At 44.7% G+C, this 144,179-nt stretch overlaps 1 protein-coding gene and 1 long non-coding RNA gene across 3 annotated transcripts; one reads left to right on the top strand and one right to left on the bottom strand.

The window, feature by feature from the left end:
• Nucleotides 1-50,659: 50,659 nt before the first annotated feature.
• On the bottom strand, nucleotides 50,660-52,689 carry LOC140611869 (uncharacterized). The gene is made up of 2 exons (XR_012013115.1): nucleotides 52,480-52,689; nucleotides 50,660-51,410 (listed from the first exon to the last, which is right to left on the bottom strand). It is a non-coding gene; the product is annotated as an uncharacterized lncRNA (long non-coding RNA).
• Nucleotides 52,690-53,551: 862 nt separating this feature from the next.
• MARCO (macrophage receptor with collagenous structure) lies at nucleotides 53,552-98,437 on the top strand. 2 transcript variants are annotated; one of them, XM_072788935.1, is made up of 15 exons: nucleotides 53,552-53,689; nucleotides 73,341-73,442; nucleotides 74,303-74,524; nucleotides 75,610-75,645; nucleotides 80,486-80,530; nucleotides 80,803-80,847; nucleotides 81,151-81,258; nucleotides 84,536-84,634; nucleotides 84,732-84,767; nucleotides 85,457-85,555; nucleotides 85,648-85,710; nucleotides 93,800-93,844; nucleotides 94,814-94,912; nucleotides 96,250-96,426; nucleotides 98,161-98,437. In XM_072788935.1, the coding sequence occupies exons 2-15, from the start codon at nucleotides 73,379-73,381 to the stop codon at nucleotides 98,289-98,291; spliced, it is 1,269 nt and encodes a 422-aa protein (XP_072645036.1). In that variant the 5' UTR covers nucleotides 53,552-53,689; nucleotides 73,341-73,378; the 3' UTR covers nucleotides 98,292-98,437. The 2 variants fall into 2 exon arrangements, with proteins under 2 accessions (XP_072645036.1, XP_072645035.1); XM_072788934.1 differs by lacking the exon at nucleotides 53,552-53,689 and adding an exon at nucleotides 60,107-60,343.
• The last annotated feature ends 45,742 nt before the right edge of the window (nucleotides 98,438-144,179 follow it).

The raw sequence follows: 144,179 nt of genomic DNA, 5'->3' as shown, positions 1-144,179 counted from the left end.
GTGAGAATACCTAGGCCAATGTTTTTCAAACAGTAAATCTGAACCCATTAGTGGAGTATAAAAACAATTTATATTATTAAAAACAAAGAAATAAGAGAGGAAAAACTTCAAAGTGCATTAATAAATAAGGGTAAGAATTGGTATGTGAAACTTTTGTTTTAGATTATGTATGAATAAAATTCCACCGTAGGTGCTAAATGGATTGAACAAAATTTTTAAGATTGTACTTATTTATTTGAGAGCATGGGCACAAGTGAAGGGAGGGGCAGAGGGAGAAGGAGAAGTGGACTCCCCACTGAGCAGAGAGCTGATGTGAGGCTCCATCCCAGGACCTGAGCTGAAGGCAGACGCTTAACTGACTGAGCCACCCAGGAGCCCCCAGATCAAAAGATTTTTTTAAATCAGGCAGCCTGGGGGGTTCAGTGGTTTAGCACCACCTTCAGCCCAGGGCGTGATCCTGGAAACCCGGGATCGAGTCCCATGTTGGGCTCTCTGCATGGAGCCTGCTTGTCCCTCCACCTGTGTCTCTGTCTCTCTCTCTCTCTGTTTCTCATGAATAAATAAATTTTTTAAATAGATTTTTTTAAATCAATGGCATAATGTGAGATCACACTGGTGGGAGGTTTATAAAGCAAAGGAGATGAGCCAACAGAGTAGGCTGGACAGGAGTTCTGGGCCTCCAGCAGCGGGATGGAAGTGTACCCTATACCCAGCTTCAGCTTGCCTCCACTGGATGAGTGCAAACATGCACAGAAGCTACGCCATTGCACGTATTTGAATCAATATTTGTGCCCCATAGTAGGTTAGAGTAGGGATCTTCAATTGAAAAAATAAAAGATAACAATGAGATCCCAAATGAACTCATCAACTAGTAAACAGGTATAACCTATGGGAAGGCACCTGCCTTCTGATTTCATGTGAGCTCATTTTTCCCTATTAGGATTTTCTTTTAAAGATAATGCAAGTGGGGCAGCCTGGGCGGCTCAGCGGTTTAGAGCTGCCTTCAGCCCAGGGCATGATCCTGGAGACCGGGGATCGAGTCCCATGTCAGGCTCCCTGCATGGAGCCTGCTTCTGTCTCTGCCTGTGTCTCTGCCTCTCTCTCTCTCTCTCTCTCTCTCTCTCTCTGCCTCTCATGAATAAATAAATAAAATCTTTAAAAAAAAAAAATAAAGACAGTGGAAGTGAAGTTGGTTTGTTGGAGGCAGAATTCCCCAGTGGGTATTTATTTGTCCCTGGAGTCAGGAAACATTACACTTAGGCTAGGTGATCCTTTGATGTCAACTTTCTGAAATTAACTCTTAGAGTGCAATTATTTATGACATTATAAATCAATCATGGCAATATAAATCTTTAAGTTCCTGGAACCCAAAGCAGTAAACCTGCATGTACTGGGTAGAGGCTAACCATGTCAGGAAGCCTGGGAAGGATGTTTGAAGTAGAATGAGAGGAGCTGATGGGCGCCACACATATCATAAAGGAACCTAGTATTCTAGTTCCTTGCCATCTGCCTGCTAGCTGGGGAGGGTGCACATTTCTCAGTGAGCCTCATCAGATAGAAACATGCGACATGGACAAGGACTTTGTGAACTGTAACTTATGTACAAATGCTTGGCAGTGTTACTTGCATTAACAGCCCTTGCATTGGCTGTTTTAAAAACAGGAGGTAAAGTAGGTTCCCAGGATTCTTTGGTTATATCATAAACTCCCTTTTCACTCCGGTATAGGGAGAGAAGTGCAGTAGAGACTCCACATTGCTCCTGTGGTTACTATAATCCAGACAGCAACAGGACACTGACCCCAAGCCTTCAAATTCAGCAGACAGGAGTTCAAATCCCAACTCCACCACTGGTTCACTCCTTTCCAGATGCAAATATGAAATGAACCACAGCACCCTGTTCAGAGGATTGTTTGATGATACAATACAATAATTGTGGGAGCATAGTGTCTGTTCATGAAATGATCATTCTCCCTAAGGATGCCCTTCCAAGATTGGCAATGGTGAAGAACTCCGTGGTAGGCTGACCTGCCATTCTCAGCTCCCTGCATCTCAGAGGTACCTCTTCTCTTTTGTCATAAGTTCCTAAACTTTAGCAAGAAAATGTTCTCTGGTGGGACACTTGGGTGTCTCAGTGGTTAAGTGTCTGTCTTAGGCTCAGGGCATGATCCTGGAGACCCAGGATCAAGTCCCACATCAGGCTCCCTACATGGAGCCTGCTTCTCCCTCTGCCTGTATCTCTGCCTCTTTCTCTCTGCATCTCTCATGAATAAATAAATAAAATCTTTTTTTAAAAAAGAACATGTCCTCTAGTAATGAGGTTAAACATTAAGTTTCTGGATCAGCCCCCAGGCGATTGAGATGCATCTATAACACTCCCCCGCCCACGCAGTGCCTCCCTGTGAGGTGGGGGGGCAGTGCTGGGGCCTATAGAGCACTGACTGCCCTTTGAGGCTCTTGTAGGAGCATGGAGTCTGTCTCTGCTCTGAGTGCCCTTGCTCAAGGTCAAGGATAAGGTCAGGGATAATGGAAAGGACTTATGCAGACAGGAATATGCAGTTCGCCCATGCAGCTGGATGCTCTGTGAGGTGTTGTCCCAGGACCAAGAGGCCTGTTGCAGGCTCTCCATCCAACCCTGTGCCCATGTCTGCTCCAGGACACCATGTCCACACCTCCTGCACTCACTTACACCTGGGATCACCTTAAGCTGGGGAGAAACAGCCCTTGCATATCTTCTTTCTCTGTTTCTGGCAGAAGCAGCAGGCTGGCCCTTAGAGTATCACTGAGACTGCCAATGGTCCCCATTTGCCTCTGGGAGCAGGTGCTTGATACCCAAAGTACTTCTAGGCATCTCCTCATACAGGCCTTCCCTTGGGCATTTCTGCAGGGGCAGGTCCAGAATTTCCATACTGGAGGTACTGGAGGTACTGGAGGTATGGCAGTGGCCGTTGGGGGCGGGGGGGCGGGGGTGCGCAGCAGCACATTGACCTAGCAAAATGCTGTTTATATTTAAAGCGCTTGTTTTAGATCAGTACAAATGTCATTTTCTAGAGGTGTTTTCCCTCCCACTTGGATAGGATCAAGAAAACAATTGCAGAGACAATATTATTGTCGTTAATAACTGTTCCTGTAATTATGCTTTTCCACAATCCCTTCTTTGTGATCATGAATCCAAAAAGGGCTCAAAAAACCATGTTTTTGCATAATTTGTTTGGCAGTGAATCCTTCAAAATGAATGTGAAATCACTTATAGTCTTTATTATTCTGCCTTGTTTGGAATACTCATCCATTTAGTGTATTTGATTATGGGGTGCTGCCCCAGACCCCTTGGGGACATCAGATAAGACATAGTATTTACACCATATATCTTCCTAAACCACTCCCCAAATGCTGAATTTCCAAATGCATATGGCTCCCAGAATTTTGGATAAAGGATCATGGGCCTCATGACAAGAATGATTGTTAATGCTGTTATTATCTAGGAGTGTTGGGGTGTGCCCCCGCAGACCCCTACTGGCTCCCTCCCCCGCTAACTGCTGACCTGAGAATCTCTGGTTCTCAGACACCACTATTCCACAGCTGCTGGATGGACTGTGCTGGCTGCACTGGCTGCATCTCAGGACAGACCATTGCCAGCGCCCAAAGCCATAACCAGGACCAACTCCATAGGCAAGAGCCCCTAGAACTGTGCCAGCTTTCCCAGCCTGCGTGCTTGTGGTGGCTTTTTCCATTGGGTTGTAGAGCGTACTGTGGTTCCAGGCCCCAGGCAGAGCCGGGCAGACACCAAGGTGGCTGTCAACACCCAGCAGTGATGAATCACAAGGAATCAGATAACAAAGAGATTGCCTCTGGCACTTCATCAGAGGTGCCACCAGCCACAACTCACAGGAACCTGCTGATGCTTGTAAGCAGTCCCCCACCCTATGGGCACCAGTGTGTCAGGCCAGCTGAGGAAGCAGAGCGTCAGAGTCTCTCCTGAGGAGTCCCTGGATGGAAGCAGAAGCTACTGTGACCCTGGCAGACTGCACTGGCTCCAGAGATGGGCCCCAGTGGCTTCTGGCTTCTGGCTCTTGTGGGCCCCTGAAGGATAGGGCCATGCCCACTGATTCTCCACCATGTTCCAGGGTCCTAGTACCGTACCTGGCAGACAGTAGGGGCTCATGGCTTAAGAGTTGAATGAATAAATAAATCCAAATGGCATGCACCAAACTCATCAGATGGAAGGAAGTCGGACGCTCCCAGTGGGTCAGTAGTAGCTGTGGAAGCTTTAATGTGCCACCTACTGTGTACAGAGTCCTGCTAAGCACCAGGCCCTGTCCAGTTCAGACTTTATGACACCATATGAAGGAGAGTTTTTTTTTTTTTTATCATAGATAATGAGTTGAGGCACACAGAAGTGAAGAGTGTTTCTTTTTTTTTTTTAAGGATTTTATTTATTTATTTATTCATGAGAGACACAGAGAGAGAGAGAGAGAGGCAGAGACACAGGTAGAGGGAGAAGCAGGCTCCATGGAGGGAGCCTGATATGGGACTCCATCCCGGGTCTCCAGGATCAGGCCCTGGGCTGAAGAGGGCGCTAAACCGCTGAGCCACCTGGGCTGCCCCGTGAAGAGTGTTTCTAAGGTCACCCAGTGAATGTACAGTGGAGGCGCCCTCAAATCTCAGTCCTCCCACCTTCAGAGTCTGTCATTTATGTCTTGCACAGTTGTTCAAGAACAATCATTTGTCCTTCCCCTCACAGTAGGGCTGCACCAAGCTCCACTTGCTGTCATTCTTCATTTCTGGAGTAGAAGCAACTGCTAGGGCCTTGAAGAGAGACTCCAACAGTTTTCTCTTGGAGCAAGAAGCCTGGAGGCAAGGCTGGAGGAGATGCTGGAGGAGAATGGGAAGGTGGGGGAGGGAGGAGGAGCTGCCGGTTCTTGGGCTTGACTTTCCAACTCATAGTTCACCCAGCTTTTCAGGAGCCTTTCACTCCTTCCAGAAAGTATGAATCACAGCTTCCCACAGCTTCCCTACACGCTGGAGGCTCTCTCTCACCTGCATTTCCCATGGCCCAGCACTGCCCCATGTGCCCTCTGTCCCTGGTAGTTCAATGGTCCACACAGATGAGGATCATGGCCTTTATGAAGCTGGAAAGGCACAGTGCTTGGCCTTATTTCCAGAAGAACGAAGAAGCCATGTTTATTATTCCTTCCCCCTGGTTGGGAGGTACCTCTGAGGGCCAGGTTCTGTGTACTCTACTTCCTTAGGGGAACTGGATTTAGTGACTCATTTCTAAGGAATTAGAAGGCTCAGTATTTGACCTGGTTGCTTATTTCTGAGGATCACCTCACCCTGGGGTCCTGGAGCAGTTATCTTAGGGGTCTCATGGAAAACCATGAACCTGCTCCCAAAACAAATGTGCATGATGTTTAGGACATTTTTGAGAGGTTTGTGAGCCCCTTCCTAAAGTCCCATCTTGGAGACCTCCATTTATGGTCTCCAAGGAAAGGTAAGTTTCCTGAAAGATTAGTATCTCTTTTAAATAGCATTGAGAGGGCACCTGGGTGGCTCAGTTGTTGAAGTGTCTGCCTTTGGCTCAGGTCATGATCCTGGGATCCTGGGATCAAACCCTGCGTTGGGCTCCCTGCTCTGTGGGGAGTCTGCTTCTCCTTCCCCCTCTGCCTGTCACTCCTTCTGCTTTCTCTCTCTCTCTCATTCTCTGTCAAATAAATAAATAAAATCTTTTGAAAAAATAGATAGCATTGAGAGTTCGCCACCCCATAAATGGGACTGAAATCCCATTACTGGTAAGAGCTGGACCAGGGTTTGAATGCAGCCCATCACCTGGCTCTAGACGGTCTCTCCATTTGTTTGCTTGGTTTCTTTTTTTTTTTGTTTCTTATGAAACTTTTGGAGGTTTTTGTTGATCGTTCTGCTTTTTTTTAGGTATTTTCTACCTGAAGTGAAACATACAGGTCCTCAGTGTACAGTTTGATAAGTTTTGACAAATGCGTATACCATGTAATCCACACTCAATTCAAGGTATACAACATCTCTGTCATCCCAGAAAGTTCCCTCGTGCCCTCTTCATTCAGCCTTCTACCTACCACCCAACCCACCCCAGAGCAATCACTATTCTGACTGCTGTTGTCACAGATGAGTTTTGCTGCTTCTTTACCATCATGTAAGCGGATTCATCAATACAAATGCCTTTATGTCTATCTCCTTTCACAAGCATAATTTCTGTGTGACTCGTCTATATTGTACCTATCTAAAATGCATTCCCTTCTATTAACTAAATAGAAATGTATCATACGAAGACACGTAGTTTGTTTATTCGTTGTCCTCTGATAGGTACATGGACTTTTTTTTTTGGCGATTATGAATAAAGATGTTACAAATATTCTCGTCAAGTCTTTCATGGACATGCATAGTCTTATTTTTCCTGGGTCAAGACCTAGGAATAAAATTGTTCAGTCGAAGGGTAGGTACATGTTTACATTTGTTAAAAACTTCCATACAGTTTTCTCAAGTGGTCGTATCATGTTCTCTTTTGTTTCACCTTTGATATTACATGTATTTTAAATCATCTCAAGTATTTTTCGGGACTACGTCATTTGAAATGAACGGGTAGATGAATGACCCAACAAACTACTTACCTGCCAACCTAATATGAAGCCAAGTGGAAGCCCACAGCTCACCGGCCTCATCCCACTGCCTTTCTGCAATTAGTGGCTGCTCCAGTCACCAAGCACTCCTGGGCTACCCACCTAAGCCCCACCTGGGTTTTCAACCACATTCCTATTGCAGATGTGTTGACAGAAAACCCAGCCAAGCTACCCCTAAGGAAACAAAATTCCATTCACTAGGTGGGCAAGAGGCAGATGCTCATGGGTGGTAGAATGAAATTAGAGAAGCTATGAGTGAAGAGGATCTTGGATTGCTAGAAAAAGAAGAGAAATAGGAGTAGATCTAGAGGCTTACCTTCAGAGGTTTCAAATTTATCCTGTTTTCTGTGTGAAAAGATCTAGAGGCAGCATGTCCAGTGGGCTGTGGGCCTGGGCACTCTGAAACCTGCAGGATCACGCCATTGTTATCAGCACTTTGGGGCAAATGAGAAGAGATACCCTTTCTTTGTCAGGAGTGGAATGTGAGCTGGATCTCAGGCCCATGTGTCCTATAGCAGGTGCTCTGCCATGTGAAGGGCATCATTTACCAACTATAAGTGGTGGCCCTGGGCGAGGTGCCTGACTGACATGGATTCTTGGTGGGAATTCCAAGAGGGAGCCATGATTGTCTGGTGACATGGGTAGTCTGTGCAGACAGGCCCACCGAAGATATGGATCGTATCTGGGCTGTGTTTCTCTAACCGTGGTGTATGGTCTGGGTTCTGTCTCCTCAAAGCCAATGGAAACACCATAGTTCCTTTATGATTGATCCCAAACTACACAGAATTACTGGCGAGGGTTTAGGATGGGAAGCTTACTGGCCTTCTTGCTAACATAATGCATTCGAGAATTCAGAACCCTCGTTTTTGCTTTTCATATGTCTGTTTTACATTCAAAAACAGAGTAAAATGGCCTCTAATGTCAAAACATCAGATATTTGGAAAACTATTTCAAAATGCTTTTTTTACAACATAATAAGCACAGACTCTGGAGGTGGCCTGGTTGGTCTCACCATTCCACACTGGCGTGACTGGTGATTCTTTAACTTCTCTGAACCTTGACTCTCTTGTCTTTATTATTATTATTATTATTATTATTATTATTATTATTATTTAGTTTAAACTCAATTAGCCAACATATAGTACATCATTAGTTTCAGATGTGGTGTTCAATAATTCATCAGTTGCATATAATACCCAGGGCTCATCATATCAATTGTCCTCCTTAATGCCCACCACCCAGTGATCCCATCTCCTCACCCACTTCCCCTCCAGCTACCCTCAGTTTATTCCCTGTAGTTAAGAGTATCTCTTAATTTATGGTTTTTCTCCCTCTCTGATGACTTCTCATTCTGTTTTCCCTCCTTTCGTTTATGATCCTCTGTGCTGTTTCTTATATTCCAAATATGAGGGAAATCATATGATAACTGTTCTCTGATGGAGTTATTTTGCTCAACATAATATCCTCCAGTTCCATCCACGTCAATGTAAATGGTAAGTATTCATCTTTTCTGATGGCTGAGTAACATTCTACTGAATATATATCACATCTTTATCCATTCACCTGTCAGAAGACATCTGGGCTCTTTCCATAGTTTGGCTATTGTGGACATTGCTGCTATAAACATTGGGGTGCATGTGCCTCTTTGGATCATTACATTTGTATCTTTGGGGTAAGTATCAATACCATTTACAATTGCACCAAAAACCATAAGATACTTAAGAATAAATCTCTTGTCTTTATATAAGGACAATACCTACGTTCTGTGGTTGAGGTAAAGATTAAACAAAATATTGTATGCGAAACAGTAGGCCCATCATAAGTGAATTGTTAATGGACAGGACATCTGAATGGCTGCTTCTTCCTTTGATCTAGATGCTCTGATAGAATAGTCTTTAAAAATCACAAATGAAGAGGAAGCAAATGAGCCAATGGTGCTTCTAGAAGACTGTTGAAAGACAGTGGATAGACCAAGTGACCCCTTTCCTGGAAAAGGCTTCAGCCCAACATCCCTGGGAGCAGCACTGAGCTATTTGTCTCTTCAACAGGGTGACACTCAAATAATGATGTTGGCCAGCACTGCCCCTAATTGAGTTTTAATTATAGCACTTTCAGGAAGAATGAAGTTAAACCTCTGTTCTCCTTGCATAATTAAATTTAGGTTAGCATATCTGGAGAATTCTTATCCCACACATGTACCGCTTCTCCTTGTCTGAAGAGGGATTTCAAAATTGGACATTGTTGTTTAATGGATGAAGTTTAAGAATGACACATGGGCTTTGCTCCTCTTTAATTACGAATGGTTAATTGTAGAGAGAACCTAATTAGATTGCCACCGGCGGGAGATGTAGGTGGAGATGAGATGGATCTCTTCATTAGGTATGGTTCTAAGGAAAGAGGAGCCAATAGGAATGCTGTGGAACTCTGAGGGCTTCTAGGCAGGGCCTGCTCTGCATGGAAGGGAGCTGCCTTGGTGAGCCTATTGGGTGCTTTTGAGGACCTCTGTGCCAAACATTGTGCTGGCTCTGAAAGCACCCCAAGGAAAGCAGCAGGCACAATCCCTTCCCTTGAGATGCCACTAGATGCTCAAGGAGACAAAGTAAGCATGCCGAAGGCAGAGGAAAAGGAGAACTTCACCAAAGCCTACACCACGATGTACTGATGACAAATTCCAAATGGCTTCTCAGAAATCAGATCACTGGGGATGGCAGGGACTTGTAGAAGGCTGTGTGGAACCCAAGTTCAAAATTCAGCTCTACAAGTACAAGCTCTATGGTCTTGGCCCAGTGACTTATCTGTGGTCCAATTCTCACCTATAAAATGGCACCCACCTCACAGAGTTATAGTGAGGAATGAAGGCAGGAAAATGCTGACCATGGGGCTTGGCATTTCTTTCGTGTTGGTCAAACAAAACAAAACAAAACAGTAGCTGTTCTTATGACTATAGACCCTCCTGATTCTGAGGATTATATGATGAACGCACCTAATCCTCATGTGGATAGATTTTGTTTTCCTTTGGGGTTTAGAGGAGAGACCTCAGATCTAAAATATTAGTACATGTGCTGCCGAAGCGAGCACCTTCAGATCTAAAATAGAAGCCAGCTTCACTATACCAGAGCACGCATATGAGGAACACCACGGGTAAAACTTTATGGAGGGGTGCCCTAGAAAATGGGCTTGTTGCTGGTTTATCTCAGCATCCTGAACCTCAGCATCCTGAACCTGTGGGGACGGCTGCCGATCTATTTTAAGAGTCACCACTGCCCTCTGCCATGTTCTTGACATGTTCTTCCAGTTCTTGACATGCCAAGAACGGGAATGTTTGTTAAATGAATAGCATTGGTTGCTATTCATTGGTTGATCAGCCCAATAGTTTGCAACCAGGAATGATTCCTCCCACTCCCCCAGAGGACCTGTGGCAACACTTGGGAACATTTTTGATTGACGTGACTGGGAACTGGGCTGGGGTGCTATTGACTTGTAGTGGGCAAAGACTAAGGATGTTGCTAAACTTCCTACAGAGCACAGGACAGCTCCTCTTGACAAAAACAAACAAACAAACAAACAAACAAAAAACTGTCCAGTCCAAAATGTCAATAGAGTTGAGGTTAAGAAACCCTGGAGTAACCTATCTTGAATCCAGGGCAGCAAGCCTGGCAGGACTGTCTCTAACTCCATGTCAAAGTGTGGCCTGAGAAATGTACCTCAGAGACACCTGCTCCCAAGCAGCCCCCATTAGCAGACATCACGAGGTGTCCCACATCAGGAGTCCCAGCCTGTGGTTCTTTTTTTACAAATGGCCTCAAGGTAGCTGCCAACTTGTTTGGTTATTCAAGTGGCCAGGATAAGTGTTCTACAGTGAGGCCACCAGATGGCGATCTTGGGATGCTCTTTCCCAGGTACACTTGTACTTGAGTACAGGCATCTCCAGACGGTGGCGTTGGCTCCTGGTCCATTGTTCCAAGCACCTGGTAAGCTTCAGAAGAGGGAATTTGCCCAGAAGGAGGCCTAAACTGGAGACATGGTATCCAGCATCCCCTTCTTGCTTAGCGAGTCTTGGGCACCTACAGCCCCCACTTCAGCCTCCCTGTTGGCAGGACTATTCTGAAGAGTTATTGTGTTCCACTGCTACAAAAATACATCCTGTCATCCTGGTGTGAAAGACAGATAGACGGAGAATGCGTGATAGGAAATGGGGAGGTGGGCAGGTGGAGGAACATGTGGTGGGAATGGCACATCTCTCAGGCCCTGACTCTCGTGCCTGACGCTCCCCACAGTCTCTCCTTTGACCATACCAGCACCTGCCTTCTTGAGCCATTTTAAAGAGCTGCCAAGTAGCTGGCCAAAGTCACACCGTGGATCCAAGTCCAGTCCTCTCCATAACTCCAAGGAGCCTCTTATCATCAATGTGGGAGAGTTCCTCGTTCTATAAACCCAGGGGAGTGGACTGACTGCTGGCTTCACGGGGTAGGGTGGGGGAGCAGGGGAGAGCTATACAATTTTTTGCCTGAAGGAAGATACTTTGAAGAGTGGGGAGGAGCGCTCATTGACAATAGCTAGGACAACAGGTGCAAACCCCACACAGGAGCACCCCAGCTAAGAAGTTATCTTTCCTCTCTAATACCCCAGGCTTCTGAGACCTAAGCAAGACTTCTTCTAATCTTTTTTTTTTTCAGCTTTCATGCATTTGGGAGATATCCAATGCAGCCCTAATTGAAGATCTGGGGGAAGGAGAGTAAGAAAACTAGAAAAGTTGGACCTTGGAGTACTGCCCTGGACCAAGGGGGGCGCGGTGTGCCTTAACCTGTGATTCCAGGCTGGTGGAGATTCTGTGCATCTGGGAAGACTGTGATCCAAAGAGGAGTGCTTGTTTTACAGTTTTTACCTGAACGGCCACGTGTGTGTTGTGTTACTTTGGGGTGTGTGTGTGTGTGTGTGTAGTGTGTGCGTGCACCACCTCATTGATAGGGCTCCTGGCTGTGAATGTGCCCTTATCAGTGTATTGCCTCGCGCCTCTCAATGCTGTTTGCCGGCCTACCCATGACCCTGGAACTGAATCTTGCAAGCTTTCTCCTTTGCCCACTGGCACGAAGTTACGGTTCGCCAGCAGAGGGCAGAGGAGGTGCGCTGCAGGAGGAAGGGGCGTCTCTTCCCCAGCCCCTCGCTCTCTCCTTCTCGCTCCTCGCCTGGTCAGGACCCCCGTGGAGCCTTTTCCACCACTGTGTGTGTGGCTTTCCGGAGAGTTCTGAAGGCACCTCATCTGACTTCCGGTGAGTTCAAGAACAACCCCCAAGAGGTAGATTCCCAGAAGTTTCCTGGTCAATCTCACCAATGCCCCAGCTAGCTTTCCAGAAAATTCAACAGCATTCCCTTCAGCAGCTTCCTGGAAAGTTTTGTTGTCACCCCAGGGTCAGTTTCCTGCTTGGCTGTCTCCACCTGTGTCAACCTCAGCAAACTGCACCATCCAGTGGGCCACAGCCCCGTCCTCTCCAACAAGCTCTGAATCTCAGCCTTGTGTGTGTGTGTGTCTCTATGGTTGGAGGGGGTGGTCTCCCAGGTTTATTTTTACCTAGGATACTCTGAGCCCTCAGGTAGATCTGCTCCCTATATTGCCAATCTGGATTCTTCAGAGTTCTGACTATTAGCAGCCAATGCCCTATTACTACATTTTTCTGTTACTAATTAATAATTTTTTACTTGACTTTCTCTTTTTAAAATCCTGTGTAGTTTTGGTCTCTTGCCCTAATCACGGAAAGCTCTTTGACTTTCAGTATCTATCTGCTCTTGATATTCGTACTGTGTTTGCCCTATGTATCATGGACTTGTTTATGGAAATACATCCAGAAAGAAATTCTTTCATTCCAACAAGGGCAGGAGACGAGTGAGTGTGCTAAGTGGTTTCAGATAAGTGACTCTGAAAGTGCATATAGCCTCCAAAAAGCAATTTTCCCTCTGCTTTCAAGTTCCCAGTATTTAAAACGGTGTTGATGACACCACTTGGTAATAATAAGTAGACAAGTCACCTTTCTTTTTAGGCCTCAGGATCTCCTTTTGTAAGATGAGAGGGTAGGATAAGGTATTCTCTAACATACCTTTAAGCTATGAAAGTCTTATAGTCCATGACTGAATGTATGCTTTAAAACCTTCTATACTTTTTCATCTTACACAGATATAGCATCTTCAGTCTGGCATTCAAAGTTAGCTTTCTTTCTTCCTTTTTTTTTTCCTTAGTAAAAGGATCATTTCCAATGAATGTGCAACCACCTTGCAGCATATTATTGTCTTGCTGCAACAAGTGTGTAACCAACAACGCTTGTTGTATTAGTCTTTACCTTTGAGTGAGAATAAGTGTGGGTAGATCATCTGATCTAATACTCAACCTTTGCAGAGGAGATGATGGAGGCCCAGAATGATTAATTGACTTGCTCAGGACTAGGGGATTGGTTGTGACAAAGCTAGGACTAAAACCCAAGTCACCTGACTCGCAGTTGTTTCTTGAACCATATTGCTCTGGTACCATCTTTTAAACTCTTTATCACTGGGCAGCCCGGGTGGCTCAGCAGTTTAAGTGCCTGCCTTTGGCCCAGGGTGTGATCCTGAAGTCCTGGGATCGAGTCCCATGTCGGGCTCCCTATATGGAGCCTGCTTCTCCCTCTGCCTGTGTCTCTGCCTCTCACTCTCTCTATCATGAATAAATAAATAAAATCTTTAAAAAAAATAAAAATAAATTCTTTATCACTTACTTTCTTGAGATCATGTTTGAATAGCAATGGGAATAGAAGTTACCATATTCCTAGGGTAACTGGGTGGGAAGTCATAACTTATAGTAGAAAAATACAAAAAGATTCTGAATGGGAGGCTAAGGGAATTCTGAAGGCAAACTGCCTCTTGCCGATGATGAATGCAAAATAGCTTCATGCAGTTACTTAAACCAAATCATTTTAAAGATTTATTTTTTCATTCATTCATTCTAAAGATTTATTTATTTATTTGAGAGAGAGAGTGTGCATGCAAGCAGGGGAGGGGCAGAGTGAGAAAGAGAGTCTCAAGAAGACTCCCTGCTGAGCATGGAGCCAGACTTGGGGCTCAATCCTACTCCTCTGAGATTATGACCCAAGTCGAAATCAAGTGTCAGATACTCAACCAACTGAGCAACCCAGGCTCCCATTGAGGACATTTATTAAGGCCGAATATCTCAAGCACCTGATGGACTAAGCAAGCTCTTCATTTCCTTTTGCATAATCTAATTCAGTGCCTCTCAACTGGGGACAGATTTGTTCCCCAAGGGACATATTGCAATGCCTAGAGACATTTTTGATTGTCACACTTAATGGAGGGAATACTCCTGGCACTTAGTGGGTAGAGGCCAGAGCTGCTGCTAAACATCCTAAAATGCAGCTCTTGCATCCTAAAATGCAGTAGGGACGGTTCCTACTCCCCACCCCCCCAGGAAACAATTATCTGATCCAAATGTTAGTAGTGCCAAGGTTTAGAAACTATGACCTAATCAAACATGTTTCTTAAAATCATAGAACTGCAGAGCTGATAGTAGCCATTCTAATGGGGATGAGATAGCTTCTCATTGTGGCTTTGATTTATACTTCCATTATGATTAGTGATGTTGAGCATCTTTTCATATGGTTTTTTTTTTTGATCATTTGTATCTTTTCAGATCCTTTGTCCATTTTGTAATCAAGTTGTTCATTTTTTGTTGTTGCTGAGTTGTGGCTCTTTATATATTCTAGATATTAACTCCTTATCAGATAAATGATTTGCAAGTATTTTTGCCCACTCTGTAAATTGTCTTTTTACTCAGTTAATTGTGTCCCTTGAAACATAAAAGTTTAAATTTTGATGTAGTCCACTTAATCTATTTTTACTTTTGTTGCCCATGCTTTTGGTGTCATATCCAAGAAATTATTGTTAAATTCAGTATCATGAAGTTTTTCCTCTATTTTTTTCCCAGGAGCTTTATAGTTTTAACCCTTATGTTTAGGTCTTTGATCCTTTTTGAGTTAGGTATGTTGTGTAAGGTAAGGGTCCAACTTCATTCTTTTGCATGTAGATATTCAGTTTCCCAGCACCATTTGTTGAAAAGATTTTCCTTTCCCCATTGAATGATCATGGCACCTTGTTAAAAATCATGACCCTACATATGAGGGATTATTTCTGGGCTCCCTAGTCCAATACATTGGTCTATATGTCTGTCTTTATGGTGGTACAACACTGTTTTGGTTATTGTAGCAGAGTAATAAGTTTTGAAATCAGAAAGTGTGAGACCTCCAACTTTGTTATTTTTCAAGATTGTCTTAGCTATTTGGGGTTCCTTGAGACTCCATACAAATTCTAGAGTGGAATTTCCCATTTCTGGGAAAAAAAAAAAAGCCAGTCTATTGAATCTGTAGACTGCTTTGGGTAGAATGGACATTTTAACAATATTAAGTCTTCCAATCCATGAATGCAGAATGTCTTTCCATTTATTGTGTTTTCTTTAATTTATTTGATCAATAAGTTATAGCTTATAGTGCACAGATCTCTCAGCTCCTTGGTTATGTTTATTCATAGCATTTTATTCCCCCCCTTTTTTTGGAATGCTATTGTAAATGGAATTATTTTCTTTTTTTTTTAAGATTTTATTTATTCATTCATGAGACACAGAGAGAGATTGAGATCGGCAGAAACACAGGCAGAGGAAGAAGCAGACTCCATGCAGGAAGCCTGATGCAGGACTTATTCCCAGGACCCCGGGATCATGCCCTGAGCCAAAGGCAGATGCTCAACCACTAAGCCACCCAGGCATCCCTAGAATTATTTTCTTAATTTCCCTTTCAAATTGTTCACCATTCATGTGTAGAAATGTAGCTGATTTTTGTGCATTGATTTTTGTACCCTGCAGCTTTTCCCACAAAATCCATGTACTAGTTCTAACAGATTTTGTATGTGTGTGTATGGAATTTCTAGGATTTTTCTATACATAAAATAACATCATCTGCAAACAGGAATAGTTCTGTTTCTTCTTCTATTTGAATTCCTTTTATTTCTATTTTCTTGTCTAATTGCTCTGGCTACGACTTTCATTACTATGTTGAATGAAAATGGCAAAAGTGGGGATCCTCCTCTTCCTGATCTCAGAGGAAAAGCTTTCAGTCTTTCACCATCTATATGACATGAGCTACAGGCTTTTCACAAATGGCCCATATATTATTATGTTGAGATAGTATCTTCTATTCCTACTTTGCTGAGTGTTTTTACCATAAAACGGTGTTGAATTTTGTCAGATGCTTTTCTTGTATCAATTGAGATTAACCTTTTCCTTTTTTTCTTAGTCATTCTAGCTATAGCTTTGTCTATTTTCTTGATCGGTGCTAAGAACCGATTCTTGGTTTCATTTATTTGCTCTATTATTCTTCTATTCTCTATTTCATTTATCTCTGCTTTAATGTTTTATTCTTTCCTCCCTCTTGCTAGCTTTGGGTTTAATTTGTTCTTTTCTCAGGTTCCTAAGCAATAAAGTCAGGTTGCTGATTTGAGTTCTTTTTTCTACCTTTTTTAAAATGTAAGCCTATAGAGCTAGAAATTTCCCTCTGTGCACTGCTTTCCCTGCATCTCATAAGTTTTAGTGTATCATTTTATTTTAATTTGTCTCAAAATATTTTCTAACTTTGCTTGTGATTTCTTCTTTGATCTATGGGTTGTTTAAAATGGGCCTCTGGAGGAAAAGATAATCTGAGATAATCAGATCTCTCTGAGGAATCTGGACTAAGAGATGTTTATAAAATAAGCCCATTACTATAAGGCTGATAGACTATGATGTAGAGAGAAGTCAAGACAAACCACAGATAATCTGAAGTTGTAATAGAGTGGGCTCAAGAGAAATAGAGAAGACAGAGAGAAGAGTATGGAGCCCAGGAGAGAAACCATGGGAACCACCAGTCCCTAAAGCAGCCAGAGTTGCTGGTAGTGCTACATTAATTCTCTCTTCAGTTTGTAAATAACCTGACAATAATCTCCTCTCCCTAAAGTAAATTAAGTGAATCTCTAGTTGTTGTGGCAAAAACATGTCAGTGTACACTATGATCTCAATTACAATGTGTATATATATTTTTAAATTGCTTGGAGAAAATACTGGAAGAGAAAGCATCAGCTTGTCTACAGTGGGTATTTCTGTGGTGGGAGTATGACTAGTGATATTAATTTTCTTCCTATGCACTATTCTGTAGTTTCCAAATTTGGGGGAATGACTTTATAAGCTGTTCAAGAATGTGAACCTGTGCACATATGCAACTCTCTGTCTGGCTCTTGGGTGCAGATTATCACCCTCCCCATCTTCAAGGAATTTGTGACGGAGAACCAGCAACCTAAATGTGTTCCAAGTGACTTGGAGTGAATTCTGGCAAGATGTTGTAGCAGTATAGTTTTAAACTTTCTGGAAGTTCCTCATTATGCATATTTAATAACCAGGATAGCAAATTTTTAAATGCGGAGACCAGGGGCACCTGCGTGGCTCAGTGGTTGAGGGTCTGCCTTTGGCTCAGGTCCTGATCCTGGAGTCCAAGGTTAGAGTCCCACATCAGGCTCCCTGCAGGGAGCCTGCTTCTCTCTCTGCTTGTGTCTCTGCCTTTCTCTCTGTGTCTCTCATGAATAAATAAATAAAATCTTTAAAAACAAAACAAAAACACATAGACCATGTCTATAACAAAACTCTGAAAAGATCTGCTTACAAACCCAAAGTATGAGTAGGTGGAGATAAGTCAAGGACAGTGATAAGACCTGTTTGATCAGCATCTATTAGGGTGAAGAGCCTAGCCTGTCACCACAGGCACTCACAGGAAAACACAGTGCGCCAACCTAGAATAGCAACTGAGCCAGGAAGGGGGTTCTGCAGAATCTGATTTATGGGTGAGCACAGAGAGACCTCAGAAGGCCTGAACATATTGGAGTAGTGTGGGCGCTGTGAACTCATCAGAAGCAAATAAAGTATGACTTCCAGGAAAAAGCCCTCCCCTGAGGAGAAGCGCTGGGGGTGAAATTCAAATTGAGCAAAACATGGAAAATAGAGGCAAAGGAAACAAAAGATCCAAGGGGAAGGAAGTACAGGAGGCAGATACTGCAAAATCAAAACTATGTTTTCTATTCCTTCATAAAAATAACACAAGAGGGAAGCCAAAAAAATTACAAAGTAACTATAAGAAAAAAAAAGAAATAAAATAATGTGCCCTCAGAAATGATGAAAGCTATCTATAAGACATGCCTAAAAACCATGTAGACTACACCCTAATATTCTGAATGAGCTAAAATAATTTTTAAAGTTGTAGAGATTGGGGACATCTGAGTGGCTCAGTGGTTGAGCATCTGCCTTTGGCTCAGGATGTGATCTTGGAGTCTCAGGATGGAGTACCACATCAGGCTCCCTGCATGGAGCCTGCTTCTCCCTCTATGTCTCTGCCTCTCTCTCTCTCTCTCTCTCTCTCTCTCTCTGTAGTTCATGAATAAATAAATAAATAAAATCTTTTTTAAAAAAAGTGATAGAGATGGGTGGCTCAGTCTGTTATGTATATGTCTTCAGCTCAGGTTGTGATCATGGGGTCCTGGGATTGAGCTCCCCCTCAACTGGCTTCCTGCTCAGCACCTCTGCTCCTCCCCCTGCTTGTGCACATGCTCTCCCTCTCTCAAATAAATAAGTAAAATCTTTAAAAATAAATAAATAAAGTGGTAGAAAAGACCACATTAAAACAAAGTAAGAAAGTCCAAAAATGAGGTCATTAGAGATAAAGAAGATTTGGAAAGAGAGGCTAATAAATACTCAGAAAAGAATTCAAAATACAGAAATAAATTATAAATAAATTAAAGTGGGCAGCAGAGTAACAAATGACAGTGGATAGTGCCTTAGGACGAAAACAAGATAGAAAGTAGAAAATTTTAAATATGAAGAAGAAAGAAAAAAATTATACAGAAGAAATGGAAAGAAAATCAAACCTTTGTGTAAGAAGCGTTGACAGAGAATACCAAAGCCACAGGACAGAACAAATACTGTAATCTATAAATCAACAAACATTCTTGAAGTTAAGAAAAGAAAAAGACCCAAAACCTTATATTTTAAGGCCACAGCACAAACCTAGGAAAAGTGACCCAAAATGGCAACACTGAGACTTACTCTAGTAAAACTCTTGCATTTTATTTTTTTAATTTTTTTTAAAGATTTTATTTATTCATTCATGAGAGACACGCAGAGAGAGAGAGGCAGAAACACAGGCAGAGGGAGAAGCGGGCTCCATGCAGGGAGCCCAGCGTGGGACTCAATCCCGGGTCTCCAGGAGGAGGCCCTGGGCTGAAGGCAGCGCTAAAGTGCTAAGCCACCCGGGCTGCCCAAACTCTCCGATTTTAAAGGGAAAATAATCCATTGGGAATCCAGAAAGAAAAAACAACAACAATGCTTTACATAAGGGCAAAAAAAATCAGATTGCCATTGGACTTTTCAATGTCAACACTGCAGGTTTCTATATTCAGCCAAACCGACCATTGAGGAAGAGACCAGAACCCATTGTTTTCACCATGTAGCAACAAGAATCATATTGTTCTCAAGGTCTGTTTTTCAGGAATGTGTTAGAAAGCATCGTTAAACAACTAAAATATTTAGTTGCCTGGGAAGCCATCAATGCAAGGATGGATGGTAAGTATTAATATGTATATATATTAAAATATATGAATCTAAAGTAAAGGATGCTTACGCAGGAGGCAGTGCAGTATGTAATGACTATTTGCTCTGACAATATAAGTACAACTATTTAAAAGGGGATGGGGAGAATGTGTGAAAAATAAAATAAACTTGCTAATTGCCTTGGACTTATTAAGTGAGACTACAAAAATACTTCCATCCCCCAGATCAATGCTGGAGGGTAGAGAAAGGAAGAGGGGAAAAAAACTGAGCTAGCTAATTTCAATATTGTTTATAGGAGATAACTGACATATAAGACATGATAAAAAAAAAAGGAGGGGTGGGACTAGCAGTATTATATGAAGATAATTAATCAAATATAGTAACTTGCAGAACAAAGATGCCAGCCTTCCTAAAAACAAAGATACACTAACAAGAGAGCAAATAAAACAGACTGCATAGTAAACCATTCTTAAGGAACTCACAAACACTCAATGAAACAGAGCTGAGGCCAGATATATGGATCATATATTTGTCTAATAAAGCAAAATCCAATGGGATGGTTTTTAAAAGAGATACACTTAAAACAGAGAGATTCAGAAAGGTTAAAAGGTGGGACAGAAGAACAGGCAACTGCTATATTGAGAATTCCTAATAAAATAAATTAAGAATTGCAACTTGATACCTAACAAAGTAGAAATTGTACCACAACACATCAAAGAAACACAGGACTATTTACTGTGTTAAAGTCTACAAGTCATAATGCTGATGAATGGCGTTAATATCTATATGCCCAATTACACGTCAACTGTTTATAAAGCACAAGCTACCAGAGATAAGAGGATGAGTAGACACATTACCAGAGGGACTTTAAAATATCACTCTCAGTATAAGAAAGATAAAATGGACAAAAATTGGTAAGATGTGGAAGACATATACAACATAGTTAATAAGATAAATCTAAAGAAATGTATCAAATCTGAAGCCTGACAAATAGAAAGTACACATGTAACTTCCACAGTCACTGACCATGTCTTGGGCTTCAAAGGAGACCTCCATATAGGTGAAGAAAAAGATATAAAAATAACATTTTTCGATCATAATGCAATAAAACTAGAAACTTATCATGAATCAAAGGTTTTTACACTTGCAAATTTAAAAAGAAGAACAAATTGCCCTTAAATAATTTTTGAGTAAAAAGAGAAAGACAAAACAAAATTACAGAATGTCTTAAAAATAATGAAAATGCCATATATCAGATTCTCTACAGAGTCTGCTGAATAGATATTAGATTAGAGTTCTCTGTAAAATCAGGCTATCATAAGGAAATTTATGCTATTGCCTATCTCTATTGGTGGAAATGAAAACATGAAAATAAATTGAAGACAAACTAAAAAACCTGGAAAAGGGGGGAAAAATAAACCAAAATAAAGCAGAAGAAAGACCATATCTGTCTTAAAAAAAAAAAAATTATTGAGGCAGCCTGGGTGGCTCAGCCTTCAGTCCAGGGCCTGATCCTGGAGACCAGGGATCAAGTCCCCATGTCTGGCTCCCCGCATGGAGCCTGCTTCTCCCTCTGCCTGTGTCTCTACCTCTCTGTCTCTCTGTTTCTCATGAGTAAATAAATAGTCTTTTTTTTTTTTCTTTAAGAAATTATTGTTAGAAGACAAGGCAACAGAAACAGCAGGATTTTAGAGATCCACACTGAAGTGTTTTTAGATGGCATGGTACAATGTCTGTCCTGGGCTGGAAAGTGGGCAAGAAATAGATGGAAGATGAACCATGTGTGGGATGCTACGTGGAGATCCCTCACACTATTCTTTCACATTTACACATGCTGGAAGATTTGTATTATAAAAGCTAAAAAAAAATTAAAATTAACTTGGATTAAAGAACTATATGAATTACAAGTATATAAAATATTAATAAATAATCATGGAGTGAATATGTGAAGAGGAACTGGTGACAAGGAAACATGTATTTAGACAAGAGAACCAAGAGGAATGTGATTCTCCCCCCAGGATCATCTGGTCAAGGTCATACAGTAGCCCATTCACCTGCCTTGGAACTGATAGACCCTTGGTGAGTATCCACTTCTTTGCACCTGTTCAGAAAAAGGACTGGCCACCACTGTCTGTGGTGGAAGATGCATGTGTGGTGGCCTTCCTACTCTGGATCTCTCTACTCCCTGCTTTTCACAGAAAAACACTCTGTGCCCATGTTGACCAAAACTCCATTGTGACCTTGAGCAAACACCTTATCTGTCTTCCCTAAACTGTAAAATTACGGCATTGGAGTCCTCGATGGTTGCAGTTCTCTCCAGCGCCCACATTCTACAAAAGGATAAAGAGCAAATTCAGCAACCTGCTTTCTCCTTGCTGGCACTCCACTCCTGCTGACTTCTAGAAGTCCAATTTGGGGAAACCTCCACTTTCCAGAGCAGGGCTGTAACTTAGCATGTGATTGCTGGAGGCCTAGTACAAACCTTGGCTGATTATGCATCATAATGATGGGTCTGAAGCATCAAGAAAGCATTGATCTCTGTTTAAGAAGAGAAAGCTTGTATTAACTGAGTAAAACAAAAGAAGTCTTGATATCTAGAAGAGGTCTCAATCATCCGAAAAGCCCCCCAGGAGGGAACAACCCCCCCACACCCTCAGACTCGATGACGCAGACTAAGTAGTGACTCCTCTCTGGGGATGAGTTTGGCTCCACTCACAAATCTTTTGCTTGTTTCACTTTGATATCCTCAATGACATTGCCACTTAGATGGATGCAAAATGTGAGAAAGGGACAATTTCACATCTGAATGTCAGCTTAAAGCAAAAAGTTGCACAACAGGGGCAGTCTGTGTTTGAGAAATAATACCATGCTAATGAACGACACCACAGAGAGTGTGGCAACTCTAATTTCTAATGGAATCTGGAAGAGAGGCTCATTAGAGATTCAAGGCTTGTGGCTCACTTTAATTAAAATTTGAGCTAAGAGAGTTTGGAGAAACCAGCCCAACGAATGAGATTTAGGAGAGGGAAGGGAGAGAGGGTCAGGATATTGACATGAATAAAAGAGACTTTAATGAAAGGATTAATGATGACAATAACAATAAAAATCGCTTCATTCTCCCTTTGTGCCTGCAGTCAGACAAAGCGCTCCGTGAGTCAGCACCAGGCTGAGGCTGCCCTTGGAGATCATGCCAAAAATACCTGTTCATTTGGATGTTCCGCAGAATTGAATGTTTGGGGCCTGATTTGACTGAATCATCCGTCTGGCTCTTTACCTCATGGGCTATCTATGGACTCACCAGCCTCATTTAAGAGGAGAGCCCTCCTGGAAGCCTTGATAGTAATTAAGATGCCCTGAACTCCAAACTAAACTATAAAATAACTGCAAGAAGGTCCAACAAAATCCCCCTTTCCCCCAGATGGCCACTTGAATTCTTTTGGGAGGAAAAATGGAAAATCAAGCACTTTCAAGATAATTTTTTTGACCTATGTTGCCTTTGCCCAAGGGTGTGCTTTGTCTATCAGGCAGCCACGTCTGAGCACAGTGGAAAGGATGGACATTCTCTCTGTCTTGTCCTGAATGTATTCCTTTGGCTGCTTATTGCCGTCTCTTCTAGGTCGTGGAACTGAGTCCATAGCAGGGAGGACTGAAAAGTAAATGCAGGCAGTACATTTATTATTCACCTGGAGCACATCACAATAATAGTTTATCCTTGCATGGTTCTTTCTCTATACCCCCACTTCTTTGCTCAGTGGGTAGGATTTGTAGGAGCTCAGATGAAGAGTAGCATTTGCCCAGGTTTCAATATATTAATTATGACTCGTATCTTACTGACTTCCCTAAATTAGGATTCTGTTTAAGATGAACTTAATGCAGACTCCAGTTAAGATGATAAATAAACTTTCACAAGCATTTAAACCTACACAATTAATTATGAATATCTTCTACGACTGTATCTGTAAGTAAACTCTGCAGTGCTGGGTTTCATTTAGACCACCAATCCCTCTGCACACAGCAAGCTGGCAACATTCACTGGCCAGAAATGGCTTGAGCTGGCTTTTCTTGCTCCTCGTGTCTGTTGTCATTTGCAGACTTGGCACTGATGTCCAGGTGGACAGACCCTCGGAGCTGGATGGTGCCTGCATGCTGAATCCCTCTGCAGACCCCTCTGCACCTGCATCCCTCTGTTCTTCATTTTCCCTTGTCTCTTCCTTCTCTTCTTTCTCCTTATTCTCTTCTTCCTTTTCCTTTATCTTCTCCCTCTTTCTTCACTTGCAGTAGAAATTAGTATGTGTTTCTCCTGCGGACTACTTCTCACTGGAAGGAAAATTCATCCTCAAAATTCATACGTGGAAGCCCTAGCCCCCAGCATTTCAGAGTGTAACCCTATTTGAAGACTATGTAGTTAAAGAGGTACTTAAGTTAAAATGAGGCCATCGGGGGGGGGGGGGGTCTAAATCCAACAGTGTCCTTATAAGAAGAGAACATTAGGGCAGAGACACAGGTAGAGGAAAGACCATGTGTGAGGACAGAGAGGTGGCCATCTGCAAGCCAAGGAGAGAGAAGTCTCAAGAGAAATCAGCTCTGCTGACAACTTGATCTTGTTCTTCCAGCTTCCAAAACCATGAGAAAATAAATTTCTGTTGTTTGAGCTGCCCAGTCTTGTTCTGGCAGCCTGAGCTACTGAGACAGCCTCCTTAAAGTGCCTTGGGGAAAATTGTCTCTAACTTCATCCCCTTTTATCCATCGTCTCCCACTTCCACCTCCAAAGCCTTGTCTATTTTATCCCGAAACTAGAAAACAGCCCATGTCTTCACTACCAAGTGAACGAGCTATAGACACAGCAGAGATGAGGAAAGTTGTGTGCCTAAAGCAAACAGGTGCTGGAACCAGCCAGTGATCTTTGCCGACAAGGCATGATTACCCACTCAGCCACTCGTTCATTTTGTTTAAATTTTTATTTATTTATGATAGGCACACAGTGAGAGAGAGAGAGGCAGAGACACAGGCAGAGGGAGAAGCAGGCTCCATGCACCGGGAGCCTGACGTGGGATTTGATCCTGGGTCTCCAGGATCGCGCCCTGGGTCAAAGGCAGGCGCTAAACCGCTGCGCCACCCAGGGATCCCTCAGCCACTCGTTCAAATTGGCTTTGCTATGCTTTAAAAAAATATCTTCACATTTATTATTCCCTGTATCCTCCCAACAGTAGGAAAAGGAGGAAACATTCAAAGTAATGAAATTTTATAAATGAGGAAGCCAAGGTTCAAAGAAATAAGATTGTTGGTCTGAGGCCATGTGACTCCCTGTCGATAAAGTTTCTGAATGTGAATGAATAAAGCCACTGAATGTGATGGACATTAGTGTCATTCACCAAATAGTTTTGCCTTCCCATTTTTGGGACAAATGTCAGGATTGTCCTTCCCAGTGGTTTTTTGAAGGAAAGCATATCTATGCAACTTGCTTTAACCAATGAAATGTGAGAGGAAACTATAGATGTCACGTAAGGACAGAAGCTTCTAGGGCCAGGGTGCCATTCACAGGATTCTCTTCCCAGCCTCCAGCAGCCGGGTCCCTGAGGGGCTGTGCTAGGTAGAGTTCCCTGCCAACCCTAAGGGGCATCTGACCTCAGTGAAAATTAACATGTATCAAAACCATGAAGAAAGGAGTGTCGTTTTATTATCATGCATGACCTAACTTATCCTGACGAATACAGTTAAGATGCTTTCAGCTGCAGGAAAAAAGAATATCCATCAGAAAATGGCTTAACAGTAAGGACACCTATTATCTCTTATAGCACAAAGTCTGTAGCTCCCAGTTAGGGTGATTTCAGGGCTCAGTGATGTCCCCAAGGACCTCGTGTTTCTCTACCTGCTATCCTCAGCACTTTAATTCCTCCTCTCAGTGGGCAAAGTAGCATCAGCTGTGCTAGCCATCACAGCCTCTCTCAGTAATAGCCAGGGGTGAGAAGAGAGAATTTCCCTCCTCGAAAGTGAGCATACTCTCTCTAGAAGTTCCCTTCCTTCCCCAGTGGAGTTTACTTCAAGCCACCTTAGCTGGTGTCCACTAAATTGTCAAGGAGTTAGGAATCAACATTGATTTGTTAGACTCAGCACTCCTCCCCTGGGGCCAGATGTGCGACCCATCCTCCCCTGAAGTGCGAGGCCACCTTGTAGTGTTTACTCTAGAGGTGATCCTGGAAGCTGTGTCTTCTATACCAATCTTTCTCTCCAAGTGTTAGGAGAAAGGGCTGATTGTGCTACCCTGACACTTGGTGAGTAAGCACAGAAAGATTCAGAACTTCCTCCGATCCACCAGCGAATTCCCCAAGGGAAAGAGCTGTGTCTTGTATGCTCCTCCATGGCAGAAGCAGTGCCATGGAGACAATTCAGCACTGCAGAGAACCTGAAGTCCATCTCCAGGCAGGGTGGTATTAATATTTCTTACATGTGCAGCTGCTGACAGTGAGACTCCCCTGAGGTTGTAACTTCCCAGGTTCTCAGCCAGTGAGTGGTGCAAAGGCCCAAGATCCAGGACTTCTGCTTCTCGGTTGCAATATCCATCCTTCCCCAGCTCCCGTTTGCACAACAGCACTTGCTGATGGATTCATTAAAGTCTTGTTTACTACTTTCACTTTGGGAAATAAACTGACAGCTGAAATTATAACTAGATTTAAGACAAGGATGACAGACCTAGATTGGAACATATTAAGGGAAACTGGATGTTTGGGGACATTAGGAACACTCTGAATTTGGTATCAGGAAAAACATCCTTCTCATTGCATTAACCATTTCTCTGAGATCTGCAGCAAAGACAGAATTTTGGCCTGTGTAAGCCAAGAGGCTGACCTGGCATGGCTATTCTGACCTCCTTAATCATCAGGCCAGGGAGTTTCTGAGAATAACTTTCCCAGAAACAGTCAATGTTTATAAAGAGAGGGAAATGCATCTTTTTGTGGAAGTAACTGTGTATTTCTGAATGTGATTGTATGTATGCATGCGCATGTGTGCATATATATGTATATTGTGCACATGTGCATGTGTGCACATGTGTAGTGTGTGTGTGTGTGTGTGTATGAGCCATTTCCTCCCTGGGGTTGGGCATGAGGAGGAAGGGTGGATGTGACCTTACCAATTATCTTTCTAATACTGCAAACTCTATCCTTCTATAAGGTGAGGGTTTCCACTTCCCTCCTCCTCGGAATTCCCCAAACATACTTGATTTATGGGACACTCTTCTAACCACATTCCCATGAGATAATCACAAGGAAGACCCAGGCGGACTCCTGGGACGACCGCTGGCTGGTACTGTCCCAACCTCTCAGTGGCTGCTCCTTGGTCATTGCTGGATTGCCTCACTGACTCTAAGGAGGCCAGGCCTTACTTCCTCCAACCAGCAGTGGGGAAAACCTGAGGAGACAGAGCTCACCTGTGGTCAGAAGTCTGAAGATTGCTCAGGGCAGGATTAGGGGTGATGCCTGGAAGTGGTTGCACACCCTGGAGAGTAGGCTGGCTTGTGCCATCTCCTTCGGATTGAGTTGGAGCATCACTATCTTGTGGCTATGATGCTCTTGGTTTGTCCAGGGCCACCATGGGGTCTTTGGACCAAGGTCCTATGGACGACTGGCTGTCCGAGGCTGTGCTTAAGGTGAACAGAAGCATTCATTCATCTGTTTATTTACTAAACACAGCTACTGAGCATTATTCCATGCTGGACATTGAGTGAGGGCCTGTAGATGCACCTGTAGATGCAACTAAGAAGGAAGGACAGTCTAGTTGGGGACACATCCAATAAATAAGTAAATAGTCAACTAAGAAAATTGCAGGCTGTAGTAAGAACTCTGAATGAAATACCAGGTCGATATGTGGAGGAACTGGGATATGGGATATTTCCACTTCAGGTAAGGAGGGAAGTCAGAATATTTTTCTAAAGAAATACAGAGATTGAGATTTCAAGGCAAAAACAACTCAGTCAAGTGAAGAGCTGGGAGAGCATCCCAAGGAGAGAGAACAGTGTTTACAAAGGTCCTGGGACAGGAAGAGGGAGAGGGGGCAGCCCAGGTGGCTCAGCGGTTTAGCACTGCCTTCAGCCCAGGGCCTGATCCTGGAGACCCAGGATCGAGTCCCACGTCAGGCTCCCTGCATGGAGCCTGCTTCTCCCTCTGCCTGTGTCTCTACCTCTCTCTCTCTCTCTCTCTCTCTGTGTGTGTGTGTCTCATGAATAAATAAATCTTAAAAAGATAAAATCTTTAATAAAAAAGGAAGAGGGAGAGGTTTGTGCCTGGAGCTTGGTGAGATGGGGATGAGGAGGTGGTGGGAGGTGATGAGAGGTGAGTCTGAGGGGCAGGAGGCCAGATCCAGCAAGGATTTGTAAGCCTTGCTAAGAAGTTCGGATTCTCATTTCAGAGCAATGAAAGTCCATGGAAGGTTCTTGAGCAGGACAGTGACATGAAGTGATCTACATTGTCAAAAAACCTCTGGTTACTTCATGAAGAACAGATTGAACCCTGTCTTCTAACCTTGTTGGTGGTTGTCCCAAAGTTCTAGCCAGTGACTTGTTTTACCTGTCTAGGTAAGTTCAGATGACCAGATAATTAGCAACATCTCACTTCCCCCTTTGGTATGACAGAGGCAGTGTGAGATTCCTCAGCCTCCCAGATATACAGCAGATTCTGGAAATAGTAAGAAGACCAACAGAAGAGGCAAGAGTCCTCAGTGCTTGTCCAGTCCTGCATGAGCTATGAGGCTAGAGGGGACCCAGCCCAATGCCACCCAACCTCTGTCACTTCATTTATAAAACAGGCATGCTGACAGGCTATTTCTTGAACACCCAGGCTAGAAATCTGGATGAAGTTTCCAGACCTGGTATCTGGAATGACAGGGTGTACTGTAATGACCATTGCCTTGGTGGGATCACTGAGGCAGTGAGTATGCCTGGGAGCAGCTGGAGGTCAGGCTGTGTACCTCCTCAACTGATGACACTCCACACCCTCTAGAGCCCAGATACCCTATTCCTCCCCTGGACAACCTGTGCCTAAATCTTTTTACAATGGAATGATAAAGTTTTCTTTGGCTCTCACCCTAGCATCTTTGAAGGGTCTATCATCCAGGATGATGTCCTTCACAAGTAAACAATTCCCCAGCCAACAGTGACTTAAAATATTAGACTATCATTATTTCAACAACCATAATTCCTCAGGTAGAGTTGTTAAATTAGCAGCTAATGATGATAGGGCTATGTGTCTGTTTCTCTGGGATGTACTTTATTTGTCCTCGTGGTCACAAGATAGCTGTTGGAGCTTGAAGTACAGCATCCATCCATCCATCCATCCATCCATCCATCCATTCATTCATTCAACAAATATTTAATAAGTGCTACTGTGCAAGGGGCACATTTCTCACTATTGAGGACACAACAATGAATACAAATGACAGAAATTCCTGCTCTCAAGAAGTTTCCATTCTCATGGGTAAAGGGGAGATAAAAAATAAAATAAAGAGGAGAACTACACAGCATGTTAGTAGTATTGCCACGGAGAACAATAAAAAAAAGATAGGGACACCTGGGTGGTTCAATGAATGGTTGAGCATCTTTTGGCTCAGGTCGTTATCCGAGGGCCCTGGGATTGAGTCCCACATTGAGCTCCTTGCAGGGAGTCTGCTTCTCCCTCTGCCTATGTCTCTGCCTCTCTCTCTGTGTCTTTCATGAATAAATAAAATATTTTAAAAGAGAGAGAGTGAGAGAAAGAGAGAGAGAATAAAGATGAAGAGGAGATAAGAAAAAGATAAGGATTTTTTTTTTAAATGGTGACAAGGAAAGAGCTCACTGAGAAGCCCATATTTGAGAACAGACCTAAAGGAGGTGAAAGAAGGAGCCAGTGAGGCTCTAGAGGAAGAGTGTTCTTGGTGGAGGGAACAGCAAGTGCAAAGGCCCTGTGACAGGAGTTGCTTGCATGTTAGGAAAGCAAGGAGACCAGTGTGGCTTGAGAGGTGTGATGGTGGAAGAAACTCATAGGAGGTGAGGTCAGAATGAGATCGGAGGCCTCAGGTCCTTGGAACACCATGACAACATGCAACAGAATCAAGGAAAGAAAGGTTTCTCTCTTAATGCAACTATTTTGTTCATTGGAGAGGAAAGGGTTTCTCTGCAATCAGCCCCAACCCAAAGACTTTTCCTTGTACCTCACTGATCAGAACAAGGTCTCATGGCTACCCCTAAATCAATCACTGATATGATTCATTCCCAAGGTCTGGGCCTACCTCCCCAAGCATGATGCTGAACGCAGAGAACTTCTGCCGGCGAGGACAAAGGGGGAATGACTGTCAGATAGGCAAGCAAATGTGTCAGCCACCCAGAAACTTCCCATTCAAGCAGTTTGCCCCTCGAAATCAGCAGCTGAGTCTGGTTCCAAATACCTGGCTCCTTCCTCCAGCAGGTTATTAACCCACTGGGAAGATCATCAGGAAACAGTGGGATCTGTGTGGATTTCAAGGGCTTGTCTAAGTATGAACTTTCAAGGTCTCCCCTCTTCTGCTTCTCTCAAGTCTCTGGCCTACAAAATTCCCTTCCATTAAAACCAAAACAACTTTTGACTCTGGAAATTTCAAGCATATTCAAAGTACAAAGAATGGTATAATAGCCCCTTGGTACTCATCTCTCAGAGCGGCAACATTATCAATACACTAATCCAAACAAGCCAGTCCTGTTTCATCTAGAGCATGACCCACTCGCCCCTGCCCAGTATCCATCCCATTCAAAAGCACTATCCAGCACACAAATTTCTTTGAAGGTCTGCTGTGTTCTGAAGACCCAGTGAGGGTAAGGCCATGGAGGATGGTGACAGTCACTCGGGGTCACCTGCCCACAATCAGCTGAAGGACACCAAGCCTTCTCCTGAATCATCCTTGGTTCAGCTCTCAGAAGCTCCGGATGTTCACAAAAGCATCTGTAATTGGGACACTTGGCCCATTAGGAATTTGGATGGACCGAAGCCTAAGTCCTCGGCACTGCTCAGAAAAAGCAAACATGGGCAATGAGAGATTTGACTTCTGCACAGTTAATTTAAACTCCTCTCTGAATATAAATCAGCTGTTTTAGTTCCGAACCACTCAGTCCTACCCAAGCCTTGTGCTGAATGATAAACATTGGGCCGTTGCCGGGAAGGATAAATCATGACAGTCAAAACGAATTGTTTCCTTCAGCTCGAGTGAAGTTCCTGGACAAGGAAAGGACATTGCGTTTTATGAAGAAACTCTGTTCAGCCGTGTTCATTAGACCTTCCTCTGGGTATCAGGGTCCGCTTATCAGAGAGTGGGACGCTAATTTGCCTGAAGTGTTTGAGGACCCGGCAGTGCCTGTAGATGGGAGGGAAAACTAACCAAGAAGCCCCTATAGAAGTTTCTGGAGGGAACGGCACCATTATAAGCCTTGTCTTTCTGAAAGACAGAGTTCTGGTTACAAAGGCAATAATTATAGCGCATAGGAGAGGGCCAGGGTAGGTTGTTCTGGCTCCCGGCTGACTGGTGGGGTTTCTCTGAAAATTAGGGATGACCAGCTAAGCCAGTGGAATATAGCAGGGAAGGATGAGTGAGTGGAGTTACAGACCGACTCTCCCTCCTAACTTCAGAGACAATGTATATGTCACTACTGGGTCTGTCTGAGGGGCTTGGAGGAATATGCCTATCCCAGCTGCCCCTGCTGAGCTAGGTGTGTCCCTGAGTGTATCAGGACAGAAGGACCTAACTTCTGTGTGAAGATGGAGGGAGTGCTTCTGAGGATGATCAGGCAAGGCTCATAAAAGCCCAGACATTTCCCCGATGGATTCCCCTAGTCCCTGGGATTCCTACATCAGAGCTTCTTTTTTGAGTTAAGACTTCAACGATCCTGATAAAATGCAGATGTATGAGCTATGATGGTGACGGATAGGCTGTAATTTAGTTATTCATTAGGTGGACACTTAATGACTTCCAGTTCTAGGTCAGGCCCTATGCTACAAAACTGGAAAGCAGTGGACACTTCTCTCAAGTGTCAAAAGATAATTCTTAAAAAGTTATAAACGTGACTTCCCTTACAAATACAGAATACATATTTGTTACAGATTTTATTCAACATACTAATGAATGATTGAAAGAACCAGTAAGGTGATAAAACTAGTTCCAAGAACACTTGTGGAACTTAGATTGGTATAGTCCATCAAAAAAGGTATGTTTAAAAACGAAGGAAGGAAGGAAGGAAGGAGGGAGGGAAGGAAGGAAGGAAGGAAGGAAGGAAGGAAGGAAGGAAGGAAGGAAGGAAGGAAGGAAGAAACAGATTATCAGAGTAGATAAAAACTGGTTAATGACCATCTTCTTTTGCCAGACAAAAATCTATAGCTGTACATATAATTTCACAGTGTCTAGGCTCTGATCAAATAATATGAAGCGCAGGTACATTCTCCCAGAAAATTAATAAACCTTTAGTGGGCTTGTTAAACAATGCCCTGGTACAACTTTGAAGGGCATGGTTTACTTTCCTTTGATTTCAAGATTTTGATAATTTTTTCTTAATTCAAGAAATGTGGACTAACAAGCCATCACCCCTCAGGTGAGACTGGGACCTAAGTCAATGGGAAGAGACAGGGGAGAAAGTTTGGGCCTGGGAACCAGGACACCTGGTATCAATCCGGTCACTAAGATGTTGAATGACCTTGAGCAAGTTACATTACATCCTAAACCAGAGTCTTTGTGTTCAATGAAAATATTGAACTGGGTAAGCTCCAGGATTCCCTTTGGGCCTGACGCTTTCTGGATCACAATAGATTATGATGCAAGGTGGTCAGGTAAGTCCCCTCGTCTATAGTGGCAGACCAATGGGGAAACACATGGCAGATCTTAGGATAACCAAGGGGAGGTAGTGAGGGTGGGGGCAGGGCAGGGAGAGGGTACACAAGAGCATTCTGTGCAGAGACAGAGCTCCAAAAGACTAAAGGATTTCCAGACTCTCCCTTCGCCCAGCCTCTGCTCCCATCAGTACTCTGGGATGTTTCAGAGTCAAGGGAGGTCAGGTCATGCTGCAACAACAAATTGATAATGAAATCTCAATGGCTTAACCCAAGCAACATTTGTTTCTTGCTCATAGAATTCTAGTGGGCAGTTGTCCTCCATGTCATGACTGAGCAGTTTATACATTTTCTATCCTATAGCTCTACTCTCTTTACATGAGGCTTTTCTGAGGCACTTTCGTGGAGTAAGAGAGATGATGGAATACTCACAACAGCTTTGAACTACATATAAGTTGTACTCATAGGCCATTAGCCAGAACTAGTCTGATGGTGCCAACGAAATAAGGGGGGGGAGGGGGCTGAGTGGTAAATGCCTCACAGACCTAGGAAGAAGACAAGAGCAGATATTGAGTCCAGACTGGGAAAAGATCTAGCTCCCACAGAGACTGAAGGCCTCTGAAGCATTCCAAAGTACCCCATCCACTGTCTCTGCTTCTAGAACACCTGCTGGAATAAGGAAAAGTTCAGCCAAATACCTCCACCCATTCAGTACTCAACATCTGAGGGTTTGTAGAAGCCTCCAAGGCTGGTCCGCAGGTTCAAGGAGAAGAATTTTGATTTATTAGATCAGTGTGTTTGGGCACTCTGGATGGGTCTCTAGGCAGCCAAAGCAGGATCCTTGATCCCCCAGGGATACGTGGCCTAGGTTCTGCCTCCATCATTCCAACTTTGTTCTGGAGTAAAGAAAAATCCTCTCAAAAGGGAAATAGCTTTTATTTGCTCCCTCATTCTTCCTTAAGATGTGAGAAACAATGACAGAAGGAAATGTAAATAAAATTAAATATCCTTATAATCTTGCAACCCATTGACAAATACTTGAGAGAGTCAGATTATAACATTCTCCCAGGAAACTCCCACCGGTCTTAACGTTAATACTTTGCTGGAGAGAAAAACACCCTTAGCTTGACAATAGCCAGGCCTCCAGGATCCTGTGAGTCTTCTTTAACATATTAAAGTCCTTTTGGAGCTTCTCTTATCTTTACTTCCCCCAACACCCCCAAAGTACAGAATCAGTGTGGCTCCTTACGATTCCTGAGCAGCAGGCAGCAGGCAGCAAGAAGCAGTAGCAGCTCTTTCTGCCCACCGGTCCTCTCTCTTTGCTTTAATAAAATTACCTTTTTGCACAGAAGATGTCTTAAGAATTCTTTCTTGGCCATTGGCTCCGGACTGCACCACCATCAACAACTACTCCAAAAAACACATCATCTTATATATAACCCCTGACTTTTTCAGAGCTTAGATACTTGTCCAACAAAATTACAAGTTCCTTGGGTCGGGGAATGATGTTTTAAGTTTTTCTGTGCCTAACACTCCAGACTGAGCAAATGCTTGAGGATGGTGTTGTTTGTTGACTCATGTATGTTTGACCAGAACACTATAGGATATTGATTAGCAACCAGGGCTGGATACTGGTCAGGGATACTGACCATCCTGGATACTGGTCAGGGATGTGAGGAGGGGGACTTGCAGACCCCAGATTAGCCCTTCCTCAAATACCTGGCTCACTATTTATTTCTCTTTCAGTGGCTTTCTCTCTCAACTTGTTCCAAAAAATATTTGAGTCTTCACAGAAATACTCGAATAATTTAACAAGATTTAAAAATTAACAAGATGAGGAAATCTGACCATCATTCTAGAAGGAACCCTGGCCGGCAGAGCCACTGGAAGGGAGCTTCATTCCTGTGGCTGCTGACAGTCTTGCCTCTGCTCTGGATTCCAGATGAGGATGTTTGGGAGTTGGTTCTTGTGCCTCTGTGGAAATAGCAGCCGGTGTGGGTGGGACATGTGCCAGGTGTGCTGCAACCATGCACCAGAGCATGGAAATGGCTGCAGTTCTTGAGGTGTGAAAGAACTGGTGTCTTTTTCTTGATGGAAACAGATTTAATAGGTGCAGTTGTTCCCCGAATTGCATTGCCAACCACATCATGATGGGATTTGGAGTTCAAATGCCAGCCATGACACTCAATTCCTGTATGGCCTTGCTAAGTATATCACCTCTCTGAACCTCAGTTTTTTGGTCTGTAAAATGGGGATAAGGACCATTATCTTACAGAGTTTTGTAAAGAATTTATATCAATCTCTTGGTGATGTGCCTGGCTAATTTCTCTCATCAATTTGGAAACTACAAAAAATTGAAGCTATGCATTTCCTGTCAGACAGCCCTTGTTACTTCTCTGCCTGCCTTACTGCCTCCTCCCTGGCTAGACTAGAAGCCCCCTGAGGCCAGGGACCGAGTGGAATGCTCCCCACCTCTCTCACTGGAGATGATGGGTGTTTGTTGAATGAGAGCTGAGGCACTGGGGAGACCAAAGGGAGAAGTCTCCCAGAAGTTCCAGGGGATGCTATGCAAATTATTTAGAAATAGTGACCATGTGATTAATCATCAAAACCAGGACACTTTTCATAGTAAAGGGGGATGCTACTAATAATCACACTGGAACAATGGGCATAAACCAGACTCTCCTCTCTACAAGCCTTGTGAAGTACACTTGTCACCTCCTCAGACTAAGTTTGCTAAGGTCTGGGAGGGGGTGGTTAGTCGCCACAGGGGTAGGACTCAGCGAGGTCATCACCAAGGTCTTGATAGACACAATCAAGAAGCTCCCAGACCCAGCACCTGCTGAGGGAGGCACATTTCTTGCCTTCATGAAGCCTCAGTCTGATAGGGGAGATGATAACCTTGAGCTTAATGAGTCCCTAGTCTAATGGGGGCAACACTGACCTTTGCTTTGGGGAGTTTACATTTGTCCTGAGTCTGCACAGACCCTGAAAGACCTTCTATCCTGTTAGCCCCTTCCCCAGGTATAACCACTGGAATCCGTTTCTTACGCATCTTTTTCTAAGTGGGCATTGCAAATACAAGATGACCCAGTTCTATACTTGTTTTTTTTTTTGGTAGAATCTCCTGCAGTATGGTCGGCTGCTGGCCCTGAGCACTCCTGCTGGTGTCCATTGAGATTGGCCAGCCCCACAAAGTCCTGCCACCCTTGTCACTGTGCTCAAAGACCACCAATGCCTTCAGAATCAAGATTCTACCCCCTGGCTTTTTGTCTTAAACCCAAGCATTTCTCAGTGTCCAAGTCTGGTCTACTGGTGCCTCCATAGCTCCTCGTGGTCCTGTGAGTGCTTTCTCCACAGCACACTGGGATCTGTGGGATCTGAGGACTGCTCTCAGGTTTACATACTTTTCAGATGGGGCCCCTGGTCACTCCCAAGTCAGGGGAGACGTGACGTATGCTAAAGCCTTGTCATCTTCATAGCCCTATCCCGGAAAAGCAGATCAAGAGCCCCAAGATGATCGGACTCCCCTATCTTATCTTCATGCTCTCTGGATGGGGAGCCAGACTAGCTCCTCTGAATACTCACTCTACCCAGCTACTTCCCTCTCTTCTCCAGTGCCTCCTTGCTGACTGCTTCTTGCACTAGGCAAGTGTCACCCCGCAGTCATTCATTATATGTCATTTTATTGTCTTTCATTTTGTGGCCTATCCCCCCAACCCTGGTTCCGAAAATAGGAAAATCCAGCTCTGAGAATTGTGAGAAATCCCTTTTCTATTTTAGGAGATGGCGAACTTTCAAGATCATGGCTTCTCCCTGAACCTTATTAAGGTCCAGAAATCAAAGCTGAAAAATGACTTCTGTGCTCTAGGCTGCATCAGCCTTCCCTACCCCGAGGCAGTATGAGCACCTCTCACAAACCTGGGTCTCCAGGCCTCACCTTAATGGCCCAGGCACAGAGAAGGAAAAAAGGAAAAGAAAAGAAAAAAAAAAAAAAAGGAAGCAGGAAAATAAATACACTGGGTGATATTTCAAAATCATTATTATGCTACAGTAGGCTCCACTGTAGAAATGGATCATAATTTATTTAACTGGTTCCCTAATGAGGGACGTTCAGGTTCTTTTCAGGCTTTTGCTTACAAATACTTTCTGTGACTATCCTTGTACATATGTGCAAGAATATCTGTAAAATAAATATTAGAAGTGGAATTACTGAGTCAAAACAGAGCTATCTTGACGGACAGTGCCAATTTGCTCCTCAGAGAAAGTGCAACGATTTACACTCCAGTCAATTTTGCGTGAGAGTGACAATAATGACAGTACTTTTGACAATAATGTTTTGTCAGATTTATTGATGTTTTCCAATCTGCCACTTAAAAAATGGAAATCTGACTTGCATTGTCATTTATGACTCATTTTGCACCCTTTAAAATGCTTGTTCATGTGCTTCTTCCATTTGTCTCTTAGGATTTTTTAATTTATTTGTAGACTCTTTACATATTCAGGAAATTAGCTCTTTGTGAAATGTGTTTTAAATATTTTTTTTTCTTGGCTTTATCCTTTTATTTTTATTTTTTAAAAAGATTTTATTTATCCATACATGAGAGACAGAGAGAGAGACAGAGAAAGAGAGGCAGAGACACAGGCAGAGGGAGAAGCAGGCTCCATGCTGGGAACCTGACATAGGACTCGATCCCTGGTCTCCAGGATCACTCCCTAGACTGAAGGAAGTGCTAAACCATTGAGCCACCCCAGCTGCCCTTGCCTTTATCCTTTTAAGATGAAAACAATTTTTTATGGTATGTCTCCCCCTATAGCTAATTATAACTTTGATATGGTGAAACTGCCCCTGTGCTTTGGTTTTGCTTGAAAAGTTTTTCACTATTTAAAGAATGTTAAAAGTATACTACAACAGATCAGTCTTCCTTCTGGGACTGTCAGTTTTTAAAATAGTTTTTACACTTACATCTTTGATTTATCAGCATTTAGTTTTTTATTTTATTTATTTATTTATTTTATAAGATGTTATTTATTGAGGCACACAGAGAGAGAGAGAGGCAGAGACACAACACAGGCAGAGGGAGAAGCAGGCTCCATGCAGGGAGCTTGATGTGGGACTCGATCCCAGGTATCTGGAATCAGGCCCTGAGCCAAAGGCAGATGCTCAACTGCTGAGCCACCCAGGTGTCCAAACCTATTTTTTTTTTCTTATATGAAATATACTCTTTTTTGGGATGCCTGGTTGGTTCAGTGGTTGGGCATCTGCTTTTGGTTCAGGGCATGATCCCCGTCTTGGGATCAAGTGCTGCATCAGGCTGCCTGCGAGGAACCTGCTTCTCCCTCTAGCTGTCTCTCTGCCTCTCTCTCTGTGTCTCTCATGAATAAATAAATAAATAAAATCTTAAAAAAAAAAGAAAGAAAGAAAAGAAATATACCCTCCCCCCCCTTTTTTTTAAGATTTTATTTTTTTATTCATGAAAGACACACAGAGAGAGAGAGAGAGAGAGGCAGAGACACAGGCAGAGGGAGAAGCAGGCCCCATGCTGGGAGCCTGATGTGGGACTTGATCCCAGATCTCCAGGATCACACCCCGGGGCCAAAGGCAGACACCAAACCGCTGAGCCACCCAGGGATCCCCTAAGTAAACCCCTTTTTGTACCCTGAATTTCAAGGTACATTTTCAGTATTTGTGGACTCTTTTCTCTTCCACGGCTATTGCTTAGTCATAGGGAGACAAGGACAAACTCAATTATTACACTTTCATGATACTTTGTGATAAAGATGAGTCCTCCCTTGTAACTCTTAATTTTCATTTTTCTGGCAACTCTTGCCTCTTTATTTTGCACATAAACTTTAGGAACAACTTGTCTTAATTTCCCATGCTTAAGAAAAATCCTGTTCATATTTTTATTGAGCTTGCATCAGATTTATAGATTCATTTAGGGACAATTGAACATTGTCATAACATTGAATTTCTTATCCAAGGCATTTATTCAAGTCTCCTAAAAATATACTTCAGTAGAATTTGAAAGTATTTTTCACATAAAGCCTTAATATTTTTAAAAATATTCCTAAGCATTTCATCCTTTTGTTTGCCATATGTATGAGATATTTTCCTATGTTTATTATATTTTCTAACTGATAGTAGTTTATATAAGGAAAACTACGATTGCATGTTAATTTTGCCATCAGCCACCTTAGTGTCTTTATTATTTTGTTTGATTGTTTTGAGTTTTCCTGATATATAATCACAAATCTGCAAATAATAGTCATTTCTATGGAAAATTTTAATTTTTTTCAGATATAGGACATTACCCAAACTGTGTTGTCCCCATCCCTAAATCCATCTGTAATGGACACTGATGTTGCCTCAACATGCCCCTTTTTTCTAAAAGTTACCTCAATTTATACTTCACCTTCCCTAGCTGGTGTGCACAGTCCATGCACATTTAGGGAAGTGGTTGTCCCTTGCCTCTGGTGGTAAAGCATGTGGCTCATACTTACAATAATCATAATTGCTTCCTAACTGCTGTCTACTGCTGTACACTCAGAGTTAGACATGTGGTCCAATTTGGGATTTGATAGGGGCTTCTAGCCAGCAATCCCCCTTTCTCACTGAGCTCTGAAAAGGTGAAGGAAATCTTCATGTGAGCCAAGAAGCATGCAAATCAGGAAGCATCTGACAGCAGAGAATCTGACCTTGGTGGCATCACTGAGCTGCTGAACTAAACCAAACTGGTAACCTACCTAACTTTAAGCTTGAAGTTGATAAACCAACAGTTACTCTTATTGATTAAGTCAGTTAAAGATGTTATTCTGATACTCCCAACTGAACACATTGTAGTCTACACACAACCATCAACAATCACTCAAGCTCATTGAGCTAAAAAGTAAGTTGTCTTGGCTGTGAGATCAAGATCACTTGAAAGGGACATAGGCTTCTCAGTTTCTCCAAATGTATTATAGACTTTAATTCAAGATCTTAAAGCTATAAAACTTCTGGAAGAAAACAGGGGAAAATCTTTGTGACCCTAGGTTTGGCAAAAATTTCTTAGACATGATGCACTAGCACTATCTATAAGAGAAAAATATATATATAGATTGGCCTTGGTCAAAACTAAAATTTGTGCTCATCAAAAGACACTCTCAAGAAACTGAAAAGTCGTAGGCTAGAAAAAGAAAAAAATTGGACATCAAGTATCTGATAAAGGACTTGTATCCAGAGTATAAAAGAACTCTCAAAACTCAATAATAAAATAAGCAAAAGATTTGAACAAGCATTTTGTTAAATTGCAAACCTAGCACTGTCTTGATTGCTGTAACTTTAAGATTAAGATGAGTCAAAGTCAGATAGTGTACATCTTCCAACTTTGTTTCTTTCTTCAAGCATTTTTACCTAATTTAGGTCTTTTACATTTCCATATACATTTTAGAATCAGCTTATCAATTTTGACTGAGATTGCACTGAATCAATAGACCAAAAGAATTTAAGAAGAAATTTCTTTAAACTTAAGAAGATATAGGGCTGCCTGGCTGGCTCAGTGGTTTAGCACCACCTTTGGCCCAGGGCATGATCCTGGGGACCCGGGTTCAAGTCCCACATCAGGCTCCCTGCAGGGAGCCTACTTCTCCCTCTACCTGTGTCTCTGCCTCTCTCTGTGTGTGTCTCTAATGAATAATTTTTTTAAAAAAGTATAGGTTTTACTCTATAGGTCTTACACAAATGTCAGATAACGCTGTTACCCTTTGTATAATTTATTTTTTTAAAGGTTTTATTTATTTTTTCAACCAGGTATCCTTTCTCATTGTATAATTTAAAAATTTTAGTTCCTGATTGTTAGTTTCCAGCATACAAAAATGTGATTTCATCTTTATCTTATAATCTGCACCCTTGCTAAATTCATTTTTTAGTTCTTTTTTTTTGTATATTTTTATTGGAGTTCGATTTGCCAACATATAGCATAATACACAGTGCTCATCCTGTCAAGTGCCCCCCTCAGTACCCGTCACCCAGTCACCCCATCCCCCCCACCCACCACCTTTTCCACTACCCCTTGTTCGTTCACCAGAGTTAGGTGTCTCTCACATTCTGTCACCCTCTCTGATTTTTCCCACTCATTTTCTCTCCTTTCCCTTTTATTCCCTTTCATCATCTTTTATATTCCTCAAATGAATGAGACCATATAATGTTTGTCATTCTCCGACTGACTTACTTCCCTCAGCATATTACCCTCCAGTTCTATCCACATTGAAGCAAATGCTGAGTATTTGTTGTTTCTAATGCTGAGTAATATTCCATTGTATATATAGGCCACAGCTTCTTTATCCATTCATCTGTTGATGGAAGGCTCCTTCCACAGTTTGCGTATTTTGGACTTTGCTGCTATAAACATTTGGGTGCAGGTGACCCAGCATTTCACTGCATCTGTATCTTTGGGGTAAATCCCCAGCAGTGCAATTGCTGGGTCATAGGGTAACTCTATTTTTTAACTCTTTGAGGATCCTCCACACAGTTTTCCAGAGTGGCTGTACCAGTTCACATTCCCACCAACAGTGTGAGAGGGTTCCCCTTTCTTCACATCCTCTCCAACATTTGTTGTTTCCTGTCTTGTTAATTTTCCCCCTTCTCACTGGTGTGAGGTGGTATCTATCTCATTGTGGTTTTGATTTGTGTTTCCCTGATGGCCAGTGATGCAGAGCATTTTCTCACGTGCTTTTTGGCCATGTCTATGTCTTCTTTGGTGAAATTTCTGTTCATGTCTTTTGCCCATTCATGATTGGATTTTTTGTTTCTTGAGTGTTGAGTTTAATAAGTTCTTTATAGATCTTGAATACTTGCTCTTTATCTGATAGGTCATTTGCAAATATCCTCTCCCATTCTGTAGGTTGTCTTTTAGTTTTGTTGACTGTTTATTTTGCTGTGCAGAAGCTTTTTATCTTGATGAAGTCCCAATAATTCATTTTTGCTTTTGTTTCCCTTGGCTTCATAGATGTCTTTCAAGAAGTTGCTGAGGCCAAGTTCAAAAAAGGGTGTTGCCTGTGTTCTCCTCTAGGATTCTGATGAATCCATGTCTCACATTTAGATCTTTCATCCATTTTGAGTTTATCTTTGTGTATGATGTAAGGGAATGATCTAGTTTCATTCTTCTGCACGTGGCTGTCCAATTTTCTCAGCACCATTTATTGAAGAGACTGTCCTTTTTCCAGTGGATAGTCTTTCCTGCTTTGTAAAATATTATATGACCATAGAGTTGATGGCCCATTTCTGAGTTCTCTACTCTGTTCCATTGATCTATGTGTCTGTTTTTGTGCCAGTACCATACTGTCTTGATGATTACAGCTTTGTAGTACAACTTGAAATCCAGCATTGTGATGCCCCCGGCTCTGGTTTTCTTTTTAAATTTGGGGTCTTTTCTGATTCCACACAAATCTTAAGATGATTTGTTCCAACTCTCTGAAGAAAGTCCATGGTATTTTGATAGGGATTGCATTGAATGTGTAAATTGCCCTGGGTAACATTGACATTTTATATTAATTCTTCCAATCCATGAGCATGGAATATTTTTTCATCTCTTTGTGTCTTCCTCAATTTCTTTCAGAAGTGTTCTGTAGTCTTTAGGGTATAGATCCTTTACTTCTTTGGTTAGGTTTATTCCTAGCTATCTTATGCTTTTGGGTGCAATTGTAAATGGGATTGACTCCTTAATTTCTCTTTCTTCAATTTCATTGTTAGTGTATAGAAATGCCATTGATTTCTGGGCATTGATTTTGTATCCTGCCATGCTGCTGAATCTCTGTATGAGTTCTAGCAATCTTGGAGTGTAGTCTTTTGGGTTTTCTATGTATAGTATCATGTCATCTGCAAAGAGGGAGAGTTTGACTTCTTCTTCTCCAATCTGAATGCCTTTTATTTCTTTTTGTTGCCTGATTGCTGAGGCTAGGACTTCTAGTACTATGCTGAATAGCAGTGGTGAGAGTGGACACCCCTGTCGTGTTCCTGATCTTAGGGGAAAGGCTCCCAGTGTTTCCCCATTGAGAATGATATTTGCTGTGGGCTTTCCAGATATGGCTTTTAAGATGCTGAGGAATGTTCCCTCTATCCCTACACTCTGAAGAATTTTAATCAGGAATGGATGCCATGTTTTGTCAAATGCTTTCTCTGCATCTATTGAGAGGATCATAGGTTCTTGTTTTTTCTCTTGTTGATATGATCTATCACGTTGACTGCTTTTCGAGTGTTGAACCAGCCTTGCATCCCGGGTATGAATCCCACTTGGTCGTGGTGAATAATCTTCTTAATGTACTATTGGATCCTATTGGCTAGTATCTTGTTGAGAATTTTTGCATCTGCGTTCATCAGGGATATTGATCTATAATTCTTTTTGATGGGGTCTTTGTCTGTTTTTGGAATTAAGGTGATGCTAGCCTTATAAAACCAGTTTGGAAGTATTCCATCCCTTTCTATCTTTCGGAACAGCTCTAGTAGAATAGGTATTGTTTCTTCTTTAAACATTTGATAGAATTCCTTGGGGAAGCCATCCAGCCCTGGACTTTTGTGCCTTCGGAGGTATTTGATGACTGCTTCAATATCCTCCCTGGTTATTGGCCTGTTCGGGTTTTCTATTTCTTCCTGTTTCAGTTTTGGTAGTTTGTGGTTTTCCAGAGATGCGTCCATTTCTTCTAGATTGCCTAATTTTTTGGTGTATAACTGCTCATAATATGTTTTTAAAATCGTTTGTATTTCCTTGGTATTAGTTGTGATCTCTCCTTTTTCATTTGTGATTTTATTAATTTGAGTCTTTTCTCTTTTGTTTTTAATAAGGCTGGCTAATGGTTTATCTATCTTATTAATTCTTTCAAAGAACCAACCCCTGATTTTATTGATCTGTTCTAAACTTCTTCTGGTCTCTATTTAATTGAGTTCTGCTCGAATCTTTATTAACTCTCTTCTTCTGCTTGGTGTAGGTTTTATTTGGTGTTCTTTCTCTGGTTCCTTTAGGTGCAAGGTTATCTTGTGTATTTGAGTTTTTTTCCAATTTTTTGAGGGATGCTTGTATTGCAATGTATGCAATGTATTTCCCTCTTAGGACTGCTTTTGCTGTATCCCAAAGATTTTTAATGGTTGTATCTTCATTTTCATTAGTTTCCATGAATCTTTTAAATTCTTTTCTAATTTCCTGGTTGACCCTTTCATCTTTTAGCAGAATGCTCTTTAACCTCCACATGTTTGAGTTTCTTCCAAATTTCTTCTTGTGATTGAGTTCAAGTTTTAAAGCATTATGGTCTGAAAATATGCAGACCATATTAGACAATCCCAATCTTTTAGTATCAGTTGAGACCTGATTTGTGACCCAGTGTGTGGTCTATTCTGGAGAAAGTTCCATGAGCACTTGAAAAGAATGTGTATTTAGTTGCATTCAGATGCAAAGTTCTGTATATATCTGTGAAATCCATCTGGTCCAATGTATCATTTAAGGCTCTTTTTTCTTTGGAGATGTTGTGCTTAGAAGATCTGTCATTTGCAGAAAGTGTTGTGTTGCAGTCTCCCAGGATTAGTGTATTATTATCTAAGTATGTCTTTACTTTGGTTATTAATTGATTGATACATTTGGCAGCTCCCACATTAGGGGCATACATATTCATGATTATTAGGTCCTCTTGTTGGATAGATCCTTTAAGTATGATATAGTGTCCCTCTTCATCTCTTACTATAGTCTTTGGGATCATCTTTAATTTATCTGATATGAGGATTGCTACCCCTGCTTTCTTTTGAGGACCATTTGAATGGCAAATGGTTCTCTAACCTTTCATTTTCAGGCTGGAGGTGTTCTTAGGTCTAAAATGAGTCTCTTGTAGACAGCAAATAGATGGGTCTTCCTTTTTTTATCCAGTCTGAAACCCTGCGTCTTTTGATAGGATCATTAAGCCCATTCACGTTCAGAGTTACTATTGAAAGATATGAATTTAGTGTCATTGTAATACCTATTCAGTCCCTGTTTATGTGGATTATTTCTTTGGACTTCCTCTTTCTTTTACAGAGTCCCCCTTAATATTTCTTGCAGAGCTGGTTTGGTGGTCACATACTCTTTCAGTTCCTGCCTATCTTGGAAGCTCTTTATCTCTCCTTCTATTCTGAATGAGAGCCTTGCTGGATAAAGTATTCTTGGCTGCATGTTCTTCTCATTTAGGACCCTGAATATATCCTGCCAGGCCTTCCTGGCCTGCCAGGTCTCTGTGGAGAGTTCTGCTAATAGAGTTCTGTTCTAATAGTTCTCCCCATATATGTTAGGGATCTCTTGTCTCTTGCTGCTTTAAGGATTTTCTCTTTATCTTTCATTATCTTATAGTGAATTTGTAAGTTTCACTATTAAATGTCTAGAAGTTGAACAGTTTTTATTGATTTTAGGGGGGGAACCTCTCTATCTCCTAGATCTGAATGCCTGTTCCCTCCCCAAATTCGGGAAGCTTTCAGCTATGATTTACTCAAATATGTTTTCTGGTCCTCTGTCCCTCTCGGTGCCCTCTGCAACCCCAATTATATGTAGATTTTTCCTTCTGAGGCTGTCATTTATTTCCCTTAACCTTTTCTCATGGTCTTTTGTGTTTTCCTCTTTTTTCTTCAGCTTTCTTCCTTGCCATCAACTTGTCTTCTATGTCACTCACTCGTTCTTCTACTTCATTAACCTTCGTTGTTAGAACCTCCAGTTTGGATTGCATCTCCTTTAATTGATTTTTAATTTCGGCCTGATTAGAACTAAATTCCGCAGTCATGAAGTCTCTTTAATCCTTTATACTTTTTTCCAGAGCCACCAGTAGCTTTATAATTGTGCTTCTGAATTGGCTTTCTGACATTGAATTGTAATTCAAATTCTGTAACTCTGTGACAGAGTGTACTGTTTCTGATTCTTTCTTTTGTGGTGAGTTCTTCTTTCTAGTCATTTTGCTCAGTGCAAAGTGGCTGTATGAGTGGGCTGCATCAAGAATATCAACCACGACCTATGTAAATTTCTCGCTAGATGATTCTGCCAAGGTCAGATACCAGAAATTGAAAACAAAGATCAGAATGAAATAAAACAAAAGGAGCACTAAAGTGAAAAACAAATTTTATTTATTTTATTTAAAAAAAAACAAATTTTAAAACAAAGTAGTAAAAAATAAATGCTAGGAATTCTAAAGAAGAAGAGAAAAAGAAAAAGAAAAAGAAAAAAAGGAGAAGAAAAAAGGGGGGTACTGCGAGATAGTGGTGGTGAAGAAGTTGTAGTGGAGGCATAATGTAGTCTACCTGAGGGGTTCTAGAGGGTGGTCCTCTTCTTTCTAAGTATATTAAATTCTGTATGTTAGAAGATGCTCAGTCCCAAATTTATATAAACCAGAAATACTTGTAGAGGGCCGCAACATTGACCACCAAAACATAAATGAGATAAAAGAGGGGGGCAGAATGGGAATGAGGAATCTCACAGAATGAACCAGCATGATATACTGCTTGGTTCTGGGTGCATACGGGTCATGTTTTAGTAGGTATTAACTTCCCCCATTGTAGAACAAAATGAGGCAGAGAAAACAAAAAAACAGAAAACAAAACGAAACAAAAAAAGCATATCTTGTATATCTCCCAAAATTAAGTTGCGTACGTTGAAGGGAATCTAGAGGTGGAAAGTATATCTAGGACCTGTAATTGTAGAAATATGAAAGTCAAAAAGGAAGAATCTTAAAAATGAAGAGGTGGTAAAATATTGTAGTTAAGGTGAGAAAAGATTAAAAGAAATGGAAATTTACAGTCTGATATGAAAATGAGTTGTACTGGAAAAAGGAAGGAAAAAAAAAGGACGGGTACCCTCTGGTTCTATATGCTATAAATCCCTCGATTTCCAGCACTGGAGCTTTCCAGGGCTGCTCCTCCAAGAACTTGCTCTTCCCTTGTCCTTCTAGCTGGTCTTCTGGGGGAGGGGCCTGCTGTGCTGATTCTCAGGTGTGTGCACCTGGGGGAGCTGCCCCGCATCCCGCCGGGGGCTGGGCTCAGTGGGAGCTGCTTACCCCGTGAGGCCCCTGCTCCCTGGCGGCCCTGCTCCGTCCCAGGCACAGGGTGACACCAGGAGGAACACCACTGGCGGGGCCAGCTCTCCAGCCCTGGAGTCAGCTCCCGCAGTAACTCCCGCAGCTCCCAGTCCGCTCGGGCCTGGATGCTCCAGGGGCGGGTGCGCCGATCTGCGCAGCTCGGGGGCGCCCGGGGCAGGAGGGTCCTCGCCGTCCTGGGCCCTCCCAGCCTCCGCCTGTCCCGGGGGAGCTCAGGATCGGGGGCTGTGTCCCCCTGCGCCCTGGGCTCCCGCCCCGCAGCCTCCTCCATGCGGAGCCGCCGCCCGAGCTGCTCCCGGGGCCCCGCCCGGCGCTCCAGCCCTTTACCCGCTGGGCCCGCGGGGTGCGGGGCGCCCTCCCCCGGGCGCACCTCCTCTGGTAGTGACCCCGGGAACCTGGGGGCTCCACCGCCCCTCCTGCGGTGCTGCCCGAGTTCCCTGCCAGCGCCTTTCTGTCCAGGAGGAATCCAGTGCGGATTTTTCAAGTCCCTGCCTCTCCGGGGCTGGGCTCTCCTGTCCCGAGGCTCCCGCCGCCCCCCTTAGCCCGGCTCCTCGCGGGCCCCTCCCCCACTGGATTCTTTTTTATTTTTTTCTGCCTTCTTACCTTGTTAGAAGCCTTGTTAGAAGATGGAACGCTTCTCTTTGTAGCGTTCCAGCTGTTGTCTCTTTAAATCTCAGGTCAAATTTGTAGGTTTTTCAGGATGATTTGAAAGTTATCTAGGTAAGTTGATGGGGACGGGTGACTTGGGGACCCTACTCCTCTGCCATCTTGCCCCGCCCCCTCATTTTTTAGTTCTAATAACATTTACATAGATACTAGTGGATTTTCTGTATAAGTGATCATGTTGTTTGTGAATAAAGACAATATTACTTTTTCCTTTTCAATTGAGATTTTTTTTTTAACTTTTTTCTTAATAAATGGCTAGACCCTCAAGTACAGTGTTGGATAGAAGCAGTGAGGACAGATACACTTGCCTCATTCCCGATGTTAGGAGGAAAACTTTTGTCTTTTATCATTAAATATGGTATTTAATTTAGGAATTTTATAGGTGCTTTTCCTTAGGTTAAAGAAGTTCCCTTATATTCCAAATTGGTGGTGGGAGGGTGTTTCTTAGTAATTGATGTTGGATTATTTTAAGTGCTTTTTTTTTTTTTTTTTGTATCTGAGATAACCATGTTTTGTTTTGGGTTTTTTGTTTTTTGTTTTTTGTTTTTTGTTTTTTTATAGTTTTCCTTTTTCTAACTCTTAAAAGAGTGAAAAACAAGCCAAGTCTGGGAGAAAATCCTTGCAAGCCAGGTATCTGATAAAGAACTTGTGGTAAGAAAATATAAAGAACTCTCAAAACTCAACAATAAGAAAACAAACCACTCAAATTAAAACCATACAGAAATTTGAGCAGACCGTTTATCAAAGATCTCTGGATAGCAAATAAGCACTTAAAAGATACTCAGTATTGGGACACCTGGGTGGCTCAGCGGTTGAGTGCCTGCCTTTGGCCCAGGGCGTGATCCTTGAGTCCCAGGATCGAACCCTGCATCAGGCTCCCTTCATGGAGCCTGCTTTTCTCTCTGCCTCCCTCTCTCTCTCTTTCTCTGTATCTCTCATGAATAGGTAAATAAAATCTTAAAAAAAAAAAAGATACTCAATATTATTAATCATTAGGGCAATGCAAATTTTTTTATTAAAGATTTTATTTGACATAGAGAGAGAGAGTGCATAAGCAGGGGGGAGGGGCAAAGGGAAAGGGAGAAGCAGATTCCTCACTGAGCAGGGAGCCCAACGTAGGACTCAAACCCAGGACCCTGGGATCATGACCTGATCCAAAGGCAGATGCTTTGACTGAGCCACCAAGGCACCCCAAGGAAATGCAAATTTAAACTACAATGAAATATTATTATTATATTAGAATAATATAGCTATTAGAATGGCTAAAATTAATGAGTGACCATGAGTGACCATAGCAAGTATGTTGCTGTATTAGTTAGAGTTCCCCAGGGAAACAAAACCAATCAGGTGTATATATGACATATGGGAGGATATTTCTTATGGGAATTGGATTGTGCAGTTCTGAAACCTGAAAAGTTCCACAATCCACCATCTACAAGCTAGTGAAGGAGGAAAGTCTGTGGTCTAATTCAGTCCTAGTCTAAAGGCCTGAGAACCAGGAATATCTAAGGGCTCAAGAAGATGCATGTCCCAGCTCAAGAAAAGAGAGAGGGAATTTGCCCTTCCTTTACCCTTTTATTCATCCCCACCATCAGTGGATTGGATGATTCCTGTCCACTTTGGTGAGGCTAGGGAAGATCTTCTTTACTCAGTCTACTGAATCAAATACTAATGTCCTCCAGAAACACTTTCACAGACACACCCAGAATTTGTTTTACCAGCTCTCTGGGCAGCTCTTAGCTCTGTCAAATTGACACATAAAATTAACCATCCCAGTTGACAACGACATGAAGGAACTGAAACTCTCATATATTGCTGATGGGAACGTAAAATGGTATAATTATTTTGGAAAATTGTTTTTTTTTTAAATGTTAAACATGCACCTACCATACGATCCAGGCACTCCACTCCTAGATACTTATCCGTAGGAAAGGAAGTATGTGTTCATACAAAGACTCACATGCAAATGTTTATAACAGTTTTACTTATAATAGCCCCAAACTGAAAACAACCCAAATGACTGTCAAAAGATGAATAGATAAACAAATTATGATGTATCTATGCAATGGAAAAGTACAAAGTAAAGAAGAAGAAGAGGAACAACAAGAAGAAATTATTGATATATGCAATAATGTGGATGACTTTCAAAATAGTTATGCCAAATGAAAGAAGTCAAACAAATGAAGGACATGCTGTATGATTCCATTTATAGAAACTCTAGAAAATACAAACAAATCTATAGTGATAGAAAGTAGATCAGTGGTTGCTTGGGGATGTGGGCTATGAAGATAAGCAGGATGGCTGTCAAAGGGGCCCAAGAAGACTTTCTGGGGTAACAGACATCTTGATTGTGGTAATTGTTTCACAGATGTATACATATGCCAAATGTCTCACATTGCACACTTTAAATATGTGCAGTTAATCACATGCCCATTACACCTCAATAAACTTGCTTTAAACCCTTATTTAGTATTGTTAATGCAGTATTAGCACATGACAAAAAATTCAAACAGTATATAAAATTAATTTAATTTAATTAAAAACTTCAAGAGAGAGTTCTCTCAGAAAAATAGACTTCCTAGAATATTGAATATATATGGTTGCTTGAAAACTAATATTTACTGTTTTTAAACAGATCTGATTGAACATTTAGAAAAATATGAGGATGGATTCATAGGAAGTTTAACAAATGAAAAAAATAAGCCAACTATTAAGAAAGACAAAAAAAGGCAAGGCAATTATAGCTGATGGCTTGGCTAAACTGTGAAAATATGTACATGGTCATGGAAATTCAAGCATTCAGTTAAATCTGGGGGAAGGCAGCATTGGAGGAAGTAAGGAATAGCAGTAGAAGAGAGCTAAGTCCTTATCTTCCATAACATGACATCAATAGATTATTCTAGAATTGGTAAATCAAAAACAGCAACATACACATATAAAAATAGGGAGATAATAATCAGAAGAGATAGCTAGAAAAATTTGAAAATTTTGTCCCTCAGGAGGTAATGTGGGGGTCAGTGGACTACTCCTCCTTAGGTTTATCCTTTTATCAATATTTCCTTTGTAATTTCTGAACATGTATTATATTATTCTGGAAGGCAGTGTATTATAGTGGTTATAAGCCTCAACTCAGGAGCCTCAGTGCCTGAGCTCAAACCCCCCTACTCTGTCAGTTAACAGCTAGGAGGCTTTCTTTAGGGAAGTTTTTTTAAGATTTTATTTATGTATTTATTTATTTATTTATTTATTTATTTATTTATTTATTTATTCATTCATGAGAGACATAGAGAGAGAGAGAGAGACAGAGACACAGGCAGAGGGGGAAGCAGGCTCCATGCAGGGAGCCTGATATGGGACTCGGTCCCAGGACTCCAGGATCACACCCTGGGCCGAAGGCAGGGGCTAAACTGCTGAGCCACCCAGGGATCACCATTGGGGGAAGTTATTATTTTTTTTCCATTGGGCAAGTTATTTAACTTCTCTGAACTAGCTTTCCCTATGTACAAAATGGACCTAATAATACCAATTTCATAGTGATAGTATCATGTGGATCAAATACATTAAAATATACGAAAAGCTTGGGACAGTGCAAAGATGATATAAACATAGCATAAATGTTAAGAATTTTTATTATGAGGGATGCTTGAGTGGCTCAGTGGTTGAGCATCTACCTTTGGCTCAGGGCATGATCCTGGGGTCCTGGGATCGAGTCCTGTGTCAGGCTCCCTGTGGGGAGCCTGCTTCTCCCTCTGTCTATGTCTTTGCCTCTCTCAGTCTCTTATGAATAAATAAACAAAGTCTTTAAAAAAAAAGAATTTTTATTATGAAATGATGATTAACAATGATTTAAAAATTATAGCCTTTCCACTTCTGATCTCTTATTGCAAAGATAGCCACTGGTGAAAGATCTCTGTGCACTATTCTACGTCTAAAAACTTTTATAAATGACTTATCATGTAGTGTGCCTATGCTTATGCTTCTTAATTTGTATCATTGGAATCAAACTATTCATTTATTCTGCCCTTTTTTCCCCCTCCTTAATGATAACTCTTGTAATTCTCTCCTAATTAACATAATCAGATCTATCTTGTTCTTGTTGATGGCTGCATAATATTCTCAGTGTTCCCTCCTCAAGGCCATTCAGATGATCTCCAGTTCTTTGCTATGATAGACGATGTGGCAGTGTGTTTGGATCCAGTGCATTCTGCAAGCATGTCCTTAGGGTTAGTTTCAGCTGAGGACACAATCTCTTTTAGAGGGACAGCCAGAACCTCAAGGAGGGGAGAGGGCATCCTGTGTTATTTTCCTGTAGGCTCACCAGCTTTTTTTTTTTTTTTTTTTTTTTTTTGCAGTGAGTGACATCAGCTCCACTGCTTCAGGCAAAAATTCTCTAACGAATGCATCGTTTAAACAACTCTGGCCCTCTTCAGTGCCCGGGAGTCCAGGATTCAGGGGACATGTAATGGTCACTTTTGGCTCTAGAGTCAGACAGACTTGATTGTATGACCTTCAATATACACTTTGACTGGTCTTGGGTCTCAGTTTCTTCATCTGCAGAAAAAGAAAAATGACATTTATACTTAAAGATGATCGTTGTGAAGAATAGCCTATGTAATTGCCTAACTGTGCCAGGCCCAGAGTGGGAACTAAAATGTAAACATTCTGGGTACATCTTGGGGAAGTGATTCTATGAAATCGACCATTCTAGAAGTCAGTCTACGGAAATGCAATCAATTCAGCTCCTCTCCACCCAGCCCTTAAAACCTCTGCATCAGGACTTTGCTTCCCTTCCTCTTCGTATCCAGTTTGTACAATCACCGCTAGTTAACTCTTATCTGTAATCAGAAATGACACAAATGAAATAATAATAGCCTGGGAATTTTATAGACTAATAGTAGAACTACTTGCATTTGTATTTTTAGATAGTTTTACCCCACCCAGCACGGTGCTTAGACTTGAGTTCCCAGATGGCAGCTTCTTTTAGGGGAAAGGGCAGAGTCAGACCAAATGATGAAGGAGTCAGCACTGTGTTGCATATTGCACATCTTCCTACTAAAAAAATGATTAAAAGGAGGGAGGGGTAGAGTTTGGCTAAAAATGCCCTCATGTGAACACTTTATTTCCCAGCCAGGACAGGGCAGAGAAGAGGTATAGCTTCAGCAAAAGCCCCCAGTGTCTCTCCTCTGCAGAAAAAAGCCCCCAGTGTCTCCCTTCTGCAGAAATTTCACCAGTGGATAGTGTAGATTCCTTGTTAAGTTGTCCCATGCTGGGCAAGATAAATACCAAGGGTCAGTAGTTAACATCTAGGCACCGAGGTTAAGGACCCTAAAGAATAAATCTCAGATGGAATTGGCCATAAAATTTACAGTTTTTGCAAACAAGCTTTGTGCCAGATTAAAATAGCCATAGAAGGATGCTTGGGTGGCTCAGTGGTTGAACGTCTGCCTTCGGCTCAGGTCATGATCCCAGGATTCCGAGATCAGATCCCACATCAGGCTCCTGCAGGGAGCCTGCTTCTCCCTCTGCCTATATCTCTGCCTCTCTCTCTGTGTCTCTCATGAATAAATGAATATAAATAAATAAATAAATAAATAAATAAATAAATAAATAAATAACATACCCATAGATTCCCACAGTATTTCTTCATCACCATTCTTTGAGATCCGATCTAACAGAGCCCATAAGAAAAGAAAAGGGGTTCAGGCCTGTACTTTTCTCTCCTTTTTCCACATATCACTGGGCAATGCACAATTCCCGGTGCGGCTGGCATGCTGCGTGGGGTTTGCTCCTCAGTGTCTGGATAATTCCCACTCATCCTTTCACTTCTTTATTCCTGCTTGAACTGAGGTTTAAGCAATGTAATGTGTGGTTCCTGCTCTTGGGGAACTCACAGTCGGGAAGAGACCAATAAAAGCAACCACTGGGGCACCTCGGTGGCTCATTCAGTTAACCATCTGCCTTCTGTTCAGGTCATGGTCTCAGGGTACTAAGACTGAGCCCCGCTTTGAGCTCCCTGTTCAGCAGGGAATCTGTTTTTTCCTCTCTTGCTGCCTCTCCCTCCCTCTTGTGTTCTCTCTCTCTCTTTCTTAAATAAAATCTCTAAAAAAAGAAAGAAAAAACAACCACTTGTAGAGTTATTTGTGCTATTGAGGAATCTCTGTGCAGAATATACATTGAAAAGATGGATTGGGAGTGTGAGGGGTCAGTTCTACTTGGCAGTAGGATTCATTGAAAAGGTGCCCTTAGGATGAGTGATAGTCATTCACCAGAAGGGATTTGGGAGTGAGAAAGTCTTCAACTGAAGGAACAGCATTGATAAACTGTAGGAATTCAAGATGACCAGAGAAAGGTGAGTGAGTGGGTGGAAGAGAGGGCAGCACCAGCCTAGACGAGGCATTGGCACAATCACAGAGGCTCTTCTTTGCCAAGCAATAAGATACTTGGACTTTATTTTTCTCCAAAAGTCTTAGACTTGAGCCTCCCAAAGGTCTGGATTGCTGATCACATCTTTTGCTGTCTGTACCAGTCTGCATTATCCATTGCAAGCAACCGAGATGAAAATCTGACTCATTTAAGCCGAGAAGGAAATCACCGGAGGGCTGCTGGGAGCTCACAGAATTGCCGATGAGACAGCAGAATCAGACCAGGACAAAGGTCATTTCAGGGATATGAGGCTGCAGCCCAGATCATCCCACAGAACTCATCCCGTGAGGACCCATCTGCTGCTGCCACCTTCCTGCTGCCTCTGCTGCTCCTTGGCATTGCTGGAGCTGCTGCCCCTTCCCTGCTGTGCAGGGATTCCTTGCTTCTCCTTTGAAGGAATGTGGAAGGTATGGTTGGCCACATGCCTATGCCTGGCTGCAAGCAAGGCTGGGAACTCATGCAACTTGACTCTCTGCTGTCTCTAGTTGGCATGGTTTCTTCCATTAAATCACCAAAGGTGGGGATGTCTGGGTGACTCAGTGGTTGAGCATCTGCCTTTGGCTCAGGATGTGATCCCAGAGTCCCAGGATCAAGTCCCGCTTCGGGCTTCCTGCGTGGAGCCTGCTTCTCCCTCTGCTGTGTCTCTGCCTCTCTCTGTCTCTCATGAATAAATAAATAAAATCTTTAAAAAATAAAAATAAAAATAAATCACCAAAGGTGGGAAAGACCTTAAACATTGAAAGGGGCTCAAATGCAGGTCAATTGTAACTAAATGCCTCAGTAAATGCCTCATCCAGGGCCTTTGGAGCATTCTCAACTCCATACCAAGTCATGAGCTATATAAGAAGGAGAAGAGCTGCCTCTAGGCCTTTTCTTGGGGACTTTTGGAGAGGGATGCTCTATTCACTGACGGTTGATTGTTTCTGGGTTGTTCTGTTTTTTTTTTTTTAAATCTGTTTGCTATTTTGTTGTTGAAGATATTGTTTCTTCCAGAAATAGGTAAAATTGAGAACTGGATAAAAAGGATCAATAATTATTGAATTTAAATCTGAACATAAGAGAGGAAAAATGAGAGGCAAACCAGAAAACAGATGGTTAATCCTAGAGAACAAACTGATGGTTTGTTCAGAGGGGAGGTTGGCAGGCAGTTGGGTGAAATAGATGATGGGGTAAAGAGGGAACTTGTGATGAGCAACGGGTGTTATATGAAACCATCGAATCACTATATTGCACATCTGAAACTAATATACAACTCTATGCTAACTAACCGGAATCTAAATAAAAGCTTGAAACAAGAAAAAAAAAATCAGAGAGTGAATTAGTGGGGAATGAATCAACGGTGTTATTTCTGATAGCTGTGAGGCTACCTTTGCCTGGGTTGTGTTCCAACGAGTTGGGTCCCACAAAGCTCCAGCTGATGAAGGAAGTAGGGATAAATGGGGCTAGGCAGGGCTAGGTAGGGGGCCAAGAATCAAGCTCACAAAAATCCTCAAAATGTGGAGATGAAAGTAAACCAGAGATAAATAAACCAGACAATCCTGTTCCCGGTGCCAGAGGTGGGGTCTTGTTACAACATCTACTTGTGACCAAAAAAGAATTGCTGGACCCTAAAAAGGAAGTAAGCCATTAAAAAATGTTATCACTAGTCCTAACTATCAACCCAGTGGTGATATCAATAGATATGTTAAAAGGATTTAGGTTCCCTGGTTGGCTTCCAATAAAAGACCAACTCTAAAAGCCCTCAGTGGCAACCCATGTCAGGACCCCTCTCACTTCTGAGAGCTTCCTCTGTGTCTTTACTTAATAAACCTCTGTCCCTTTACTCACTCTCCTGTGTCCGTGAGATGCATTCTTCAACTCTGTGAGACAAGAACCAAGCCCCCCCATCACCAACACAAATGACCATCAGTGGGTGAATAGATAAATAAATGGCGGTACATCCATTCAATGGGTTACTAATCAGCAATAGGAAAAAACAAGCACATTTCCCAGAGCACCCCAACGTCCTTTATCAACACAACCTCTTCCTTATTGTCATTCAGTTCACTACAGTTAGAATGAGGAACGTGCAGTAACTCGGCCAAGGGGAAGGCAAGCAAACAGAGCTAAACCAAAGGCATAATCCCTTACTGGTATTTAAATCATAGGCAGAGAGAAAATAGCCTAAAAAGAGTTGGGGCTTTACTCCTTCCTAGTGGTATTGTCCTGAGCAGGCCATTTCTGCTACCTGACCTTAGCCCTGCTCTGTTTCCTTCCCCCATCCCAACTACCTCAGTTTTTCTCTTTTCTAAACCCAATTCTTTCTGTCAAATCTCGAAGTCCTCTACATTCTTCCTCTAAATGTCCTCTAGCCAACCTGGGTAGATGTGGTTTCTACTGCACCAGAGAGCTGAAGAACCCAGGCTCCCCTAACTCTGCACACAGGGCTTCCAGCCCTTCTTCTGACCCTCTTTGCTTGCCTGTCAAGTCTGTGTGCCCCACGATTCTGGATTCCCACTGCCTCGGTTAAGGGAGAGCAGGAATAAGGAGTAGCTTAGGGTGAGAGATAAGCAGACAATGTGCTGAGCCGGGAGCTGGACATTGGGCTTGGTCCCACTGAGTAGGGGACAAACCAGGCTAGGCAGAGCTAGGTAGGGGGCCATGGAAGCAGGCTCACAAAAGTCCCAAAAATGCTGAGGTGTCAGGAAACCAGACATAAGGGAACAAGCCAGACCACGCTGCCCTAGATGTGGGCGGGGAGGATGTCTTTTTATTGCAGTCATCTGTGACCAACAAAGAATAAATAACCAGACCCAAAGAAGAAGTAAGCCATTAAAGATGTTATCAATAGTGATAACATTGATACTTACTCAATGGTGATATCAATAGATGATGTTAAAAGGATTTAGGTTCCCTGATTAGGCTTCTAATAAAAGACCAATCCTGCAAGTCCTCAGTGGCAACCCTGTCAGGATCCCTCTTACTTCTGAGAGCTTTCTCTGTGTCTTTACTTAATAAACTTCTGTTCCTATACTCACTTTCCTGTGTCTGCGAGATTCATTCTTCAACTCCATGAGACAAGAACCAAGCTCTCTCATATCATCACCCTGAGATCATGTCCTGAACCAAAACCAAGAGTCTACACTCAACCAATAGAGCCACCCAGGCACCCGAGAGTTTTAAATTTTTAATATTAATCAGCAGTTGCTAAGCTTCATTGGCTTTCCCACTTGCCTGCTTGCTGATGGGGTTTTGTTTGTTTTGAACACTTGGGTTTGTGCTGGTGATTTTTACATCATGCAAGACATGATTGCCCCAATTTCAGCTGGAACGAGGTTGCTCAGGAGTTCTTGGTCTGCCAGGTGGCCCATTGACTTAAACCAGTTTGAGGTCCATGAGTTCATAGAAAGTCCAGCTCTATGCAAAAAAAAAAAAAAAAGAAAGAAAGTCCAGCTCTGCAGAGACCATCAGGCTTGGGGTCATATTTGCTTGGGACTCCAGCCTCCTTACCCTGTCTATCTAAAAGAGCACTGCGAGCCACTTGGTTGTCACTCTGGAGAACTTCACATAACTACATCAGAGCCACTCTGAACACACATTTAAATTCTGCAATCCAATGATATGCACTTTGCTAGAAAAATAAAGCCAAACCCTTCATTTCTTGAACAGCATGGTCCCACATGCAAGTTGACCACTTCATCTGGTGCTTGAGAGAAGAAACAGCTAGATCCTTATTACTGGAGATAAAAGTGTCTGAGTGGAAGACACTAAGGAAGAGACTGTACAATATTCCCCAAACTGTGTTTTGTACTTTCTGGGAGATCTAAGGGATTTTTAAGGGTCACATTGACAATGCAGGAGTTTCACATTATGTGCTGGCTTGATAGAAGATGCTATTCTACCGAGAGCCCTTTCATTTATAAACACGCTTACTTACACCTTTATTATTTTGTTTGACCCTCACACCCACCCTATGGGCAAACAGGGGCAACTTCTGGTGTCCTATTTTGCAAATTGGGATGCTGAAACAAGGCCAGGACAAGGGGGAGCAAGTGATGGGTCATTGCAAGTGTACCGTGGATCCCGTCTTTTTTTTTAAGATGTTGACATTTTGTCCTGCATGGATTTTTTTGCATTAGCTTTGATTTTTAAAATAATGTGTTAAAATGTTACCTACCTTGATTTTCGAATCTTTTGCACCTCAAGCTAGTGCCTTAATTGCCTTATTCTAGTCCCAGTCCTACAAACTGGATGGTTTACCTTGGATCCTAGGAAGTATCCATTTATTGCATGTCAAGAAGGGATGAAAATCAGTAATTTCGTGTGGTTCAACCTAATGGATCCTTTCAGGAGGGAGTCCTGAGAGCTCACATGGGTCTCTGTGCTGTATGTGACTGCTTCATTTTTTTGGTATGTGACTGCTTCATTTTTTTGTGCAGAGGTCCTCAGCCTCATTGCACATTTTAACCAGCCTTGGGGCTCTTATTAAAACCGGGATCTCAGGCTGAGGGTGGAGAAATGTTATGTGTGTTTTCAAAAAAACTCCGGTGGGAACTCTGGATTACTGCCTCTAGATCAAACTAGGTTTAAACCAGGCTGTAGGCACAGAGTACCCTGGACTCAAATTCTGATGGCATCACTTTCTAACCATAAGATCTGAGGCTGGTTACAAGTTGTTGTGAGTGCCCAGTAATGTGTGTCAGTGCCCAGCACGGTGCTTGCTTGACAATAAATCCTGGATATCGGTTAATGGTTCTATGTGCTATTTGTGCTGAGACCCACAGAAGCGAAGTAAGACACCCCAGGTTCCCCAGGAAATTCCTGAAAGAGTTGGGTTTCTGCTCCAGATAGGTCTGGCCTGCTATCTAGAGTCAAAACAATCACATTTGTGTCCACTAAATCCCCCCTCCAAGGCTGGTGGCACTCGATAACTGGCCCACAGCATTTCCAATGAGCCCGGTCCTCCACCCTCCTGGATGAGAATTGCCCTAGGCCAGAGCTGAGCTGAGCAGGCAGAGTGGAGGCCTAAAGAGCAGGTTCCTCTGTATGTGGAGGGGGAGGGGGGATATTCCCCTCCCATCAGGAAGCCCCCTGCAGCCTCTATTACCTTGAAGGGCCCCCACTTCAGACTAGAGCTGCCAGCAGCTTTCATTTTCTCACTTCCAATTCCTTTAACCTTTTCTGTGCTGGCTCCTGCTCCCAGTATCTCAACCCAAGGCAGGGACTTCATGAATGTTGAAACCGTGGGCGCCACAGTTGGACCTCTGCCGGGGTGGGGAACGGGCGGTGCTGCAAGTAACTCATTTTTCTGAGTCTCTTTCCCTTTTTGCTTCCTGCCATGCCACAGGCCAAACAGAGTGAGTGAGTGGGGCCTAGCTTCTTCTCAGGCCACCTCTCCTCACCTCTCAGGTTCCAAACAACCCAAAGTCTCGTGCCTCCTGAGCCCTGAAGCCACCCTGCCTGTGACCCATCTCCACTCTCCAGGTGAAGCCCTGCTCATCCCTTGAACCCAGAGCTCATCAGCAAGCTTTCTGGGGAGTTCCCACTGGGGCTCTGCTGCCTCCCGGCCACTTCCAGCTCTTCCAATGCTTCAGGTTACTACCTTATGTAACAGCAAGTTTCTAGAGCTCAGTTGTATCCACATCCACCCTGTGTGCCACACTGTGAGCTCTTTTAAGGCAAAAGCTGTTGCCTTCATCTCCCTGGTAATCAAGATGCTTACAAGGTCTCTAGTGATAGTAGCCACATGACCCTAGTGCACGCTGCCCGCCACCAGGCGCCATCCTAACCACAGTACATGATCTAATTCATCAGCTAACACCACATATAACACCATCTTCCTTATTTTACAAAAGAGGAAACCGAGGCACTCAGAGCTTACATGATGTTTCCATGGTCATGGAGCTGCTATGTGGAGCAAGTGGAATTTGAATGCAGGTGTTTGAGCTTGTAGGGTCTGTGTGTTCACCACCACCCTATGCATCCTTTCTGGTATAGGGAATGCTAGACAAGAAGGAGCTGGGGAGCAGGTTTCTCCCCTCAAGGAGCTCAGGTCTTACTGGAGCCAGAGCAAGCACACAGGTGTGCACCCACACAAGGAGAGCAAGGGAAGATACAAAGGGAAGTATAAATAAATGCTACACTGGGTGGTATAGAGCAGTGCTTCTCCATAGTGTACATACATCACCTGGAAATCTAGTGGAACTGTAGATTTGGATTCACATGGGATGGGATTCTGCATTTCCTTTTTTTTTTTTTTTTTAAAGATTTTATTTATTCATGAGAGACACACAGAGATAGGCAGAGACACAGGAAGAGGGAGAAGCAGGCTCCCTGTGGGGAGCCCCATGTGGGACTCAATCCCAGGACCCCGGGATCACAACGTGAGCCAAAGGCAGACGCTCAACCACTGAGCCACCCAGGTGCCCCACTCTGTATTTATAACAAATTCCCAGGTGATGCTGCTGCTGTCCAAGGTCCACATTTTGAAGAGAAAAGATGAACCCTAAAGCCAAAGTAGGTCAGAGGAGAGAGATTTCAGTGTGAACTGCAGAGGTCCTGGGACAGCGTCTTGGGCCTAGGATGATGCCCACTTGGATGGGCAGAAGGCAGAGAGAGAGAGACATTCACACTCTCCCTGGCGCTATCCAACTCCCCACTCTTGGGGGTCTGGGGGAAAGCAGTGGTTCCAAGGACCTGTGACTTATGCTCCAAAGCCACCTCGACCCCCCCTTAACAAACAGCTGGGCCGAACAGGAGCTCCACATGTGAGTAATCTGTTTTTGAGACATGCTCAATTCTGATCATGTCAGGAAACATTTTGCAAATTCAGAAGTCAGAGCCAAAGGGAAGTGCTGTGTGGTCTACAACTAGTGGCCGTGGTTAAATGGGAACAATCTTTCCCCAAGTGGTTCCTCTTAAGGACAGCATTTCTGCTGGCCCCAGGACTTTTGGCCATTTATAAAGCTTCACAATGGAAAATAAGGAAATTCTCAAGGAGGAAGAGTTCTTGGCTAGCACCGGAGAAATAGGGGCCGTCAACCAAACCATGTTCCCTGCAATGGAGGCCTTTGAAATCAACGGTAAAGTACTGCTTCTCCGTAATGACATTGCCTGGTGATATACTTTTTCTGTTGGCAACATAAGAATAGACAAGGCTGTAGAAAGCGTAGATTTGTTCCATAGACTCTCACTAATATATTTCTGGAACACTTCAATCTGGAATTCATGTAATGTTAGTGATAGACACTGTATCCTTAGCAAATAGTTGGATTTCTTTTTTCCTTAGCTTCTCAATAAATTGTATTAAAATATTTGCCCTTAGATTAATGCTAATACTTATCATATGTCCCTCCTTTTTACTAAAGTCATGTGCCACATTTTTATTTAATGTAATTCCTTTAAAATTCTTTAAGGTAAAAAAAATAAATAAATAAATAAAATAAAATTCTTTAAGGTGACTTCCGTTATAACTCATGTGCCGATCAGGGAGTGCTTTCTCCATTTCATGCTGGCTAGGATATGTTCACGGCTTCCTAATTAGTTTGTCTTAGATTCAATTCGGGTCTTAAAAATTCAGGCAACTCTGTCATCTTTATTTTCTCCCTCATCCTTTTTTTTTTTTAATTTTTTTTATTTATTTATTTGAGACACACAGAGAGAGAGATAGAGAGAGGCAGAGACACAGGGAGAGGGAGAAGCAGGCTCCATGCAGGGAGCCTGACGTGGGACTCGATCCCGGGTCTCCAGGATCACACCCTGGGCTGCATGTGGCGCTAAACCACTGCGCTACCGGGGCTGCCCTCTCCCTCATCCTTAATACAGGTAATGCATTTTTTAAATCTTCTAGAATTTAAAGTCACCCGTGAGTGCTTTCCACAGGGGATCTCTGATTTCCTGTACAGAATATCCTCTAGGAATTGCATTCCAAGTTGATGAGTCATTCCCACTCCCAATCTTTTTTGGAAGTTGTTTGCTCAGAAGAATTGCAGTCCTGTCCCCCAGCCTGACCTGTCCCTCTCACCCAGCATTTGTGTGGGTCACTGGCTGGAACTGAAGGGCATATGAAGATGAAGGGTTGAGTGCTCTGTCTGTAGGAATTTACAGTGTGGTCACAGAGAACGTGTGTGTGCAAATGACTTTAATAATTGCTGGCTATTATGAACCTTGGGAAATGCAACATTCTGGATATATGACTTTTTAAGATACTGAAAATATGCAAGCCAAGTCAACTGATCAAATATTCAGCAACTGCTGGGCACTGCTCTTGGCACCAAGGAAACACACAAGAATAAACGGGGAGTCCTCAGTCATGTTGGTGGTGGGAGGAGGATGGCAGGAGGTGTCAGGGTCAGGCAACCTGGAAACTATCTCTATACAATTTATTGCCGGATGTATGGACAGATCTAACTTGGTCTGACCTGGAGGTCAGAGGTGAGACCTCTTCTAAAGTTTAAATGATAAAGGGAATTAATAAAATAAGATGCTGGCTGGGACAGGAATAGAAAACCATGGGTTTATGATATATCCATAAGGAATATTTAGAGAAATACAAATAGTTCCATGCAATGGGGCCAATATTGAGTGGGGAAACTTCAGTGGGGATTGAGACTAGGACCAATTAATTTAGACTTTTCCTGAATGCAATGAGGAGCTTTGGAAGTTTGGCATTGGGCTAAGAGGCATCGGTTTGCATTTGAGATTACACACTATCATAGATGTGGGATGATCTAGAAAGAGCAACTCTGGGGACAGAAAGAAATGTAGTAGCAAGAGACAGTAAGAGGCAGTGGGTATAAGGAAGGAAAAGAGAATGCTCTGGAAAGATATTAGAAGTCAAGTCAGTAGGACTATAATGGCGGGATGAAGCAACTCTTCACTTGCTGGGAGGCCAGCCTCAAGGGGGATTTGTAGATTTCTGACATGGGTTATTGATGCCACTAACTAAAAATCTAACCAAAAAACAAAACAGCTTGGTTAGAAGGAACATCTTTCTTTTTTTCCTTAGAGATTTTATTTATTTGAGAGAGAGCAAACATGAGGGAGGGGGTCAGAGAGAGAGGGAAAAGGAGAGTAGCCTCCCCACTGAGCAGGAAGGCCCATATACGGCTAGATCCCAGGATCCCAGGATCATAACCTGAGCCAAAGGCAGATGCTTCACTGACTGAGCCATCCAGGTGCCCCGGAAGGAACATTTTTCTAAATGCGTTCACAACTTCCTATCTTCTTATACAAAGATCATGGAACATATAGAACTTTCTAGATGAATGCCATTACAGACAGTAATCACTGTGAGGCTCTGTAACATAATGACCACCTCAGGACTTACTGAGATGTACAAAACTACTTGCTTCAGCACTAAATGGCTCCAAGTAGCTTTCTTTCTTCCTCCCTTCTTCCCTCCTTTCCCTTATGTCTGCTGAAGATTGCTTTCATATTCTGAAGAGGCTCAACATACCACTGCTTTTGCGCCCTGAAGGCTCAACAAAACCCAGCTCTTTCCTCAGCAACCAGTATCAGCTCCATCTTCCCCCTCAACAGCGGAGCATTTGGACTTGAACAAGAGACTCTACATTTGTCCCAGATGACATTATCCTTCTGGGAAGCACTCCTGTCCACCTGTTTGAAATTTACGAACATTTTTTCTGTCTTGAGCCTTCCCGTCTCTTTCCATGTGTCTGGTTTCTCAAGAATGGGTTCTGTTAGCACATCAGGAAGCCTTTGCGGGTCTGTGGCATGTAATCTGTCTGGACTCCCGCACTCCCACCCCCGAGCCCTCAACTATTTCAGTCTTCATGTCTTGCTTCTTGACATGTCTTCCCACCATTTTCAGTCTGAAGAACATTCTTCTTGACAGCAAAAACCCCCAAAAATACAGATAGAGAAGTTGTTTAATTTAACATTAAGCCCTGGCTCCCAGCTGTGGATCTAGCTGTCTCTTCTTCCTGCTCTAAAGATAATTTTGAAACATTCCCCTAATAGAACTTAACCCTGGAATTTATTCATGCCTTGATGGCATGACCACTGTCACTTCAGGTCCTTGTTCTGACTTTGTTTTTTTGTCATATTACTATTTCTCAGCATTTTAAAGATATCCAGCTTTACCCTAGAGTTATTTTTCTCACTTTTTATTATGAAATAATTAGTGATTCACAGAAACTTGCAAAAAAAAAAAAAAAGTATGGGGAAGTCTCTGTGACCCCCACCCAGTTTCTCCTAGTGAGAACATCTTGCGTAGCTATAGTGCCCTATCGCAACCAGGAAATTGATACAGCTACAATTTAAAGCTTATTTAGATTTCATCAGTTTTACATGCACTCATTTGTGTGTGTGAATACAATTCTCTACAACTTTATCATATGTGTATATTTGTGTAACCATCACCAATATCAAAATACCAAACTTTTCCATCACCACAAAACTCTCTCTCATGCTACCTTTATAGCTACACATGCCCGTCATTCCCCCACCACCAATAACTGTCCCCTGACAATCACCAATCAGTGGCGTTTCTATAATTTTGTTATGTGAAGAATGTTATATGAATGGAAAAAAGTATGTAACTTTTTAAAGATTGGCTCTTTTTTTACATAGCATGATGCCCTTGAGATCCAACCAAGTTGTTGTATATATCAATAGTTCTTTTTATTAATGAGCATTTTTCATGAGTATTGTTCCATGATATGAATGCATCACGGTTTGTTTAACCATGTATCCACTGAAAGACATTTGGGTTGTTGCCAGTTTGGGGCTGTTACAAATAAAGTTGCTGAGATCATTTATGTAAAAGTTTTTCTATAAGCCTAAGTTTTCATTTCTCTAGGATAAATGCCCAAAAGTACACTTGCTGGGTTCTAAGTATATGTTTGGTTTTATAAGAAACAGCTGATATATTTTTCCAGTGTGGTTGTGTCATTTACATTCCCACCAACACTATACAACAGATTCAGTTTTTCTGAGTCCTTGTCAGCAACTAGTATTATCACTATTTTTATTGTAGCTGATTCTGATAAGTGTGTGATTGTGATATCTTATTGTAACTTTGATTTTCATTTTCCTAATGGCTAATAATGTTGACTATTTTGTCATGTACTTTTTTCCCCCCATTTGTATATGAAATGCCACTTCATGTCTTTTACCAATGTTTTAATGGGATCATTTGTTTTTCTAGCTATTTAGTTTTGAGAGCACATTATCTATTCAAAATACAAGTCCTTTGCTGGATACATGATTTGCAAGTACTCTCAGTCTGTGACATGTCTTTTTATCCTCTTAACAGAGTCTTTTACAAAGCAAAAGCATTTAAACCTTTGGAGGCCTACCTAGAAATTTTCCCTTTCATGGATTGTGCTTTTGGTGTCAAGTCACCTGGCCCTAGGTCCCCCAATTTTTCTCTTATGTTTAATTCTAGAAGTTTTATAGTTTCACATTTTATAGTTAAGTCCATGGTTCATTTGAGTTGATAGATGTCTGTATATATATGTTTATATATATAAATAGACAAATCTTGACCTTGTTTATTTATTATTTATTGTTTGTTTATTTATTTATTTATTTATTTATTTATTTATTTATTTATTTATTTTGCCTATGGGTGTCCAGTTGCTCCAATACCATTTACTGGAAAGGCTATATTTCCTTCATTAAATTAATTTTGTAACTTGTCAAAAAAAAAAAAAACTAGTTGGTTATATCTGTGTAAGGACTATTTCCGTGTTCTTTATTTTGCTCCATGAGTCCATGTGTCTATCCCTCCACCCATATCACACTGTCTTGATTACTGCAGGTTTAAGTGAGCCTAAACATCAAGCTGTAATTCCTCACATTTTTCCTTCTTTTTTTTTTTTTGTTAAGATTTTATTTATTTATTCCTGAGAGACACACAGAGAGAGGCAGAGACATAGGTAGAGGGAGAAGCAGGCTCCCTGTGGGGAGGCCTGATATGGGACTCAATCCCAGAACCCTGGGATCATGACCTGAGCTGAAGACAGAGGCTCTACCACCAAGCCATCCAGATGCCCCTATTCTTTTTTCAGGATCATTTTAGCCATTCTATGGCTTGTACCTTTCCATGTACATTTTAGCATAAGCTTATCAATACCTACAGAAAACCTTGCTGGGATTTTGCTGGAGCTGTGCTATGTTTCCAAATCACTTTCAGAGAACTGACATCTTACTTTCTGTAGTCCTACAACCTACACTCAGTGTGCTTCCACATTTACTTAGGTCTCGGTTTTTGGGGGTTTTTTTTGTTGTTGTTTTTTGTTTTTTTTGGCTTTGTTTTTTATTTTTATTTTTTTATTTTTTTATTTTTTTGGCTTTTTTTTTTAATCAGGGTTTTATAAATTTCAGCATACAGATCCTATATACATTTTGTTACTTTTATATCTAAATAGTTCATTTCCTTTAGAGAGACTGTAAATGCCATTATGTTTTAGTTGCAATTTCCACTTATTTGCCAGTAGTATATCAAGATGAGATGGAATAAGAGAGTGAGAACAGACATCCTTGCCTCGTTCTCAATCTTCAGAGGAAATGATTCTGTGTCACCATTAAGTATTGTGTTAGCTTTAGATATTTTTTAGATGCTCCTTTTTCTTTAAAGATTTTATTCATTTATTTATTTGAGAAAAAGAGAGAGAGTAGGGGGACGAGCAAAGGGAGAGGGACAGACTCCCTGAGGAGTGCAGAACCTGGCATGGGGACCACCCAAGCCACAATCAAGAGTCATATGCTCAACTGACTGAGCCACCCAAGCATTCTGATGCTCATTTTTTACAAGTTAAGGAAATTCTCTTTCATTTCTAGTTTGCTGAGAGTTTTTATTATAAATTTATTATTGCATATATAAGTTAGAACTATGAATTTTAATTATGAGAGTTTTATTATGAATTTAATTTTGTCAAGTGCTGTTTCTGCATCAGTTATATGGTTATCTGATTTTCCTTCTTTAGTTCATTGATATGATGGATCGTATTGATCAATTTCTGAGTATTGAACCAGCCTTGTATACCTGAAAATATCATTTAGTTATATTATATAAATTCTTTTTATACATTGCTTGGTACAGCTTACTAATATTTTGTTGAAGATTTTTGTGTCAAACTTCATGAGAGATACTGATCTTTAGTTTTCTTCTTTTGTGCTATTTTTGATTTTCATTTCAAGGTGATCCTGACCTCTTAAAATGAGTTAGAAGTGTTCTCTACTCTTCCATTATCTACAAGAAAGTGTGTAAAACTGGTGTTGATTCTCCTAAAGTTTTGATAGAGGACTCCATCTAGGCCTGTATATTTCTTTTTTAGGGGCTTTTTAGTACAAAATAAATTTATTTAATAGCTGTAGATGTAGATATTATCTATTTATTATTGGTTGAGTCTTGGTAGTTTGTAATTTTGGAGAAATCAGTTTATTTCTTGTAAGTTGTGCACATGAAGTCAGTGACAGGATCTTCTTACTCTCTTATTAAGGGCTGCAGGATCTGTGGTAATAGCACCTGTTTCATTCCTGATATTGGATTTGTGTCTTTCTTTTTCTCTTCATCAGTTGAGCTTTATCAATTTTACTGATCTTACTAAATCAGCATTTTGTTCTACTGATCTTCTCTTTTGTTTTCCTATTTTAAATCTCATTAATTTCAGCTCTCATCTCTATTATTTTGTGGGGGTTTTTTGTCCTGGTTGATGAAGGTTTATTTTGTTCTTCTCTTCCAGTTCCTTGAGCTGGGAACCTAGTTTATCAGCTTGAGACCATTTCTCATTTGTAATGTAGCCTTTAGTGTTGCTATACATTTCCCTCCCACTACTACTTTAGCTGAATGTAATAATTTGGTATGCTGTATTCTCATTTTTGATTAGTTCTTTTTCAAAAAATTTTAAGACTTTATAGTCAATGCATTATTTAATTTTAAAAAAATTTCCAAGTGTTTAGAGGTTTTCTTATTGTCTATCTGGTTTTTTAAAAGATTTTATTTATTTATTCCTGAGAGACACACAGAGAGGCAGAGACAGAGGCAGAGACATAGGCAGAGGGAGAAGCAGATTCCTCACAGGGAGCCTGATGCAGGAATCTGTCCCAGGACACCAGAATCATGCCCTGAGCCAGAGGCAGATGCTCAACCACTGAGCCAGCCAGGCATCCTTCCCCTTGTCTATTTGTTATTGACTTCTATTTTGATTCCATTGTCAGGAAACATTCTCTATGCAACTTCATTCCATTTTCATTTTGTTGGGGTTTGTTTTATGACCCATTGATATGATTTTTTTATATGATTTATCTTAGTGAATATCCCACTTGTACATGGAAATAATGTGTATTCTGCTGTTGTTGCTTGGAGTATTCTTTAATTGTTCATTAGATCCTGTTGGTTTATGATGTTGTTCATTTCCTCTATACTTTTGCTGATTTTCACTCAATTTCTGAGAGTAGGTTGTTAAAATCCTCAATATAATTGTGGATATATTGATTTCTCCTTTCAGTTATATCAGTTTTTGCTTCATGCAAATAGAAGCTCTGTTGTTTGGTTTCTTGGAGATAGCATAGAGTTAAGTCATGCTTTTCAATCCACTTTGCCATACTATTTGCCTTCTAGTTGGTATAATTAAACCATTTACATTAAAATGATTATTGATGTGTTAAGAGTTTAATCTATCATGTTATTATGCATTTTCTCTTTGTCCCTCTGTTTCCTGTTACCAGCTTTTCTTTTCTTACTTTCCTATGGGTTACTTGAACATGTTTTAGAATTCCATTTTGATTTATCTATAGTTTTTTGTTCGTTTTTTAGTCCATCATTTGAAATAGTTTTCTTATATTTTTTTCTGGGCATTAAAATATACATGTATAATTTATTGCAATCTACCAACAACATTCTACCACTTTGAGTCAAAAGTTTTATTTTATTAAATTTTAAGAACTTATTTCTGCTTACGTCTTTTGAGCCTTTCCATTTTTGAAATGTAATTATAAATATTTCCTCTATACGCACTGGGTATGACTTCATTATAATTTTTGTTTCAACCATCAAATGTGATTTAAAAAAACTGTGAAGGGGATGGTCTAAATGTATCTCTATGTTTACCCATTCTTTTTTCTTATTATTCTTTCCTTTTGGAAGTGCCATGACTTCTGCTATTATCTTTTCTCTTTTGTTTGAAGAACTTCTTTCAGCCATTCCTTTTTTTTTTTTTTTTTTGAAAATTTATTTTTAAAGAATCTCTACATCCCATCTTGGCTCAAAATCATGACCCTGAGATCAAAAGTCACATGTCCATTGACTGAGTCAGTCAAGTGCTCCCTTTTTAGCCATTTTTTCAAGACAGGTCTACTAGCAAGAACTTCGCTTAGATTTCCTTCATCTGAGAATCTTTTTATTTCCCATTCATTCTTAAGGGATATTTTTACTGGATATAGTTGATAATTCATTTCTTTGAGCACTTGAAAAATTTCATGTCACTTCCAATTTCAGATAAGAAATCTGTTGTCACTCAAATTGGTATGTCTAAAATTGGTATGTCTATTAATGGTAATGGCTATTTTCAAGATTTTTTCTTTTTTTTAGATTTTTAATTTTCTGGGTATGTAGGGTCTTTTTTAGATTTTTTTTTACTCATGATGTGTCTTGTTATCAATTGCTTGAATTTATGATGTTTGGGGTTTGCTCAACTTCTTGAGTTTGTAGGTTTATGACTTTCACCAAATTTGAGAAGTTTTCAGCCACCATTTTTTCTTAAAATATATTTTTCAGTTCACACTCTTTCTAGGACTTTAACAATATGAATATTATGTATTTTTTTATTGATACATAGATCTCTGAGTCTTTGTTCATTTTTTTTAGTTGATTTTCTCTGTTTTTCAGAAAGGGTAATTTCTATTGTACTATCCTCTAGTTCATTTATTCTTTCTCTTATCACTTTTATTGCACTATTGAGCCCATCTAGTGAGGATTTTTTTAAAGATTTAATTTATTTGAGAGGGAGACAGAGAGAGAATGAGTGAGTGAGAGCACAAGAGGCAGGGGAGGGAGAAGCAGACTCCCCTCTGAGCAGGAAGTCTGACTTGGGCTTGATCCCAGGATACTCAGATCATGACCTGAACCTAAGGCAGATACTTAACTGACTGAGCCACCCAGATACCCTGGTGAGATTTTTTTAATTGGTGCTTTTAAGTCCTATAATTTCCATTTGTTTCTTCTTTATATTCTCTACTTTTTTTGTAGATTAAAATTGTTTTTTTTAAGAGTGTTTCTAACTGATCATTAAAGTACTTTTGTTATGACGGTTTCTAAATCCTTATTGAATAATTCTAATGTTTGTGTCATTTCCATGCTGACACCTATTGATTTTTTTTTAGGATTTATTTATGAGAGAGAGAGAGAGCAGGGGGAGTGGCAGAGGGAGAAGGAGAAAGAGAATTCTCAAGCAGACTCCTCTCTGAGTGTGGACTGTGATGCAGGGTTTGATCCCAGGACTCTGAGATCATGACATGAGCCAAAGCCAAGAGCTGGTCACTTAACTGACTGAGCTACTCAGGTGCCCTGTTGTCTTTTTTCATGCAAGTTGTGATTTTCTATGCTCTTGATATGATGACTAATTTTCCATTGTACTGTGGACATTTTGTATAGTATGTTAGAAGACTCTAGATTCTATTAAAATCTTCTACTTTAAATCATACTGTTTAGGTTTATCCCATAAAATTCTGACCCACTTTTGTGGGCTGTGTTTTCAATAACAATTTATTTTTCAGAGCCTTGACTGTCCTGTTCTGGTCTGCTTTGTTCAGCTGATATAATTGGTCTTCCTTGCTCTCTGCTGGTTCTGCCAGCAGGGACAGAAGGTGTTTCTTCAGACTGCCCAGTGATCGTGGGTCAGGGGTGGAACACATCAAGCCAATAGGGCAGAGACCACTTTTCTAGGCCTGCTCACCAGCAGCCCAGTGCCAGGAGCAAGAAGAGGGGGTTTCTGCACCCACCAAGCTACCTGCTGCTACTAGGCAAGGGGCCGGGAGATTGCAGGTCTGGGGGCCCTAGAGTTTGTATGCAGACTGGTTTTCTTCATTGAAATCTTTTATGGAATTGAAATTTTATTTCCCTTTGGAGCCACATTTTCACTGTGAGTCAGACAATAGAGCTGTCATATTTCTGAAAACTGTTTTCCTAAAATCTTCGCGTGGACTCACCATAGTTTACTCCAGGGATGCTCATTCTAGTTTACTCAGCTCTAGTTTATTGGATGCTTCATTCATTCTCTCATGTCAGACTACTCTTCCTCATTGGAGAAATCCACTTTGGAGTAAACATTCCTTTACAGGTTCTTCTACCCTCTTAGACATCAACACAGAAGGTAAAGTGTTTATCAGATTTTCTGCTTTGTAAGTGAGTTAGATAAATGCTACAGATTCAAAATTCCCAGTTTCTAAAATACCTTGTCTCTATGTTACATGATAGCTCTGGCTTAAAAAAGCATTCTGGGCCTGAGTGGATACCTTCAAACTATTCCCATTCATACTACCAGGATGGCTTTTCCTCTTACTATCCTCATTCAAATGCCTTCCACTTCTCCTACCATCTGGTTTGAAAATATCTATATTTTCCATGCTGGCTCTCATTGCCATCTCTGACCTCTATGTAACTTGTGCCTCTGAAGCATATTATCTTTCTTTTTCCATCATTTCCTCAAGTTTAGTACTGTCTAAAAGATTATATTCATTGTCCACCATCTTCTGTTTAACATGAGGCTTCCCTGTGTGTTACCCATCCTCGCCATGATTGTATGCTTGCCTGAGTTCTGAGGTTGCATTCCTGATGCTTTTCCAACACTTCTAAACTGGCACTGTTCCACTCTGCACGTGTTCAGGACCCAAACCTCTGCAGCCACTCATTCACCCTTCCATTTATCATCTTTCCAGCACATTGTGAGGTAGACACCATGTTAGTGCTGGAAGGCAGCCCTGGAAGCTTCCAAGATATTGGGGGGAACTGAGACATAAACAGACATACTTCAGGATGATGGGTGCCATATCAGGTGGAAACACAGAGCGACGTGGGGAAGCAAAGCAGGGTCCCACCTAACCCAGGGGGGGTCAGAGAATGTATCTTGGGGCAGGATAAGCACCATTGTGCTCCCAAAGGATGAGGAGGAATTAGTCATGCAGAAGGGAGGAGGTAGGTCTGTATTTCAGAGAAGATACATGCCCCAGAGTGAGAAGGCTATAACAACAAGTGGTCTGGTCTGTTGGTTGGGGTTCACGTTGGGGGTGTGGTGTGGAAGTACAGCCAAAGGAGAACTGGCAAGCAGCACGTCTTCCTGTGCCAGCAGATGAGTTGTTTGTCCCAAGGACAGTGAATGGCCACCAAGGGCTGAAGGCAGGGAAGTGACTTGGCCAGGCTGTGTGTTAGAGAGTTCACTCGGGCTTCTGTGTGAGTCCCAATTTGGGAGGTGCAGTGCAGGGATACTGTGCTAGACTGAGAATAACCAAATGCCACCAAATAAAAAACCATCCAACCAAGAAACCATTCCTCCTGCTGCCTGCCAAAGTCATCTTGAGACCACCATGCATTAGGCAATGCTAAAGCAGAGCTTTCTGTTCTGCAGGTGGCTGGAAGGAATTTCAGCAGAATAATGAAGTTTCCACAGCTGATAGAAAACAGACTCAAGGTTCACACACATCTATTATAAGAGTTAACCGAAAACCCACCATCAACTACCACAAAGCCAAAAATGTGTTCACATGCCCCTATTCCCTCCCATGGGATGCCCACCTATGATCGCTTTTCCTTTCACACCTGCTTATTTCAACTGTGTTTTTCCACCTGCTAATGTCAGCATAGGCTAGTGAGGCAAGTTCAGGCCTTGGGGTTAGATGGACCCAGGGACATATGCCTGTTGTGTTGCCTTAACTTCTCTGAACCCCAAGTCTGTCTAAGAGGATGATCACACTTACCTTGCAGGATTGTCAGAAGCATTATAGATAATATCAGACAATGCCTGGCACCGAGTAGGTACTCTGTCAATGTGAGTGGTGGGAACCACAGTACCTTCTGCAGGCTGGCTCCCTGCCTTTGGACACCCCAAAATGGGGACACAGCTGGCATGAATGAAAGACTGGAATGGGAACCACGGTGGCCTCTTTTATAATGCCCCAAACTGGAAACAGCTTGCCAACAGGGAAATGTCAGCATGAACTGTGACTCTTGCCTTTAAGGGACATTAGGCAGCTATTAAAAGAATAGTTAAATCTTTCTCTACAAAATAAAAAGACCAAACAAACAAAAAACTAGAGGAATGTCCACGGGAAATCATCCACTGCAGAACGCAGTGTGCTGTATTATATGTAATATGATATTATTTACATAAAATAAAAAGAAAAAATATATCTAGTAGTGGAAGGGTTCATCAGTTTCTAGAAGCCAACAGTCTAGTAGGAGGGCCACACCCCAGAATGCCATCAGAGCTTCTGTCAGCAGGTTAGGACACCAGGGAGCTGAGGTCCCTTGAAGTCTCTGATTATAAGATTATTAACCCTTGTAATGTTCTCTATATTTTTTGATAAATCATATCAAGCATGTTTTATTTTTATAAGTAAATAATCTGAAGAAAAAAGAAAACAAATGTCCAAATCTGAATTCCAGATCTGTGTCTCATAACTGAGTAGGTATTTCAACGTCTCTAAATATCACTCAGAGTTTATCAAGTGCTGACAATCATCCTCCTCCCAAAGTTTTGAAATTTAAGTATGTACATTCATTAATTCACCTGATAAACATCTCTCGAGAGCTCTCTATCACGGGCACTACATGAGGGCTTCGACAGTGCACCTGGTTTAAGAACCACACTCTGCCAGCTAGCGATGCATGGCACAGGTGTTTGCCCAGCCACACAGATGAGTGACCAAGAATGTCATTTCTTGGCTTGTGAGAAGATGAGGATCTGAGGGAAGATTCGGGGATAGTGGGACTTTGTGTCTTTACCCTCCACCTCACAGGGAGCCGTCTGCTCATGCAGAGGGGATTCTGACACAGGTTGAGGCACCCTTGGTCTCTCCCTTCTACAGAAGCCACCTTCTGCTGTGGTTATGTTTCAGATCCAAAGCCCAAGAAGAGAAAGGGGGTGAACTGCTTCATGGTCCTAGTGGCCATCTACCTGATTCTGCTCACTGCAGGTGCTGGATTGCTGGTGGTAAAAGGTAAACAAGTCAGGCACCTGTCTGGTGCCTCCTGGGGTGACACAGGGCTCAGGTTGAGTGGAGAGCCTTGGAGTCACAGCTGCCCCCGCCTGCTGATAGAAAGTTCTTAGCTTCTGGATAACCAGGTAGCCACATTGATGGGGTCGGTGCGGGGAGGTGGACAGGGGAGTGTGTGCATGTGTGTGTGTGTGCGTGCACGCGTGAGCACTCATGTGCATGAGAGGGAGAGAGAGACATAGAGACAAACAGAGAGAGGGAGAAAGCACATGATCTTGTGTGTGTTAGAGCAGTGAACAATGCAATAATTTCACATGAGTTTGCCGTGTGCATCTTTCATCAAGGATCCCCAATGTCTGAGTGGGAGGGGGCTTTATTGATCAGTGTTCATGTTAACATCATTTTACTTCCGAAGTGTTAAGATCATGAAGCAATTCCATCTGCAGACACTGAAGTCACTCAAGAACATCGTGTGGTGCCCAGCTGTCATAAACATATGTCACATGTCTATTAAGGTCACATGTGATTAGATCAGACCAGCATATTCGTCATCATACTCTCATTCCCAGAGCATGCAGGAAGGTTGAAGATTGATCATGATGCTGTGGGTGCATCCCTAGGCCATGAAGGAATAGTCTATGAACATATAACGTCATGCCTAAGTGCAGAGTTTACACATGCAAGATATAGAAAGAGCTCTATGCTCATGCTAGGTCCTCACAGCACATGAAATGTTGCATCCAGTATTCAGGACCCACAGAAGTTATCCACATATGACACAAGAGTGTTGGGGATATCCTCAAATGCCTGGGGCTCTAATGAGGTTCCTAAAAGAATGCTTTGGGTGGGGGTGGGGTGTCCAGTTCTGAATCTGCAGGAGCGGCTCTGGGCCATAGAGATTCACTTCACCAATGGAACGCTGGCTGCCGAGGACAGCCCATCTTTCTCTTTGCTCCAGTCAATGCCCATCCCGCATCTCACTGGGGGCACCTTGGGGCTGCAAGTCCTGCAGGCCCAGATCATCCAGGTCCGCACCAAGCAGGAGCACCTGCTACGGAAGGTGGATAACTTCACTCGGAGTCCAGGTTTGGCCCTCTCCCCTCTGCACCAGGATTTCTCAGGGGATAGGAAGTAGGAGCTGCTGGTTCATGGGCAAGGGGATCCTTGGGCCTGAATCCCCTTCCCTAGCAAGGAGAACATTCCAGAATGCTGGGCGCAAGGAAAGGGGTGAGAACCATATGGAGTAGGCATGAGATGGATCTAGAATGTTTGGGAGGCTGGGTCGAGTCCTAGGACCACTCCCATGCTGCCGACTAATGCTGGCCCATGGCTGGGGAGACAGAAATGGCAGGCCACGGGGAGACCCTGGGGGGAGGGGGCTTCTGCTGGGGAAGCACGGCAACTTGGAAGATGCGGCCACAGGCAGGAGAAAACAGAGCCAAAGGTGGAGATGCCAGGGCCCCTCCTTCCCTGGGTTTTCTCAGAGCCTTGGAGCTGGGTCACGTGAGATTGTCCTACCACTACCCCCACTACTCTCTCGGTCTGCCGGAACAGGAAGGGCTGACTGGTCCAAAGCAGCTCTGAGGTGCTACCTCATTGTTGCAGAGTTCACACTGTCACATGGAACTCCAGCCCCAATGGCTGGGGTGAGCTAGGAGTTAAGGGGTGATTCCATGACCGTGGTTCTGTGCCCATGGGACCAAGTGCTGAATGAGAACAAGGTCCAGGTGGGCAAATCCCCCAGAGGCTGCGGTCTTCCCAGTGACCACAGATGAAGGCTGAGCCACCATGTGGGTGAAAGAGGTAATGGCTGTGGCAGAGGGGCAGGGTCCAGGCTCAGACACAGAGACCACCCCTCCCTTCCTTGAGATGTGAAGGAGCTGGCTGTGATCCGCACGAGGGGCCTTGCCCTTAACCCGAGGCTCTTCCTTAATGGGTTTGGCTCCCAGGGATCTCTAACCTCCGGTGTAGACCAGAGATGCAACTAAACATCTGGCTTTTTCCAAAAACTCATTCCTGGAAAACACCTAGGCGTTTGTCTCCCATTAATCCCCCAACTGCCTGAGGCCCTTGCTCTTCAGCCTGGAGGACACAGCCTTGGGACTCAGAGCCGGGTGCTCTAGATGCATGTGCTCACACCAGCCTACAACACTCTCTTCTCCCCTTGCAGAGCTGTTCCGGATCAAGGGAGAAAAAGGCACTACAGGTACGTTCATTTCCACTCTGACCCATGCCTCCCACTGCCTACAGCCTTCTTTCATGGGCTCCTGGGCTTGTGCCTTTCTGGGCCTCGACCCCAGCTTACCTTCCGTGGTCCTCCACAACTCCCCACAAACTCACTGGTCCTCAGTTGGGTCTGCTCTCTGTTCCCTGACCATGTTGGAAGTCCTGGCTTCTGGGCCTTTACCCTGCTCCTCGCCTGAAGTGGGAAATAGCTTCCCCATCCTCCCCTGCCACACACACACACACACACTCATCCCCAGCAGCCAAATCTAAACTACCTTCCAAGGCCAGCCCAAGGGCATCCCCCTCAGGTGCTCTCTCCCCCTGGCATCCCAAGTGTAGGACTGTCTGCCATAAGCACTGTTTCCAGATGCCTCTTACCCAATACCTAGCTGGTCACCCCATCTGGCTGTGATCATGTCCAGGGGTGCATTGTTTATGTCTCCTAGAGCACGTAATGGGAGGGGCAGCCTCTATGACCTGAGTTGTTTTTCTTTTATTTTAAATTTTTTTATTTATTTACTCATGAGAGACACACAGAAAGAGAGGCAGAGACACAGGCAGAGGGAGAAGCAGGCTCCGTGCAGGGAGCTCGATGTGGGACTCAATCCCAGGACCCCAGGATCATGACCTGAGCCGAAGGCAGACACTCAACCACTGAGCCACCCAGGCATCCCACAAGTGCCCTCTTTAGTACCCATCACCCACCTAGCTGACGTTTATTTTTTTATTCTTTTTAAAGATTTTATTTATTTATTCATGAGAGACACAGAGAGAGAGGCAGAGACACAGGCAGAGGGGGAAGCAGGCTACATGCAGGGAACCTGATGTGGGACTCAGTCCTGGTACCCCAGGATCACGCCCTGGGCTGAAGGCAGGTGTCAAACTGCTGAGCCACCCAGGCATCCTGTAGCTGACATTTAAAGTCTGCTCCAGTGCCTGCCCCAGGGCCTAGTGCTCCAGGACCAGACACAGAGCCCAGCTCAGCCCTGGGTGGGGAGCAACCTCCCTGAGGTCCCCCTCTCTCTGTCTCTGTTTTTCTGTGTGTGTGTGTGTGTGTGTGTGTGTGTGTGTGTGAAGGTACACGGTCCCTGACTTACAGCAGCTCCATTTGTGGTTTTTTGACCTTACAATGCTGTGGAAGTGATACCCGTTTAGCAGATGCTGTACTTGAGGTTTTGAATTTGGATCTTTTCCCAGGCTAGAGACTTGCCGGGGACGATGCTCTCGTGATGCTGGGCAGGGTAGCTCGGGGTCAGCCAGGCAATCGCAAGACCAGGGAACTGTGATACACTGACAAGCACTCTGTCCCCCGACAGCCACTCTGCTCTCACCTTCAGTACAGGGGTCAGTAAGTTACATGACAGTCACCACCGTATCACAAAACAGGGTTTGTGTTACATGAGTTTGCGCACCTGTAGGCTAATGCCAGCGTTCCGAGCATATTTAAGGTAGGTGAGCCTGAGCTATGATGTGTGGTAGGTAAGATGTATTAAATACATTTTCGACTTAAAATATCTTTGATTTCTGTGTGTTTAATTAACAGTATGTAACCCCGTGGTAAGTCGAGGAAGATCTGTGTGTGGAGGGTATATATATAATCTCTAGCTCCATCTCTGTGTCTCTCTCCATCTCTCTCTGTCTCTGCCTTTGTCCTTCTCTCTCTGTCCCTCTGTCTCTCTGTCTCTCTTTCTCTCTCTCATTCTTAGAGCCTAGAAACCAGAGGCAGGAAACTGATTCTAGCAGCAGGGGTTCAGCAACCCCCCAAAACTTTCCCAGGTTCCCCCATCACCCTGGCCTGCCCAGGGGAGGCCTCAATCTCTCTCCCTCTGGACCATGGCCTGCCTTCCCTGGTCAGGGCTCCCCAGAGGCACATTTTCCTGCACAGGCCCCTGGAGACCAGTAGGTGGGTCCCCAAGGTGAGTGGTTTGGCCCCAGGCAACCTCCTGTGAAACTGCACACTGGCCTAGGCTTCCAGAACATTGGAGGGGGAGGGGGAACTTTGTGCCTAAGTCAGGTTTTGGGAGAGGGTAATGTGGAATCCAGCCATACCTCTCTATTCCTCCCCTGTGGGTTCTGGGCTTCTCAACAAATATTTACTGAAAGCCACTCAAGGATCAAGAATCCGCCCCCGTCTCCCACCCCCCTCAAACACTGGGAATGCAGACTTAAGAAGGCAAACAGAATCTTGCCCTCAGGGAAGCATGATTTGGTGACATGATTTGGTGACAGCCCTGGCTTCTGCTCTGAGAGATGGGGGCAGCTCCCTTGGTAAGGAGAGCGTGGGGGAGACCCAACCCTCTCGTGTGCCAGGGAAGGCTCCTGGAGAGACCTTTCAGCCTTGATGTGAGTGTGAGTGGAAGGTGCCAGGGAATATGGATCCCAGGCAGAGACCCACACATGCAAAGGCCCTGAGGTAGGAAGGGGGTTTGGTGAACCCAGGAAGGCAAAGAAGGAAAACTCACATGCTGGAGTACAAGCATGAGAGGAGCGGAGGTGGGAGACAGGCTGGGAGCCGCAAGGATGAGGAAGCCCTGGATCGGGGGACATGAAGGCGCTGCCCCAAGCTCCATGCAAGGCACTTTTATCCATGCCTTGTTGACTCCTTACCCTAAACCCAAGAGGCTGCTATTATCCCCATTTCATGGATGAGGAAACAGCCTCAGAGGGATGCTGACTTGCTCAAGCTAACTCAGGCAAGGCTGGAGGAGCAGAGTCAGACTGTGGAGGCAGCCTGAGTCCCCTCCTTGGCCCGGGGCCAGGCCACCACAGCAGAGCTGGTACAGCCTGTGCAGCCTCGGTGGGAGGGAGCCATGCGATCTTAGGGGCTCACCCTGAAAACCCCTCCGAGGGACTGGACTGCTTCTGTCAACAGTGAGGCACTACTCCTGAAGGCCCAGGGGCAGGAGTCTCTGACCTTGACCCCTGCACCTGGGGGTCTCTAGGGTTCTTGCCTCTTCCCTCTGGCTAATACAGGCAGCGAGAGCGTACTTTCCCTGGGTTTCTATTGTGTCCCATGACCCCATGTGGTCCGAGGCCCCTGTGAGGCAGGTGTTGCTGTTCCCATGCTACACAGGAAATGGGCTGGGCCAAGGGAAGGCTCTCATACAGGCCGCACAGCTGGTGAGTGGGGCCTAGCTGTCAAGCCCTGAACTGATTCTCAGCAATGCCCTTTCCTGAGGCTTGTCTGAGAGGGACTCTAGTTACCCATCCTGCTTCCATCCCTCTGGACCCCAGTCCTGTGCACACAAGATTCATATGACATCATGAATTCCACAGGTTGGACTGGGGTTCTACTCTGAAATAGAAAGCTCGTCACGGGCTTTGTCATCATAGTGTCCTGACATGGGTACAGGATTTGTCACTGGGAGACCTGGACTCTCCAAATGAGTGACCTCAGGCAAAGCCATACCCCTCGGAAAGTCGCTCTCCTCCATGGCCATGTCGGGGAACACGCTATGGTCTTCCCCCAGTTCCTATGCTGCAAATCTAACCCCCAAGGTGACTATATTAGGAGGTGATTCGGCCACCAGACTAGGGCCCTCTTGCAAAGGATTAGTGCCCTTAGAAAAGGGACTCCAATGAGGTCCCTCACCCCACCCCTTCTCCGTGTGAGGACACAGCAAGGAGTCAGAGAGGTCTGCAACCCAGAAGAACTTGACCACACTAGCACCCGAATCTTGAACTCCAGCCTCCAGAGCTGTGAGAAATGAATCTGTTGTTTCTAAGCCACCTGCTGTGTGGTGGTTTGTTATAGCAGCCCCAATGGACTAAGGCAGAGGAGCCCTGTCCTGCCCTCCGGGGTTGCTGAGTCTCAGTCTGCACAGCAGCACTCAGGAAGGGAGAGAGCTGTATGTAAGTGACAGCAAAACCAGGTGCCATGTATCCAGAGTCGGCCGCTAGGTAAAATGGCCCCATTTTACTGACAAGGAAGCTGAGGCTCAAAACGAAGTAATTTGCCCCAGGTCACCCTGCTGAAGGGGTAAGGCTGCTCCTTGAACCCAGGTCTGCCCGACACAGCCTCCCTCAGAACACATCACCTATGCATCTGTGGCTCACCTGTTAGGCCATGAGCTTCCTGTAGGAAGGGGCTCTGCTTTTTTTTCTTTCCGACCTTCCACACAGTTTGGCTCATTCTCGGGGCTCAGTGACAGTTTGTTGAATAAATAATGGTGTGGTAAGCGTGATAGGTAGCTCGTCTTCTTCAGGTCTTTCAGGTCAAAAGGGACCCAGGTCGGGGCTCCCTGGGTGGCTCAGTCGGTGAAGTGTGTGCCTACGGCTCAGGTCATGATCTCAGGGTCCTGGGATCTCTGGGGATCCAGGCCTGCGTCCTTGAGCCCCCTGCTCAGTGGGGAGCCTGCTTCTCTCTCTCCTTCCACCCTTCCATCCTGCTTGTGCTCTCTCATGTGTGCTATCTCTCTCTCTCTCAAATAAATAAATAAATAAATAAAATTTTTAAAAAGAAGCAGATGGTTAGTGTCTGCCTTCAGCTCAAGTCATGATCTCTGGGTCCTGGGATTGAGCTCCGCATCCTGTTCCTTGCTCATCTGGGAGTCTGCTTCTCCCTCTGCCTCTCTCTCTGCCTCTCTCCCAGCTCGTTCTCCCTCTCTCAAGTGAATAAATAAAATCTTTTTAAAAATTTTTTAAAAAAGAGGCCCAGGGCATGTCTGGCATCCCCTGTCTGCCAAGGCCACCATCTGAGAAGGGGGCCAGGGGGCCGAGGCATGCCACGGAGGCACAGATACTGGCACTTGTCTACTGGCCCTGCAATCCTTTTTCTCCTTCTTGTTCAGGCTTTGTTCTGAATCTCTCTTCCTTTCCAGGCCCTCCAGGACTCCAAGGCCCACCTGGAATCAAGGGAGAGGCAGGTGAGTAGGGGCTGGACGCATGCACACTGGGCACAGGGTCAGGAGGCAGGGGCCTCAGCTCTAAGCCTAAGAAACTCAGCATTTTATTTTCTCTCTTTTTTGTTGTTATGAAGAGTGAAATGTACCTGTCAGTGCATGTGTATGGGGGGATGAGACGAGAAAGAGAGAGGCTCCTCTCCTCGTGCCAGGTGCCTTGTCCTCCTACAGGGCTCTAGAATATCAGCTGACCCAGGAGCCAAGAGCACTGTGACTGGTTCTTCTTTCCTTCTCAGGCCTCCAAGGACCCAATGGTGCTCCCGGGAAACAAGGAGCCCCTGGTAATGCGTTCTTCCTCTGCTTGGGCTCAGCTATGCCTTGGCTGAGGTGCTGAGCCAGTCGCTCAGTCCCCCCTCCACGTGGCCCCACATGCAGACCCACTGTTTGGTCACTGTTCGGTGCTGTCCCACAGTCCTCTGCTCTGGAGTCTTACTGTGCCTCATCAAGACACCCGAGAGATGACCTAACATCCCCCTGGCTTCCTCTGGGGGCCCCTTTCTCCCTGGATGCCCTCTGCCCCGTTGCCTAGGAGTCTATCCCAGGAGGACAGTGGGAGCCTACCTCGTTGGCCATTCTCTGCCCAGGCACACCAGGACAGCGGGGAGAGAAGGGCAGCAAAGGTGATGGGGGTCTCGTTGGCCCGAAAGGGGAACCTGGAGCTAAGGGAGACAAAGGAGACCTGGGCCTCCCAGGTAAGCACCCTGGGGGGGCATCGGTGCTTGTGGGGGGGCCTGAGGGTTGGGCCCCAACCCTTTGGAAGAGTGTCTGTTCTGTCCCACTGAGGGCAAGGCTGTGCTCTGCCTGCCAGCCTCCCGAGAGCACACATGAGGTCCCTTCTATCCAGACCAGCAGAGGCCAGGAACGTGAAAGCTGAGCAGTGTGTGTGTGTGTGTGTGTGTGTGTGTGAGTGTGTGTGTATGTGCAGGGTGGGGGTGGGGGAGCCACAATCTCATGCCAGGCATGACCTGTGATGACAAAGCCATGCCAGGAGCTCAGAGGAGAAGAAGGCAAGGGACAGCAGTAGGACCTGACGTGGGCAGGGAGGGTAAAGGGAGGGTAAAGGTTGATTCCTGAAGCAGATGCTACCTTAGAACCAGTTGGGACACTTGTTCAAAGTCCAAGAGTCTGTGTTTCAAAGGCCTGGATGCTTCTGAACACCAGCAGTCCAGGGGGCATGCTCTGAGAAGGACAGCACCAGGGGCTCTGGTCATGACTGAGCGCCTTCATGCCCCTTGTCCCTTGGCCTCTTGAGGACCCGTCAGGTGGCTCTGAGGTGTGGTAAGGAGAATGAGGACTGTGCAGTTAGTGGGCTTGTTTGGTTTTTTTTTTTTAGATTTATTTATTTATTTATTTATTTATTTTAGAGAAAGAGCATGAGTGGGGTTGGGGAGAGGCAGAAAGAGAGAAAGGGAGAGAGAACATCAAGCAGACTCCCCACTGGGCACAAAGCTTAACGCAGGGCTCAATTTCAGGACCCTAAGATTACAACCTGAGCTGAAACCAAGAGTCTCATGCTCAACCAACTGCACCCCTCAAGCACCCCAGTTCCGTAGGCTTGTTTGCGATCCCTACTATGCACCTGTCCACTTGTGTCTCTAGGCACATTTCTCAACCAGCTGAGATTTGGTGTGTTCATTTCAGAAAAGAATGGCAATTAAAATACCAATAATTAAAGCATGCATACCTTGTAGGACACTTATGAGAGCTAGAGATCATGTTTTCAAACCACCTGCCGCATGGTTAAACACTAAATAAAGGATAACCGTTAGTATTGGTGATATTAGTGATCCTTTAACACAGAAAGGGAAGGATTTCAGTTCTAAGATCATATCAGTCTGGATCCTGATATGTCTCACTAGCTGTGTGACCTGGGGCAAATGATTCAACCTCCCTGATCCTCAATTTACTCACATAGAAAAAGGGCATAATAAGAGTAACCTCTAATAAGGATTAGTTAAAACAGGAATATAAGACATGAGATGGATGGTGAGGTACCTGCGAATAGGAATATTTATGTTATAAGAGACTAGGGTGCTTCGAGAAGAGGGCCCTTAGGGGGATGTGTCAGCCATGCCCCAACATAGAAAAGCACTTGTGGAAGAGAAAACAGACTCGGGGATGCCCAGCAATGGAACAAGGAGCAATGACCTAGAGTTTCAAGAGAGCCAGCTGTGTGGAGATAAGAGAGGAAGAAGGGCATCGGGACTTAGGGTGGCCCTTCGAGGAAAAGGGCTCGCATGCGCAGGTGTCAGGGGCACCTGCCAGCAGGGGACGGGACTGTGGGATTCCCCTTGGCAGAATCGAGGGGCACGTTTGCACCAGGCAGATGGTGAGACAGTTGACCTCCCAGGGCGCCTCCAACAGCGCCAGTCTGCAATTCCTCTCTCTGTGGCAGGAAAAGGAAGGCCAGACTTTCTCAAGGTGGCCCTGTGAGCCCACAGACTCCGGCCCAGACCACGCTCCAGAATCTTCATGCAGCCAAGCAATTCCCATAATATGATGGTTCTGGCCGGCCTAGAGCCATCTGGCACCAACAGATTCCTCTAGGAAAGTCATTCCTGGTCCCTTCTAACAAATGCTATTTGTCCCTTCGGCGAAAGCGGACACCCTGAATGACCAAGACCTGAGTTCATTGGTGCTTGCCGCTGAGGCTGGCTCTCAGAAGTCTCATCTGTGACCAAGTTCTCTCTGGTTGTTTTGTTTCCTCTCAAGGAAATAATCATCCTTCCAGTATCTAAACCACCTGAAAGAACCTATGTCCCAAACCTTGTCCCTAACATCACCCTAAGCTTAGACCCAGAAAGCTTTGCATGACCGATGATTCTTCCCTCTGCTTCAGATCATTTTTTTTAAAGATTTTATTTATTCATTCATGAAAGACACACACACACACAGAGAGAGAGAGAGGCAGAGACACAGGCAGAGGGAGAAGCAGGCTCCACGAAAGGAGCCCGATGTGGGACTCGATCCCGGGTCTCCAGGATCACAGGCTGGGCTGAAGGCGGGCGCTAAATCGCTGAGCCACCCAGGGATCCCCTGCTTCAGACCATTTTGTCTCCTTTCCTGATTCACTGGAGAGAAGGCTGGTATCCCTCTGAGTCCTCCCAGCTCTGTTATCATGAAAATAATGGAATGGAGCCTTTTAACCAAATTGCATCCCACTAAGCCTGTCCCAGGGCAGAGGGAGCTGCTCCGGGTGGGACTTTGACTTTAACTCCCAGAACACCAGCCAAGCCAGTGGGTTGCTGATGCACAGACCCAGCAGGGGCTTGCAGCTGGCTCCGAAGTCAAACCTGTGGATTGGGAAGGGGTGGCCAGATGCTGCTCTGTGAGGAGCCTCCCTGGATTGATATGCGAGGAGCAGTGGCACAAAGGAAGAGGGAGCAATGGAGGACCGAAGAGAGGACAGGCTGGGACGAGCCTCGAATGCTGATAACAAGTGGAAAATTTGAAACCTCTAGCACCAGGAGACGCCGTGACTGAAGCACTGGCAGGAATCCGAGCTGCTGTAATGTTCTTCTTCCACCCGTGCCTTTGAGTCTCTACTCTCAGCATTTGGAATCGACTTTCTGGAATATTCGGATTCCAGTTCAGGGTGGGGGCTTGAAAAATAATCCCCCAAATGCACACATGAAAATGATGGGGGCAGCGCTGGCTAAGCCTGGGCTGTGGTCCCTCCCCAGGGCAGCATGCTGAGGAAGGAGCTGAAAGTCTGGCTTCTCCCACCTGCCAATGTTCATCAGCCAGGCCAGGGGACCTTGGCCATTTCTCCAAGAGTTCACATCTTGTCTCTGGGGCAAGGTGGTATGCTCCTTGAGGGCAGCTATTGTATCTTCCACTTCTGGGCCCCAGGTAGGAGGAGCTCAAGGAGTTTGAGTTTGGAATTTGGGTGGGACGACAAGTGTCAGTAGGACACGGGAGGGGAGTTTGCCCTTTTCCTGTCCTGACCACGACTCCTTGATTTTTCAGGAAGCAAGGGAGACAGGGGCATGAAAGGAGACACAGGGGTCATGGGACCCCCCGGAGCCCAGGGGAGTAAAGGTGACTCAGGGAAGCCAGGCCCCCCAGGTAAGAGGCTGTTCATTGACCTGTTGGGCATTTTCTTGTCCCCTGGCAGACTGAGCTGCAGGGGAACAAGATCCCTGAAAGTCCTTTTTCCTTGTAGGTGTGGCTGGTTTTCCTGGAACAAAAGGAGATCAAGGTGAGAACTCGGAATCCAGGGATCATTTGGGCTGCTGCTGCTGCTGGGCACAATCAAACCCAGGACATGACTCCACTGTCTTTTATTTCATTGTACCATTAGCCCAGAGTCCTTGAGGCCTCTTAAAACCTGGCCCTGCCTGAGAGGAACAGGCTTTGTTGTTGTTGTTGTTGTTTTTTAAGATTATTTATTTGTTTGTTTGTTTGTTTATTAATAAGAGACCCAGAGAGGGAGGCAGAGACACAGGCAGAGGGAGAAGCAGGCTCCCTGTGGGGACCCCGATGTGGGACTCGATCCCAGGACCCCAGGATCACAACCTGAGCCAAAGGCAGATGCTCAACCACTGAGCCACCCAGGTGCCCTGAGGAACAGGCTTGATTGGTGTTCTGTCTCAGAGCTTCGCCACACTTTGCCACCCAGGGGTGTGGAGCAGACATTCACAACCTGGGGTGCCTGGTGGGTCCTGACACTGCAGAATGGTGGCAGAGATGAACAAACTGCTCAAGTTGTAACTTTTCTCCTGCTGATTGGACTAGTTCATGGCTTCTAAGGGAGTTGGTTAAAGCTGCCCCGGGGAACATATCAGATGGTGGGAGGTACCTGTGTCACTGCTGAGAAGAGGGACCTGTTGAGGGGTGGGCAACGAGGCTCTCTGGCGACCACACCAACCTTGCAGTTGTCACTTGCAGGACAACCTGGAGAGAAGGGTCTTCCCGGGGCCCCCGGCACGGCAGGATCTCCAGGTGCCAAGGGTGAGCCTGGCACCGCTGGCTCCCCTGGCCTAGCAGGTGAGGTCCTCGGGCCTGTGGTGGGCGTGGGGAGGGATGTCTGAAGATCCATGGAGCCCGGCCCTCATGTGCTCCGGGCTTCTGTTGTACAGGACCACCAGGGAGACCCGGGAGTCCTGGAACCAACGGCAAGAATGGAAGCAAGGGGGAGCCAGGTAACAGAGGGTGTGGGTAGGCTCTGGGTGGGGTCCTGGGTGTCAGGGAAGGACAGGGAGGAGGGCTGCCTCCCAGTGGGCCCACCAGAAGGAGGCAGAGCGTCGCTTGTGCTCTGGCCCCTGAGGTACCCTGGTTAAGGAGAATGCTTTCTTCCACCAGGGCCCTTTGAGCTCAAAGCCCTAGGGCTGTCCTCTCCTTGCCAAGGTCCCTGAAAGGCCCCAATGTCATGACCAAACTTCTACCATTAAAGAGAAGTGAAGGGCAGCTGCCTCATATTGTCTCCTGGCCTGCCTTCCAGCTGTGTTCACAGTTTCCGTTCTCTCCAGCTGACTTGCAATGGGGCCCCAAGGGTCAGGGCTCTGGAGATTTGGGCAGGGAGGTCAAGAAACCCCTTCTTGCATATTCTCCCAAAGGGGCTCAGGCTGAGAGGAGTGACCCACAGTAACCAAACTCACAGTGACTACTGTATAAACATTCATGCCAACTTAATCTACATTACAAACCATTGTGCCAACTTAGTTTAGGTTGTAAACCATCAGACCAGTGTGGTCGACTTTATAAACCTCAATGCCTATTTTGTCTAGTCACCAAGTAAGTCTGAGCACCTACAATGGTCTAGAAAGTCTGAGCCACTGTGTGGGTGTTGGGACACCATGATGCATTAGACCCACTGCCTGCCCTCATGCATATAGGTCGGTGCAGAGACAGGCAGGCGGACTTGCCAGACTCTGTCTGGCACACTCTGTTGTGGGCTTTTGCGTGGAGAAGTGCAGAATGCCCTTTAGAAAGTCAAGTGCAGCCCGGAGGTGTCTTAGCAGTGTAAGGTCGAGCTCAAGGGCTGTGCAGCTGCCTAGGATGGCTGTGGATCATCTGCTGCAGCCCCTCCTGCCAGAGCAGAAGGTCGTGTGTGTTAGACAACCTGATGGCCCACGCAGGGCTGTGTGCAGACCCGCACTAGGGGCAGGTCCACTCAGTGCTCATTGATCAAGCAGTTGACTGATGGATGGATTGATTCCTTAAACAAATGTGACTTAATTCAGCTAAATGCTTCAGTTTCACAGTGTCCCCTGTCTGGTAGGGCTGGGCAAAGGCAAACAGCTCAGGAGTGATGATTGAGTCTTATAGAATGAGTGGAGCCTGGCCATGTGGAGGAGGAGAAGGGAAACCTAGAGAGAGAGGGAACAGAGCAGGCGAAGTCAACAGAGGAGTGTGGGAGGGCTCTGCAGCCTGCTGTCCCTGGCGTCTGAGGTTGGGATGTGAGAGAGGGTCAGAACTCTGGTCAGAGGGGTGGGTGGGGCCACCTCCTGGATGACCCTGGACTCTGGGCTCAACCATTGTGGTTTTTCCCAAAATTATTGGGTGCCAAGGCACAGGAAGCTCTAGTACCCTCTCTCCTTCCAGTCCATCCAGCTTCAGAGCTGATTTCTTTCTCATGGACTGTGTGTCAGCGTGAGCCAGGAATCTACTACCTGATACCATGTAGACTCCACCTGAAGGCAGCCGGCAAGGTTTCACATTCTGGGTGTGGTGGTCACATGGCCCTGACTTGTTGGCCACTTCCTGATCTTAAATGTTTTTGCCTTCCTTGGTCCCAGATAAGATCTAGGGGTCTGACTTAGGGCCTGAGGCTGCCCTACCCCCATGTTTTCTGCTTGGCTTCATAGTGATGATGGCTTTCGTCCCTCAGTTATAGACAGTGAGTCTCTCTCCCCACCCTTCCCCAGCCTCCCCCCACTCCCAGACTAATGGTTCTTAACTAAGTAAAGGACATTAGAGGTAAAACACGATTTTACCCACAAGGGACACTGTGTCCACTCCCCAGGCCCTCAGCCTGTGTCTCCCACTGTGTGAGGGTAGGGGATTTTGCCCTCCACTCCACATCCTGGGAGGGTTTGCATAGCAAGAGCCCGCTGCTCCTGATAATGATCATTTCCATGACAACCCAGTGAGATAAGCACTCTTGTTAGTGCTATTTCACAGTGACTTGCCCAGACTTGAGGAACCAGGAGGTGGTACATCCAGAGTTGGAATCCAAGCCTGGCTGACCCAAAGCTGGGGGCCTTATCCATTACCCTCTGTCATGCTCTCTTCCTTCCCAGGCAGCCTGAAAGTGCACCCTACACCCATCAGGCACTCTGATGAGCGACCCCTTTTCTCTCCATCCCAGTCCAGGAAGAATTAGAGCTGAGGCTACAGCTCTAATCCTTCATCCTGAGACAGAAACATGATGTTCTCAGGCCCTGCTATGGCTCTTTGTTATTTATCCCAAAACCCACCTCCCTTATAGCACAGAGACCTTTGGCCCACAGCCTGGGGATCATTTTAAATCCATTATCAAGTTCCTGTATATGTGTTGAGCTTTTTGGGGGATCTCCATCAATCAGGCCTAGCGGTGAATACCAACCAGGCAAATTCTAAGGGTTATTCCTTACTGTCTACCCAAGTAAATATGGTGATCACATTTTCAATTTGGAGCATGTCATGATTACGACTTATGTAAAATTGCATAGGTCTTCCACACAAACCCACAGGCTTGTCTTGATCTAGTAGCTAATGACTCACATGGACATCTCAAGAAGGAATTCCCATAGGTCCATAATCTGGCTGCACATAGGCAGGTCTATATATCATCCCAAAGTCAGAGGTTAATGAACCCTTGGAGAGGTTAGATTTCTTATTTATTTATTTAATTTTCTAAATTTATTTATTTACTTATTCATTCAACAGGCTTTGATTTATTTATTTATTTATTTATTTATTTATTTATTTATTTATGAGAGACACAGAGAGAGAGGCAGAGACACAGGCAGAGGGAGAAGCAGGCTCCATGCAGGAAGCCCAATGTGGGACTTGGTTCCAGATCCCAGGATCATGCCCTGAGCCGAAGGCAGATGCTCAACCACTGAGGCACCAATGCGCCCTCCTTTTATTTATTTATTTATTTTTTGGGAAAGGTTAGATTTCTCAAGTGAGAAAAGGAAGGATGGGTGGTGAGAGTCAGACCTTCTCATCATGGAAGATAATACATACTTTTCAATGTCAGAACATTGGTATTCCCCAAACTAGAGGTACTATGATGTTTGTCCAATTTAGGTTATATCAAATCAGTTTTTCAATCCAATGTACTTCCCATTTTGTAAATAAAGTCATTAATCTCTCAAGAGAATATCCAGCCTCACTGGTGAAAACAGAGAAATTACAGTGCCTTCATTTGACCTGGGTAACAGCCAGATCCCATTATTGAGCATTCATTATTTAAAAAAAAAAAAAAAAGATCAGTCTGTTTAGAGTAATGCCCCTTGGCCGGGCACTGTGCTTGGAATTTATTCCCATGATCTGAGTTCATCTGCTCACACCCCTGAGTTTCATCATCACGATCTTACAGCCGAGGGAGCAAACACTCCCAGAGGGTGAACCCTCCCTTTGGGAGTTTCACAGTTAATATACTCTGAATCTAGGAGTTAACCCCAAAGTCAGATTCCAAAGTGATGCTTTTCCAGATTGTGTGAATAACATAGAATGTAGGACTCTAGAGAAGTTGGAATCGCCTCCAGTTCTTATTCCACAGCAGATGGGTAAATCTTGGCTCAGCCACCACACCCTCCTATTATTGTGAACGGTCACTTACTGCACCCCAATACATTCTGGTGCAATGTTTCACTGTGTTGACACCCCCTTGAGGGAAAGGAGCCATCTCAGATTAAAGATGCTGAAAAGGAAAAAAAAAAAAAAAGATGCTGAAAAGGAAATTTTTTTCATTCTGTCGGGAAGACAAACCACAGTTTATTACATAGGATATTACCACTCAGTAGAGCTTTCTCCAATGGTCATTTCCTTCACCATTCACAAAACAGCATTTTACCAACCTTCTCCCCACCAAATTTAGTTTTTTCTAACCTTTGGTTTTTTCAAAGGATTATGAAATCCTTTGATTTGGGAGGGGGGAAGATTGCAAAAAAAAAAAACCCACAAAAAATTAATTTTAGCTCTGAATCCCTTAGCCATCTCAAAGTTTGTTTGTAAATGAGGAAGGTCTTACTTCCTCTTGTAATCTTGGCATTTCTCTTTCTATCATCCCATCTCATGAAATGACATTAGAAGCTGCCAAACTCTTACATTTCAAAACACCAGATCAGAATTTCTGCATTTCAACAGCCTTCATATCTAAAACATAACAGGAATCGGAATTTTCTGTCCTTTTATTTTCCTCTTGGGCAAAGCCAAAATGAAAATAACCTGAAGTCCATTTTCTCACCTGTATTTTAAGACATTTTACTTTGAAGGTAAGCAACAAAGCATAATTCATAATAGCAATTAAGCCCTATATTGTGAATATAATTTCTCAGTTCGTTCCAGTCCCAGTATCTAAGTACTGAGTTACTTCCACAATTTATTAAATTCTACCAATTTCCATTACTAAGTTGTCACTTATAAAACCTGTTCTCATTTTCCTCTAAATTTCTCAGAGATACCTGCAAACGTCTACAGGCATACCATTTTTGGTCTCTAGCCCACCATCTTACTTTTTGCCCCATAGCTTAATCTGGCAGTTATTAAACTCATCCTCAATTTGCGAGGCTGCACTTAGCCTGTATGTCAAGATGGTATTTAAAGAGTTTCCTAATGTACTGGAAATTTCTACATTAAATCAGAGTTGGAAGACTTGCTCTTCAACTTGCCCTGGGCTGGAGTTTCCTCCCCTGTAGGATATGAGGAATAGTCTAGAATAATATCCAGGTCCTTGCTAGCTTGACAACACTCTGGGTTTGAAATTGGCAATTTCCCCTCAGAGCAAGAACGTTCTAAGATTTTAGGCAAAACACCAGCTCAACACTAACCAATAAGGAAACCTGTGCTTTCTTTCTTTTTAAAGATTTTTATATATTTATTCATGAAAGACACAGAGAGAGAGAGAGGCAGGGACATAGGCAGAGGGAGAAGGCTTCCTCTAGGGAACCCGGATGCAGGACTTGATCCCAGGACCTGGGGATCATGCCCTGAGCCGAAGGCAGACGCTCAATCATTGAGCCACCCAGGAACCTCGGAGATGTGTGCTTTCTAACTAAATGATTTTCTCAGAAGAAAGTCATTTCTCTAAATAAACACCTCACAAATAATTATTTGGGTCCTCTCAGCTTGATACGTGTGTGATATCCAGGAAAACCCAGTTAGCTGTGGTTAAGAGGAGAAATCAGCATTTGTTTGCCTCTAAGACAGGAAGGCTGCTCGAAGTAGGTGGGCTGGGAGTGGGTACTTAAAGTGCCTGTGAGGTTTGTTTAGGGTGGTACCCCTCAAAATGCGGTCCCCAGGGCCAGCTGCATCAACATCACCTGGGAACTTGTTACAAATGCAGAGTCTCAGATCCCTATCCCTGATCCACTGAATCAGCAACTCAGGTGGAGCCTGACAAGCCCATTTATTTCACAAGCCCAGTGTAGATAATTCTGATGCACCCCTTGCTTGACTACTCATTTAGAGGAAATGGATGGCCTAGGGTGGGCTGGGAGTATCTTTGGACAGCCCGAGTGAAACTCCAGGAAGGTGTGAAGCCATGCTAATGGGACACAGGGAACTATAGCATTCAGTGGGAGGCCAAACCGGGGTGACAACCCAACCTCACTGCTCCCTCCCTGTGTGACCTTGAATAAATGACCTAGCATCTGTGACTGTGGACTTCCTTCTCTTCTGTATAAAGGAAAATGGCCCTACCTTGCAGGGCAGGTGAAAGGTGGAACAAGGGTGTATATAAAGTCCCTGGCAGGGTGCCTGGCACAGTGCAGGGAGCAGCAGGTACTGGGTCCCAGGTTGGTGCAGAGTTGGGAAGGAGGCTGTGAAATGAGGTGGGGGAGTGTCAGTCCATGGGGACCACGGACCTAGTGAATAGGTGAGTCTCTATGATTTCTCTCTGTACAAAGTATGATTGTTATTTGGTGCTTTGGGGACAGCTGCAGATGGGCACTTGTTTGGGAGGGGACAATAAAAAGAGGTCACAAGGGCCTGGGGTCCCTGAGCCATGCTTTCAGGGACAGACTCTTAAGGTAGAGTTTCCCGAAATATGGCACTCTCTAGGATGCAGACAGAGGGCCAAGGGTCAAGGTATGGATTGTTTTTTCTATTTACTCACAGCCAAAGACAGATTTCTGAGTGTGGCTTCTCCTCTCTAATCTTGACATGTGCAATTCAGATGCTGATGAGTGGAGGAAACAGGTGCTACTTCTGCTGGGCCACCTCAGGTCACAGCAAACAACGATGGGGCTTGTTGAGCATTAAGCCCAGAGCTCATGTGGGCCAGGGTCTAAGGCGGGCCCCCCAACCCCCTCGCTGCAGAGTGGAGACAGATGCAGGGTCCATGGGGTCCCCGTGACAGCGTTTACTGAGCACTTAACCAGACACGAGTCTTAGCACGTGGCACAGACGACTTCATTTCAGTCTCATGACCACTTCTGAGGCAGCCAGGAGACCTAGAGCAGAAAAGTGAGGCTCCCAGAGGGCAGCACCTTGCTCAAGGTCATAAAGGCAGACGCCAGCCCTTGCTGCCTGACTCTGGCCACTTTGCTGTCTTGGGAGAAAGTACACCATCCATAGGCGAGCCTAGAGAGGGCTTCGCAGTCATGTGACATCAGCCAACTTAGCAGGTTTTATAGACTTGATCTGAGGTCTCCAGGGGACAGAAGCAGGGAGGCATTCTAAAAAGAGGGACTGGAGTGTGTGCAAATGGCCTGTGTAAGCTGGGGCCTGCCTGCTAGGGTCTGACCTCTGAGTTTCCTCCAGCTTTTAGAAGAAGTTTGCTGAGCCTCATGCTGTCCCCTCCTTCACATGAAGGGCTGAACTAGGTATCCTCTCAGATTGTTCCAGTGCTTCCTGGTTTTCTGGTGCCAAGGTCTACAGTAGTAACCCTGAGCTCCTGGTTCTTCTGGCCTACTTCCAGGCAGCTCCTGGCCTGGAAGGAGAGTCATCAGAAGGGCTGCTGGCAGCCAGATTCCCTTGCTTATTATTTCAGAAAGGGGTCCCGAAGAGGCCCCCCAGGCCCCTCGCCTGCCCTCCATTGACCAGCACACAGTAGGTGCTTAGGAAAGTCAGGAATTGAACTGGGAGGCAGGAATTTGCTCGGGTAGGAACTTCCCCCTGGCAGGGGGCAAGGTGGACCCCCTCAGGGTGGGCTGGCACCATGGGAAGCACACCAGTCAAGGGTGTGGTAGTGAGCACAGGGCTCCCCTGGCTGCCCTCTCCTAACTGGTATTTCACAGTCAGTACCGAGCTTTCCTTTCCCCCAGTTTGTGTGTCTTGGAGTCTTGTTTCTCTGAAATAAAATCAGTCTTGGCACTTAAAATTAAGAAGCCACAATGTTGCCAAACCAAGAAAGTATATTACTTCACTGTGACCCAGCACGGTGCTGGGAACGGGGCCTTCCGTGTAGGTCAGTGAATAAGGGGATGAGTGGGTAGAAGGATGGAAGAAAGAGTAGGAGGGAGAGAAGGAGAGAGGAGGGAAGGAGTTTTCATATTAGAACCACGAATAGGATCATCGCCGATGATTTTGGTGATTATTTTTCTACTTTCTGGACATGAGACCCTTTGGCCACACAAATCTTTAGCCATTCTGGGGCCACAGTGAAATGAACCAGCAAATGCTATGGGACATCGGCTGTGGCCAAGGGGCCGCCAACACTCCTGATAGCCAGGGAGTCCCCTCCACAATCTTCTGAAAATAAAGATGACTTTATTTTCAAAACATCTCTTGCTTCTTTTCCAATAACATGCAGCAGGGAGGAATGGGATTGGATTGATACGCCAAGTCAAGCTATAATCGGACAAAGAAGGCCAGCCCATAAATCTGGAGTCCGTCTGTCTGTCTGCCTCCGACTTTTATCCACTACATTTCTACTTCACCCTAAACACGTGTCCCCATTTATCTGCGGTCTGTCTCCTTTTATGCTCTGCTAAGGAGGCTTTAAACAATTGTGGAGAACCGATGTATCTTTCCATCTGCATTAATCAGACAAAAGGTAGAGGTTGTCTAAGATTAAAAGTGTCTAATATCTAAGTTTTATTATCTTCCTCCCCCCCCTTTCCTGTATTTCCATCTTAGGACTTCAAGGACAAAAAGGAACAAAAGGAGAATCAGGAGTTCCAGGTAAAGGGCCGGCTTCATTTTAATTTTTCCAAACGATGTCTGGAAAGGCTCGTGCTCGGAGAACAGGTCTTGCTGACTTTGAACGTGCTCCTGTCACCTTACCCTCAAGTGGCCTGGGCCCACTCTGTCCCTCAGGACTCAGATTCTTCCCCTGGAAAACCCAAAGAGCAACAAAACTCAGTGACTGGAGGCAGTAGAGAGAGAGGCCGAGCTGAGGGTAGAGAAAGGGTGACCACAAAAGCCGATGGTCAGCTGGTGGCCTCAGGCCATGCAGCCTCCACGGAGCTGGGCAACCTTCTGCTCCAGGTGCCAGGTTGGCTGCTAAGCCTCTATCTGCTACCCCATAGCTGGTTGGTCCATCTCTGTCTTGCCTTGGGCTCCTCAAGCTCCTTCTGTCCTCCTCCTGCTGCTTGCCACTGGCTTCTTAGGATCACCTCAGTTTTCCAAGCCCTGGCCTGTGGTCAGTCACTGAGCACACTTCCCACCTAGCACTTCTAGTCTTCTCCACAGCCCTGCCCTCATGAATGCCAACACGAAACATCTCAGACGCATTTCTTGAACTGTCTTTCTCCCTTGTGAGCTGGGTATTCAGTTCCTATTTGAATTTTATACTAAAGGAGATCTCAAGGTCCGGAAACATTCTAGCAGGTTCTCCCAGAATGGCTAGAACTTCTACCCAATTAGGTGGTCTGAGGAGGACCAACAATGTCTGGGGAATCCTGTCAGCTGTTTTTACCTGTGTGCTTTCAACCAGCATCCACAGGAGAGTCAGTAAAGAGATCAGAGCAATACCCACCTCCTACACACCCACCCTCACTACCCCTCCCAGCTGGACCAAAGACACAGGCTGAACATCCAAAAAGCCCCTTCATGATGGTGGGAAAGTTTGGTCATTAAAGACCCAGGCCCTTGGTCCCCCTTGGAAAGCAGAGCAGGGCATCTGACTGAAGTGGTCTCTCTCCTTACCAGGCCCTGCCGGCATGAAGGGAGAAATGGGAAGCCCAGGCCTGGAAGGCCCCAGGGGTGCATCTGGCCTGAAAGGTCAAAAAGGAGAACCAGGAATGAAAGGTAAGGCCTCAGTCTGTGATTTGTGGGTTCCAAGGAGAGGCCCTGTTGTAAGGGGTTTGGGGGTCTTCAGAACCAGAGGTGTAGAGGTTTATTGGCTCCCTGATGAGTTCCGTGCTGAGATTGACCTCAGCCTTGAGCACACAGAAGTGAGCAAGGCACAGCCTGGGCATTCAGAGGGGTAGATGCAATGCCCAGCCATGCCGGCCACCAGATCTTTCCACAAAGGAGATGCTTCCCACTCCCTGTCTCTTACCTGCTAAGTGCTCCTCACTGATCTGGCTTAAATCCTTCCTGTGGGGCGGTATAGCTCAGGGGTAGAGCATTTGACTGCAAATCCTTCCTGCGGTACCTCAGGCCTGTTTCATCTTGCTCAACCACTGGTTCTCATGATACATCCAGTCCCCATGATGCCAGGTCACTGGCACAGCTGGAGGAGACCTCCCCAAACCCCACCCTCCTCCCCATCGCTGGCAAAGAAGGGTGAGAGGATCCTGGCTTGATTTCCTTTAAATTGTGTGGGGTTGGGATGCCTAGGTGTCTCAGGCAGTTAAGCGTCTGCTTAACTTCGGCTGGACTGAGATCATGATCCCAGAGTCCTGGGATCCAGTCCCACATCAAGTTCCTCTCCCTTTGCCCTCCCCACTCCTCCCCACCCCCAGCTTCTGCTTGCTCGCTCACTCTCAAATAAATAAATAAAATCTTTTTTAAAAAATAAATTGCATGGGTTTTGTTTTCTTCCTTTGTGACAGGATCTCCTGGACAGCAGGGAACACAGGGCCAGAAAGGTCAAAAATGTAATTAGTATTTCTATTCTCTTTAATTTGTGTCTTTGAGGGAACTCTGCACTTGAAAACCAGAGGTGAAAAAAAAAAAGAAAGAAAGAAAACCATAGGTGAGGTAGGGGAGAGACGCCGACTCTCAGAGAGATTCCTCATTTGGGGAAAGAGCTACCAGGCTTGGCCTTGGACTAAGCCTGCTCACGGCCCAGAGATGTCCCACCCTTTCCTCCCTCCCCCTGCTTCTCTTTCTGTTTTCTTCCCTCTCTCCATCCCCTCCCTCCCTTCTTTCCCTCCTTCCATTTCCCCCTCCACTTTTCCTTTCCTTGTCACCACAAGCCAAGGCAGGATGCGGCCGGCTGGATGTGTGAGTCCAGCGGCAGGTGCACAGAGGCTGCTCGCCGGGTTGCGTTGGTGCCGTATATGGAACATTCTGGGCTCCAGTGACAGCCGAGCCTGGGGATCCCCCCGCCCCATGACAGAATTGCCAACAATGAAAAGGCAGAACCGTCACCCACACAAAGCCTCTCCTCACCTCTTCCCCTTCTGTCTTTTATCCAGGTGAATCCCTGGTGAACGTGAGGATCGTGGGCACTAGGACCCGGGGCCGGGCTGAAGTTTACTACAACGGTGTCTGGGGGACAATTTGCGATGACGACTGGGACAATTCAGATGCCACCGTCTTCTGCCGCATGCTGGGCTACTCCCGGGGGACAGCCCTTTTCTCAATGCCACCTGGTGAGTGGGTCCTCCTCCAGGAGCCTCTTCCCTGAAGGCTTTCCCTTTGGTTACAAGTGACTCAGTGAGTCGGAGTTAAAAGGATTGGTTGAAGCAGCTGAGAGGTCCTGCTGCTCAGTGGCCCTGTCTGCCATCCTTCCAGGTTGGCCACCCCAGAACAAAGGAGACCTGGACAGCCAGAGCTTGGCTGGGGCTCTCGCTGACCCAGCTTGGGACACTGCCTGGGGCTGTCCAGAAGCTGACTGCTCCATGGCCAGGGGTGTTTGCAAGCCAATGGCTCTCTGAAGGACAGCTGAGCTGCTGGCCCCGGGAGAACAGGGAAGTGGCAGGGTCGGCAAACACATGTGTTCATCTCAGCTATCTGGAAACCAGAAGCCAGGATGGGCCATGCTGTGATCACCTTTAAGAAGAAGGGGCAAAGGAAAGAGAAAACAAATCAGAGCAGGGACTTCCTAAAATCAGTCTTGGAAAGACGTCTGGGATGCTAGAGACTCGGCCTGTATCGTTCAGCAAAAAGTTCAAAATTTCAACCAAAGAGTTAAGTCCCCAGACTGAGACCATTTCTTTGGACACAAGCGTTGATCTTGCAGGGCCACTAGGCCGGCTTCTCCTGCCCTCATCCCCAGATGCTCTCTGCCCATATTGCACCACCCTGAAGGGCCTACGTGCTTTTTAATCTGAGTTCCAGTTGGATTGTAAAACTCCTTTAAAGTATATGTTTTCCTCACATAGATTACACTTATGTAGATTGCCATGCTGTATATCGTGTGTAAAAGTGTATATTCCTGTAATCAGGTACAGATCTTCCTCAATTTACAAATGGGGTGACATCTCAATAAACCCAGCATAATTTGAAAACATTGTGTCAAAAATGCATCTTATCCACCTCACCTACCAAGTGTCATAGCTTAACCTCGTCTACCTCAGGGGTGCTCAGAACACCTACATTTAGTCCACAGTTAGGCAAAATCATCTAACACAAATCCTACTTATTATAAAGTGCCGACTAGCCCACGTAATTGATTGAATACTGTAGTGAAAGTGACAAGCAGATTGGTGGCCTGGGTACAGAATGGTTGTAAGTGTGTCGGTGGTTTGCTCTCTTGATCGTCTGGCTGACTGGGAGCTTCTGCTGCCCAGCATCACAAGTGAGCATCGACCTACATATCCCTAGCCTGGGAAAGGATCACAATTCAAAATTCCAAGTATGATTTCTACTGGATGTGTATCCCTCTTACACCACCATAAAGTTGGAACCCGTAAATCAAACCATTGTTAAGTCGGGACTATCTGTCATCCTGCTGTTTTCCTCTGTGCTCTTGATCTGAAATCACTTATATCAGAAGGAGGTGGTTTGGAGGAATGTGTGAATGCTGTTGAGCCAGAGAACAGCCTGGTTAAAAGGGCATTTGAGGAAAGTGGGTACAGTTGCAGGGAATAAACAGGAAGAGACAAACACTGGGAGACCCCCAGGAGGAAATATCAAACAGTGCAGAGATTAAGTATTAGTAATCAGTAATAGATTAAATAACTTAATCTATTTCATCTAACCTTTGGATGAGACTTTTGTCAAAGGGTAGAAAGCAGGAGGGAGGCAGAGTCATTATAAGAGAGTAAACCTGCCATCAGCATCTTGGGCCCGAGTGGATGTGAGGGGGAACGGACAGCCTATCCCAAATGGAAGTTTGGCTCTAATCCTGCTCTCCTCTTTTTCCCTGCTTTCCCCATATCCAGGCACTGGGACGATCTGGCTGGATAACGTCGCATGTCAGGGGACTGAGGGGTCCCTATGGAGTTGCAACAAGAGCAGCTGGGGCTCTCATAACTGTAACCACAGTGAGGATGCTGGCGTGGAGTGTAGCTGACACCCCTGCAGCCCGTCCACCACACTGCACCTGAAGCATCTGCACACATGGATGCTCAGCTCATCTGGCAGGAGGCCAACCCTCTCTGAGGGGTCGCTCTGGGATAGGGTCACCAATAAAGCTCAAAGCCCGACCTGGTAACATCATTGGCTGTGGCTGAAATCACTAGTTCGTGCTTCCCATCTTGTACTAATGAGCCCTACCTGACCCACATATTTCACTGAGCTCTCACAGGGGACAGTGAAGTCTCAGCTTAGAGCCAGGGGGAGGGCGGCCGAGAGGGGGATCAAAATGCCCTGTGGAAAGTGCAGAGCACATGTAGTCAAAATGAGGCAGGACCATCCCTTCCCTTTCAGCTCCAGCAAGGGAGCTGTTTGCCAGCAAATGAGGAGGTAGGCGTGTAGTTGACAGTGGGTTGCCTGATAAATAGGAATTGTGCCTTTAAGCATGAAAATTAGTTTTCGTAAGGTGTGAGTTCCATAAATGGACTGTTGTCTGTTTTATTCACCCATGTGGGGGCTCAGTAAGCATATATTGAATGAGCGACTGAACTAAACCAAGAAGGTAGAGCAGCTCATGTTCTGAGAAACTCAGCTCCCACCTCCCTTTTCAGGCTTTTCCAGGGCTCTAAACTTTCCAAGTACAATCTCTTGTGCTCTCTCTCTCTCTCCCTTTTTCTCTCTCTCCCTCTCTGAACATCTTCTAATTAGTCTCTTCCCTGCACGGCACTCCACCAACCACCTCTTCATTCTCCAGGCGGCAGCCTGAGATATCTTTAGAAATGACAAAAAAACCAAGCTTTAGGCCCTGCCTAAAGCCTTCAATGGCTTGTTCCCCCAGGCAGTAGGCCACACTCAGCACCCGGCTTACCAGGAAGTGCCCCTGACAATGGACCCTACAAAGCTCCCCCTTGATGCTTTTTGTTTCCTCTCTGTGTTACCTACACAGCATGCTAGATTCTTGCTGTTTTCTGATGGACTCTGAATAAATGAAGGAAGGAAGGAAGGAAGGAATGCTGAGAAGAGTGCTCTGCTTTTCTGCACTGGGATTGCTTCAAAGTTTCCTTGCAGCTGGAGGGCAGGTCCTGGTGTATCATATTCTAATTTTTGTGACTAAGGACACCCCACTCAAACAGTTTCCCGGATACAAATATATGGTTTTCTACAAAGGTGAATCTGATCCTCGGTCTTTTATATTTTACAAAGTTAGCTTTCAAAACAAATTCATGAAGCCCCTGGTTTACTAGGTGTATTGTAAAGTTTAAAAGTTCATATCTTCCTGCTGCCTCAACATCCCCACAAACACGCTGCAAGCACCCAGTCCAGGGAACCAGGTGTCCCAGTGCGGTAAGGTGGGCCTCTGCCACCAGTTCCCCTTCCTAGCTCCTGTGACTGTGACCCAGTGCTAGTCAAACACCAAAGGGCATCAATGAAATCCCCTCATGCCCTTTGCCTGTGCACCCCGGCCCCCAGTAAAGGCCCTTAGCCATGGGTCCTTGCTGTCTCTTGGCTCCCTACCTGCATAGCTGAGCCTGGTCCCTTGGTGCCCTTCCCATGTAGCCCCCTCTCAGCCTACAGTGATCTCTCTAGGACCTGTGAGTTTAATAAGCTTTGTTTCCCTGCACCTCTCCTGTGCCCCCTCTTGTGGCAGCTCCTGAGTGACCATCCTCTAAAAGGACAGGGAACACTAAAGCATCACAGGATACGTGATGTTATTCCCATCCTATAAATGAGCAGAGTTGTAGAGAGGTTAAGTGATGCAGTACGTGGCTCTAATCCATCACCCTCATGTCCATGGCCTTGCCAGCATGATTTTGCAGCTCATCGTCAGCAGCTAGGGCTGCTGCTCTTTCACTCTCTGGGAATTCCTATCACGTGATGAAAACTAGCCTGTGCTAGCCCAGAGGGGGACAAGTGAGCATGTGGAGCAGGGTCCAGTCACCCCAACTGAGACCACCCTTCATCAGCCAGCCTATAGCTGGCCACAGTCACAGTTGGGAGTTCAGCCAAGGCTCATCAAGCCTGGCCCACATAGAAGGAACTAACTGTCTAACCCACCCATAAACTCATGAGCAATCACTGTTGGTTGTGGCTTAAAGCCAACAAGATTTCAGTGTGGTTTGTTATATGGCAGTAACCACCTAATAAAATTAACTTAACTAGGGACACACAGCTAGGGCCACCTGGGTGGCTCAGTGGTTGAGCGTCTGCCTTGGGCCCGAGTGGTGATCCTGGAGTCCTGGGATGGGGTCCTGCATCCGGCTCCCCACGGGGAATTGCTTCTCCCTCCCCCTGTGTCTCTGCCTCTCTGTGTGTCTCTCATGAATAAATAAAGTAAAATAAAATAAAGAAGACACACAGGTATTAAGAGGCAGAGAGGGGTTTGAACCCAGGTCTGTCTGACACCAGTAAGATTAAGAGACAAGGGAGACTTGCCCTTGCCCATACCTCCGCCTGCAGCTCCTGCTGTAAGCTCTCAGGCCAAGCTAAGCAGAGAAAGCTCCAGAACCACAGGCGGAAGGGGGAGGGCGCTGCTCGTGGCTGCAGTGTGGGCACACTGGTTTTGTGGCCGATGGTGGGGCTCAAGAGGAACTGGGTAAAATTAGCATGACAGCACCCTCAAGGCCAGAGAGCAGACTGAGGCGCGGCCGCTGAATGTTGGGCATGACCTCCCGACCTCTGCCAGACGCTGCTGTGGGCTTGAGAGGATCGTCCTCCTTCCTGCTCCCCTCCCGCAGCCAGGGTGGCCCTGCCGAGGCCGTGGGGACGGGCACCAGCTCGGGGCAGGCGGGCAGCGCAGAGGCGGCAGGCCCCGGCGGAGCCCTGGTGCCCGGAGCCCCCGTCACTTCTGCTGAGCGGGCCAAGCCCAAGCTTTCCGGGCAGCCCTGGACACGCCGCTGGGGGCGCGGGCCGGGGGCCGGCGGGCTGGGGCGTCCGATGTGCCCCGGATCAGGCTTCTGTCCGGGCCATCGAGGGGCGGACTGTTGGCCCTCGGTTCTTTTTTTTTTTTTAATGTATTTTTATTTTTTAAAAAAGATTTTATTTATTTATGAGAGACAGACAGAGGGGGGGGGGGGCAGAGACACAGGCAGCGGGAGAAGCAGGCTCCACGCAGGGAGCCCGATGCGGGACTCGATGCAGGACTCGATCCCGGGACCCCGGGGTCACGCTCTGAGCCCAGGGCAGATGCTCAGCTGCTGAGCCACCCAGGCCCTGGGGCCGCGCAGACGGAGCGGGCCGTGGCTCCGGTGCTGCGGGCCAGGCCTGTGACTACGCAGGCGGGAGGGCCAGGATGGGGCGGGGCCGCCCTCCCCGCGCCCGCAGGCCCACGGCCCGGCCCGCGCCCCCGCTGCCGGCTGCTCGCGGCCGCTGCCCCGGAAGTGCTCGGCCATGGCCGGAAGCGGAGGAGGACCCGGAAGCGGAAGCTGCCTCCCGGGGGCCACCGGAGGGCGGCTTCTGTCTTGAAGGCGGAGACGCACGAGGCCCTCTGTGCCCGCTGGAGACGGTTTGGGGAAAAGACTATGGGATTTGGGATCAGGTTGGAATGCCGGCACCGATGCCCAGGGGTGTGGCTTTGGGGAAGTCCTACAACCTCAGAGCTCGTGCTTCCCCGTCATGATGAGATGCCAACGGAGGTAATACCCGGCTCGGCTCGCGTGGACTGACTGCTGCGCCGTCGGCCCGGGCCAGGGCTGCGGGACGGGCTCCCCTCCCGACCGCGTCCCCGCCCGCAGCTGCAGCTGCGCCGGACGCCTTTCCCCCCTTACGGCCCAGTTCACGTGCTACTTCCTTCCGGAAGCCTTTTTCCTCCCTCCCTTCCACTCCCGGTAGCCCATCCACGGAAGAAAGGAAAAGCCAGAAGCCCAGATCTGAGGGCCGGCTGGGCTATGCACCGTGCTGGAGGCATTCTGTTTTCGTGCTGGTTAGCCACGATCTTATTCATTCGTCACTGCAACCCCGGATGGAATGGGTCCTTAGGATTTCCATTTTACAGATGGAAAAATAGGCCGAGAGAAGTAAAATGACTTTTCTTTGGTCATTAAGACTCATCGCCAGGTCTTCTAGTTCTGAATACATTTTCCTTTGCACCACGCTGGACCCAAGAAGCTTTCAGAAAACGTATATTGTCGCAACACAGGAATCTGCATTAAATCATATGCAAACAGCATCCCTTGGTAGGGATGGTTCTAAGTCTTTGGGGCTCAGGAGGGGATCGTAACTCCAGGAGTTTGTTCATTTCAACACTTGTCCCTTCCCCTTTGTGGCAGAGTAATCAGGTGGATGAGATCAAGTCCAGGAAGATAAACCATCAATTCATAAAAGAGACACCATAGGCCAATAAACATTTTTTTTAAAAGTTCATCCTTACCTTCAATGAAAGAAATGCAAAAAAAGAGAGATCATTTTTTTTAAAATTTTATTTATTCATGAGAGGCGCACAGAAAGGCAGAGACAGAGGCAGAGGGAGAAGCAGGCTCCATGCAGGGAGCCCGACATGGGACTCCATCCCAGGACCCCAGGATCACGCTCTGAGCCGAAGGCAGGCGTTCTAACGCTGAGCCACCCAGGCATCCCAAAAGTGAGATCATTTATTTGCATGTCAAATTGGCAATTTAAAAAAAAAATCCTTGCTTTTGGTCAGAACATTCACCCCTCTGTCCCCTCTGCCTTTTCTCCCACCACATTTTCCCTGAGCCCTACATGCCTGGACCCACCTGGCAAGATGGTGCTCAGCATAATTTAGAACAGTTCCTTGCCTCTCCGCTCTGTGGGCAGGAACTGTGTTTGTCTTGGTGTACTCCTATTATTTAAAACAGTGGATGGCACACAGTGTATATATATCATGTATGTGTATGTAAGATGTACATATATATTAAATAATTTTTTAAAATGTATATACCTAGGGAAGAAATTGGAAAGAAACACACCAAAATGTCTCTCTTTTACAGGATTATGATTGATTTCATATTATTTTTACTTTCTCATGGGCCTTTATTTTTTTAAATACTTTTTCATAAGTTAGGGGTTGTCTACCATGAGTATATATTTATAAAGCAGAAAAGAGGTCACTATTTAAAGTAAACAATACAAGTACAATATGCATCATCAAAGAATCCAGAATCTTCCCAGTCCTGGGCTCAGACTTTCAATTCTGGCCCCACTGTGTGCTGCCGTGTGTTGCTGTGGGTTCTGGAGCTCAGGCTCCTTAGAGTATGAGAGGCCTGGCGTCCAGAAAACATCTATACTGCATGGGGGGCGGTGCAGGGGATGACTTTATATTTTATAACAAGACATAGTCAGTTCTGTTTGTATGTTCATGAGAAAGACCCAGTAGTGAGGGAGAAATTAGTAAATCAGGAGAGAGGGCATAATTTCAGCAGCTGAATCCTTACAAGGGCTAGGGGTCAGAGGGGTTCTGAACTATTGGTAGAAGCAAGATAGTTCTTCCATGGTGGCAGGAAGAAAGGCAAAAATATGAGTATGTAAAAGCCAGTGCATTTGGTGGTGGGAAGATGAAGGACCGGTGGAGTTCTCATTGGATTACTCCTGTGCGCTCAAAACGGCAGGACCAAGATCAGCAACTAAGCTGTAGGTGGGGGAGGAACGGGTGCTGGAGGGCCAAGGGAGAAGACTTTGACGCTACAGTGGGGAGGGAAGGGCCACATTGGTACCTTTACTGGAAATACTGGGAGTAGTCAGGCAGCCATCCACTGAGGGCTGACCCTGTGCCAGGCACACCCATTCTCTCATTTGATCTTCAAAACAATCTGCAAGAGACAGATCCTAAATACACAAAACAAATTGATGGTTATCTGGGTGGGAGGGGACGGACAAAATGGGTGAAGGGGAGTAGGAGGTACAGGCTTCCGCTTAGAGAATGCTGAAGTCATGGAGATGAATGGCACAGCATAGGGAACGTGGTCCACGTACTGTGATGGTGTTGTATGGTGACAGATGGTAGCTGTGCTTGTGAACATAGCTTAGTGTTACAGACTTGTCGAATCATTACGTTTGTATGCCTGAAACTAATGGGACATCTTGTGTCAACCACACTTCAATTAAAAAAAAAAAATGCAAGATAAAGATTCCTGAAACCATCATCCAGATAAGGAGCTATGTGTCCAAGGTTACACAGTCAGTAGAGGCAGAGGGTGGATTTGACCCCAGGCATGTCTGATGACAGAGATAAGTGGTCCTCCACGTACCCTGCTGAAGATGGCTTTGCTGAGCCTCATGCCCCGCCTCCCATTCTGCCCAGCTGGGCACCACCTCATGCCACCGCTCTCGTCCCAGTCAAGTCCTGTTTCCTGAGAAACCAGCAAATCTGGGGGCTCTTGTATATCCATGGCTACCAAAGCTTTAATGTCCTACCAAGAGAGTTCAGAGGTGTTTTTGACGAGGCCCCCTCTGTACTTAATACTGAGCTGTACCTCTGTTTACCTTTCCACTTGCCACCACCCTGATCCCAACGTCACCAGCTCACATTTGCATTTTCCCTTGCAGTTTGCCAGAAATTCACCTGTGCCTTCTATGAGGGAGTCACCGACACAAAGCTTAACGACCTAGTTCCTATTCCCTGCAGCCAGGGTCCGCAGGGGAAACCACAAGTGAATATATTCTCCTTACACTGTGATGGGCTGGGCTGGCCTGTGAATGTGGGGATCTTTGCTCTGAACCTCCATCAGGCCCAGGTTCCAGTTGGGATTCCTTCCTTCGGTCCCACTCCCCAAATCTATACAGTAAAACCTTAATGAACACACATGGAACACCTTTATGGTGTCCCCCCACTAACTACACTCAAAATCATATAAAAGGTAACACAAGACATTTACAAGTTTGTTAAGATACACATTAAAATGGCATTTTTTTCCTCTGGATTTTCTTATTGTGGTGCTTTGATAAGCTGTTGAAAGCTCTTCTCTGGCCCTCTGGCCCTTTTGGTCAGGACTGGGAAGATTAGAGCAGGAGCAGAGTAGGTGCTTGATGCGCACAGGCGGTTAGTCTCCCAGCAAGAATCTGGTAGACACCAGGCAGTGACTGCTCATTGCAGGAGGTGGCAGGACTGCTGTTGAGGAACAGTCTGGAAAGGGGTGGGCTTCAGGCCTCTCACTTGCCTCAAACAGAACCTGGCTGCCCCTAGCTCCAGACCTGCTGGCTGCACCCTGCTTTCCCTTCAGGGCACAAGGCCTGGAGGTTTGCATCTGTAGACCTGGTGGTGGTTTGGGGGGTTGCCTTCTCACTGCGGGCACGCGGGGGCGCTGCAGGCCGTGCTCAGCCTGCCAGGTGCCTGACGTCCTGTCTGGCTCCACCAGAGGCTGCGGTCCCCCCATGGCTCCCTGGCCTGGGGTGTCACCTGCTCTCAGCCCTCCTGCCTCGAAAGAAATACACGCCCTTTATCTGTGCTCAGTCCGGGCTTCCACTAACTTCCTTCCTCCTCCCTCCTCCTCATCCCTAGGAATAAATAATCTATAGTTGGTCCTGGACAGAATGCTTTCAAAAGGGCATGTCCTAAGGGGTCAGCACCCTTAGGATGCAGAGAAACTTGCATTTATTAAGCACTGACCGTGACCTGCTACCATATGAGGTTCTTTATAAGTATTAATTCCTCACAACAATCCCATGAGAATCTATAACTCCCATTTTACTGAGAAGACAACTGAATTCACAGAGGTTAGGTTATTTGCTCAGGGCCACACAGCAAGCCAGTATGCAACAGAACTGATGGTCTAAACACAAGTTGACCCAGAAACCCATGTTCCTCTCCTATACCTGCCATCCCTTTCCCATACTTACACCTCAGGGCAAAGAATGTGAGCAGAAGGAGGTGGGTACTCCAGCAGGTTTGATGGAAGGACTTCTGAAGAGTTTGGGGGAAACTGACAGTTCTTTCTTTTTTAATAAATATTTTATTTATTTGAGAGAGCTGGAGAGAGCATGAGTGGGGGGCGGGGCAGGGAGCAGAGGGAGAAGCGGGCTCCCCACAGAGCAGGGAGCCTTGTGTGGGGCCTGATCCCAGGACCTCAGGATCATGACCCAACCTGAAGGCAGACACTAACCAACTGAGCCACCTAGGCACCCCTGAAAACTGACTGTTCTATTGTAGAAAAAAAGCACCAAAGTAGTCAAGTGACCTGGGTTCTAGTCCCTACTCAGTCATTTTTTTGGATTGTGACCTCCAATCATATTCTTCTCCAGGGCTTGATTCCTTGTCTGGACAAGGAAGGGTGAAACTAGGTCATTGCCAAGTGTCCACCATCTCTGACAGTTTGTATATGCAGGACTCCCTGGGTAGGGGTTTCATCCAAAGACTGGCCAATGAGGACAGGAAAGAGCCAAGAGGGCTTCATGCAACCCATGTCATGGTTGTGCCACCTGGGAAGTGGGGTCTGAGTCCTGGAGAGCCAAAGGCCCTGAAAAGTGTCCCCACCCAAGGTCTGCTTGATGGTGGCCAGTTGGTGTGAGAAAGCAGGCAAGCAGGGAAGCAAGTGTCCTTAGAAGCAGGTGCTCAGCCATGGTCTCAGTGGGCTAGTTATAGTGGTCTCATGCTCTCTGGCATGAGGAGATGCTCCCCAGCATTATATAGCCCCCCTTCCATTTTAGAAAGCTGTCTCTCTCTTTAGGCTCTTTCTGTATAAGCCCTAATGGGTTTAACTCATTCCAACAAATCCTGCTCAGGTACATTCTAAGGGACAGACCCTGTAGCAGGTGCTGGGCAAAGGAGAAGGAGATGCCCCATAGCAGCTAGGCCAAAGAGCTCTCTGGGGGGAAAGAACCATCAGCACACAATTAGATGATCCCATACAGGGTCCAGGGACACAGAGCAGGATAGGTGAACCCAAGGGGGATGATGTGGTTCATGAGAGGTTTTCTGCAGAAGTCCCTCCCACCATTGGGAGGATGATTGAAGTTGCCCAGTGGAGCAAAGCAGGGGAAAGGTGTTCTAGGAAGGGGGAGCTGTATGAGTGGGTTGTAGGGGCTGCACATTGATGGGACAAGGCCAGGGAGGGGCCTGGCACAGCCCGGCTAAGAGGGTCCAAGGGCTGGGACAGGAGCCTTGATGCCCAGAGTGGAGGGTGGACTCCAGGCAGATTCCTGGCTGGGGTGCCCAAGAATATAGCTGTGCTATTCACCAAAGCAGATAATTCAGAAGTGGGGCAGATTGTGGGAAAGAGAAGCATGAGTTTGACCTATGGGACGCCCAGAGGAGCTAATTGGCATGGGCAGGAGGGAGTCATCAGGGCCGCCTTGGCCTGCTGAGGAGGGCCTTCCAGAACATCTGAAGTGTGGAGAGTTCTCAGAGGCAATTAGAGCAATTCTGTGATTCTGACTGTGGCCCCTGCTGTCATTGATAAAAGAGGCTGCAATTAATTAAAAATGAGCCTCCTCCCTGGTACTTCTAGCAGTTTGGCCAGAGAGCTCTGCTCGCCCCCATCTGTACAGGAACCCTCCCGGGTCAGTTCAGTCAGAGCTAGGATAGGTGGGCTGGACAAAAGCTTGGGCCAGAGGCAAAACTAGCCTCCAGAGCCGGCAGGCTTCACAGGCTCCTGCGTGGGTACCCTTACTTGACAAAGGTATAGAGAGCAGTTCTCTGTGCCAAGCACTGTGGCAAGTATGAGGGATCAGGGAGTGAAAATCATGATTCAGGATCCCAAAGACTTCACAGTCTAGTGAGGGAGTTAGGGACATCAACAATTTCAATAGAGCATACAGTCAAAGGTGCCTGAAGGAAGAGTATTTGAGAACCCTTGATGGAGGTGAGGGAGTAGGCATTCCATTCCCCCCATCATTACTTTCTGGTGCAATGATAAGAATTTCCTTTTTTAAATTATGTGCCAGGCCCCTGAGTTGAAGCATCTGTAATCTGTATCATTACCTTGAAGTTACTCTATACAGGGGGAAATCGATGCTCAGAAAAGAATAGTTGTCTTATTGCAGGCCACACAGCTGGTGAGAAGCAGAAATGGGGTTCAAACCCAAGAATATGTGACTGAGCCCAAACTCTCCACCCCAGGGTGCATGCACCCAAGCCCCTGTTAGCTCATTCCTACAGAGGCTCAATGGTAAAGTAGAGAAATGAAAGAATATATGACCAAGGCTTGCACTGGGGTTGAGAAGGAAATGTAGAAAAACCAGAAGGTCTGGCCTTTGAGGATCTTTGGAGGGCATGATTTGAATTGGATTCCTTCATGTTAGAGCCAAGCAAAGGTCTGAGAGGCCATGAAATTGGCATTAAGACACAGTTGGGTTGACTGCTGAACTGGATTAGAGCCAAGGTGTCCTTGTCCCCAGCTCAGGGCTCTTTCCATCCACCAAGTTGTGCCACTCACCGTGGGACACGCACACACAGTTGCCCAAATTAGTGATTCATTTTGTCTTTGGCCAAGACAATACTTTGATGTTTGAGGATCACCTGAAATGAAAGTTGCCCAGAAGATACTCCAGCCACGGCTGTATCTTCAGGCAAGATGGCAGTGGCCTATGGTGGTAGCGGGGAAACATTGTGGGCACCTTGCAGCAATATTTTCCTAAAGGTATTCAGGAACAATATGCAGTGACATAAGGACTTCACAAAATGAGAAACAACGTGGTGCGAGGGGTAGCCCAGAGGGATCTCCTAGACTGGCCCCGGTTGGCTGAACAATTCAATGTTTCTCACGTGTGGCCTTGGGCTAGCTACTCAATTATTGTCTTAATGTAATTTTATTTAAAATCTATTATGATACAAAAGTAGTACATGCACATAATAAAAAGATCAAATCATACTCAAAAACATAAAATCGATAATAGCAATGCCTTTCTGCCTGCATGGAGTCCCCGTCTTCCTTCTAAATGCTCTTTAAACCCAATAGCCAAAAGCCAGACTCATCATTTCCATCCAAAGACCTGCTCCTGCATTTCTCATCTCATTTGATGGAGTAACCATTCATATCCTGTTTTAAGGCAGACATGCTTACTAGTCTGACATGTATCCCTCAAAAAAAAAATGTAATGTCATCCATATAACAGCATATGCTTTTTATCAGCGTAATGGCATAATTCTAGACACACTATTCTCTACTGAGCTGCTTTTACTTACACTTCATCCTTCCTAATGGCTACATGATATTCCACAGTACAGATACAGCATAACTCATCAATTCTGTCCCCAGTTGATGAATATTAGGTAGTTTGCTATCTTTAAACAGTGCTGCTCTGAGCATTTCCTACCGGTACAGCTTGTGTACTATCCAGGACCAGGTGGAGTTGATGAGTCAAATGGGATATGTGTCTTTTTTTTTTTAAGATTTATTTATTTATTCACGAGAGACACAGACTGAGAGAGAGAGAGGCAGAGACATAGGCAAAGGGAGAAGCAGGCTCCTCGCAGGGAGCCCAATGCAGGACTTGATCTTGGATACCAGGGTCACGAGCTGAGCCGAAGGCAGGTGCCCAACCGCTGAGCCACCCAGGCGTCCCGGGATACGTGTTTTAAATGCTGACATAATCCTAAATAAGCTTCCAAAAAGGTTTACCAATTGACTGCCACCAAGAGTAAGAGGATGCCTATTTCCCCGAATCCTGGACAGCACTTGACAGTAATGAGCATTTTAATATTTTCCAATCTGAGATGTGATTATTGAAGTCCCTTGCCATTTTAAATTACATTCTTTTAATTATGAGTTGAGAATACTTTCATATTGGCTTTCGCTTTTAAGAACTTCCTGTTGACATCTGCTCATTTGGGGTCTTTCTCTCAATGATTCTTTCAATGTAATTAGGGAACGAATTGTCTGCCATATGCACTACAAATACCTATACAGTTTGTACTGAAGAATCTCCTTTTTTTTTTTTGTACTAGAGCTTTTAATTTTGTGTGTGTTGTCAAACTTATCAATCATTTCCTCTGTGGCTTCAGGGTTAAGCTGTTCTTTAAATATTTTGTGGCTAGTTTCAATTTTCACCCAACTAGAGCATAGGTTCTTTACCAGCATTGCCTGAAGATTAGATAGATGGATGGATAGATGTGTATGTGTGTGTGTGTGTGTGTGTGTGTGTGTGTGTGAGAGAGAGAGAGAGAGAGAGAGAGAGAGATGGAGAGAGAGATGGAGAGAGAGATATGGGAGAAGTATCTGACAGTGTTAACCATTGCCTCCTTTCCAAAAAGAAAGTTTTTAAAATTCAAAATGTATAATGTGCTTTTTTGGAACATTGTCTCCCCTTCATTTTCTCAATGTTTCTGGAGCCTCACTCCACTGTCTCCCTGACCCCTTTTAGCCTTCCTCCCCACCTCCTTTCTCTTCTGTTTGACCCTTCAAAATGGGCACTCACCCTCTTCTTGCTTCACTGTCCATACATTCCCTGGTAGGAACGGTGCCACAGGGTGGCTGGGGGTGGTTACCTCAACTCCATCTGCTTCCTCCCAAAGCCACCTCGAAAGCAGATGAAGAAAAAGAGAGAAAAAAAAGCAAGTCATGTGTGTGATTTCTCTTTCTTGAGTAGAACTTGAATGAAAACGTCTTAGAAGACTTTGCTATTTCCATGTATGAAAAGTAAGCAGGAGCAGGGCGCTGTGTATGCCAATGCGGCCTGAGCCAGTGTGGCCCCTCCCCTCCCTGCACTGCGGCTGCTCTGTCCCTCTGGTCTCAATTCTGCTTCTGGCCACTGCCCACCTCAGCAGCAGCAGCATCCTCTGGGTGTCCCACAAGTGCCTTTACCCATTCAGCCTCACAGTAGGACCACTGCCTCCTTTGTGCTCCTTCTCAAGAAGAAGATGCTGCTCTCTGTGCAGAGTCTCCGGAAGGAGACAAAGGGGCTCCCTCCAGCTCCTCCAGTTCCTTTCAGTCTGTCACCAAGTCATCCTCAGACCCTTTGCCTCTTCCGAGCAACCACTGTCTTAGTCTTGATCTTTGTCCTCTTTTCCCTGAACCAGCCTCCAGCTCATCTCCTGCCTCATCTCTTGCCCCTTTTGGTCTCTATATCCCCCTGCAGCCTAAAGGGCTTTCTAAAATTCACATCTGACTTCTTCATTGCTTGGGTCGTAACTCCAGGCCAGGATGGAACAGCACCCAGGTACCCAGAGGATCCAGGATCAGGGCACCTGACAAATGTTCATGGGCCTGAAGTGAGATGGCCACTTTAAGAGCTGAGGCTCCAGTGAGTGCCCCTCATCACCCAGGAATGGCTCCAAGTTCTCCCTCCCAGCCCTGACTCAGCCCTGCACATAGTGACTTCCTGCACATATTTATTGAATGAATGAGTGAATGAATGAATGAATGAATGAATGAATACCTGGCTTTTCTCTGGCCTGACCTCATTTTCCTTTGGGTCCCACCTCTGTGCTTTGCCATCCCCCTCTAGCCAGCCCTCCGGGGACAGGTGCATCTACCGCTTCCAGTTTAGGCCAACCAACCTCTGGCTGCTCTAAGGTGCCTCAGAGGGCAGATCATGTCAGAAGAGAACTGGGGCAGATCTTTTGGGTAGTGATGGAGGGGTGTCGCTAAGGTACGGATGGTCTCATTTCTATCCTTTCCTTAGCTAGATTTTTTTTTCATTGAAAAGTTATTTTACCAATGGTGAAAAAGGAAGCAATTCCTCAGGATATATTAAGAGTCTCACCCTGACTCAAACCCCCCATCCCATTCCGGTCTCCTTAACAGTTTCTTGTGTATCTTTCCAAATACGTTCTATGCATATCAAAGCATATGTACTTTTCTTTTCACGGAATTGTCAGCTAACTCTTCATTCTGCCCTGCAGTCACTTTTTCACTCAGCAAAGTGTCTGCGAGATGGATCCCTGTGACTACAAACAGCCCTAGCTCGTTCAGATCTTTGGCAGCCTGGGATTCCACTAAATGGAGGCATCATAACCAATTTAACGAGTCTGCTATTAATGATCAGTTAGGCTTTTCAAGTTCTCTGCTGTTACAAATAATGCTGCCATGAATATCGTTGTGTTTCAGCACTAGAATATTAACTCCATGAGGCTGTGTGGTTAGCAGAACAAGGACCCCCAAAGACATCCACATCCTAATGCCCAGGACTTGTGAATATGTCACCTTGGGTGGCCGATGGGACTCTGCAGATGCAGTTACGTTAAAGATCTGGAGATGCAGAGATCATTCTGCATTATCCAGGTGGGCCCTGATTGTAATCTCAGTGCCCTTGAAAGAGGAAGGCAGGAAGGTCAGAGTCAAGGAGACGATGAGGGGCCACGAGTGAAGGAGCGCAGGGAGTCTCTAGAAGTTGGACAGAGACAAGGAAATGCATTCTCCCCTAGAACCTCCAGGAGGAATACAGCCCTGCCGACACCTTGATTGTGGGGCTTCTGACCAGCAGAACCATAAGACACCAAATCAATGTTGGTTGAAGTTACAGCAGCAAGAAGAAACGAATTGAAATGTAGCTGTTTGGCTCTCCTCTCATTGTATCCCAATGCCAAGGATCATGCTTGCACACAGTCAGAGTTCACTACAGAGCTGTCGAATGAATAGAGGGGCATGAGAAATTACAACTATAAAGCAGCTCCCCGCAGTGGCATCACACTCTCAGAGAGGATAAGCCTTGAAAAAATTGGTAAAGTTGTCAAACTGCCAGGCAAACAGGCTACACCCGCTTACATTCCCCTTAACAGTACACGGCTGTGTCTTCCTTCCCATCCCCTTGCCTGACTGGATTGTCATCATTATTTTGCCAAGATAATTGTGAAAAATGGCATTTCATTGTTTTGATGTGCGTTTTTTTAATAACGAGTGAGTCTGAGCTTCTTTTCATATGTTTATTGACCATTTGTACTTCCCTCTTTGTAAACTGCCATGGGTTCAGTGCCTCTTTTTAAAAATTGAGTTATTATTCTTTTTCACTAATTTGTAAGAGCTCATCATATTGCCTGAATATGAATATGTAGATATATTCCCTTGGTTTGTCCTTTTGCTTGGTTCCTGTTTTTTTTTGTCATGGAGAACATTTTAATTTGACAAAGGCGTGAATGAAGTGCTCATCCTGGTTTGGCAGAGAGGAGAGGGGAGATCATTCCGTTGCACCTGACAGGAGCAAAGGCTCAGAGATAAGAAAGAACAAGGAAGATTAATATGACTGGAGCAGTTAGGGGAGAGAAGGATTGATGAGGTGTGTGTTGTCAGGGTGGGGAGCAGGTGCAGGGAGGCGGACAGGAAAGCGACAGGGAAGTAGAGACAGCCAGAAACTGGATGGGGAATTGGGTTCATCCACTTCTTATAGGCAGTTACCAGAGGCAAGAGAATAATTTTTTTTAATTCCTTATAGTGCACTAGGTACCCTGTTAGGTACTTAGAATACGTGATCCTATTCTGTCTCCACAGCCCTGGGTGGTAGTGGTGGGAATATTATTATGCCTGTTGAAAAGCAAGAAATGAAGGTTTAAGAGAGGTTAGGTAATCACCCACGTTCATACAGCTGGTAAGGTACACAACATATCTTCCTGACATCCATGGTCTCGGTGACTAAACCCATGACAGTCCTGTGAGGCCTAAGGTTCCCATTTACACAGGAGGTAATGGAATCTCAGAGAGGTTAATTAGCTTGCTCAAAGTCACACAGCATATAGGTAGAGGAATTAAGATTTGAACTCAGGCCTGCTGTGCCCAGAGACCTTGTTGTTCTCATTCCTTCCTTTTATCCATCCCCTGAGTGCAGAAGCTCCCAGAGATTCAGAATTTAACTAGTCTGGCACTGGTCTGGGAACATCACCAGGTCACCCCAGTGTGCAACCAGGTTGGGCACCCCTGCCCAGGCACAGGGAGGCAAGGTGGGGGGAGAAGTGCCAGCCTGATGAGTTCACACCTGCAAACAGCAGCCTCCCTGGGGGACCTGAGCCATTGCCACCCCAGCCAAGCCCATCTGCCCCACTGCAGCCCAGCCAACCCCACAGCAGTCGGGTGAATGCTGGAAAGAGCACAGAACTTCTTATGCAGTTCAGTTTTTCATGAGCCTTAGCTTTAAAATCTCATTCATTAGTTATTATTAATTTTGGGAGGGAAGAAGTTTCCTTAGGCCTAGGCAAAGAGACCCCTGCCCTGTGTCTCAGGGGGGGCCCCATTGGGGTGATTTCCTTGAAATTCTCTGAATCTCCCTTGGGTAACTGGGATCAGCTGGGAATGGGAGTTCTGCTCAGGCAGGGCACCCAGGCCCACACCAGGGCCTGCATGTGTTCCAGCTTCCAGAAGCCCCCTCCTTGAAAATTGAAAATTTCGTAGGTTCTTTTTTTTTTAATAATAAATTTATTTTTTATTGGTGTTCAATTGGCCAACATACAGAATAACACCCAGTGCTCATCCCGTCAAGTGCCCCCCTCAGTGCCCGCCACCCAGTCACCCCCACCCCCCGCCCTCCTTCCCTTCCACCACCCCTAGTTCGTTTCCCAGAGTTAGGAGTTTTCCATGTTCTGTCTCCCTTTCTGATATTTCCTACCCATTTCTTCTCCCTTCCCCTCTATTCCCTTTCACTATTATTTATATCCCCCAAATGAATGAGACCATATAATGTTTGTCCTTCTCCGATTGACTTACTTCACTCAGCATAATACCCTCCAGTTCCATCCACGTTGAAGCAAATGGTGGGTATGTGTCGTTTCTGATGGCTGAGTAATATTCCATTGTATACATAGACCACATCTTCTTTATCCATTCATCTTTCAATGGACACCGAGGCTCCTTCTACAGTTCGGCTATTGTGGACATTGCTGCTAGAAAGAACATTTTGTAGGTTCTCTTAGTACCCAAGACCCTCCAGGGCTAGCAGAGCCTCCATGTGGGATACTCACATTCTAGTCCTAGACTGACAGGAGCCTCTGACTCTGTGTCTCCCCTTCCAGATGCTCTCGGACCCTGTACTCTGCATGGAGTCTGCAAAGCATCTCAAGGAGCTTCAGGATCCATGCCTAGGGGATCATCCCAGGACCCCACCACCAGGCCATGGTTCCAGAAGAGTGATCTGAGAAGTGGATGACCACCACTGGCTGGCCTGCTATTTCTTTCCCTGGAGGCATGAACTGGGGCTCCTAGAATGTACTGACATACTTATTTGGGGTAACTCATTCATGCCAGAGAGTAAGTTTGGGAGCTCTGAACTACCCACAGTCCACAGGGCCTTGGGTTTGAGCCACCATTGTGGGCCTAAATGCTGGTTGTCTTCCATCATGGTGTTGCCTCAGGTCTATGACACCTAAGGGTGGTGAGAAGGGTAGTGGACCATCTTTACCCTGTGTTCCTCCTACTGTTGGCACCAAGGATGGTGCCCATATCTCCTGCCTGGCTCCAAGTCAGGCAGTTTCCAGGGGGTGGCTGTGCCTACATCCTCTGAGGGCTTTGGAGAAAACCATGATACAGTTTCTAATGGCTGATGGGTGTGGGGACACCATGCTCCTGCTGGCCCTCTAAAGACCTGCTAGAGAGAGGATGGATGCTCTTAGTGCGAGGTGCCCATTGTCAACTCCCACTGCTTTGGGAGTGGTGGTATGGGAAGGCAGGGACCTAGGTCACAGTGAGAGCCATGACATTCTAGGGATGTCTTTATCAGTTCCAGCGAAGATGTGGGTAGAAGTTGTGCTGTGGGTTTGTGCTTCAACATTCCAAGTGGCAAATTTAATGTGACCAGAAAATGAATCACTGTTCCCATTTCCCCCGCAGTCCTGGGGGGCAGGTCTTGCACGTGTGGTCATCAATAATGAAGCACAACAGCAATTGGAGGTCAGTGAAGTCCATGCTCATGGACAACATGTGGCTGATGTGGCTTCAGGAGTGATGGTGGCCACCAACATTGAACACATGACGCTGGGATATGGCAAAGCCAAAGAGACGAATGTGGCCTCAGTGACTTACAGACTCTGGAAGCCATAGCATTGTGGGTTCAAATGGTGTTGCCACCTGTTCCTTGCAGTGGGAAATAGGAAATTAGCCAGGAATGTGCTCTTGTCAATAAAGAATACAAAGAGATGCTTCCTGGACCTGAACGGGGAGAGGCAGTGCAGGGGCTCTCTGAAGAATCTTCACGAGCTCCAATAGGCCAACAAACAATTACGTTCCTCTTCTCTGCCCATTATTCTAAACCTTCATCAATAAATCATTAGACTCCACATGGATTTGATAACACATTTTTAATCAAATATTTTCCTGGGGCCCCATACACCCTAAGGATCATTCTGTTCTTTGGGCTTGGCAAAGCTGTGAAAATGCACATATTTACTAATTTATATGATTCATTTCATGCTTCCCCTGCTCCCTGCACCATGCTAAACACGTTGTTAGCATTAAATTTCATTTCATCTTCACATCACCCTCTTTGAGGACGGTTTGATCATCACTGTTCATTTTCTACCGAGGGAGTCTGAGGCTTGGAGAGGTAGGCTCACTTGCCGGAAGGCACACAGCTGAGGAGGTGTCATGAGTAGGGCATGATCCAGTACCTTCACAGCCACTGTCACACTCTGCCATCCTTAGTGGGACAGGTCTGTCAGGTATCGGCAGGGTCAAAGCATCTGCAGCTGGGCCGACCCTCTTCCTCCAGCCACAACAGACACGGTGAGAAGGCAAGGGGTTGGCTGAGCTTGTATTTTCCTCCTTGGGGGTCCGGCTCTCTGAGCCTTCATTCCTACCTTTGCAAGCTGCAGTCTTCCCTTTGCCAGGGTCCCGTTGCCTCCTATTCACCAAATAGGCCAAAGCATCCTGGGCCACAAGGTGTCAGCGATGTGAAGACAGGCTGGAGGACGCTGGCTGGGGGCTGCAGGAGCAGAACAGGGACCAGTGAGGGGAGCCAAGAGCCGGGGGAGACACAGATGTTTGTAGACAGCCTGGGAGGTGCCAGGGCCTGGGCCTCATGAACATCATATCAACTCTGTGCAGACATCTCATTCTGACTGATGGACACTGAGGAACCCAAGGCCCAAATGCTAGGGTGTCACTGGGTGTGGGTGGCAGACCCGACTCTGGACCCTAGGCAGGGTCCCAGGGGAGCAGGAGAGGAGCACGGATGCAGGGTGGTGAGGGGGGTGGGTCGGCATGGGGACAGGAAGGGCATATCTGCAGAGGGGAGGGCCTGGGAGCTGGGTGTGCCCCGCAGCTCAGTTTGATCTAGCTGGCATTTTTGGCCTCTCCTGTGTGCCAGCCTCGTACTGGACACTAGGGATCACAGATGAATAAGTAAGATGGGGCCTGGCCTCAGGGAGGGCCCAGTGGAGGGAAGGAGAGGCGGGTGAAGTCTGGGCAGCAATGACAGAGGCACGAGGAGTTGGGGAGGAGGCAGCTACAGGAAGGCGTGATTGGAGCTGCTGGTCCTCTGGCTTCGCAGAGAAGACCCCTTTGCAGGCTCCTGAAGGAATTCCAGGAGGAGGGGGGTAGCTGGGGGGTGGGGGCAAGGGGGGAGACAGATGTGCAAAGTCCTGGCAGCAGGAACCAGGGCCTGCAGTGCCAAACAGGGGCCGGAGGAATGGTCTGAGCCTAAAATGTGGGCAATGGAGTGGGACGGGTCACGGAGCCTCCCTGAGCCTGCGAACGCCCTTCCCCCAGCTCCAACACTAACCTCCCACCTCCCTGTGGAGATTCCTCTTCTACTGGCACCCACCCTCACCCAGTCTCCCACAAGACCCTTGCTGGCCTGTTGCTCCAGCCCTTAGCCATCTGCTGTCCAAACTGCTGGGCGCCGTGCTCTGGTGGCTGGGTGGTGCCTAGACTTGGTCTCCCAAAGAGATTCCAAGCTCACTGACAAAAGCTCATCTTTTTGTCTTTTTGTTCTCCAGAAACTCTGCAGCCCCTGGGCCAGGCCTGGGTCCAGGCATGTGGGAGACATCTGGCCAGTGGTGGTGATGTTCAGTTTGTGCTCATCAGGCCACAGAGAACACATAACATCCCAGATGCAGCCTGGCCCCAGGCAGCACCTTCCAAGCTGGCTGAGGGGCAGCGTCTTTATGCGTGGGGGGACTGGTGGGGGTGGGTGGTAGGACACCAGGTCCAGGATAATCATTGGGGATCAGCTCCCAGTGGGGAGAACAGCAGAGACTGGGATGCAAAGCCAAAAGCCCTGAAGAAAGCAGGAAGCCAGGGTGCTCCAGAGGACCCGCCCAAGGGAGAGCTCATGGCTGTGGCATCTTTAACCTTCTCATCAGAACTGGGCAGATCCCCAGAGCAGAGTGAGGGTCTGGGGGTTGGAAAGACAAAAGAAAAAGAAAAGGAGGCCACAGAGTTAGGTGTTTCAGGGTACCCATGGTTGTGGGGGAGGGCGTATCTCTTTCCAGGCAGGGAGGACCGGGGAGGGGGCTGGGCAGTTTGGCTGCCCCATCTGGGCTCAGCTGGCAGGAGTGCCCGCCACATATTCAGCCAGCATTTCTAGGGGTGCCCATTTCTCGGCACTGTGTGCAGAACTGAACATAAAATCGCTGTGTCCCACCTCCAGGCGGCCCACACCCTGCTCCAGTGAGGCAATTGCCTCCCCTCCTCCCCTCCAGCTTGCTCTTTCCTGGCTTCTCTTGACCAAAGAGGGTAATAAAATATGTTGTTGCTTTTTAAAGATTTTTTTATTTATTTATAAATAAAAAGCGAGAGACAACCTGAACGGGACAGGTAAGGGGGTGCTGATGCAGAGAGAGAAGCAGACCCCCGGCTGAACAGGAGACCCCATTTGAGGCTCGATCCCAGGATCCTGGGCCTGAGCAGAAGGTAGACGCTTAACCAACTGAACCACCCAGGTGCCCCTAAAACATGTTGGTTTTCAAAGCCCTCTCTCTTCCACTTCATGATGAGCTGCAGGCTGTAAGTGAACAGAGAAAGGGGGATAAAATCTCCTGTTTAACAGGCAGATGGGCACCTAGCCGATGGGTTTTGGTGGTAATAGAGACTAGAGCCGCAAGGTAAGATCTGTGAAGCCAGTGTGGGTCAGGAGCCCCTGACTGGCCTCAGGTGAGCTCCAGATGCTCACACATGAAGACAATGACCTCAACCAACAGATAAGTCACCCCACACATACTTCAATATACTTCAATACTGTGCCAGTCTTCACAATTTCCTAGGTTTTCCCTGAAGTTCTTTATAGCATGCGTTTTGTGGGTCATTAAGGAAAGGTCCTACAAACTCCATTCATTCATTCTCAATCAATGAGAGCTAGAGCTGTGAATAACATATGCCTGGGCTCTCCGGGAAGGTTCAAAAATCAACACACTTAATTCCTGTCCTCGGTAGATTGCCGGAAGTCAGGAATCATACTTCATGTATCTCAAGGTGCCTAGCACAGTGCCTGGCCTGGTGACAAGAAAGATGAGAGAGACATGTCTCAGCCCCTTTATCTCCGAACTGTTGAGATATCCATCTGCTCCTTCTGAGGCTCACAAACAGGCAGATCCCCGAGACCACCCCCAGGAGTCTGACTCTCTAGAGCTGAGATCAGGCCTATGAAGCTGCATTATTTAGCAAGCTTTCCTGGGTGATTCCAATGCTGACGGTCATTAGACCACACATTTGAAAACAACAGATTGGCACAACCCAAATCCAATCCCAGTGGTTTGTATGGGCACCTTTGCCTCCTTTTCACAATGTTACATGCAGTGTCCTTGGTGGCTTTTGTTGGCCTAGCTTTCCTCTTTTCTATTACCCACCCCCAAGTCCCCCATATCCCCGTGTACGCACACAAAGGCACACACTCCCTTGGAGTTCCAGCTCACCGCCAGCTTGCCAATCACGGTAGCACCACAAAAGGTCCAGAAGGTGGGCATATAATCCACCTTGCACACATTAGCGCCAAATCTCAAGTGGCAATTCTCACCTCACTGATACTCAGTATCCACACTGATAACATGGGGATACTGGTACTCACCGGGCTTTCTTTTGTCACTTGAAGAATTGCCACTTGAGAGCCCATCATGCATAATCAATACTATATAGCTATTCATTTCCCTCATTTTATTTTAATATCATCTAATTCTTTCTTGGGATCCAGATGGACACCTGGGACTTGATTAGTTCTCTGCTTCCCATTCTAAGCTGACAGTTCAGATGAGGGTCAGGACTTTGTCCCACACTCAGCAGATGCTCAGCCAGTGAATGGACTAAGTGCATGGGGCAGTTACCGCCAGACTCTGGAAGCGGTGGAGATGGGGGCGTGCACTCTGCTCCGCCCCAGACCGAGAGAGAGAACAGAAAAGCAGAAAAGGTTTAAGTGTATGGAGCAGTGATGGTTGGTGTTTTGTTTTGTTTTGTTTTGTTTTGTTTTGTTTTTACTGCCATCTCAATCTATCTGCCTATAGAATAAGATTTGCATAGTGGTGTTGGGGAGAGCTCAGCAGCTTGTGATTTAGGGATGTAAATTGCTTTTTAATTTGGAAGAAAAAACAGTTTGGTCTCAGGAAGGGTTCTCTCTAGATGTACAGCCCAGCCTGGTGAATTACTCTTCCAGCTAGAGGGCATTGGTTAAAGACTCTCCGGTGCGCCCTATAACTCTGGGAGGGCTGTAATTGCTACACTAACTCCTAAATTTCCCTCTGGCCAGAGTGCCGCAATCCATTCTCATTTAGCAAATCTGCTCGGAATTTATTAATTTCTTTTAGGCTTACTCCAACCTTAAATTTTCCCCTTTCATAAAGTCCTTATTGTTCTCATACATTCGTGCCCTGGGGCCCCCAAACCTGCCCTTCAAGGACATAAACTCCTGCCCCTGCCTCCTAGAGGAAGAGGTGCTAGTGTATTCAGATAAACAACCACCACCCAACAACCACAGGTCCAGTGCACACAACATGCCACACCTATGCTAGGCACATGTGTTACATATATTTATAGACATATATAGACATATTAATGTTCACATATGTAACATATTTATGTATATACCCACATCCACACAATATGCATTTATATGCATAGAAGTGTGTATGTATAATTTTGTGGGTCGGGAGAGAATTATCTCCCACTTGGCATATGGGGAAATCAAGGCTCACAAAAATAAAGTAAGTTTTTTTGGTCACCCACCTGCTAAGTGACTGAGCCTGAGGTAGAAAATCCATTCAAGTCAAAAACTGCTAATAATCACTGTGCTTACCTTTCTGCCTGTTAAGTAAACTGGAGCCTGGCAAAAAACAGATCCTTATGGTAGACCGCAGGAGACCCTTCCACTTATCAACACTCTTTTGGGGCATGTCTTCAGCACCCCCACAAATCCTCCTACTGCCTTGCAGCCCATATGCTTCTGTGTTATGGACTGGGCTATCCTGAGAAACAGAAATACTTTCCTGAAGTTCGGGCACCCTCATCAGCCAGACTCACCATATGCAAACAGAAACATCTATATTTGGTATCCTTCATGAGAGCTCACTGGGCTCTTCCTTAAGTGCTTCTTCCTTAAGCACTTACAAACAGACTGTTCAGCAACTGGACTTGGGGGATTTTCCAAGCATTAACACTAAGGTCAATGGCCTTTAGCTCCATATTTGGAAAGTGACTTTGTTTTGTTTTCGAGTTTTGCATATCAGCACTACACTTGTTGGTGGGATCTCTCTCTCTTTCTCTCTCTCTCTCTCTCTCTCTCTCTCTCTCTCTCTCTCTCTCTCATCCTTTCTGTCTTGAGAGATTCCAGACAGTGGATTCTTTAAGGTCATATTATCAAGTTCTTCTCCTGTTTGAAATACAGTTATGTGAACCCAGGACTTGAATGATTTCAGCGTCTGGAAGGCTCTTGCAGGGCTAGCCTGCAGGTGGGCTCCTCCCCACCTCTCGGCCCTCTCATAGCTGGGTGTACCCTCTCCATCTCTCCACTTTTCCTGGGTTTCCCTTCCCGCATCAAATCCTTCATCCTTCTTACTCACTCAGGTGAAAACTTTCAGGAAAACAATGAAGGGGGGTGTGTGATTGTGCATTTCCTCTGCACCCTGCCACCAGTATAGCCTGTCACACACCTGCCTCCCCTACAAGCTAGGGGAACCCGACACCTGAGGCAGAGAACCCCCAGAAGCCCCCAAACAACACCCAAATTCATTTCTTCCCTGGGGAAGAAATGAAAAAAGCAAAATGAAAAAAGGAATTAATTTTCTCTTGTCCTTGACTTTTTTCCTCCAAACTTCAGCTCATTTGATACTGGAGCTTCCCTGACACTGCTCTCTCTTACCACCCCAGAGCGTGCTTTAGCATTTGTCCTTCACTGTGACTCTGCCTTTTGTATGTCTCCTTCCAACATCCACACTCAGACAGAGCTGCCTGTGCACCCACAGCTCTGCCTTCCATGCCTCTTGCATTCTTCTTCCTTCTGCTCCGTGGAGATGGCACAGTCGGGACTGCTGGCAGGGTGTGGCCCCTGCCCCAACTCTTTATGCCCTTCTAGGGAGTTACCAATTCCTGGCTCCCCACAATAGGGCTACTTCAATTAACACGTCTATTTCCAAGCATACATATGGGTTTGTGAGTTATTGTTTTAAATCGGCTTTTTGGGTCTTAATAAAGAGCATCTGTATTTTAGCCTCATGAATATGTTTGAATTTCAAAGGGCCTGGATCATAGAGAGATCTGCAACCAGGGATTCAGGCTGAGTAAACATTTCCACTTGCTCACACTCATGTATAAGACATAAGGCTTTACTTAAATACATAAACACTGATCTCTTTGGATGGAATTATACACAGAGAACACTGTCTCCAGGAGCTTGCTATTTTTTCCTTTCAGAGATCCCCAGGGGTCCTAGCCTAGGGATGGGCACACAAATAAGGACCAGTCCTATGACTGATTAAACTTTTCCTTCACCTCCAAATGGAATGCATTCTTTTTTTTTTTTTTTTTTTTTTTTTTTGCCTCCAGCCCAGGATACACTGGGTCCACTGGCTGCTGAGTTATCATGTTGATTTCAGCTACTCAACTAACAAAATCTTTCACATGGTTCTCATGGACAAGATGAGAAAGGGATTTCAAGGAAAAGCTAGCCTATCTGCAACCCCCTTCCTCTCCACTGTCAGCTCTCATCAGTTTGACTCACCCAGGTCAAACAGCAGCTGGTACTGTGGTGGCCTGTGGAAAGCCCTGGGCACCATAGGGATCATGGTCAAGGAAACTGATATTGGACTTTCTCTTCCAGGATAAATGATGATGAAGATGGCAGGCATTGTAAAGCAGCAGACCCCCGAGAGGAGCTTATCTGCAGAACTCTGCCGCCAGGGGATCAGGGGATATGTCACCCTTCCCTTCCTCCTCTTCCATCTGCCTGGTCAAGAGATAGCTGAATAAGTAGCCTGAGTCCTTCATTCTCTGGTGGCTGAGAGGTAAAGAGGGGTCAGAGATGTCCTCTACACACCTCAAAAGGATGGTCACCCTGCTTGCTGCAGCAGCAGTGGCCCACAATGAGGGAACTATTCACCAACTGCCAGTTTAGAACTTGTGATATTCCAATAAAGGATAGAAACTCAGGGGAGTCACAAAGAAAAATAATGGCCCACCTGTAGTGGAAGCTGTCATTGCCACCTAGATTTCCCTATAGGTATGAAGATCTGCTCTCCCTCTCTCTCTCCCTTCTTGAGCTTCTGAGAGGCCTACAGATAGCACTCAACTGCCACCCAGCCCTCTTTGGGAATTACTTTGGCATATCCAAACGTATCCACTTTCCAGGACAGATGACACTGAATAATACCTGATGGGGTGCCGGAGTATAAAATCTCAGCACCCTCACTCAGTTCTGGACAACTCTGAAAGGCCATACTTCAGAGATCTTCATTAAATCAAACTTTATGGAAACTGCCCATCACAGTTCAACTTCTCCTCTTCCCAATCCTGCTTACTTCCCTCTCCTCTGGGGATGAGCCCAAGAGAACTCCCTAATAGACCTGCAGGCTGCTCTCCATCTCAGGCTGGGGAATCCCACCATGTCTCCATTAAGGGCACTCGGAGAGGATGATTTATCAGAAAAAAATAAAAAAGGACACCAAGGAGAGCTCTTCTCTTGATCCCTAAATGCTAGCTAAAAACTCAGCTGTAGTCTCAGTGGACCCTGATTATTTATGAAATCCCTAATCATTTCCTTTCTTTTCTTTCCTTTTCTTTTCTTTTTCTTTTCTTTTCTTTTCTTTTCTTTTCTTTTCTTTTCTTTTCTTTTCTTTTCTTTTCTTTTCTTTCTTTTCTCTTCTCTTCTTTGTTGAAAAGACTGATGTCAGGGATCCCTGGGTGGCTCAGTGGTTTGGCGCCTGCCTTTGACCCAGGGCATGATCCTGGAGCCCCGGGATCCAGTCCCACGTCAGGCTCCCGGCATGGAGCCTGCTTCTCCCTCCTCCTGTCTCTGCCTCTCTCTCTCTCTATGTCTATCATAAATAAATAAATTAAAAAAAAAAAGACTGATGTCTTAAGGAAAGAAGATGCTGCCTGAAAAAAATTTGTTTTTATTTAAATTCCAGTTAGTTAACGTATAGGGTACTATTAATTTCAGGTGTAAAATCTAATCACTTTCTTTTCTATAATAATTGCTCTTTTCAAGTGTTCCATTTCTTCTGTGGTCAGTTTTGAAAATTTATTTGTTACAAAATGATCCATTTTTTCTAGATTTTACAATCATTGCTCAAAAGTTACACATATTATTTGCTTGTATTCTTTTGGCTGTGTCAGCTTTCAAATTCCTTATCTCTGAGACTGAACAGAAAAACAGGACTTCTTGGCAATCAAAAGTAGCAAATGCACACCAAAAAGACTTTCTGGGCAGCCCAGGTGGCTCAATGGTTTAGCGCCGCCTTCAGCCCAGGGTGTGATCCTGGGGACCCAGGAATGAGTCCTGCATCAGGCTTCCTGCATGGAGCCTGCTTCTCCCTCTGCCTGTGTCTCTGCCTCTCTCTCTCTCTGTCTCTCATGAATGAATAAATTTTTAAAAATTAGGGAAAAAAAAGACTTTCTGAAGCTGAAATGTGGTTTTCCAACTTTCCAATGTCGCAAGCAAAAGAAAAGAAAAGATGGCACCATTGAGACGTGAATTAGTGGCCTAGAGAGTCAAGCAAAAATAATATACACTAATGCACACAGCAAAATATGAAGAAATGAAAATCATGAAGGAAAAAACTAGAGAGTTGGAGGATGGAACCAGAAAACCTGACACACAAGCATTTGGATTCTAGAGGAAAACAAAAAGGGATCACATAGCAAAAAGAGAATAATTAAATAAAAAAACAGGAGAAAATTCCTGGTTGGAGAATAATGGGTTCCCTGGAAATGTGAAATATATGAATCTTAAATTTAGAGTCTGGAAACTGAAGGGAGACACTTCAAGGGAAATTCTAACAATAGCCTAGAAATAAGAACACTAAATAATGTGAGCAACACTAGGTCAGCAGGAGCACAGAGGTAAGAGACATCCCAAGTGACTCTTCCAAGATTGGGAGAGAGGAAGATGAAGGGAAAGGAGAAATGAGGGAGGACTAAATGAAGGTGTTGTAATGATTTTTGTCATAGGGTAACAGTGATGGGAGGCAATGTGAAAATAGAACATCTTGCTTGGTAAAACAGTATCTTTTGCTAATAATGATAATATAATAATAATAATAATAATAATAACAAATGATTATGAGTACAAGGAAAGTGACAGAAAATGTTAATAGAATGCAGCAGTTTTGTTAGAATGTACAAATTAACAAGGGGGGAAAATATGAGTAAAATCTGATCAAACCACTGAAAACATAAAAAAGAAAAAATAATGTAAGACAAATCACAAGTATAAAGCAGTAGGAGAAGGAAGAAAAAGCAGGAATATAAGTTTTTAAATCATTTGGGGGACGCCTGGGTGGCTCAGTGGTTGAGCACCTGCCTTTGGCCCAGCGTATGATCCCAGAGTCCTGGGATCGGTTCCCACATGAGGCTCCCCGCATGGAGCCTGCTTCTCCCTCTGCCTGTGTCTCTGCCTCTCTCTGTGTGTCTCTCATGAATAAATAAATAAAATCTTTAAAAAAATAAATCATTCGGGAATAAACTGAATTATGTCTTTAAAAGATAGAGCTTATTAGAGAGGGTTAAAAGCCAACAACATTTATATACTGCTTAAATAAATACACTTCAAAGAAAATTGACAATGAAAGATTCAATGAAAGGAATGGGAAGAAGAATGCCAGGCAAATGCAAATGAGTAAAAAGCAAGAGTGGTAATATTTAACATTAGATAAAGTAGAATTTAAGGTTAGACTCCAAACAGGACAAAAAAGGGACTTGTATTATTACAAGTGTTATAATTTATGGAGAAGATATTTCATAAATTGATATACAAAACAATGTATCAGCTAAACGTATAGAGCTAAAGCTATTAGAAATGTGAGAAGAACTTGATTTTTAAAATTATGCATAGGGACGCCTGGGTAGCTTAGTTGATTAAGCTGCAGACTCTGGGTTTTAGCTCAGTTCGTGATCTCAGGGTCCTGAATGTGAGATTGAGTTTCCATGTGGGGTCCCACACAAGCCTGGAATCTGCTTGTCCCTCCCTGTCTGCCCCTGCCACTGCAGCCAACCACCACCCCCTGCCCCACCACACATGCCCCCATGCACTCCTTCTCTCAAATACATAAATAAATAAAATCTTTTAAAAAAATTATACACAAAGATTGCAATACAATTAGAAAATTTCACACTAATAAATTAAATCCAGACATATATAATTTTAACATTTTTAGAAAAGATTTTATTTGAGAGAGAGAGAATAAGAGGAGGGAGAGGGAGAAACTGACGGCCCACTGAGCATGGAGCCCCATGTAGAGCTCGATCCCAGGACCCTGAAATCATGACCTGAGCAAAGGCAGATGCTTAACCGACTGAGCCACCCAGGCACCCCAGACATACATAATTTTGAAAACTTAATAATCTTGGGCACCTATATAATCTAGAGATTATATAGCTATAAAATAGAGGCCACATTCTCTAATCATATTCTAATAAAATTAGAAGCACATAATAAAAAGATGGCCAACATCTTAACCACTTAGAAATTAAATATATAATCTTAGAAAATCCTTAGATTGAGAGAAATTAAAAGGGATCTTACAACTTCTGAAGAAGTCAATGAAAAGAATACTTTATATATAAACCATGGATCAGAAAAAGCCATACTAGTAAATATTAATAGCCTTAAATGCCTTAATTATTTAAAATCAACATTAAGATAGTTCAGAATTCAAGAAATTAAAACAGATAAACAAGACATTTTTAAAAACTAGAATAGGAAACTTGCCAAGACAAAAGTTGAAATTAAAGATATAGAAAAACATTTCTAATAAGAGAGAATGAAATAAATCTAAAATCAAGTATTTGGAAAACAACAGTGATGTGAAATATGTCTTCACAGGTTTGATTAAGGAAGAAAGAGATTATTAATGTGAAAGCAAGCAAAAACAAAAATGCAAGAGAAATTAAAATACAAGAAATTAATATATGCAACTTTGAGGCAACAATTTAAAAATTTAGAACAAATGGATGATTTCCTAGAAAACACAAATTACCAAAATTGGCTCCAGAAAGGAGAACACTTGAATAGCAGTTATGGTAGAAGAATCAAGAACGTGAGAGCAATGACTTCGTAAATAATCAGGCCCTAATAGGGTCACAGCTGGTTTGTATCTGATACTTACACACCAGATGATTCCAGGGTCAGATAACCTACTCTCAGCCCTGTGAAAAGCCGGAGAGCTCTCTTGATTTATTTCATGAAAACAACATAACTTTAATACCAAAAACTGAAAAGGAGATTATTTTTTAAAAAGCATAGGCCAATCTCACAAAAGTCTACAGACCAAGCATCTAAACTATTAGTGAGTAGCTTCTAATGATGCTTCAAAAGACAAATAGGTTAAACTCAAGTAGGGTTTATTCAGGGAATACAGACTAGCTGCATATCTGGAAATTTATTAACATTAGCCAGTGTATCATTACATGATCAGGAAAATTATGTGATCTCATCAATAAATGCTTAAAGAACATTTGACATAAGTCTGTAGCCATTTCTAATTAAAATCTAAGTAAAATAGTAAAAGAAATTACTGAAATATGAATATAATAAGGACTTAATTTTAATAAATGTAACACAGAATTAGATATTAGGTTACATAAATGTAACAAAAATAAAAGCAATTATTACTCTAAATGCAAAATGCCTAAAAATATTTAAATTAGAAGTAACTAGACAGCAATGCTTACTCTCTTATAATTACTCAAGTATTTCGTTCTGGTAAATGAAATAAGCCAAAAAAATGCTACAAACATTAGAAAAGATAGATCAAAGCTTCTCTTTTTATACAGAGGGGATTATTGCATTCTTAGAAAATTCAATACACTCTAATTAGAAAAACTTACCAACCTGTATAAGAGAATTTGGAAGGTAGCAGGATACAAGGTAAATATGTAAAAATCAATGGCTTCTATTCCAGAAATATATATGACAAAAGAAAATGAAAAAAGTGTTCCAAAGGGATGCCTGGGTGGCTCAATGGTTGAGCGTCTGCCTTTGGCACAGAGTGTGATCCTGGGGTCCTGAGATAGAGCCCCGCTTCGGGCTCCCCGCAGGAAGCATGCTTCTTCCTCTGCCTGTGTCTCTGCCTCTCTATCTCCGTGTCTTTCATGAATAAATAAGTAAAATCTTAAAAAAAGAAAAGAAAAGAAAAGCATTCCGTAAACAAATTAGAAAATGCCAAGGAATGAGGTTTACAAGAATGGTAAAAGACTCATGTGAAACAAATTATAAGATTTTATCAAAGAAGGGCAGCCCCAGTGGCTCAGCAGTTTAGGTCTGCCTTCAGCCCAGAGTGTGATCCTGGAGACCCGGAATCGAGTCCCACGTCAGGCTCCCTACATGGAGCCTGCTTCTCACTCTGCCTGTGTCTCTGCCTCTCTCTCTCTCTCTCTCTCTCTCTCTCTCTGTCTCTCATGAATAAATAAAATAAAATAAAAAGATTTTATCAAAGAATATAAATATAAAGTATGATCTTAACAAATGGAAACAGATAATGTATTTTCAGATGGAGAGACTAGATAGCATGCCAACTTGATTTTTCCAGAGTTGGACCTATAAATACAGTATAATTCCCATTTGAATCCCAATAGGATCATTTGAACTGGATAAAATGATCTTATGCTTTATATTTTTAAAAAATCTCTGAGACTAGAAAACATATATTTATTAATGTTTTTAAAAAAAAAAAAAGCAGAGTGAGCACTTGTCTTACCAAGTATCACAACATGCTAGAAAGTTCCTATAAACAAAATAATGTGTTACTTCCATAATTGTAAATAAATAGGTCTGTGAAACAGAATAGAAAACCAGGGATAGCTTATAAAATAAGTGAGAAATAAAACAGTAAAGCTGGTATTTCAGATTGTGAGAAATAAAAACAAAAATAAATTTTAGATGACTTAATGATTTAAAATGTAAAAAAAATAAAATTCACATCTAAGAGCCTACATCTTTAATCTAGAGACAAGGAGACCATCCAAGTTGATGATATAAAACCAGAAGATTTTTTTAAAAAGATTTATAATTTATTTTAGAGGTACAGAAAGAGTGAATTAGTGGGAGGGGCGGGGAGGAAGGTGGGGGAGAGAGACTCTCAAGCTGACTCCATGCTGTGCACAGAGCCAGACATGGGGCTTAATCTCAGGATCCTGAGATCGTGACCTGACCTGAAACTAAGAGTCAAACGCCAAACCGACTGTGCCACCATGGGCCCCTAGAAAACCACAAGTTTTAGGGGATCCCTGGGTGGCGCAGCAGTTTGGCGCCTGCCTTTGGCCCAGGGTGCGATCCTGGAGACCCGGGATCGAATCCCACGTTGGGCTCCTGGTGCACGGAGCCTGCTTCTCCCTCTGCCTGCGTCTCTGCCTCTCTCTCTCCTCTCTGTGCATTCTCATGAATAAATAAATAAAATCTTAAAAAAAAAAAAGAAAACCACAAGTTTTAGAAGCAGAGTAGAGCAATTAAAAACTTATGTATAGCAAGAGATACTAAAATATAGTCAATACACACAAGATAGATTTGGGGAAATATTTGCAATGCAGTACATAGGGTTAAATCTATAACATGTAAAGAGGTTCATACAAATTGACAAGAATTGAGCAGACTGATAGAAAGACAGGTAAAGAAACTAAGAAAACAATAACTGCAGGAGAACAGATTTAAATGATCAACAAATAGGGACGCCTGGGTGGCTCAGCAATTGCGTGCCTGCCTTCGACTCAGGTCGCTATCCCGGAATCCGGGATTGAGTTCTACACTGGGCTCACTGCGAGGAGCCTGCTTCTCCCTCTGCCTGTGTCTTTGCCTCTCTCTCTCTCTTTCTCTCTCTCTCTCTCTCTCTGTGTCTCTCATGAATAAATAAATATTTTTTTTAAAAAATAAAGGATCAACAAATATTAAATAGATGTAAATTCTGAAGCAGGGAAATTTAAATTAAAGTAGCGATGGTGATATACAGCATGGTGACTAGTTAATGAGATTATACTGCATATTTGAAAGTTGCTGAAAGAGTAGATCTTACAAGTTCTCATCACAAACACACAAAATTTCGTTTAACTGTATATGGTAACCCATGTTAACTAGACTTATTGTGGTGATCATTTTGCAATATATACAAATACTGAATCATTGCATTGTACGTGTGAGACTAATACAATATTACATGTCAATTATACTTCAATAAAAAAAGGTACAATGAGCAGCCACTTTATAGCCTATCAGGTATGCAAAAATTAACACACTGAAAAAGTCTTCTGCTGATTTCTATGTGGAAATATAATTTATAAATTATAAAATAAAATTTATAATTTCCAAATTTTCCATTTTGGAAATTGGTCTGGCAGCGTCTATTAAAATTAAGATATTTAATTAAGAGCAGTCTCATTTCTCAGGGTTTATCTCATAGAAATAAAACACCTGCATATAAGGACATATATACAAGAATATATATTGCTTGTACAGAAAAAAAAATGGAAATTCTTACCAATTAGGAAGAGATGAATAAATTATGGCACACTTTTCATATGACAACCTGTTATGCAAACATTTAACAGGGTACATTAGAGCTGTGATGGTTACCTACGAGTTGGTGCTCCAAGTTGGAGTGATTTTCATAAGCTATTTTTGATTAAAGAGATAAGGTAAAGAGTATACGACTAATGAGAACATTGACCAAAAAACCCTCAATAATGTCCATGTATGGTGATATATGTGTCTATGAAACCATTATATTTATGCATGCATGTAAACTTAGGAATGTGCATATAAAAATAAATTTATTACAAAGTATTATAAAATAAAAGGGTGTAGAAGTGTGCACAGGATGGAAAGATGACTTTTGAACTGGCTGAACAACCACAGGGCTGATGTACTCATTAGAATTAATTTGGGAAGAGGACAGAGAACTCTCCTCTTGCCCTAGTTCTAGTTCTTGTCACTATCTTGGTCATGACATTGGAAAGATACAGAGAAACTGGTGTGCCTAGGTGGCTTAGTCAGTTAAGCATCTGCCTTAGACTCAGGTCATGATCCCAGGGTCCTGGGATCGAGCCCCACATTGGGCTCCTTGTTCAGAGGAGTGTCTGCTTCTCTCTCTCCCCTCCTGTTCATGCTCTCTTGCTTTCTGTGTCTCTGTCTCTCAAACAAATAAATAAAATCTTTAGAAAAAAAAAAGATATGGAAACTGTGTTGGTTACACTTGCAGATAAAGGAAAGAAAGATGAGATAACTATTAGGTTTGATGACAGAAATAATATTCAAAACAAGCCAGAAGATTTAGCCCAGTGCTATAAAATGAACATTCATCATGATAAATATGAAGTCCTGCAGCTAGGTTTGAACATATCCACTTCCTTAAACAATTCCTGTGTGGTAATTATCAGTTTCTGATCTGTGAGTTCCATGAAGTCATTGACTCTCTTATTTATCTTTAAATCCCCACTACTGACTCCCCAGCATAGTGCCTGGCCCATGATTGCATATGACAGAGCCTGAGTAGGGTCTGGGGGGACAGGGGAGATGAGATATGAGGTCAGCCCACACAGGGTGAAGGCAGGACACACATAAGAGGGGCACCTGCTGTATGTCAGATTCAGATTCCATGCTGGCGCTCTTTAACCTCCTAAGATCCCTGGAGAGTGAGTAATATTGATACACTTTACAGATTAAGAAAATAAGAGTAAACTGGGTATGTTACTTATCTCGAATTACAAAGGACTAAAAAGGAAGAATGGGGATTTGAACCCAGGGCTTGCCTGACTCCAAAATCTCCACCCCCCCCCCCAAACTGGTGGGAGAGCAAATATCACTTTTAAATCATGGGCATTTAGAGCTGGGAAATCACAGGGGCAAGAAGTCAGGGTGTGGCTGGGGTGTGGTGCTGGAGCTCTGGGCATCACTTAGCTGCTACCTCCTCCACCACCACTACAGCCGCCACCACCACCACCTTTAACCAGAGCAGCTTTGCTTTATACTTCATGAGAATTGTTGTCCTATTCTTTGGAAGACTGCATCTGAATAGAGAATTCACTGACTGAAAAAAAAAAAAAAAAAGCTTAAAACCAATGGTCTCATGCATCCCTGGGTCGATCTTTATTACATATATGAGAAAAATTGAATTTCAAGAAGAGAGTGAATTGTTTGAATCTTTGGGGCCCAACCAGGGCTGGCCCCCAACCACCGGCAGCCTGGGTTTCTCCGGGGGCCTGTGGCCACCCTGGGTGGGAGATGAGGGCGGGGGCTGTTTTCAGGTGGAGATGCACACAGGTCCACTGTCTCTCCGCTGCTCAGCCCAAGCTTGCCCAATCCCCACTCCTGTGACCCATGTGGCTGTTTTTCCTGTCTGTCCTCTGGGGAGGGCCAGGGACTTGCCATAAGGGGTCTGTCAATCTGGCCCTGAGTGCATCCACTTTTCCAGGAGGCTGTGCTACCCCCAGATGCTTGAAAGCCCATTTGGGACCCCCTGTGGGTTGCCTGAGACTGCCCCACACCAGGGAGCGGGTGACTTGCTTCTTGCTTGCTTCCTTGCCCATGCCTTCGTGACTAAGTGATGCTGGTTCAGTGCCGTTCTCCTGCTTTCTCTCCTGACAGGGGGCTGGCCTGCTGACCCTGGGGGGGCCCTCTCCCTTCAAGCCACCAAGAAACATCACCAGCTCTGTCTCAACCCCTGCCCATTTTTTAAAAAAGATTTTACTTATTCATAAGAGACAGAGAGAGAGAGGCAGAGACATAGGCAGAGGGAGAAGCGGGTTCCCTGTGAAGAGCCTGATGTGGGTCTTGATCCCGGGACCCTGGGATCACACCCTGAGCCAAAGGCAGACGCTCAAACACTGAGCCACCCAGGTGCCCCTAGATGGTCCATTTTAGATAGACATTTACCAATAGGACTTTCTGTTTCTATGATGGTGAAAATGTCCTGCATCTGTGCCCTTCAATACGGTAACTGCTACCTATGTGTAGCTTTGAGTGGTTGAAATGTGATCAGTCCAACTGAGGAGCTAAGGTTTTATTTTATTTTATTTTAGTTAATTTAAATTTAAATATCCACAGGTGGCTAGCAGCTACAGCACGGAAGGAACAAAGTGGATTGGTTTCAAACAGATAAAATGGTATTATTTCTTTATGCAAATGTTCATTTGCAGCATTATTTATAAAAGCCACAAGGTAGAAACAACCCAACCTTCACTAACAGTTGAGTGGATAAATAATATGGAATAGTATTCAACCATTGAAAAGGAATAAACTACTTACATGGATGAACCTCGAAAATATTACACTAAGTAAAGGAGGCTAGATAAGGAGCACCTGGGTGGCTCAGTGGTTGAGTGTCTGTCTGCCTTTGGCTCAGGGCGTGATCCCTGGGTCCTGGGATTGAGTCCCCCATCAGGCTCCCTGCAGGGAGCCTGCTTCTCCCTCTGCCCATGTCTCTGCCTCTCTCTGTGTGTCTCTCCTATTTTTTTAAAAAAAAGAGGCCAAACCAAAAAAGGCTATATATTGTATGATTCCATTTATAGGAAATTTCTAGACTAGACAAATCCATAGACACAGAAGGCAGATTAGTCGTCACCGGGACCTGGGGCTCATGGGAAGGAATGAGAAGTGACTGTTAATGTCTTTCTTTTGGGGGTGATGAGAATGTCTTGCATCTAGAGTCATGGCTGCCTAGCACTGTGAATGTACAAAATGTCACTAGTGGTAAATCTTATGTTATATGTACTTTACCACAATAAAGCAAAACAAAATGAAAACAAACCAAAGACAGTATTATCTCTTTTTATTCCTTTAGAAAAGGGAGTGAAGTCCTCTGGCCTCAGTTGGACTCCAGCCCCCAAGGCAAATTCAGCCTCTTGACACTTCCTTCCCCGTCACCCCAAGAACAGAAGACACCACCCAAGGGTGACAGCTGAGCTCCTATCTCTGAAGGGACCAGACAGAGCCACACAATGACAGGGTTGGGGGACAAGGTACCAGTTAAGGTTCTCCTAGTCCTCACAGGTGCATTGGGGAACATTGTGGACAGACAGCTGTGGCATGGCACCCCTGAGTGTCTAAGACAGAGCAGCCCCAACCCCTGGGAGCTTATGCTCCCATGTTAGGACACTGAAGAGAGATGATTAACGACCCTTCTGTGGGCTGAGCCCTCATCAAGGCAAAGCATGTGCCTATTAATCAGGCAGGAGTGCTCTTTGCTCAGACACACATTTGGTGGAATAGGCCCCCAACATTCATCGGGGATGCTGTGTGGAGCTTCTAACCTTTCCCTGCAGTCTGCTGGGAGCCCCACCTCCCTTCACACACAAGGAGCTGGCCAAAAGGACAAGGCACTGTAATTTAACTGGGGATGCCACTCAGGAAGTGGTGTGCCTTCAGAAATGACTCAGAAATGAGACCATGCTCCTGACTCCCCCAATCAATAGTCACTGTTCAGATGGCACTTGAGAGCACTGTGGGGGAGATCCCCTCCCTGCCTGCCAAATGAAATAAATTGTGAAGTTACCTGGTCACAAGAGAAAAATGACCCCTAACTGGGGAAAAAAACATGGTCTTGAAAGGAAGCACAGAGAACTCAGCATTAAGAGTCTCTCTATGCTGGTACTCAGCACTGTGTCCCTAGGCTGTCACACAAGTCTCCATTTTCAAGTCTGTCAAACGGAGCCAGTGAGCCTGTCCTGCTCTACTCACAGGCTTACCAGAGAACAGACTTTTGAAGTCAGACAGACCTGAGCTCAAATTTTACCTCTGCCACCTACTAGCTGAGGAACCTGGGATAAGTTGTCCAGTCCTTTCTGAGCCTGTTTGCTCATCTGTAACATGGGTAGAAGAAAGCCTACTTGACAGAGTTGTCATGGGAATCAAGTGGCATAATGGCTTGTGAAGCCATTAGTAAGTCTGGCCCTTAGTAAGAAGTGCTCAATAAATAACACCCATTATTATCATTATATATACTGTCAAACGCAGCTCTAGATGGAGAAGTGGTTTCAAAATATGTGGCCTATTTTGCTAGGGTCACATCTTGGAAGCACTGCAGAGACAGGCAGAAAAGTTGGGAATGAGCCTTGGAGCAGTGCCACTAGAAATGAGGGCAAAGTCCTACTATGTTCTATCCTGTGTCCCATCTTGGGTTCCCAAATTGGGTCCAGGTTGCCCAGGAAATGGACCCTTAGCCACCCAGAAAAGTCTCACTGTGGGTCCTTCTTATAGATTGAATGTGTGTGCCCTCCAATACTCATATGAAGAAAACCACCCCCAAGGGGATGCTGCTGGAAGGGGGGACCCGTGGGAGGGAATTGGGTCATGAGGGTAGAGCCTCATTAATGGGATACTGTCCAGGATGCCTGGGTGGCTCAGCAGTTGAGTGTCTGCCTTTGGCTTGGGGTGTGATCCCGAGGTCCTGGGACTGAGTCCCACATAGGGCTTCCTGCATGAAGCCTGCTTCTACCTCTATGTTTTGCCTCTCTCTCTGTGTCCCTCATGAATAAATAGATAAAATCTTTAAAAAAAAATAAATGGGATACTGTCCTTATAAAAGGGACCCAGACTGCTCCCTTACCTCCTTCCACCATGTGGAGACATAGAGAAAAGATTGCCTTCTGAGAGCCAAGAAATGAGTCTTCACCAGACACCCAGTCTGCTGATGTCTTCGTCTTGGACTTCCCAGCTTCCAGAACTGTGAGAAACACATGTCTGTTAGGTACACCACTCAGCATGTGGTATTTTTGTTATAGCAGCCTGAATAGACTATGACAGCCCCAGAGATGGCTCTGCTAATTGTCCAGAATGTGGGTCCACACTTCTGTGGTTTACCTCTTCCTTCCCAGTTCTGTCTCCCTGGGCCTTCCATCTCTGCTCCCCACACCCTGCACAGATAACCCACCTTCAACATACTTCTCTGGTTTATACTCCTGGCTTACTCCTTTGGGATCTTGTGGGACCCAGCCTCTGGCTTCATTAGTTGGGATGCAGGAGGGAAACAGCCTCCTTTGCCACACCCCATCCTGAACGACCAGAGCCAGCCTCACAGGCTGCCTACCCTATACCTCAGTTTCCCCCTTCATAAAATAAGGATGTTGAGCCAGATGCTCTTGAAGGTTCCCTCCAGCTTTGACATTCTGTGATTCTAAATGTTACTGTTGGTGTATATGGAATCTTTGTTGTTCTTCTTTTGTAGAATGCAACCTGTGAAATCAGCCAGGACACAGGTGGTTCTGAAGGGATGAATCACTCTGGGGCAACTGAAACCCCAGATTAATTAATTCTTCTCCAAGTGTCTCCCATTTATCTCACCTCCATTAACCTTTGGGTCTGTTTATTGTAAGAAGCCTGAGCAGGATTGAAGCAGGATGATTCCTGCCCAAGGCATCAGTCAGATGCCTGGGGTTGTCGCTAGGGAGTAAGAAAAGCTGGGTGGAGAGGTAGAGCAGAAGCCAGGGCTCAGTGATTGTCAGGGCAGGGACCTTTCTGGAGCAGCATCCTAGGGATGGAAAGTGAGACACTGAGTCCCTCTCTAAAACACCATCCTGCCACCCCACTCCAGGTGTCAGTGTCTCCTAGGGAACTCCATAGCATCAAAACTCTAGTGGCACTCTCCATTTGGTAGCCACTAGCCACAATTTAAATGATTCAAGTTAAAATAGATTCAGTTATCCATTAAAACTAACCACATTTTCAGGTATTCAGTAGCCACAGGTGGCTACTGGCTACCATATTGGACAGCAGAGAGAACATTTCTACCATCACTATGGAATATATACAATACTCCGAAGAGCATAGAAAATGAGGCCAACATTTTCCTGGCATCAGAAATACCAAAGTCAGTGGTAACAAGACATCCTGAGGTCACATACTGGTCCACTCTGAAGATGCCCCAGCATCTTACAACATCCCATACCTCCTCTTGGGCTCTGGTGGGCAGTTAGGCTGTTGGAGGGAATGCTGTTCCTGAGGTCAAGATCAGAAGCTTAGAGTGATACCTAAACCTCACAGAGCTCTCTGGAAGGATGGAAGTGGGAGGTGGCTCAGGGAAGGGAACTCACATATACTGAGCATTTTCTTCATGTCAGCGTTATGCTAGATGTTTTACACATGTTGTTTATTTACTCCCTACAACTAAAGCTATGAGGTCAGGGATGCCATCACCCTCCCTAACAACTCCTTAAAGTCAAGGACTGCTGAGTTAATACTTACCAAGTACTTATAACAGCATCTGGGACACTGTAAGCCCCATGTAAGTGTTTGCAAAAGAAAAAAAATCCACCTTGGTTTCAGTATTCTAAGCAAGTTGGGGGCAGAGCAGGGGATAGAATCTGGCCTGCTGCTTGTACTCCAGGGCTCTTTCTGCTACACCCACTGGCTACAAAGCCTGACAAAGAGGAACATTGATTGTTTTGGGTCATCCCATTCCATTATCCCAACACCCTTTTTTCCTCATCCTGGACAGCCTTGGCAAGCTATAAACTGTGATGCCCTCCCTGCCCCAACCAAGAGGTGGGCCTCTCTCTGCCAGGACTTTGAATTCTGAGCACAAAGACACAGTGATGGAAAGCCCCCCCTCTCCAGTGCCTAGAAAAGAGAATTGATCAGGTTCTACTGCCTGGATCCCCAGAGCTGTCATGTGATCTGTTCTGTTTCCAACCTGATTTTCCAACTGCCTACCAGTTTTTGTGAGCTGCATGATAACCCTTCATTTAATTTCCTTCTTGATACAACTGGCCAGACTTTATTTTTGTGGTTTGCAATCAAAGAAGCTTGACTGATACTTCTTCAAAGGAATATGAAGTCACAACCCTGAAAAAGATTAAATAGGAGCAAGAAAGAAATGGAAGAAACTAGAATGGAAAAGGGAGTTGGGTCTCAGCAGCCATTTTTCTATGCCTTGATGATCCCAAATGATTCTTCATGGAAAGGCAGGAGGCACTGAAGAGTGACATGACACACTGAGAAATTGGAGTGTTAAATTTTTCATCTTCCCTATATCCACACCTTTTGTCATGCGGTTTGTTATTTGCTCCCTTTAGAGGTAAAGTAGAGTTCTCTACTCCTGGAATTTGGGTTTGGTCATTTGACTTGCTTCTCCAAACAGAATTAATTAGTAAGCATTATGTGTGCAGAGGCTTAAAGTATGCTTGCACATTTGGGCTTGTCCTCCTGAGCTTCTGCAGCTGCAATGAGGATCATAGGCTCAGGCCCTGTGGAGCAGATCTTATAGTCACCCTGTTGAGCCCAACTTGGACGAGCAGAATCCCGGCTAATCCACAGAAGCAAGAGTGAGAGCCAATGATTGTTGTTTTAAGTCACTAAATTTTGGAGGAGTTTGTTACACAGCATTAGCTAACTGATACAAGTAGATTATAAACCAAGGTGCTAAAGTGCTCTCATAGATAGTAGTATATTTATGAATAATGGTAACATTTACCCTTTATTTATTTATTATATGCCAAGTCCTGGGAACTCACTTTGCATGTGCTAGTTCATGTAATTATCACCAACAGCCTTATAAGGTTAGTGCTCTGCTATTCTTCTTTTATAGGTAAGGGCACTGATGCTCAGACTGGTTAACTATTGCCAGTATCATACAATCAGTAGGTGGTGGTACTGAGATGCAGCCCCGGGCATATCTGCCTCTACACATTGTACTTTGCAAACCTCTTCCCTCCATCCCACCCCTTTCCTGTCTCTGACATTAGATTTAGATGATTCAACCCAAGATATCCCAAGCATGATAGACAGAATTTTAGGCCCCGGGGATCTTATTCCAGGAGACAGTATCAGGCAACACAGATAAGGAAATGTGCTCCATTTTTCACTGAAAATGTGCAACTATTTGTTTAATAATAGTAAAGGACCCTAAATGTCATCTCCTGCATTCTTTTTATATTCACATTTAAAAAATAAGCCCCAGGGCAGTCCCTGGTGGCGCAGCAGTTTAGGTGCAGCCTGCAGCTTAGGGTGTGATCCTGGAGACACGGGATCGAGTCCCACGTCAGGGTGTTGCATGGAGTCTGCTGCATCCCTCTGCCTGGGTCTCTGCCTCTGTGTGTGTGTGTGTGTGTGTGTGTGTGTGTGTGTGTGTGTGATGAATAAATAAATAAAATCTTTAAAAATAAATAAATAAAAATAAAAAAAATAAGCCCTGAGAGATGCCTGGGTAGATAAGCCATTGAACATCAGCTTTCGGCTAAGGGCATGATCCCGTCCTGGGATTGAGTTCTACATCGGGCTCCCTGTGAGGAGCCTGCTTCTTCCTCTACCTATGTCTCTGCCTTTCTCTCTCTCTCTCTCTCTCTGTCTGTCTCTCATGAATAAACAAAATATAAAAAAAATTTTTTTTAAACCCAACCCTGCTATTTTCTATCCTCATTTGCCATACGAGGCTATTGAAAAGTACTGCAGATTTTCGTATCTCCTAAATATCCTGTCATTCGGCCCCTTTTCACTCCACTCTTCCACCACTTCTCTCCTGGGTTTATATGGTCCCCTCCTCCTGGTTCTCCATTGCCAGGGTCCTCCTTGATCTATTCTCCACTCTCCAGTCAGAGTGATCTTCCAAAATGCCAATTAGATGAGCTGCTTCTTCTGTTTAAACATTTTAATGACCTCTCATTACTTTTAAAAGAATGACAAATTACCTGCATGTGAACTGCAAACCTCGGCATGACCTGGCCCCATGAACCCCTCAAGCACCTTCTCCCACCATGTTCTCTCTTACCTACTATATTCCAGACACTATGTACTTTCTACTCTTCCCCAAATGTCCTGTGTCCCCCACTTCCTTTAATCACAGGGTCTTCATACACACTGTTCTCACTGGAATATTCTTCCCACATCAGCCTTATCACCAGGTTAACTCTTACTCATCCATCATACCACCCCTTGATCTTCACCTCCCCTAACCAGCATTCCCCTCCTGACTAAGTTAGATTTCCTGCAACATACCATCCAAAATCTATAGTCTTCCAAAATCTATATTCTTTTCTGGTGTAGACCTCACAATAGCTGATATTTATGCATTTGTTGTGTGCTCATTGAATCAAGACTCCTCATACCAACTGGGCTGTTAGGGTCATGAGTTGAAGGACCATGTCATTCATCACTCACCTTCTACCACCAGCCCTGGCACACTGCCAAGCCCAATAAATAGTAGATACATGGATGGATAAATAATTGAATGCTACCTCTTGCTCATCGACAGACACCCCCAAATCTGCTCCTCCTGCAGCCTTCCATTGTTCTCGTCCTCAGGCCAGAGCTCTTGGAGACATTCTTGATTCTTTTCTTTCTCTCAGACCCTGTATCTGGTCCACCAGCAAATCCACATGCTACCTTTACCATATGTCCAGAATATAAGCACTTGTCACCTTTGCCACTGCCCATCTTGGTCCAAGATATCATCACCTTCCCCCTGGATCATAGCAATAGCCTCCTAACTGCTCTTTCCCCTTGCTCTCTTTGTCATGAATCATATTTTTAATTGTTTTCCTTGTTTATAGATTGTGTACCTCACTAGAATACAAGGTGTATGAGAGCAGGGACTTTGTGTGCTTGTTCACTGCTGCATTCCCTTAGCCTAGACCCTATATGGCATGTAGTTGGTTCTCAACAGATATTTGTTAAATGAATTAACAAACATCATAGCTCAGTCAACCTTGCAAATCAGACAGCTAATGGCAGACACTAGGGAGTCCTGCCTCTAATCTGCCTGCTGATTCTCAGGAGGGCCACGCATTTGCTTAGCTGTTAAAGGCTTTTTATTTCACTCCGGCTTTGACTGCCTGAGGCAAACCCAACCAGAAGGTGATCGACCATAGCACAGCCAGCCTTCCTTTGGACTTACAGTTCTATTCTGCAACTAGAGACCAGATTTAGAGTAAATCCCCAGGACAAGTAAAACTAGCTCACATCAGAGTATTGATGAGGAATATCTGAATCTCTCCAGAGAGCTGTTCTGATAGGGAGATAAGATGGAGAGTTTGAGTTAAGTGGGAAAAGCAGGGAGAGTAGGGCAGGGGAAGAACTCTGGGCAGAAAAGGAAGATCTATCTGATTGAAGAAAGATGCACACTGCTGAGGTCACAGCTTTGCCTGAGGCCTGGACTAGTCTGAGGAATCGAGTGCTTATCCTACCAAATTTGGAAAACATAGATGTGAAAATAGGTCCTGGGGAATAGGGACCAGGAACACAAGGACATCAAGGACCTGGGTTCCTGGCTGAAACAAGAGAAAACCAAGTGCATTTCTCAGAGGCATTTCAACTTGTCCTTCTGGGAGAAGATGAAAGAAACAGTGGGGATGGGTATTGGAGAGCAGGCATGGTGATGAGAGGCACAGAATCTTGCACCCATGAAGCCATTTCCTGCTCCCACCTGAACTAGGACTTTAAAAGAATCATCTTGTGATGGTTGGATTCATAAGAAGCCCCATGGAAGCTTTCTCCTAAAGAGCCTGTGAGAACAGTAATGTGTGTGCTGGGGGCTGGCTGTGAAATAACAGCCAGAAAATCCTATTCCCATATCCTCACTGTGGAACAGAACAGTGCAGCCAGGATTGACCAGAGAGTCAACACACATGAGGTCACAGCTCCCTCCAGGCACTGCTTGTCCGTAGGGGAGAACAGAGTCCCTGCAGCCAGGTGCTAGGTCAGGTGCTTGGGAGGGTGACAGGGTTGGCTTACCATCATTCCAAGTTACTCAGAGCCACTTTTTAGTACAGTTGACCCTTAAATACAGGGGTTAGGGAAGATGACCCTCTATGCAGTCAAAAAAAACCCCATATAACTTTGGATGTCCAAAACTTTACCACTAATAGCCTACCATTGACTGGAAGCCTTACCAATAATTAGTCAATAACACATATTTTGTATGTTATGTGTATTATATACTGTATTCTTACAATATAGTAAGCTAGAGAAAATAAAATATTATTAAGAAAATCATAAGAGAAAATACATGGACAGTACTGTACTGGATTTATCGAAAAAATGCACTTATAAGTGGACCTGTGCAGTTGAAACTAGTGTTATTCAAAGGTCAGCTCTATTTGGCTCTTAAGAGATGGTGACCAATGGCAGCGAACAATTGGATATTGGCCAAAAGGTAATTTCCAAAGCCTATCAGCCAAGTTGAATGCAGTCAACGAGTTAAATCTGCATTCAGGACTTCCTGTACCTTCAGCATTGGGCCAGGCTTTCTGGGACAGAGTCATGGGGAATGAGGGATAAATGGGAGCTTTGGTGCCAAGAAGAGCTAAACTGTGAGACAGAGGAGCACAGAAGATGCGCCAGGTGTGGCAGGGGAAAGCACCAGTGGGGCGGGATTGGGGATAGCTCCAGTAGGATATCCCCTATTGGGGATAGGCCTGGAAGCCTCACGTGGGCCAGGCAGTGCCAGGGTGAACAGGAAGGTTGGAGGGTGACCTAGTCCAGCACACCAGCAGGCTTGTGAATGTACCTTGAGGGTGTGTTTGTCCACGCGGGGCAAGAGTTTGAGCTTCAGTTATAGTTTATACACCTTAGAATTCAGATTTGCCAGTTTGCATTTTATTATACTTTTGGAAACGTGGTTACCCTTGCAAAAGTGGGAAAGCACGCCCACCCCCTTTCCTCTGAACCAGTGTAACGTTGGACTCAGCCGCTCAGAATGCAGAGGGAGAACAATGATTGTTCAGCGCGCTCTCATCTAAATAATCTTTGTGCATTTGGATTTCACATTTTCTTTCAAATTGGAGATGCAAGTTAGTCTCCCTGCTAACAAAACACTTTCTTCATCCTACACCGAATCCCTCAGCAAATCCTCAAATATCTTTGCAAATCTCAAAGATATTAAGGCATTTAACTTTTTTTTTCATTTAGACCTTTGAAGTGTGCTGTGACTAGAATAATTTCAGAGTTAAAATCTGTCGACTGCATAGAAAATTAAGGAACCTGCCTGTCACCCTGGTAGCTGGGCTGATAACTAATTACTTATAGATTATAAGTCAAATTTCAAAAAGATAAATATTTAAATAAAATGTATAATCATTTGGAAATACCACTAAGTGTTTTGTAATTATTGTCATGAAAGAAATCATTGCTCAGATGGTGCATTCTGTCATCATCAGCAGTCACTAGGAGGGGTGTGGGGGTGCAGGGGGATGTTGGATTATGCTTGCATGTTTGTGTGTGGTATACATGTTTTAATAAAGATATCGAAGGGCAATGTGATGCTTGAAGATACCGAGGTCTGATTGGAAGGGCCAAATTCACCAGAGGAGCTTTATCTTCACCAATCAATTGTTTAGCTCTACTCTAGCCGGGGATATGTCATAGCATACCCCAAAGCCAGAAGTGAGGGCTTTGTTGGAATGAGAGTGGGAGAATGTTCTGGAGAAGGAGGGAGAGAGAGTATACAACCATTCCCTCCCCACGGACTGTTTGCCAATTCACAAATGTTCTGCCCTCCCTTTATCTATCCCAGCCTTTCTTCAGTTTC

Source organism: Canis lupus, chromosome 20, assembly GCF_048164855.1.
Source record: "Canis lupus baileyi chromosome 20, mCanLup2.hap1, whole genome shotgun sequence".
Taxonomy (NCBI): domain Eukaryota; kingdom Metazoa; phylum Chordata; class Mammalia; order Carnivora; family Canidae; genus Canis; species Canis lupus.
Note: the sequence above shows the minus strand (reverse complement) of the source record. Positions and strands in the feature narration are given on the sequence as shown.

Excerpts from the sequence above, each read along its gene's own strand:
- MARCO (XM_072788934.1), top strand. The coding sequence starts at position 60,235 with ATGGAAAATAAGGAAATTCTCAAGGAGGAAGAGTTCTTGGCTAGCACC. Across the intron at positions 81,259-84,535 it reads AGGAGACCTGGGCCTCCCAG|GAAGCAAGGGAGACAGGGGC; the intron begins GTAAGCACCCTG and ends TTGATTTTTCAG. Across the intron at positions 84,768-85,456 it reads TGGAACAAAAGGAGATCAAG|GACAACCTGGAGAGAAGGGT; the intron begins GTGAGAACTCGG and ends TGTCACTTGCAG.